The following is a 144,179-nucleotide window of genomic DNA, read 5'->3' on the forward strand; positions in this document are numbered from 1 at the left end:
AAGAACCTGATGTTCACTCTGCCAGAGCTCCAGAGTTCCTCTGTGGAGATGGGAGAACCTTCCAGCAGGACATCCATCTCTGCAGCACTCCACCAATCAGGCCTTTATGGTAGAGTGGCCAGACAGAATCCACTCCTCAGTAAAAGGCACATGACAGCCCGTTTGGAGTTTGCCAAAAGACACCTAAAGGACTCTCAGACCATGAGAAACAAGATTCTCTGGTCTGAAGAAACCAAGATTGAACTCTTTGGCCTGAATGCCAACCGTCACATCTGGAGGAAACATGGCACAATCCCTACAGTGAAGCATGGTGGTGGCAGCATCATGCTGTGGGGATGTTTTTCAGTGGTAGAGACTGGGAGACTAGTCAGGACTGGGACGAAGGTTCACCTTCCAACAGGACAACGACCCTAAGCACACAGCCAAGACAACGCAGGACTCGCTTCAGGACAAGTCTCTTATTGTCCTTGAGGGGCCCAGCCAGAGCCCGGACTTGAACCCGATCGAACATCTCTGGAGAGACCTGAAAATAGCTGGGCTATAATCACTGCCAAAGGTGCTTCAATAAAGTACTTAGTAATGGGTCTGAATACTTACGTAATTGTGATATTTCTGTTTTGCATTTTTCTTTTTTTGCTTTGTCATTATGGGGTATTGTGTGTAGATGAGGGGAAAAAACTATATAATCTATTTTAGACTAAGACTGTAACATAACAAAATGTGGAAAAAGTCAAGGGGATACTTCCCAAATGCACTGAACATACACGCACACACACACGCGCGCGCACACATGCACATACACAGCCGCTGTGCTGTAAGAATGTTAATAGCTGATGAGAGTTGACCAGGGCTGCAGTATGGAGGGTGCCAGTAGAAACAGAGAGATGTTGTGTTTGGACGCTGCTCTGTGTCTCTGACTGTAATTCAGACGGAAGTCAGGGTGGAAGTTACCACAACTTAATTGGACACTGACTGAGATGGCACACGTTTGGCCACCTGGCCCTCTGTGATGTCATTTTGGCTCACATACACACACTTACACACTCACACACTTGCATACAGTATGCACAAACACACACTGATCACTGAGACCTAGGATATGTATGCTTATTTTGGCTCTGGAAGTGACTCCTTGATCAGAATATAATTATTTCTGAACCAATGGCCGCTGGGATAAAGAACTGGTGAGAAGACAGTGATTTGTTTTCAGTACATTATTCAGGTGACATGAGTGTGTGCTTAGTATGCCCATGGGTCTGCATGGTATTCAAGACATTACATGTTCTCGTCTGAAGGGCTTCTCTCAGGAGAAAATAGACAGTCTTCCAACTTCAGGAAATTAGTGTTCATACAATTGACAGAACTCTAATGTTTTGTGTGTGTGTGTGTGAGAGAGAGAGAGAGAGAGAGAGAGAGAGAGAGAGAGAGAAAGAAAAGGGGTGATGGAGCACATTATCATGTTCCCTGCTTGTTAGCACATCACAGGCAATCTAATCTGGATAGAGGGATGAAAGGAGGAGAGGAGGTCAGGGAGGAGTTCCCGAATGACTCATTTGTTCTGTGTCTCCAACCACTCAGGGAGGTTAACCGCTCCCCTTCTTCAGCCCCTGATTTCTGCCCTCCTGTCACTAACTACATGCACACATGCACATACATATATTAGACGTACATTAGACATGCCAAAAGACAGCATGATTTTATAGTGTGTAAGCATAGCATTTTGAATGGCATTTTGTTTCAAACATTTAGTATACAAAACATGAAAAACACAATTGACAGTAACCAGCACTGTAGAGAATGTTGTAGTCAATCTCTGGACAGTCAGTAATTTTGTAACTTTTATAGTGGCAATCTTAGCAACATGGAGATCTTCTCCCTCCTCTCTCCATTGGTTGGTACAGGTCTTTCCTCCTACTAGGGGGTCCCTGTCTGGGGAGTTGGGTGGAGGTGGTCAGTTGGCATAGCCTTCTGAAATGGCCTGAGTATGGAGCAGTCAGAGAAGAGCAGGGATCACTTATCTCTGTAAACCATGTCTTAGGCAGCCCTGACTACGGCCAGGGAGACAGGGGAGGGCATTATGAGCTATCTAGCGCCAGGGCCTGCTCCCTCGTACTGCAACTGCCACATACACACACATGCATGCACCTTCTCACACACACACACACACACACACACACACACACACACACACACACACACACACACACACACACACACACACACACACACACACACACACACACACACACACACACAAATCCCCTCCAGCCTCCAGAAATCCCCTCCCCTCCTGCCAGGCCTGGGGTCGAGAGGTCACAGGGTTAACACAAGCCAATTTCCAAAACAGTTAAGGAGGAGACAGGAAACACAATATTTACCACATGACTGCCAGAGAAGAGTGACGTGGTGCCACACACAGAAACAGGCCTCAGAGCCAAGGAGCCTTTGTTTTCCCCTCTGCCGATATACACCAATGACAGGATGGGGAGTCTGCCCCATCATTTACTCTTGTACACACTGGGCAGAATTCATACTATGCCAGATAAAATGTTACTGTAGAAAATAAGATGCAAGAAGACAATTAGCTTACTGTAGCTTTCTGGCATGATTTTACTGTAAATGGGGAGTAGGAACTTGTTTTGTTCGTTGATTGAAGCACAACTGATAAAATGTTCGGTGTTCATTGACTGTTGGTAGACATTTCATACATGCACAGTGTCACGTTCTGACCTTTATTTCCTTTGTTTTGTCTTTATTTAGTATGGTCAGGGCGTGAGTCGGGGTGAGCATTCTATGTTTGTTTTTCTATGTTTGGTTTCTGTTTCGACTTAGTATGGTTCTCAATCAGAGGCAGGTGTCATTAGTTGTCTCTGATTGAGAATCATACTTAGGTAGCCTGGGTTTCACTGTTAGTTTGTGGGTGTTTGTTTCCTGTGTCAGTGTTTGTGCCACACGGGACTGTTTAGTTTATATTCACTTTGTTATTATGTATTGTGTCATGTTCAGTTTATACTATTAAAACATGGACACTTACCACGCTGCGTTTTGGTCCTTGCTACACCTCTTCAGATGAGGGAGAGGAAATCATCCGTTACACACAGTGCATTCAGAAAGTATTCAGAACCCAAAAAACACAATTACCCATAATGACAAAACAAAAGTAAATGAACATTTAAAAAACGGAAATACTACTTTTACATATGGATGCAGACTTGATATGGAAAGGCACACACCTGTCTGTATAAAGGTTCCACAGTTGACAGTGCATGTCAGAGCAAAAACCAAGCCATGAGGATGAAGGAATTGTCTGCAGCACTCCACCAATCAGGCCTTTATGGTAGAGTGTCCAGACGGAAAGCCACTCCTCAGTAAAAGGCACATGACAGCCCGGTTGGAGTTTGCCAAAAGGCACCTAAAGGACCATGACAAACAAGACTCTCTGGTCTGATGAAACCAAGATTGAACTCTTTGCCCTCAATGCCTCAGTGTCATGCCTGGAGGAAACCTGGCACCATCCCTACGGTGAAGCATGGTGGTGGAGGCAGCTTGCTGTGGGGATGTTTTTCAGCGGCAGCACCTGGGAGACTAGTCAGGATCTACGGAAAAATAAATGGAGCAAAGTACAGAGATCCTTGATGTACAAGTACAAAGTACAAGATCCTTGATGAAAACCTGCTCCGTAGTGCTCAGGACCTCAGACTGGGGCAAAGGTTCACCTTCCAACAGGACAACGACCCTAAGGACACAGCCAAGACAATGCAGGAGTGGCTTCGGGACAAGTCTCTGAATGTCTTTGAGTGGCCCAGCCTGAACCCTGACTTGAACGCGATCAAACATCTCTGGAAAGACCTGATAATAGCTGTGCAGTGATGCTCCCCATCCACTCTGACAGAGCTTGAGAGGATCTGTGGAGAAGAATGGGAGGAACACCCCAAATACAGGTGTGCCAAGCTTGTAGTTTCATACCCAAGAAGACTCGAGGCTTTAATCGCTGCCAAAGGTGCTTCAACAAAGTACTGCGTAAAGAGTCTGAATACTTATGTAAATGTCATATTTCTTTTATTTTCTTTTATACATTTGCAACAAAAAAATCTACAAGTATTTTTGCTTTGTTATTATGAGGTATTGTGTGTAGATTGATGAGGGGAAAAAACTATTTAATGCATTTTAGAATAAAGCTGTAACTTAACAAAATGTGGAATAAGTCAATGGGTCTGAATACTTTCCGAATGCACTGTATGTAAATAATACCATATTCAGAGAAGCATATTAGTGAAGATACTACAGAATATACATCATGCTGATGATGCAGTACAATATGGGGACCCAGCCGGGTCTGCTAATCAGTGTCTGACTGATACACTGCCTTCAGAAAGTATTCCCACCCTTTAACTTTTCCACATTTTGTTGTGTTACAGCCTGAATCGAACATTTATTAAATTGAGATTTTGTGTCACTGGCTTACACACAATACCCACAATACACACAATACCCACAATACACACAATACACACAATACCCACAATACCCCGTCATGTAAACGTAGAATTACGTTTTTACATCATTTTAATACCGTTTCTTCCAACTGCTTACACACAAAATCTTTTCATGTCACACGATTTTTGAAACCTCTCACTCAAAGTGCTGAACTACACACCAAATATCCAAAATCATAAGCTATTTCTCAGCCTTTGACTCAGTTGTCAATTGCATAAAACACCTTCTCTACCTAACATTCTCTACCTAAAACACAAAAATCTAACAGGAAGTGACTTACTTAACCTTTTCAAAACACAAACAATCAAAATGCTACACTTATTCACCAGGTCACACACACACTCCTCACATGTGCAAACACTAATAGCTTAACTGATCACTAACCAATCACTGCTTTACTGTAGTATAGGCCTATAAATAGGTCAAAGGTCAGATTACCTGTTTTGAACAATGGATGCCAACAATGGACAGAGAGCAAGATGAGTATCAGGGAGAGGAAGAGGAAGAAGAGGACGAGGGCAAAGAAGAGAAGGAAGGAGAGCCATCTCTAATGAGATTAGGGCAACACTTGTTGATCATGTGATCAACTACAGTTTGACCATGAGAGAGGCTGGACTGAGAGTCCAGCCCAACTTGAGTCGATTTACAGTGGCGTCCATAATTCGAACCTTCAGAAATCGGAACAGGTATGCAACTATCTAATGACTATTTTAGCATTACAGTAAAGTACTGTAAAATACGTGTGACTGCATAGTATTGCATAAACATTTGTAACTCTAAGCCATCCATTTACTGCACTGCATTGAATGAATGAGGTTGGTTATCATGCTGTACTACATTGTTTTGTACATTGTTTACAGTTCCTATGCTGAACACATACTGTGTTTGAATTCTGTACAGAGTGGAAAGGAAAAGACATCATGGAGGACGAGGACGCTTGTTTACAGATGTACAACAATGCAATTAGGATTCGAGAGATAAGAGAGCATATCTTGAATAATGACACCATATTTGATCAATTCTGTAAGCCTGTCGACCATACAACGCATCCTTCAACGGCACCGAGTGACGATGAAACAACTTTACAAGGTGCCATTTGAGAGAAACTCTGACAGTCAAGAATATGCGACATGACTTTGTAGAGGTATGTATGCAACACTACTTCCAGTACTTCAGACATACCATATTTACTCATCTGTATATCTTTTTGTCTGTTACAGAGAGTATTGGAGCTGGATGCCCATGTAATTCGCCATTAATTTATTTATGTGGATGAGGTTGGCTTCAACCTCACCAAAACCAGGTGCTGCGGAAGAAATGTAATAGGACAGAGGGCAATTACCAATGTCCCTGGACAGCGTGGGGGTAATATAACTATGTGTGCTGCCATCACTCAAAACGGGGTCCTCCATCACAATGCCATACTGGGTCCGTACAACACCGGTCATATGCTCACTTTTCTGGATGCAATTTACACAATGCTTGTCCCTGATCCAGATCAGGAGCCTGCTAGATTTGTGGTTTTCCAATGCTTGGTAGATGGGTAAAATGCCTATTAGCAAAAATGCCTATAAACATGTTTCAATTTGTCCCTATAGGGTATTGTGTGTTGATATGAGAGAATTTTTTTTTTTAATCCATTTTGAATTCATACTGTAACACAACAAAACGTGGAATAAGTCAAGGGGTCTGAATACTTCCTGAAGGTACAGTATGTGAGGCTTCTGTCTCTCTTGACATGAAATTCCGGCAGGATATATCTTTCTATATTTACAACCACATATCCCATGTGTTTATGACTGGGATGTTTGGTGTGACCCAGGCGTGTGGGCGTCAGCACTGCGGGAGGTCTTTACTTCCTGTTTATCACTTCCTCCACGTCCATGTCAAACAGTTTACCTAACAGGTCCCCTCACTCAGACACACACACACACACACACACACACACACACACACACACACACACACACACACACACACACACACACACACACACACACACACACACACACGCACACACAAACAAACATGGGGCCAGAGTAGGTCAGTTGAGTCTGTGTGTATGACACAGGAAGAGACGAGCTCTCTTGGATATAGTGTGTGAATGAGTGAAGGTGTATCTGTCAGTGTCTAAGTTGACCTTTTCAATGCTTATAAAATGCAATGTCAGGAGTACTCAGACAGATGGAAATATTGTTTACATTTGATGTACTTGGTGTTTAAGAGTTTGGGTTTGGACAAATGGAACATTTTGGCTGTTTAAAATTTTCTCAAGTACATCCAGCCCTGTATACCTGTAGACCTGTGTGAGTTTTTCATTGAGTCATTATAAAGTAATTATTGGAAGCAGTATTTAACTCTATAGTCACACCCCTTAACTAAAGCCTGTGTGTGCACGTGTGTGTGTGTGTGCACGTGTGTGTTTGTGTGTGTGTGTGTGTGTGTGTGTGTGTGCGTGTGTGTGCGCATGTGTGTGCGCATGTGTGTGTGTTGAAGACTGTGGGAGGTGAGGGTAATTTGTTAGCTCAGTTTTAGGGCTTTAGTGTGGATCTGCAGCCGTCTATCTGATCTCTGGTCTAGCTCTTAAGCCCTCACTGCCTGGATGGGGGAGGAAAGAGGTGAGGGGAGGAGGAGGGAGGACATTTGGGTAGAGTGAGGGGGTAACGGGGATGGAGACAGAGCAGACTGTTCCCTGGTGGCAGAGTGGTGTCTTGCTGCTCTGGGGGCCTGTGGGGCTCTGGGGTCTGCATACCAAAGATAATATCCCCCTCTAGTCTCCAGCTAACTCAGGGCTCAGCACTAAGAGAGAGAGAGAGAGAGAGAGAGAGAGAGAGAGAGAGAGAGAGATAGAGATTTCAGCAGGTAATGCATGCAGGATTAGGAGCTAAATGGAGTCCAGCGGGTGTAATGGTGCCTCTCTGCAATCCAGCGTCCTCAGACTGAGCAGGGTCACACTAATCAAAGACAGAGACACGACAAACAGATGCACTTATGGGGCAGGGAAAGAGGGGAGAGAGAGATGGGGAGAGAGAGATGGGGAGAGGGGTGGGGTAGAGGAAAGAGTGGAGACAGAAGGGGAAAGAGGAAAGAGGCGAGGCGGGGGAGGAGGAGGAGGAGGAAGAGGAAAGGAGACAGCGAGCTGCGTATCATACCCTACCCATTAGACTGTCTCTCCTCTCCTCTCTCATTTTTACTTTCAGTCCCCTCTACTTTTTCCAGGTTTTCTTTACCAGCACTGTGATTAAGACGCAGGTTGGCTCTGTTTGGACTGCTTGGTAGTGTGTATTCATGTGTGTATGTCTGTGTGCATGCATGTGTGTTTGTTCTCTCTCCATCTATGTGTGAGTGTGTGTGTGGGTGGTCGTGCCACATGAGGGCGCGGGGCCCCCGTTGTTATAGACCCTGAGCAGAAGTGAACTGTTGAAGACCGCAGAGAAGCCTGAGTGAAATCACAACATGGCGAGCCCCGATATGAAAGCTCCAAAAGACGAGTGGAAAAACTGTCCGGCGAGGCCCATCAGGTGCAGGGGATGTGCTGCGGCACCCCCCTCTACAAAGCCCCTCCTTCACTAGGACAGACCCACACGGGAGTGTTCTGCCTAATAAAGTTTTAAATGATTGGACGGCTGAGGCTCTGTTGGAGCACTAGGTTTTGAATTAATCAGAGCTGGCACTGTATTTTATTTTAACTAGGCAAGTCAGTTAAGAACAAATTGTTATTTCTGCGTTGTTCAGGGTCAGAAGGACAAGTTTTTACCGTGTCAGCTCGGGGATTCGATCTTGCAACCTTACAGTTACTGGTCCAACGCTCTAACCACTAGGCTACATGCCGCCCCGTGTATGTGTGTGTGCGTGTGTGTGTGCGTGTGCGTGTGTGTGTGCGTGTGCGTGTGTGTGCCCTCTCGCTCTGTAGGGTTGGCTTGTCTGAGTCAGATTTCTGAATGGAGAGAGAGAGGAGACATGCAGGAAAAGAGAAATAACTCAAGCTTATATTAAAAGATTGAGGGAAACGTTTGGTTGAAGGTCGTCACTGTCAATCAAAAACAACATGAAAATGGGTGTAGGGATAGAGTTGTGGAACGCAATTCAACATCAAAATCAGATGTCTATGTTATTAATTTGTAGCTTTACTGTATAGCTCATTAGGAATACAAATTCATAGAAGTTGGTGGTGTCCTCTAGATAGAATACCATGTTCTCTATTTAGTCTCTTGGTGGTCTGTCTGTGTTGCCAGTGGCTTGTCCCTCACCTTTGGCTGTGGAGCTGATCCATCACTGCCAGGGGCCAGCAGGGACCAGGGATGTGGTTTGTGTGTCAGGGGTCAGGGTGAGGTTTACCCAGATAAGGGGCAGAGTGCTAAACAGAGGGCTAGCTGCCCCAGAGAGAGATTGATGGATGAGCCAGTGGCGAGGGGAAAGAGCCTGATAGCCGACCTGTAGAGCAAGGGAGGAGGTAGTCGAGGCTCTCTCTTTCTCTCTCTCTCTCTCTCTCTCTCTCTCTCTCTCTCTCTCTCCCCCCCTTCTCTCTGTCTCATTCTCTCTCTTTCTCTTTCTCAGACTTCAGTCTCTGTGTCTCTTTGGCTTTCCTGTGGCCCCGGGGCTTCTCTCCATCCACTAGTCTCCACGCACAGAGCTCGTCTTCCACACACACAGTTCAGTGTCTGAGACCACAGCGATAGGCATCTCCAGCCAGGCTCTGAATTTCCCTGTGGGATCAGACAGGATGAGATGCTGCCAAATAGTAGGAATTGTTTGTGTATGTGTGTATGTATGTGTGTTTCATACGTCAATCATTTTGGCTATGGTGTAAGTGAGAATGTGTGTGTGTGTGTACGTGTGTATTTATGTGCCCATTTGTGTGTTTGTCAGAGTATAGGGCCTGGGATGAGGAGGACAGAAGCTTGTAGCTGCAGGGCTAAGAGGCTGCCGAGGCCAATGGCTTCCAGATGTTGTGAATTACCCAGCCTGCTCTGCTGCTCTGATACATGGACCCAGGTCCCATCTTCCTCCAGGGCAGTCCCACTGCATTTACACACAGAACCATATGCCCTGTGCCACACACACACACACACACACACACACACACACACACACACACACACACACACACACACACACACACACACACACACACACACACACACACACACACACACACACACACACACACACACACACACACACACACTCATCCTTACCGTTGGAGAGAACGCCAGATGCGAACACACGCAACCAGTAGACGTTAGGAGAGGGCCTTCCCACGCACCAGTGTGGCTGTACAAAGGGCTAGTGTTCAGGGCCTGTTGGCATGGCGACGCATGACACAACAGTGTGAACCAGCCTGTAAAACCCAGTGCACAGGTATGGGTCACAGACAACAGCACACTCAGACCAACATGTGTGCGTGTGTGTCGGCTTCTGTGAGAAACACATGGTGGAAACCACAGCACATGTCCACTGTTTCTCCCTTCATAGAAAACAGTAGTTATGACCCTGCCAGCATGAACTTCCCCCTACACTAACACTAACACAAACACACACACACAAACACACACACACACACACACACACACACACACACACACACACACACACACACACACACACACACACACACACACACACACACACACACACACACACACACACACACACACACACACACACACACACACACACACACACACACACACACAGACACACACACACACACACACACACACACACACACACACACTCACATATTCAAAAAAGACACCACCATCTCAGAGTGCTACGTATGGGACTATTTTCTCTCTCTCCATCCCCTATCACCACACGTGTCTATCCAATCACCAAGCAGAAATCATTGTCATCTAACGATGGAACGATCACTAAACCAAGAATATTTGATGAAGCATCGTTAACAATCTCCACGTGTTTGGCTATGTTCCTTTGCACTGTTGATTCCCACCACTTTGAGTTCTGTCAAACAGACAGTATGGAGTGGGGTCTTATGGGGCGGCGTTATTGATCACTCAGATGTCTCCTACCAGCCAATGACTGCCCGGTCTCATGATAGATGGGTTTAAAATCCAATCGGTGGTGGCCTGTCACATCCCACACAGCCGTTGTTTGTTATTACAGGTGAGAAATGAGCCTACTTGGCCATGTTGAGGGAAAGGGAGAATGAGAGGAGAGAAAGGGAACAGTGGAGGACAGACGGTAAGGAGAGATGGAGAAGATGGTGATGAAGTGAGGGTCAAAGAGGGATTGGCCTACACAGAGCCATGGATTTTATATTCTAAATATATGGCTCTGAGCCTACATAGTTCAAGAGAATAATGGGGGAAAAGGAGGAGTTTGGGACAAGACCTGTTACCTTCCTCCAGGTACCTACACATAGGCACCTCATTGAGAGGGAAACTGTATGCCGTATTCTGTCTTTCTCTGAAGCATCTGACTATGGCTCTATGGCCCAGATGTCCTCAGCATCAGTTTAGTTAGTCTCCAACTGTGTCTTCTACTTACTGCAATGGATGAACACAGACAATCCAAACAAACATCCCATCTCGGCTCCTGGATCTACAGTTCTACTGCGAGTGGGACTGTGTAGTCGATGTCTTTATGTGTGTGTGGAGATGTGTGTGTACATGATGGTGTATCGGTGTGTGTATGTGTGTGTTTGTTTGTGTGTGTGTGTGTGTGTGTATGAGCGTGTGTATGTGTGTGTGTGGGGATCAGGAGTAACATCTGGTTTCCATAAGCAGCAGGCTGAGAGCAGCAGGCTGAGAGCAGCAGAGAGCAGGCTGAGAGCAGCAGAGAGCAGGCTGAGAGCAGCAGGCTGAGAGCAGCAGAGAGCAGGCTGAGAGCAGCAGGCTGAGAGCAGCAGGCTGAGAGCAGCGGGCTGAGAGCAGCGGGCTGAGAGCAGCAGAGAGCAGGCTGAGAGCAGCAGAGAGCAGGCTGAGAGCAGCAGAGAGCAGCAGACAGCAGGCTGAGAGCAGCAAAGAGCAGCAGACAGCAGGCTGAGAGCAGCAGAGAGCAGCAGACAGCAGGCTGAGAGCAGGACACACACACACACACACACAGGACAACTGTAATGATGACTCTGCATTAAATTGTTTTCATTTGCTAATAAATGACATTAGGCATTGAACCTGTTAAGTCCGGGATATAACAACTTGGCTAGTTAATGAAGTGTTTTTTTTATGAGGTAGTCAGCTTAGTTTTTCTCCCTCACATATTGCTCTCAGCAGAATAGGACTCAATTACATTTTTCTCTCCAATGATTGGTCATCATTTTATTATGTATTTTTTTAATGGTGTATTACATTTTAAAATCACTTTAAAAGACTGAAGTGAATCAGAATGGACCCCACCCTGATATCCAGTATCCTCTCTGCTGACCCCTGGGCTGTAGGTCTGTAGTGGTTCTACTGTCCTGCTGACCCCTGGGCTGTAGGTCTGTAGTGGTTCTACTGTCCTGCTGACCCCTGGGATGTGGGTCTGTAGTGGTTATACTGTCCTGCTGGCCCCTGGGATGTGGGTCTGTAGTGGTTATACTGTCCTGCTGGCCCCTGGGATGTGGGTCTGTAGTGGTTCTACTGTCCTGCTGGCCCCTGGGATGTAAGTCTGTAGTGGTTCTACTGTCCTGCTGACCCCTGGGATGTGGGTCTGTAGTGGTTCTACTGTCCTGCTGGCCCCTGGGCTGTAGGTCTGTAGTGGTTCTACTGTCCTGCTGGCCCCTGGGCTGTAGGTCTGTAGTGGTTCTACTGTCCTGCTGGCCCCTGGTATGTGGGTCTGTAGTGGTTCTACTGTCCTGCTGACCCCTGGCATGTAAGTCTGTAGTGGTTCTACTGTCCTGCTGGCCCCTGGGCTGTAGGTCTGTAGTGGTTATACTGTCCTGGTGGCCCCCTTGGCTCTCATGTTCGGGTGTTTGAGTCATGTCCCTGGAGGCCCCTATCAGACAAGACCAGACAAGGTGAGAAGAGAGACAAAGACAAAGAAGAGAACCAATCAGCAAAAAGCATATCCCTCTTCATTATGGATGCATCGTGCCTATAACATCAAGCAGCCTTGCCAGACTCTGAAGTCATGAAGATGTTGAGTTTGGTGTCAGTCAGACTTTGCCAAGCCAGGCAGGGGAAACTAGACGGTCACTTACTGTGGCTGTTCTGCTTCTGATGACACCACCGTAATAAAAGGGCTGATTATTTTCCCAGCTATTTCAAATGTGCGTCACACTCGACCCGAGCGGAGCGGGATGGAAATAAACTAGAGGCATGAGGAGGAGGAGGAGGAGGAGAGGAGGAGGGATGTGTTACCTTATTTTACCCCTGCCAATACCTCCACCACTGTCTCTTTAAAAGAGAACACCCCGTGTCAGTCATCTTGTCCAGGATATCAGGGATCAGAACCTTATCGCTGTCTGTATCAGTCTGTAACACTGTACAACAGCAGCCCTCTCTCTCCAGATAGGGTGTTGATGGATGATGGTGTTATTGCTAAATGTCGTCACGGTGGAATTATGGCACGCTGTGGCGCTGAGAGATGACATCAGTGTTTAGGGATCCTGTCATTGTTAACGTTCCTGAATTATGGCCGCTGTGCTTCTATTTAGATCTGGTGACTCCATCGTAGATTGTTAGTCATTGTCAGTGTCGTTACACCAACGAGAGGGTCAGGACACCTTACTGGAAATGTTTGATACAGTTGTAATGTACTTTGATACAGTTGTAATGTTACAGTTGTAATGATACAGTTGTAATGATACAGTTATAATGATACAGTTATAATGATACAGTTGTAATGATACAGTTGTAATGATACAGTTATAATGATACAGTTGTAATGATACAGTTATAATGATACAGTTATAATGATACAGTTGTAATGATACAGTTGTAATGATACAGTTATAATGATACAGTTGTAATGATACAGTTGTAATGATACAGTTGTAATGATACAGTTGTAATGATACAGTTGTAATGTACTTTGATACAGTTGTAATGATACAGTTGTAATGATACAGTTGTAATGTACTTTGATACAGTCGCAATGATACAGTTATAATGATACAGTTGTAATGATACAGTTGTAATGATACAGTTGTAATGTACTTTGATACAGTCATAATGATACAGTTGTAATATACTTTGATACAGTTGTAATGATACAGTTGTAATGATACAGTTGTAATTTACTTTGATTCTGTCATAATGATACAGTTGTAATGTACTTTGATAAAGTTGTAATGAAACAGTTATAATGTACTTTGATACAGTTGTAATGATACAGTTGTAATGATGCAGTTGTAATGATACAGTTATAATATACTTTGCTACAGTTGTAATGATACAGTTGTAATGTACTTTGATACTGTTGTAATGATACAGTTGTAATGATACCGTTGTAATGATACAGTTATAATATACTTTGCTACAGTTGTAATGATACAGTTGTAATGTACTTTGATACTGTTGTAATGATACAGTTGTAATGTTACAGCTGTAATGATACAGTTGTAATGATATAGTTGTAATGTACTTTGATAGAGTTGTAATGTTACAGTTGTAATGATACAGTTGTAATGTTACAGTTGTAATGATACAGTTGTAATGATACAGTTGTAATGTACTTTGATACAGTTGTAATGTTACAGTTGTAATGATACAGTTGTAATGATACAGTTACAATGATACAGTTATAATGATACAGTTGTAATGATACAGTTATAATGATACAGTTATAATGATATAGTTGTAATGATACAGTTGTAATGTACTTTGATAAAGTCGTAATGATACAGTTATAATGTACTTTGATACAGTTGTAATCATACAGTTGTAATGATACAGTTGTAATGATACAGTTATAATGTACTTTGATACAGTCACAATGATACAGTTATAATGATACAGTTGTAATGATACAGTTATAATGATACAGTTGTAATGTACTTTGTTGTAATGTACAGTTGTAATGTACTTTGATACAGTTGTAATGATACAGTTATACTATACTTTGATGCAGTTGTAATGATACAGTTGTAATGATACAGTTGTAATGATACAGTTGTAATGATGCAGTTGTAATGATACAGTTGTAATGATACAGTTGTAATGATGCAGTTGTAATGATACAGTTGTAATGATACAGTTGTAATGATGCAGTTGTAATGATACAGTTGTAATGATACAGTTGTAATGATACAGTTGTAATGATGCAGTTGTAATGATGCAGTTGTAATGATACAGTTGTAATGTACTTTGATACAGTTGTAATGTACTTTGATACAGTTGTAATGTTACAGTTGTAATGATACAGTTGTAATGTTACAGTTGTAATGATACAGTTGTAATGTTACAGTTGTAATGATACAGTTGTAATGATACAGTTGTAATGATACAGTTGTAATGTTACAGTTGTAATGATACAGTTGTAATGATACAGTTGTAATGTGCTTTGATACAGTTGTAATGTTACAGTTGTAATGATACAGTTGTAATGATACAGTTGTAATGTTACAGTTGTAATGATACAGTTGTAATGATACAGTTATAATGATACAGTTGTAATGATACAGTTATAATGATACAGTTATAATGATACAGTTGTAATGATACAGTTATAATGATACAGTTGTAATGATACAGTTGTAATGTACTTTGATAAAGTCGTAATGATACAGTTATAATGTACTTTGATACAGTTGTAATGATACAGTTGTAATGATACAGTTGTAATGATGCAGTTGTAATGATACAGTTGTAATGATACAGTTGTAATGATACAGTTGTAATGATGCAGTTGTAATGATACAGTTGTAATGATACAGTTGTAATGATGCAGCTGTAATGATACAGTTGTAATGATGCAGTTGTAATGATGCAGTTGTAATGATGCAGTTGTAATGATACAGTTGTAATGATACAGTTGTAATGTTACAGTTGTAATGATACAGTTGTAATGATACAGTTATAATGATACAGTTGTAATGATACAGTTATAATGATACAGTTATAATGATACAGTTGTACTGATACAGTTATAATGATACAGTTGTAATGATACAGTTGTAATGTACTTTGATAAAGTCGTAATGATACAGTTATAATGTACTTTGATACAGTTGTAATCATACAGTTGTAATGATACAGTTGTAATGATACAGTTGTAATGTACTTTGATAAAGTCGTAATGATACAGTTATAATGTACTTTGATACAGTTGTAATCATACAGTTGTAATGATACAGTCGCAATGATACAGTTATAATGATACAGTTGTAATGATACAGTTATAATGATACAGTTGTAATGTACTTTGTTGTAATGTACAGTTGTAATGTACTTTGATACAGTTGTAATGATACAGTTATAATATACTTTGATGCAGTTGTAATGATACAGTTGTAATGATACAGTTATAATGATACAGTTGTAATGATACAGTTGTAATGATACAGTTGTAATGATACAGTTGTAATGATGCAGTTGTAATGATACAGTTGTAATGATACAGTTGTAATTTACTTTGATTCTGTCGTAATGATACAGTTGTAATGTACTTTGATAAAGTTGTAATGAAACAGTTATAATGTACTTTGATACAGTTGTAATGATACAGTTGTAATGATACTGTTGTAATTATACAGTTATAATATACTTTGCTACAGTTGTAATGATACAGTTGTAATGTACTTTGATACAGTTGTAATGATACAGTTGTAATGTACTTTGATACAGTTGTAATGTTACAGTTGTAATGATACAGTTGTAATGTACTTTGATACCGTTGTAATGATACAGTTATAATATACTTTGATACAGTTGTAATGATACAGTTGTAATGTACTTTGATACAGTTGTAATGTTACAGTTGTAATGATACAGTTGTAATGATACAGTTGTAATGTTACAGTTGTAATTTTACAGTTGTAATGATACAGTTGTAATATACTTTGATACAGTTATAATGATACAGTTATAATGTTACAGTTGTAATGATACAGTTGTATTGATACAGTTGTAATGTTACAGTTGTAATGATACAGGTAATGATACAGTTGTAATGTACTTTGATACAGTTGTAATGATACAGTTGTAATGTGCTTTGATACAGTTGTAATGATACCGTTGTAATGACACAGTTGTAATTTACTTTGATACAGTTATAATGATACAGTTATCATGTTACAGTTGTAATGATACAGTTGTAATGATACAGTTGTAATGATACAGTTATAATGATACAGTTGTAATGATACAGTTATAATGATACAGCTGTAATTTACTTTGTTACAGTTATAATGACACAGTTATAATGTTAAAGTTGTAATCATACAGTTGTAATGATATAGTTGTAATGATACAGTTGTAATGTACTTTGATACAGTTGTAATGATACAGTTATAATGATACAGTTGTAATGATACAGTTGTAATGATAGAGTTATAATGATACAGTTATAATGATACAGTTGTAATGTACTTTGATACAGTTGTAATGATACAGTTGTAATGATACAGTTGTAATGATACAGTTGTAATGATACAGTTATAATGATACAGTTGTAATGATGCAGTTGTAATGATACCGTTGTAATGATACAGTTGTAATGTACTTTGATACAGTTATAATGATACAGTTATAATGATACAGTTGTAATGATACAGTTGTAATGATAGAGTTCTAATGATACAGTTGTAATGATACAGTTATAATGTTACAGTTGTAATGATACAGTTGTAATGTACTTTGATACAGTTGTAATGTAAGGGACTGGTCCTTTGTAAAGAACCCAAGTATAAAACAGAAGGCAGGAGTCTAGGGACAAGCAGAACAGAACAGTGAAATCTACTGACTGGCTAGGTCAGTGGTTCCCAACCTTATTCTGTTACTGTCCCACCAACTGAATTTTACTCTGCCCAGAGTACCCCTGAAGTACCCCCTCATGTGCATTTGACCAGTAGGCATACGGTCTCATGTGTCTACTCAATTACCACCTGTGGATTGGCCAAGTACCCCCAGTGGTCCTAGTACCCTTGGTTGGGAACCACTGGACTATGAGACACATGCACACACACTAGACTAGACGATACATGCCCTGAGGACCGAAGACCCTCCCCAGCATGTTCCCACCCCCACACACACTTTACACGAGTCATCTCTCATTTATCTTCCTACTCCCACACAACTGCGTAGGTGGTGAGGAGGATGACGATGTCCACTCACGCACCGCCCTATGTATGTTGGTACTGCTTCATTGTGTGAATGCTGCACCGAGAACACTGTACAAAAACAAACTAACAAACTGAATATTTATCTGTACACCAGTTCTACATGACTATCAACAGATATCATCAGAGGTACAACAGCGATTGGTTGGATCGAAGTCCACACACACGCCCACACGCTGCACACACACAAAATCGCTGCCCACAGATACAGTGTGTTACTAAGACACCAGTGAGTCTGTCTCTGAGACGGTCATTTCTCATAAAGAACACTATGTTTAGCATCAGTCACATCTGTTGAGCATGACTACTGTGACCCGCACATGAGGCAGAGCATCTCCAAACACATCAGAGATTGCTATGCTGATAGTGACCCATCTTAAACAGGGCTTGTTAGGTGGAGGGGTAGACTGGAAATGGGAGGAAGTAGATTGAGGTAGAATCAGTGATATTTGTGCATGCATGCATGTGTGTGTCCATGTTCACGTGTGTGTGCGTGTGTATGTTGTTGGTTGGATTAAGAGAGGGGGATGGGAGTGTTTGGTGCCTAATCCTTTGATTGATGGGGTAAATTGGGTGGGCTAGGGTTTGTCTGGGAGGAGAGGGGAGAGTGGGTCTTGTCTGGCCTCCCTCTGTCTCCTGTCTGATCCAGGCTGCTTGGTGGCTATGTCCCTACCCCCACTGACTGATGAAGCCCTACGCCCAAACATGTCAGTGTGCATGTTATTTGATATGTCCATAAATGGATGAATGAAAGCTAAAAAAGCTTTTTTTTAAGTACACCCTGCTTTTATCTCTTTGCAATGTCTCTCTGCTTGCAGACACTTTTGGGTAAGTACTGTAGTTCACATTCACTTGTACTTGTTTTTGTGCGCAGGGACACTTTGCCAGTTTAAACTGAGCTCTGGTTGCTGAGTTTATGAGGGGGAGAATTCTATCTGGTCTCTCTCTGCATGTCAAGGTGACTTTACTGGGATGATCTGACCCACTCCCTGTCCTAACATCCCTCTATCTCTCGCTCTTCTATCTCTCCCCCTCTATCTCACCCTCCTCTGCTCTTCTATCTCTCCCCCTCTATCTTTCCCGTGCTGTCTCCTTCACCTCCACAACTCTCTCTCTCTCTCTTTCTCTCTCTATCCCTCTCTCGCTAACTCCTTCTTTCTTTCCCCCGCTTCTCTCTATTTTTCTGTTCGAACTCTCTCTGCCTCTCTCCCCTCCATCACTCTCCCTCCCTCAACCATCCCTCTCCCTCTTTTCTCCTTCCTCCTCTCTCGCTTTCTTTCTCCCTCTCCATCTCTCCCTTTCTCCTCTATCCCTCCATCCCCCTCTCCCTCCCAGTGTGTATGGGTCTAGAGGGAAGGGATGACATTCCCAGTCGTCCTAACCACCAGTGCCTGTGTGGCCTCTTTTGTTGGGATGTTACTCTTGGTGTTCCTTTTCCAGAGAAACCACGGTGTGTCACAGCTACAGAAATAGATCCCTGTTTATATTGCCCAGATCCCAACTGCATTTTTGTTTTCAAAGATGTTCAATGAAGAACTCTGTGACTTAAAAAAAATCTTTATTCTGGTTTGAACTTAAAGCACCAGGTGTACAGTATGTCTCCAATGAGGCTGTATTAACAGTGATCTTTGCAGCTATTCGTGTAACATAATAATAATTTTAGTCGCCATTGTTCTTTGTTCCAAGTGGTCTGTAAGCTTTCTTGTACTGTGAGCCACCTAAACCATAGTTATCCATATTCTATTACCCATAGAATATAACGGTTTTCTACCACAGTCCTCTACTACAGCTATTTTCAACTGGTTTGTCGAGGCCCAATTTTGGGTCGCGGGAGGTTTGGAATGGGTCGCTGGTGTCTGAGTTAAAAAACAAGATAAAAAATACATATTTATATATATTTTTTATTAGAGAGAAAAAACTCCAGTTTAAACTTAAATTACTTAAACCAGGTAGAAAGTGTGTAGAAATTATAATGAACTTGTTGTTGTTAAATAATTGTTTAATAATTGAATCTCATAAAAAAATGGTTTCAAACACATTATTTTCAATATAAAGCTATTAGCAACGATGCAAACCAGAGTTAAACATTCTTCATCAAGAATATGGGCAACATTTTATTATTGACATTGAAAGAGGTGGGATTGTTGTTCCCTTGTCAAATAATTGTCATATGTACAATCAATATAGCATCAAAAATAGTTTTCCTGATTGTATTTGGTCTATTTTTTTTTTTTACGATTAAAATATTGTGTCGCGACTGAGACAACCTGGTTCAATTTGGGTTCTGAGGCAAAACCAGTTGAGACCTAGTGCTCTAGTCAGAGAATGTGATGAGTGGTGTGGTGCAGGTCTACCAGGTCCTCTTACTGTCTGTCTTCTGTCTGATTGCATTGGTAAGGGCCCCCCCTGCTGGAGATAGTTTGCATTGCTCTATAGACAGCGTATGCGCACCAGTTGGAAACGCTGCAGATAGAGATTTTGCTGAGTTTTCATGCTGTTTATTGTAAATCTGGAAGAACCTGAATTTTGTAAAAAGGGGAAGTTTTGTCCTGATGAATCGTGCTCCAGGTATTGTGACCTTAGTGTCTGAGAGGTGAGTAAGCGTGATCTCTCAGTATGCTGTGTGTGCAGACTGTAGACTCTAAGTGTAGTGTGCTTCTTGATGTGGCAGCCTATCCAATCCAGTCTCATACAGCCATAGTGATGATAACACGGTAGGTCAGATCAGAGTGGTCATCTCCTCCCCACACTGAGAACTGACCATAAATCACATTATAGTGTCCACCCACCCTGCCCACCCACCCTGCCTGCCTGCCTGCTGCCCATCAGGGTTAAACCAACACTGCCCTGGGAGGGGGAGGACGGGAGGAGGAGAGGAGGATGAGGGGAATGATGGAGGGAGGCCAGGGTAAATGTTGCTTTGTCTTCTTCTCTAGTGACAGATGACAGTGTCTATGACATGGAGTGAAGACACGAGAGAGACTATCACTGTGGACAAGCAGACAAGTGGTCATTATTCACTGGTGTCCCTGTTAACGCTGTGTGTCTGTGTCTGTAGGGGTCGTGTGTGTGTGTTGTGTGCGTGTGTTGTGTGTTGTGTGTGTGTGTGTGTTGTGTGTGTTTTGTGTGTTGTGTGTTGTGTGTGTGTGTGTGTGTGTGTGTGTGTTGTGTGTGTGTGTGTTGTGTGTTGTGTGTGTGTGTGTGTGTTGTGTGTGTATGTTTGTGTGTGTGTTTGTGTGTGTGTTTGTGTATGTGTGTTGTGTGTGTGTGTGTGTGTGTGTGTGTGTGTGTGTGTGTGTGTGTGTGTGTGTGTGTGTGTGTGTGTGTGTGTGTGTGTGTGTGTGTGTGTGTGTGTGTGTGTGTGTGTGTGTGTGTGTGTGTGTGTGTGCTCAAGCGGTTACAAAATAAGTAAAGTAACAGTTCTGTAGTTGACTTGATGTTCCAAGAATAATTTTGTATATGTGATGACTTACGTGACTTTCTCCACATCTTTATGCAGTGTACTTTATGCATTCTCTCTCTCTCTCTCTCTCTCTCTCTCTCTCTCTCTCGGTCTCTCTCTCTCAGTCTCTCTCTCTCTTTCTCTCTCTCTCTCCATAGAAGAGGAGAATACAGCCCAGCACTCTGTGGCTAAACATAGTAAGTCCCAGTGGCTCTGTTCATCTGTCTTCCTCTGACAGCATTGTAATCAGCGATAGAGGATCCAGGCTAGGCCGGGCCCAGACCAGGGGCTCGCCTAGGACCCAGTCCACTGGACAGCTGCCAGCAACTGGGAGGCGTGTGAGTAAACATTTCTTTAACCTCATCCGCTATTTAATGCCAGATAGAATAGTCATGGACAGCAGAGTATACACTGAAGCAGAGTGCTGTTGTCATGGACAGCAGAGTATACACTGAAACAGAGTGCTGTTGTCATGGACAGCAGAGTATACACTGAAGCAGAGTGCTGTTGTCATGGACAGCAGAGTATACACTGAAGCAGAGTGCTGTTGTCATGGACAGCAGAGTATACACTGAAGCAGAGTGCTGTTGTCATGGACAGCAGAGTATACACTGAAACAGAGTGCTGTTGTCATGGACAGCAGAGTATACACTGAAGCAGAGTGCTGTTGTCATGGACAGCAGAGTATACACTGAAACAGAGTGCTGTTGTCATGGACAGCAGAGTATACACTGAAGCAGAGTGCTGTTGAGTAACTCGATGAAATACACAATGAGTCCTGTCTTTCTGTGTTAATGTTGCATTGCATAATGCTGGTCTTGTAAATGGACTACATTTAGCAATTCTTAGTAAATCTCAAAAAGGTTTACATTCTGTATGGGGGGATATCTCATCACATCCACCTCCAATGTTAAGTGTCCATTTGCAAAGGAGTCATCACCAAACTCCTAAAAATGTAGCTCATGGTAACACAGCATTGGAGTTTCCTAAATAACCGTTATGGGGTGTGATGCACACAGGGAATCTATTCTAAGGTATTAAAGGCCCAGTGTAGTAAAAACGTGATTTCTTATGTTTTATATCTGTTCCTGCACTATGAGGATGGAATAATAGGGTGAAATTGTAAAAATGCTGATAATGCCCTTTTAGTGCAAGTGTTGTTTGAAAAGACTTACCAGGTGGTAAATGAACAAGAAAGAGAGTTCCAAACCTCTCTGCCAATAACAGCTAGGTTTCAGTTTGCATTCCCCCACTCACAGACAGTCCCAGCAAAACTCTTACTTGAGGAATTGCTATATGCAAAGTTATTTTAGTTTCTTTTTGACCATTCTAATTGAAAACAATCACAGTAAGGTACTTCATTGTTACCAGGAAATCATTTGATATTGAGATTTTTTTTAAACCCAGCTGCATTGGGCCTTTAATCAGTTCATGGACAGAGAGATGACCAGGACTATGAGACTCGAGGCATTTTGCCTTACCAACCACAAGTCATTTTTTGGTCCACACCTTATTCCATTATTACTTGTGAATCAAACAATTTTAATAGCGTCAGTTCACTAAATGCTAAAGAACCTGCCTCAAACACACAAACACACACACACACAACACACACACACACACACACACACACACACACACACACACACACACACACACACACACACACACACACACACACACACACACACACACACACACACACACACACAACACACACAACACACACACACACAACACACACACACACACACACAAACAGGGGCTTCAGAGAGAGAGAGGGGCTTCAGTGCTCTAAATTCCCAGCCCACATTGTGTTGGCCTACCCTGCGTCATTCTGTTCAATCTGTGTAAGAGACAGATTGACGCTTGTTTCAGTGGTCATTTCCTGTAATAAAAGAGCAGTTTGTGGGGATGAGGCTCTCAACAAGCTGATTCCAGGCTGTGATACCTGGACACTGGGGGATTCTGCCCTTTCTCAACCTCTCAGTACACTATCCCATCAGAAAGAGGAGTCGTCTATTTCATTATTTGATCTTGTAAAGATGAGTATGATTAATATCTTGGGATAATGTGTATGGTAATGTATGTTGGTACACTCCTTGTCTGTCACTAATGATTTACACTGGTATAAGAGGAATCCTCTGTTGCAATACTCAACAATATCATGTTACCACTTTTGTTATCAGATGTGTGTGTGTGTGTGTGTGTGTGTGTGTGTGTGTGTGTGTGTGTGTGTGTGTGTGTGTGTGTGTGTGTGTGTGTGTGTGTGTGTGTGTGTGTGTGTGTGTGTGTGTGTGTGTGTGTGTGTGTGTGGTCAGCATGTCTGTGAGATACTCACTGTTGCGCAGTCCTGGGAGAATACGGTGGATTGTTTCAGCCTGGTAGAAGAGCAGGAAGACCCCCCTGCCTCCCAATCATCGCCCTCTGCCCTCCCCTTTCTCCTCTGTCCTGTCCATCCATCGTGGGTCAGACTGCCTCCCCCATCCATCCCCCAGACACCCGGTCTGACCCGGCCCCTCCCCTTTCCCATGTGAACCAGCACCATGTGAGGGGTTAAGAGCATTTAGCAAGACTGTGGCTCTGGGCTAATTCAGTCAAATCTCTCTCTCACACACAACACACACCACTCTCTGAGCCTGGCCTGGCTGTTTTATTCCCTCCTCCCTAATATCACCCTGTCAGGTTCAGCTAGTCCCACCACACTGAGAGAGACCCCATCTGTTGACATGGGCCTAAAGAGAGAGGGAATCACTTTACACCCCTGTGTATGTATGTGAATGTGTGTGCATGTTTTATAGGCTATGCTAAGACAAACACACTCACACACAGTCTCAATGTGCTCACCATTGTGTAGTAAATCAAAGCCACAAATTCAGAATTGGGAGAGAATTCATCACTGACGGCTGTGGTACAACTGAGTATTCTCCATCATAACTGGTGTTGAGGGTAAAATAATATCAGACTCCAGGGAACTCTGTGTCAACACCATTGGTTAATGCGCTGTATTTAAAAACTACAGGAATAAAATGCATAGCAATCTGGCAGGGCAGCTATGTCGGACATAATTTACTGTCACACAGTGTGTGTGTGTGTGTGTGTGTGTGTGTGTGTGTGTGTGTGTGTGTGTGTGTGTGTGTGTGTGTGTGTGTGTGTGTGTGTGTCAAGCAGAGCTCAGATAAGGAGATGAGGACAGAGAAATGATTGCAATTTTCATGAGCTGAGCAGACACAAGGCACATATTTAAGCCCCCAGCTCCAAACACAGCTGTTCTAGATATGGGGGGGGGGGGGTTGCACTCTGTCATACTGCAGTTCTTTCAGCAATAACATATGGTGTGTCTATGTTGCTCAGAGAGAAATGTAGAGATTGAGTTTGTTGATTTGGATAATAGCTTGGTATGGGTACATAGCAGCTAGATCATGTGATCTGATATCTAAAGTTGACACACACGCACACACACACAAACACACACACCTTTCGACCCAGCTCTCTTACATCTGGGTTGTACCCGGTTAAGGTCAGGGGTTGTCTCTAAGGGGTTTTCAAGGCCAGGAGGTCGCTGTCTCTACATACAATCACCATCGGGTCACTCAGACAGGATGTCGATAACATCCTGCTAGCCTTTACCTCCTCTACCTTCTTTACCTCATCCATCTCTCTGTCACTACCTCCCACTCTCTGTCTCTACTTCCCCCTTTCTGTCTCTACCTCCCCCTCTCTGTCTCTACCTCCCCCTCTCTGTCTCTTCCTCCCCCTCTCTGTCTCTACCTCCCACTCACTGTCTTTACTTCCCCCTCACTGTCTCTACCTCCCCTTCTCTGTCTCTAACTCCCCCTCTCTGTCTCTACCTCCCCCTCTCTGTCTCTACCTCCCCCTCTCTGTCTCTACCTCCCCCTCTCTGTCTCTACTTCCCCCTCACTGTCTCTACCGCCCCCTCCCTGTCTCTACCGCCCCCTCCCTGTCTCTACCTCCCCCTCTCTGTCTCTACCTCCCCCTCTCTGTCTCTACCTCCCCCTCTCTGTCTCTACTTCCCCCTCTCTGTCTCTACTTCCCCCTCTCTGTCTTTACCTCCCCTCTCTGTCTCTACCTCCCCCTCTCTGTCTCTACCTCCCACTCTCTGTCTCTACCTCCCCCTCTCTGTCTCTACCTCCCCCTCTCTGTCTCTACTTCCCCCTCTCTGTCTCTACTTCCCCCTCTCTGTCTCTACCTCCCACTCTCTGTCTATACCTCCCCCTGTCTGTCTCTATCTCCCCCTCTCTGTCTCTACTTCCCCCTCCCTCCCTCCCTCCCTCCCTCCCTCCCTCCCTCCCTCCCTCCCTCCCTCCCTCCCTCCCTCCCTCCCTCCCTCCCTCCCTCCCTCCCTCCCTCCCTCCCTCCCTCCCTCCCTCCCTCCCTCCCTCCCTCCCTCCCTCCCTCCCTCTTGCACACCCTCAATGTTATACATATACATGACACACACACTACAGTACTGTTACCCCAAAATCCTTTGCTTACTTTGCAAAGAGAGGTTTTGAATACATTTTCTTTGAGCCCATAAAAGGAAAAAAAACAGAGAAAGAGGACGTCAAAGTTACATAAGAAATTGCTCAAATATGTATGTGTGTATTATTGTGCATATATGAACATGTGTGAGCCTGCGTGCATGAATTTGTGACTGTGTGTGTGTGGTCTGTTAGAGTTGATTTATAGATATATGGAGAGGCAGGGGGTAGAGTGAGTGGTTCCAGGACAGGTTGTAGACTAAACCCAGACATTACAGATAGAGATATAGAGAGAGGGCATCTGTACCTCTGCCACCCAGCCAGCCTCTTCAGCCAACAGACCAGACAGACACTACTCAGACTAGTTAATCATCCATCCAACTGGCAACATGATGTCAGGTACTGGTTGAGATTGATTTGACCTCGAATGAAGTCTTTTGAATGTCCTTGAGGTTAACATAATGCTCTATAGCTGTTTTATCCCATCACTGTTGCCATCAACTCTCCCAGCTCACCATATTAAACTACCTCTGTGGAACTATTTCACTTTCATTTCATGATTTACTGTGCTGTGTTACTGTGTTTCCGGTGTAGGCTGGAAACACGGTGTGGAAGTCACCCCTCTCCTGACCCCTCTGTGTGCCCAGCGTTAGGGTTAGGAGAGGGTCACACATTGTTCAGGAGGATGCAGAGCTGCAGACACAGTGGCTGATGGATGTCCGTTCAGACTTGTTCCCTGGTTCAGTCGCAGACGGGAAACCGTAATTCACACAGTGGAGGAACATGAACAAGGACCAGGCCCCTCTCTGCTGCTCTGTACAAGTTTATTCCTGAATTCAGGAAGGGATGAAGAGGTTCTGGGAGAGGGAGGGAGGGAAGGAGTGATGGAGAGGGAGGGAGGGAGGGAGGGAGGGAGTGATGGGGAGAGAGAGAGAGAGAGAGAGAGAGAGAGAGAGAGAGAGAGAGAGAGAGAGAGAGAGAGAGGGAGGGAGGGAGGGAGGGAGGGAGGGAGGGAAGAGGGAGGGAAGAGGGAGGGAGGGGTTAAAGATAGGGCTGAAGAGCGAGAGAGAGAGAGAGAGAGAGAGAGAGAGAGAGAGAGAGAGAGAGAGAGGAGGGAGGGAGGGAGGGAGGGAGGGAGGGAGGGAGGGAGGGAGGGAGGGAGGGAGGGAGGGAGGGAGGGAGGGAGGGAGGGAGGGAGGGAGGGAGGGAGGGAGGGAGGGAGAGAAGAGGGAGGGAGAGAAGAGGGAGGGAGGGGTTAAAGATAGGGCTGAAGAGCGAGAGAGAGAGAGAGAGAGAGAGAGAGAGAGAGGGAGGGGGAGGGAGGGAGCTCAGTGGGCTAGGATAGAAGGATGGGACAGAGAGTAAATCTTCACACACAGCTGTCCTCTATCTCCTGTAGTAGGATACCAGGACACTGCAGGTGATGCTATATACATACTATCTCACATTACTGTCATGGAACACCTACACATGACTGATGTACTGTACAGTCAAGCCTAATTTACTGTACCTGTCCGCTTCCATCACAAACACACTATCACACACTTAGAATGGTCAGCAAACAAACATATTGGTGCACCACATGTGTGCACTCTCAATGACCCCAACACACATAGACACTGTACTGTTGACTAACCCCATTCCGTACCAAAACCGCAGCATTCAAACGAGGCTGCAGTGAAAACTAATGGGACCGTAGCGACTGTGTTGGCATCAAAATCTGGGGTGTGAACTACGTTTCTATTCAAGCATTGATTGACATGGTAATGGCCCAATAGTATTGGAGAAAAGTGGAAAAAACGGACCCCTCTGACGCTGTACGTTAAATTGTGACATGTCATGACATAACATACAGCACGCATAATGCAAAGGATTCTGTGTCTTACAGCCTCTCTCCACCAGGTATAGCGCTGCTCTCACAGTTTAAAAACAAGAAAGGGACAGGAACAGGGACAGGGACAGGGACAGGGACAGGGACAGGGACAGGGACAGGGACAGGGACAGGGACAGGGACAGGGACAGGGACAGGGACAGGGACAGGGACAGGGACAGGGACAGGGACAGGGACGATATCTAGTCAATTGTACAACTGAATGCATTCATTTTTTGCATCATCACTTTAAGCCAACATGACTCTCAAAAGCCGCGACAGCCGCTGTTAACTTCAGAAGATAACTTCAGCGCCGACCTAAAAAACCCATTCAGATTCGACACAGACCTTCAAATAGGTCATGACACATTATATAAACTCTTTATAGTGTTTATTTACATTTTAAGTTGGACAAATTGTGTGAAAAAAGCTGTTTCCCCACACTGGATATCTATCACGAATTAGGTTTCTCTTCCCCACTTGTCAATTGTAAAAAGACCCTACAGAGCTCATTGCCTTCTTCAATCATGCAGAGACGAGGTCTCGTCATTCATTTTCCTTGAAAGGGGAGAAGTTGTGCTTCACAATGGTATTCATATTACAGTTGACCTGGAAGTATTACGTTTTTTGGCTGCTAAAATAAGGTAAATGGTACGTTACAGCACGATGTACAGAAGTTTTATCTTGGCCAGATCGCAGTTGTAAATGAGAACTTGTTCTCAACTGGCCTACCTGGTTAAATAAAGGTGTTCTCAACTGGCCTACCTGGTTAAATAAAGGTGTTCTCAACTGGCCTACCTGGTTAAATAAAGGTGTTCTCAACTGGCCTACCTGGTTAAATAAAGGTGAAATAAATACAATTTCAAAAAAGTGCGTTAGCTAACTATAGTAGAGTGAGTATTCAATCAATATTGAAGCCGTGGCCTCTGTGTATACACCTCACTGCCCCTCTCTATGTATCTCTCTTTACTGCAGAAAGAGCTGAGGAGGGAAATGGCAGCCACAGAGGAATTTACTCTGGTGATTGGTTTTCTTTAATCCCAACCACTTTAGGAAGGTCTCTCTCTCTCTCTCTCTCTCTCTCTCTCTCTCTCTCTTCAGCCCTATCTTTAATCTCCCTCTCTCTCTCTTTCTCTCTCTCTCTCCCTCTCTCTCTCTCTCTCTCTCTCTCTCTCTCTCTCTCTCTCTCTCTCTCTCTCTCTCTCTCTCACTCTTCAACCCTATCTTTAACCTCCCCCCTCTCTCTCTCTCCTCTCTCTCTCTCTCTCTCTCTCTCTCTCTCTCTCTCTCTCTCTCTCTCTCTCTCTCTCTCTCTCTCTCTCTCTCTCTCTCTCTCCCTCTCAATTCAATTCAATTCAAGGGGCTTTATTGGAATGGGAAACATGTGTTAACATTGCCAAAACAAGTGAGGTAGATAATATACAAAGTGTCAAGTAATGTGTCAAGTAATTGTCTTTTTGTTTTCTCATGATTTGGTTGGGTCTAATTGTGCTGCTGTCCTGGGGCTCTGTGGGGGTGTGTTTGTGTTTGTGAACAGAGCCCCAGGACCAGCTTGCTTAGGAGACTCTTCTCCAGGTTCATCTCTCTGTAGGTGATGGCTTTGTTATGGAAGGTTTGGGAATCGCTTCCTTTTAGGTGGTTGTAGAATTTAACGGCTCTCTGGATTTTGATAATTAGTGGGTATCGGTATTTGGTGTTTTTCGTTGTACACAGAGGATATTTTTGCAGAATTCTGCATGCAGTCTCAATTTGGTGTTTGTCCCATTTTGTGAAGTCTTGGTTGGTAAGTGGACCCCAGACCTCACAACCATAAAGGGCAATGGTCTCTATGACTGATTCAAGTATTTTTAGCCAGATCCTAATTGGTATGTTGAATTTTATGTTACTTTTGATGGCATAGAATGCTCTTCTTGCCTTGTCTCTCAGATCGTTCACAGCTTTGTGGAGGTTACCTGTGGCGCTGATGTTTAGGCCAAGGTATGTATCATTTTTTGTGTGCTCTAGGGCAACAGTGTCTAGATGGAATTTGTATTTGTGGTCCTGGCGACTGGACCTTTTTTGGAACACCATTATTTTGGTCTTACTGAGATTTACTGTCAGGGCCCAGGTCTGACAGAATCTGTGCAGAAGATCTAGGTGCTGCTGTAGGCCCTCCTTGGTTGGTGACAGAAGCACCAGATCATCAGCAAACAGTAGACATTTGACTTCTGATTCTAGTAGTGTGAGGCCGGGTGCTGCAGACTTTTTTAGTGCCCGCGCCAATTCGTTGATATATATGTTGAAGAGGGTAGGGCTTAAGCTGCATCCCTGTCTCACCCCACGGCCATGTGTGAAGAAATGTGTGTGTTTTTTGCCAATTTTAACCGCACACTTGTTGTTTGTGTACATGGATTTTATAATGTTGTATGTTTTACCCCCAACACCACTTTCCATCAATTTGTATAGCAGACCCTCATGCCAAATTGAGTCGAAGGCTTTTTTTAAATCAACAAAGCATTAGAAGACTTTGCCTTTGTTTTGGTTTGTTTGGTTGTCAATTAGGGTGTGCAGGGTGAATACATGGTCTGTTGTACGGTAATTTGGTAAAAAGTCAATTTGACATTTGCTCAGTACATTGTTTTCATTGAGGAAATGTACGAGTCTGCTGTTAATGATAAGGATTTCCCCAAGGTTACTGTTGACGCATATCCCACGGTAGTTATTGGGGTCAAATTTGTCTCCACTTTATTGGATTGGGGTGATCAGTCCTTGGTTCCAAATATTGGGGACGATGTCAGAGCTAAGGATGATGTTAAAGAGTTTTAGTATAGCCAATTGTAGCCATCAACACCACATGCCTTTTTGGGTTGGAGGGTTTTAATTTTGTCCTGTAGCTCATTCAAGGTAATTGGAGAATCCAGTGGGTTCTGGTAGTCTTTAATAGTTGATTCTAAGATCTGTGTTTGATCATGTATATGTTTTTGCTCTTTATTCTTTGTTATAGAGCCAAAAAGATTGGAGAAGTGGTTTACCCATACATCTCCATTTTGGATGGATAATTCTTCATGTTGTTGTTTGTTTAGTGTTTTCCAATTTTCCCAGAAGTGGTTAGAGTCTATGGATTCTTCAATTACAGTGCCTTGCGAAAGTATTCGGCCCCCTTGAACTTTGTGACCTTTTGCCACATTTCAGGCTTCAAACATAAAGATATAAAACTGTATTTTTTTGTGAAGAATCAACAAGTGGGACACAATCATGAAGTGGAACGACATTTATTGGATATTTCAAACTTTTTTAACAAATCAAAAACGTGCAAAATTATTTTGGTTTTCCGGGTCTCTATGTTTTTGGTTGGACAGGTTTCTCAATTTCTTTCTTAGATTTTTGCATTCTTCATCAAACCATTTGTCATTGTTGTTCATTTTCTTCGGTTTTCTACATTTTCTTCGGTTTTCTATTTGAGATTTTTAGATTTGATAGGGAAGCTGAGAGGTCAAATATACTGTTAAGATTTTCTACTGCCAAGTTTACACCTTTACTATTACAGTGGAACGTTTTACCCAGGAAATTGTCTAAAAGGGATTGAATTTGTTGTTGCCTAATTGTTTTTTGGTAGGTTTCCAAACTGCATTCCTTCCATCTATAGCATTTCTTAATGTTACTCATTGTTACTCATTGTTAATGTTACTGCCTTTGATGCCTCATGATTGATTATTGATCTGTTCAAGTATACTGTGATTTTGCTGTGGTCTGATAGGGGTGTCAGTGGGTTGACTGAATGCTCTGAGAGACTCTGAGTTGAGGTCAGTGATAAAGTAGTCTACAGTAATACTGCCAAGAGATGAGCTATAGGTGTACCTACCATAGGAGTCCCATCGAAGCCTACCATTGACTATGTACATACCCAGCGTGCGACAGAGCTGCAGGTGTTGTGACCCATTTTTGTTGGTTATGTTGTCATAGTTGTGCCTAGGGGGGCATATGGGGGAGGGAATGCTGACACCTTCAGGCAGGTGTTTGTCCCCCTGTGTGTTGAGGGTGTCAGGTTCTTGTCCGGTTCTGGCATTTAGGTCGCCACAGACTAGTACATGTCCCTGGGCCTGGAAATGATTGATTTCCCCCTCCAAGATGGAGAAGCTGTCTTCATTAAAGTATGGGGATTCTAGTGGGGGGATATAGGTAGCACACAGGAGGACATTTTTCTTTGTTAAGATCATTTCCTTTTGAATTTCTAGCCAAATGTAAAATGTTCCTATTTTGATTAATTTAACGGAGTGAGTAAGGTCTGCTCTATACCAAATTAGCATACCCCCTGAGTCCCTTCCCTGTTTCACACCTGGTAGTTTGGTGGATGGGACTACCAGCTCTCTGTAACCTAGAGGGCAACTAGTGGGTCCGCCTCCTCTATACCATGTTTTTTGCAGGATGACAATGTCTGTATTAACGATTTCTTTGGTGAAGTCCAGGTTCCTGCTCTTTAGGCCAAAGGCAGATGACCTCTGGCCTTGAATATTCCAGGATGATATAGTGAAGGCTTTGTGTTCCATAAAGTGTCCAATGTTGTTGGTCGTGGTTTGGCCTCAGGCCAGTAAGTGTGAGCAGAGCCTGCTGAGCATCTGGTACATGCCATTGGCTTGGGCTAGTGTAAGAGTGGGGGTTGGGCCTGTTTGCCCGCTCACTACCTGGGCATATGTGTGACTTCCATGTTGAGGCCATCTTTGCGGGGGTGGGGTGCATGGGTTGGGCAGGAGGGGCATAGGTCTGATCTGAGGGGACTTAAATGGGGTGTGGGCATGGTTGACGTGGGGGGGTGTTGATTGGTTGGGGTGGGGGTGTGGATGTGGCTGGGGGTGCTGTGGTCTGGATGTAAGTCCTTTTGGGTGGGTCCTCTATGTGTAGGTCCGGGGGAGGGGGGGTCCCGCATGTCTGGGAGAGTGTCTTGCAGGTCTGGGAGAGTGTCTTGCTGGTCTGGGAGAGTGTCTTGCAGGTCTGGGAGAGTGTCTTGCTGGTCTGGGAGAGTGTCTTGCTGGTCTGGGAGAGTGTCTTGCTGGTCTGGGAGAGTGTCTTGCTGGTCTGGGAGAGTGTCTTGCTGGTCTGGGAGAGTGTCTTGCTGGTCTGGGAGAGTGTCTTGCTGGTCTGGGAGAGTGTCTTGCTGGTCTGGGAGAGTGTCTTGCTGGTCTGGGAGAGTGTCTTGCTGGTCTGGGAGAGTGTCTTGCTGGTCTGGGCGAGTGTCTTGCTGGTCTGGGAGAGTGTCTTGCTGGTCTGGGCGAGTGTCTTGCTGGTCTGGGAGAGTGTCTTGCTGGTCTGGGAGAGTGTCTTGCTGGTCTGGGAGAGTGTCTTGCTGGTCTGGGCGGGGTGTCTATTGATCTGTTCCTCCTGTGTGAAGTGTTGGGGCTGCGTTTGAGAGCGATGTCCTTTAGAGTCCGGGCAAAGGTGGACACACACACACACACACACCTAACCCTTTGATAATCTGGTTGGGTTTGACCAAAACCATAACATGCGAAAATCACACTCTCACAGCCCCAAAAGCAGAGGGAACTCTCACACTCAAATAAAACTAGAAAATAACTTTCACTATTTCACTCTATTTCACAAAAAGAGGAATAGGACTTATGACCACAAAGCACCAAACATTTGTTTTTCCTCAATGATATTCTAATATTTCTAAGATTTATGTTCAGGATTCATCTTTCTGTCTTCTTCGCAAGCCATGTTGGCATACGGTCAATGTGTCCTGGTGTGAGCTCATAAGGTATGAGCATTCATCCCAGTGCCAACTAGCTCCCTCTCATGGCTGAGCCTCATACTACAGTTGAGATATTCAGTCAACAGGATTTTTTTATTTTCCAAACAATATTATCTCTGTGTGCACCAATGCCCATCTTTGACACAAAATGTAACATCAATACGTTTTTATTAGACTTGTATTGTGGATGTATATCCTGGGAACCTCTTGTACCCCATTAGACCCAATTTGACAGCAGCATACCACACTGCATCCCGCTGCTGGCTTACCTCTGAAGCTAAGCAGGGTTGGTCCTGGTCAGTCCCTGAATGGGAAACCAGATGCTGCTGGAAGTGGTGTTTGATTGCCAGTAGGAGGCACTCTTTCCACTGGTCTAAAAAAAATATCTCAATGCCTCAGGGCAGTGATTAGGGACATTACCTTATGTAGGGTGCTGTCTTTCAGATGGGATGTTAAATGGCTGTCCTGGCTCTCTGTGGTCACTAAAGATCCCATGGCACTTATTGTAAGAGTAGGGGTGTTAACCCTGTTGTCCTGGCTAAATTCCCAATCTGGCCCTCATACTGTCATCTAATCATCCCCAGCTTACAATTGGCTCATTCATCCACACTCCTCTCCCCTGTAACTATTCCCCAGGTTGTTGCTGTAAATGAGAATGTTTTCTGAGTCAATTTACCATAAAGGTAAAAGACAATGACATCATAGGTCACTACAGTTGCCCAATGGGGCCTGAAGACCAAGACAAATGCTCTGGACCCAGGCATGCAATCCTCTCTCCCTCATACATTCTCTTACTTTACTTCCTCCTCCCTCATACATGCACATTCTCTTACTTTACTTCCTCCTCCCTCATACATGCACATTCTCTTACTTTACTTCCTCCTCCCTCAGTCTACCAAGTCTTCAATTTGGTGGCCCAGTGAGTAATTGTGTGTTGTTGATGAGTAAGTGAGAGTTGGTCATTGGGCTGGATGTGGAAAGTCTCTGCATGGGAAAGTATTGTTATGTTTCCCCTGTCATGTCCAGGGTGACAGTCTGAGAGAGGGTTTCTAAACACATGCCATTGTAAACACACTCTGAAGAGGCATGCAAGCAGTCTACCTAGCCTGTACAGTATATGTCTCCCTGGGTTTTCATCCCCTCTGGTTGCATGGTGCTTTAATGGAACCAAAGATAATGGAAGATGCCAGAGAGCTGAGGGAGTCCTAGGTTGGGCCAAAGACCCCTTAAGCCCTTAGAGACTAGGTGGGAAGAAATGTCAATTGAAGTAATTCAGATTTTTAAAAATCAGATTTTTATAGTGTTGTCATCTCAATGTTAATAACACAGTAATCAAGACGCTGACCTCATTGTACAGGGTCACACACACACACACACACACACACACACACACACACACACACACACACACACACACACACACACACACACACACACACACACACACACACACACACACATGATAACATACGCACTATACGTACACATGGATTTACTACTGTAGATATGTGGTAGTGGTGGAGTAGGGGCCTGAGGACACACAGTGTGTTGTGAAATCTGTGAATGTATTGTAATGTTTTTAAAATTGTATCAACTGCCTTAATTTTGCTGCACCCCAGGAAGTGTAGCTGCTGCTTTGGCAGCAGCTAATGGGATCCATAATAATTACAAATACAAATGTAACTATGGGAATGCTGCAAATCGAATCAAATTGTATTTGTTATATGCGCCGAATACAACAGGTGTAGACCTTACTGTGAAATGCTTTCTTACAAGCTACCAATGTCCAATGCGAGTAGGAGACTTCACATCGTGTAGGCACGAAGGAGACCCTATGAGAAGTTTGGCAGGAGACACCTCCTGTGGCCTGTTCACTCTGACCACCCCCGCCTGCTCCTGCTACACCCCACTACACCCCCTTTTACCTCTACGCACCCCAACCTTATAAGACACATTTTCCTGTTTGTGTTTCCTGTGTGATTACAGTAGTTCTTGGAATTACAGAGAGCGAGAGACTGACAGACAGGGGACTGTACAGTAGGGAATGCCCAGATACATGCCACAGCTATATTGGTGGAAATATGCAAACGTGTGCAGTTCTGATTTGACAGTTCTGATTTGACAGTTCTGATTTGAAGGTTTAAGGGAAACTGCCCGTCAATCTACTAAACTGTTCCATCATTATATTAGTGAACTTGATACATGAGCTTAGGGTTTATTATTGAGTTATCAAATGAATTATGAAAGAGATCGTTTTTTTTATAAATTTTTTACTATCTAATCATGGTATGGGGTTGTTCAATGACAGTGACAAATAATCATGTTTTTTTTGCAAAGCGCTGTATATCTGCCTGACTCTCAGAGAAATAAATAGTACTGCTAGGTGTACACAGTCAAATGGAAGAAATACGTTTTAAAAATGTATTAAGAACTGTACAAATGATACATTTGTGACATCAATATTAATAAAATAAAAATATATATATTCAATAAAGTAATATAAGATCTGTATGTAAAACATTTACATTTGTCATTTTAGTAATTTAGCAGATGCTGTTATCCAGAGCAACTTACAGTTAATTAATTCCTCTTAAGATAGCTACAGTACATGAGACAAGCACATATCAGAGTCAAATATACAGGATAAAATGGATATATAGCGTTTTGCAAAAGAACATATTTGAATTCAATCTAAAATCTGTGAATTAAAACATCAGAAAAATTGGTGGATATAGTGTTTTAGAAATAAACTCTTCAAATACGGAGTTGTATTTTACTTTGACCCTATGCCACTAATCCTGTATGTTTTGGGCTATAAATAATGCTGTTGAGTAAACTACTGAATAATTGTTCCTCTTCAAGAAACTGTTGCTTGGGCACAAGTGTATTGGGTGCTGCTCACTCTAAGACTGTTTACATGGAAAAGAAAATACTTTGTTAAACAGAGAACAAATAAGTGAAAAGATCTGTTTGTTCTGAAGGAATCATTTAGGGAAATCAGGGAATGTAATGTATTGTGTGGTTTGTGTCAGGAGCAAAGTTATCATGGACGGCATACTGCAGCTGCGTCCAGGTCTGAACGAACTAGCGATAGGAAGATTAACAGTAGATTTGATCTACTAAAACCTTTCCTCTCTCAAATACTGTTACTATTAAATAACTTACATAATATTCTGAATTTGATTTTCATTAACTAAGTAATAGTGTTATTTATTCAGTAAATGTACTAATTTAATTCAGTAAATTATACATAATAGACATCCACTAGTTACATCTTTAAAGTTTCCATACTTGACCCATTATTCATACATTTCACAGGTAATGAAATAGCATTCATTTTCTGATATTAAAATGAAAAAACATTTGCTCTGTAAATATGCAACTTGAAAACACGGAAGTAAAAAGCAGAAGTGAATGTAGAAAATCCCTCCGTATTTCATCATAGGTAAATAACCATGTCTAACGCTGTGCAATGGTTATTTTCATTATAGTCACATGATTTGTCTCACACAATATTTCATTTGTCATTGCAACAAAGTACATTACCGAGGACTACTGTACATTTCCGGGAGGTTTCCTGCACACAGATTAAGCCTAATTCTGGACTGAAAAGCATGTTCAATGGAAATCCTCCACTGTGTTAGCTTTTTAGTCAAAGACTCGTCCTAATATGTGTCTGGGAAACCGGACCTTTGTGTTTCATGTCTGGACTCAATAAGGAGTAGTCCTGAGTAGCACCACTAGAGGGTGATGTGGTAACATATACTCTGATGGTGGATTCGCTGGACTGGCTCGCGGTTTATTACAGAGGTGAATAGGGCAGAGAATTACCAAGGTCACTTAGGCTTTACCAAGGTGTATGGAAATAGCATTCGTAGTGTACCCCATTCACTTGTTTTCCTCTTTCACAAGCTATCCTTAGCTTGTTTCGTATCTTTGAAAGATTCCCCATAGCATTACGGTAGTTCTTCTTGGTTCTTCTTGGTTACATAACAATGTTTATCCTCTACAGCTAGTGTAGCCTTCACTAGCATGGTTAGCCAGCCATAGGGGATGTGCTTCAGTGAGCTCTACAGCTCTGTGCTACCTTCCCCTCAAGCCCCAGTGTGGTGCATGTTAGACTTACATGCAAATGAGCAGACAGAAATACACTTTCCCCGCTCACCTGGCTGCTGTTTATAACCATGCAAATGACTGCATGTTACCCTGCCAGGCTGTCGATGAGACTGTGTTTACTGGGAGATTATTTTAGCTCAGTGTTTGTTACGTTTGTGAACCATGACGTTGATATTCTTCATGGGTGGCGGGCTGAATGGTGGCTGTCAACATCTTGTTAGCATGAAAACCTTCCAGATTGTTATCATGTTATTCTTTCATTCTTATCAGAAAAGTTCCCAGGTCCGTTTTTATTTTCTCGTAATGATCGTTGATTACAGAAAATTGTCCTTCATACTAAATAGTAGCCAAAATGTATTTACATCTACAACAGAATATTTTGCAACCATTAATTAGCTAGTGATGTGTTTACATTATATCCAACCAATTCTTACTTTTCAATCAAAATACATCAGGATATTACAGACTGCAAGATATACAACCTTTGTTCAAATGTGTTTATATAATAGGTGGCTCATGTTCAGGTTCCGGTCGACCTCAGAGAGGGAAGCGTGTCCTACACACAGGCATTCCGCAGTCAACAGACAACCCTGTAGCCCTGTAGCTGAGGTTGGACCACACGCACGTCCAGCTGCACTCCAACCGTTATAGACTGACTTTTATTCATATCCATCCCAGCAGCACCTGTGGCCTGGGCAGGCGGTTTTTCCTCAGTAAGAGGTTGTGTAATCACGGTAACATATTTGGGGTCTGACGTGGTGGTTTCACCTCCACAATGTTGTTCCTCTATCATATAAGACAGGGTTGGATCATTCCATTTTGAAGAACACATATATATCAACATTAGTTTTAGGGGGTATAATGAGGGCATAACTTATGCACATAAATGTTTGCTTTATGTTTTAGATTTCTTGGAATTGTGCTAAATGTGCTAAAGTCTTTTAGTGCAGGTCTGCAGGAAGTTATTTCCACCTTTTTGTTACCAACTAGCTTTTGATTCCTTCACAAAGCTGTGACCTCAGTCACCAAGACACTTGTGATTCACAAACTTAATACTGCTTATTTACAACCTATTCTATAGAGAGAAATATGAATGGCCTCTTTTTGTAGGCACTAACTCCGCCCTGGTTCATTGGACAAAACCTATGGGAAAATGAATGGCGTTTTTGTAGGGGTTTTTGATAAACGCCGAAAATAAGGTCTGTGGTAAACACAGGTTTAGGAAATGGTATATATTTTGCTCTATGAGATCATCTTCATCAGCTAACGTCACATTCTGTGAATTTTGAAGCATTTATGTAATTTAAAAAAGCATTTATGTTAACTGACTGATATTATGTCATTGAACAAAATTTATAAGATCTCCTACACCTGTGTTAACCTCAGACCTTATTTTGGGGATTTTAACCTTAAACTCTATTCCTTCCCTATTAATTTTCCCCATAGGAATGGATGAACAAACCAGAGTCAACTCATTTACGTTTTTTAGGACTACAAGCTATGAGAGCAATATACATATCATATACAGTACCAGTCAAAAGTTTGGATGCACATACTCATTCAAGGGATTTGACTGTTTTCTACATTGTAGAAAATAGTGAAGACATCAAAACTATGAAATAACACATATGGAATCATGTAGTAAGCAAAAAAGTGTTAAACAAATTAAAATATATTTGAGATTTGAGATTCTTCAAAGTAGCCACCATTTGCCTTGATGACAGCTTTGCATAATCTTGGCATTCTCTCAACCAGCTTCACCTGGAATGTTTTTCCAACAGTCTTGAAGGAGTTCCCACATATACTAAGTACTTGTTGGATGCTTTTCCTTCACTCTGCGGTCCAACTCATCCCAAACAATCTCAATTGGGTTGAGGTTGGGTGATTGTTGATTGTTGATTCCAGGTCATCTGATGCAGCACTCATCACTCTAATTATTGGTAAAATAGCCCTTACACAACCTGGAGGTGTGTTGGGTCATTGTCCTGTTGAAAAACAAATGATAGTCCCAAACTAGATGGGATGGCGTATCGCTGCAGAATGCTGTGGTAGCCATGCAGGTTAAGTGTGCCTTGAATTCAAAATAAATCACAGACAGCGTCACCAGCAAGACACCCCCACACCATCACACCTCCTCCTCCATGCTTCACTGTGGGAACCACACATGCAGAGATCATCCGTTCACCTTCTCTGCGTCTCACAAAGACATGGTTGGAACCAAAAATCTCAAATTTGCACTCATTAGACCAAAGGACAAATTTCCACCGGTCTAATGTTCATTGCTCGTGTTTCAGGGCTCAAGCAAGTCTCTTCTTCTTATTGGTGTCTTTTAGCAATTCGACCATGGAGGCCTGATTCACGCAGTCTCGTCTGAACAGTTGATGTTGAGATGTGTCTGTTACTTGAACTCTGTGAAGCATTTATTTGGGCTGCAATTTCTGAGACTGGTAACTCTAATGAACTTATCCTCTGCAGCAAAGGAAACTCTGGGTCTTCCTTTCCTGAGGCGATCCTCATGAGAGCTAGTTTCATTATAGAGCTTGATGGTTTTTGTGACTGATTGACTGACCTTCATGTCTTAAAGTAATGATGGACTGTCATTTCTCTTTGCTTATTTGAGCTGTTCTTGCCATAATATGGACTATCTTCTGCATACCTCCTCTACCTTGACACAACACAACTGATTAGCTCAAACGCATTCAGAAAGAAAGAAATTCCACAAATTAACCTGTTAACTGAAATGCATTCCAGGTGACTACCTCATGAAGCTGGTTGAGCGAATGCCAAGAGTGTGCAAAGCTGTCATCAAGGCAAAGGGTGGCTACTTTGAAGAATCTCAAATATAAAATATATTTTGATTTGTTTAAAACTATTTTGGTTACTACATGATTCCATATATGTTATTTAATAGTTTTGATGTCTTCACTATAATTCTACAATGTAGAAAATAGTACAAATAAAGAAAAACCCCTTGAATGAGAAGGTGTGTTCAACCTTTTGACAGGTACGGTATACTTCAGCTATTCTCATCTCAGGTGCTTTTCTGTGTCTCTCACCTATCGGAACCCTATGACTGTCACCTGTCTATGAGCTGACCAACCACATCCTGTCCCCTGACACACACACACACACACACACACAATCCAGTGAGCACTGAGCCGTTTGAGATGGCCTGGGTCAGAGCGACAGGTTGGAGCAGAAATCCCCTGTACTGTGACCCTGTGATCACTGTGGCAGCCCCCATACTCTCCCTTGGGACTGGCACCCCACTCTACATCACCACCACCCACCCACTATTACCCTGCTGACACTGTAAGTTTTGTTTCATCCGAATTCACCCGAATACGAACAGAAGAGAAAAGGGTCAACCTAGGACTCAAGTTTTTTTAAAACTATTTAAAAGTTGTCTATATTTCAATGTAGAACCATTCCTGTTCAGCAATGTCCTCTCGATATGTACAGACACCTCTCCGACACACAATTTCCCCTTTCACTTCTATATGTAGTATTTTCTATATGAGTATAATCTATGTGCTCCAGCCAGGGTCTTTGACTCCCTGACCACTGTCTGTCTCTGGCTCCAATGCTCTGTGTCTTCTTCCTCTTTTCTATAGGGAAGTTGCATACTGCTCAGTCGGATTCTCTCCGGTCCACATGCTCTTCCTGTCCAGGCCAGGGCCAGATGAGGTCACAGATCACTCCTCCGGACAGGAACACCAGATGCTGCAACTCTCAACTGACTTTACACAGTGAGAGCTCTATGTATTTGATGTTCTATGGACTTTAAACTGGGATCTGTATGTCATGTTAGCTAGTAGGAGATGGATACAGTGTGTTATATGTACTGTATACCTTTAGGGCTCTTCAGTTAAAAAAAGGTTCAAACAAAATAAATACAATTAATACCTTTAGACAGCCTACTGTATACATTTCTCACTCATATTGAAGGATGTTCAACACACGCACAGTATGTGTTTTCAGCTGGTCTTATCTAACTCATTATTTCTGACATTAAAGCTTGCTAATAAACTTCCTATGAGTACAGCCCCCTGTAGAGGCTGGTTACTCATGGCCTCAGACCCACTGGCTTATAGCAGATCACCATGCGCAATGCCAAGCGTTGGCTGGAGTGGTGTAAACTTGCCGCCATTGGATTCTGGAGCAGAGGAAACACGTTATCTGGAGTGATGAATCACACTTCACCATCTGGCAGACGGACAGACGATTCTGGATTTGATGGATGGCATAAGAACGCTACCTGCCCCAATGGATAGTGCCAACTGTACAGTTTGGTGGAGGAGGAATAATGGTCTGGGGGTGTTTTTCGTGGTTCGGGCCCCTTAGTTTCAGTGAAGGGAATATTAACGCTACAGCATACAATGACATTCTAAACAATTCTGTGCTTCCAACTTTGTGGCAACAGTTTGGGGAAGGCCCTTTCCTGTTTCAGCATCACAATGCCCCGGCACACAAAGCGAGGTCCATACAGAAATGGTTTGTCAAAATCAGTGTGGAAGAACTTGACTGGCCTGCCCTGATCTCAACCCCATCAAACACCTTTGGGATGAATTGGAACGCTAACTGCCGGCCAGGCCTAATTTCCCAACATCAGTGCTCGACCTCACAAATGCTCTTGTGGCTGAATTGAAGACCACGTGTAACCACGCCAACCCAGGACCTCCACATCCGGCTTCATCACCTGCAGGATCGTCTGACACCAGCCACTCGGACAGCTGTTTGCACAACCAAAGAAAATATATTTGGATTTGTTTAACACCATTTTTACACATTAGTAAAAATAAAGAAAAACCTGTGAATGAGTAGGTGTGTCCAAACTTTGACTAGTACTGTATGTGTTCCAGTTCCCTCCAATATCCTGCACCTTTGCACAGCCATTGAAGAGAAGTGGGACAACATTCCACAGGCCACAATCAACAGCCTGATCAACTCGAAGGAGGAGATGTGTCGCGCTGCATGAGGCAAATGGTGTTCACTCCAGATACTGACTGGTTTTCGGATCCACGTCCCTATCTTTAAAAAAAAGGTATGTGTGACCAACAGATGCATATCTTTATTCCCTGTCATTTGAAATCCATAGATTACGACCTAATGAATTTATTTCAATTGACTGATTTCCTCATGAACTGTAACTCATTCATAAAATGTAGAGATAGGTGTGAGATAAAGGACGCATTGACCCCCAGAACTTGTGTCTCCTCCGTCTTGCAGGGACCCCTCTCAGAGGGGCTTGGTGGTGGGTTTGGGGTCAGAGGGACCTAAGTGAACCGATACTGATTAGAGGAAACAACCCTGGACTGCCGGCCAATGTGTGTGTGTGTGTGTTTGTGGTTTGTGTGCATGCATGTGCGTGTGTGTGTGTTTGTGTGGGTGCGGTCAGGTGTCTATCCTCCAGGTTCCAGGAAGTGGGTTCCCTCTCCACCTGTCTCTCCACCCCTCAGTGTTCTCGCTGCTCTCCCAGTTCCTCTCTTGTTGACTATTCTCATCTCACACATGCATGTCTCTAACCCCACTCCTCCCCAGAGGCACAAGAGACTCCCAGCTCACTCTGATTGCATAATAAAGATCCTTTTCCTAGGAAATCACAGGTTCTAGCATAATAGTACATTCTGTTGTTTTGTGTATATCTTGGTTATGCTTCTGCTTCTCTTGGTATTTACTTTGTCAAATGTTTTTTCTAACCTTTATTGTAACAGGAAGTGATGATGAGACCAACCTCTCTTTCACTGATGAGCCTTGTATACAAATCAATACATATCAATATACTCCCGAGAGGCGCAGCGGTCTAAGACACTGCATCTAAGTGCTAGAGGCATAACTACAGACACTGGTTTGATTCCAGGCTGTATCACAACCGGCTGTGATCCGGAGTTCCATAGGGCGGCACAATTTACCCAGCGTCGTTAGGGTTTTGCCGGGTTAGGCCGTTGTTGTAAATAATAATTTGTTCTTAACTGACTTGCCTAATTAAATAAAGGTTAAATAAATAAACATCAATACACAAAAAGCAAAACACAATCATAGAATCATTCTTCAGTAAAAAGGTCCCACAATCATCCTTTTGAAATGCCCTAAAGGCACCAATTCATCCTCCTTTAGAGAGCCTTGGAGATCATTCCACAAGTAATGTGCAAAAAAACTCAAACTCAGATTTACCTAAATCAGTGGAGATGGAATGGATCTCCAGATTTAGCCATCCCTGAGACTGGGTCTGATACCTGTACATCTGGAAGTAAAAAAATGAAGTAATGTATGTAGGAAGTTTATAAAGGAGGGCTTTAAAGGAGTGCTCTATAAATAAAATAATCACAGAACAATTGAACAAAATAATGATATAATTGAAACAAGCAGCAGGAAAATACCATTTATTAAAAAGGTTAAGTGGGAATGCACCTGTAGATCTCACCAAGACCTTTGAACTTTAAGTCATCATCTATTTGGGTGGGGCAGCTAAAGCATCATCAACAACAACTGTCAATCTTTAATCTGGTTTGTGTTTACTGTATGTCCCTTATTTATGGAAATTCACACAGTCTTTCTCCACATCCTTCTGTTGCCTGCAGGATTCACATGATACAGTATCATCCAATCATCAGCACTGATACAGTAACTTAATAACAGTAGTCACAATACAGTATTCAAAATACATCTCAATACCGTTTAGAAAGTGAAATACATATACAGATAGTAAGACTATACAAACATGTATAATATTGAACACAAGTGAGAGAAGAAAACAAAGTGTTTGCCACTAGTTATGACTCCATCCATGGCTTTATCATGCATTGTTTCCTGTAAATGATGTCTTTCTCCAAAGAAAGACAAACAATAATGATGTTTCAGAGTCTCATATTACGTATAACTGAATGAATGCAATTCTTGTTTCACATCAAAATTAAATAAATGGAAAACATAGCAGTACAGACTATCCTACTTTCATGTTCTGCTTTTACATACAACGGCTCACATAGGAAAAAGGGCATATTTTTATTTCCTGTGTTTTCGAGTGTCAATGGTGAATGTGATGAAACAAGATGAGGGGATTCACAGACCAAAACATTGTGAGGGAAGAGGAGGAGGGGGGGGGGGGGGGGGGTCATTGCTGACTATACAGCCCAGTTCAGAGACATCTTTACATTCTAAGAGAAGTCAGCAACAAATCCAGCCACAAAACCAGAAAGAGAAAAATCAGATTTTGAAGGAGATACTTTGGAGAATAGTGATTCCTCTTTATTTCATCTTTCATTTCTTTGATGGTTCTAGTTAGTTCATGAGAGGCTGAAGTGTATGTCAGTGTCTCTATATCTGGCATAATGCATGTGTAGAGACCATTACATTCAACTACTACTCTAGTGTCTGTATGCTACCACCACAGCCGCTGATGTTGAATGGAAGTCTTGCTTTTTTATGATCATTTATTGTGGGAAACCTCAGACGCCACAAGGCAGTGTTGCAACAGGAGGCACCACACTGCAGACACTGCAACTATAGACAGAAAATCGAAGCTTGTGCTTCGTGCATAAGTGCACACCAACACCCCCATAACCAACTTTTCTCATTATAACTAGGGACAGCAGTTTTTCCTGACCACTTGATCTGACCAGGAAGTCTGAGTTATTAGGCCTAGAGTTTGTCCTGCTCAGATCACATAAGTAGAGGCAATAGACCCAATTCTATTCTTCTGAATATTAGAGACACATGGGGTTAAATTAGCCTAGTCTCAGACAGATCTTATTTGGGGGGTAGACTTGGTTTCCTGTGAAAGTTTCTGACGGCTTGCAGTCAGTTCCTGCTCGTTGAAACCCTGTGGAGGGGTTCTGACAGATGTGTAACACCTCTACATGTCTCTGGACAACAACGCGTACACACACACGCATGCACGCACACACACACACACACACACACACACACACACACACACACACACACACACACACACACACACACACACACACACACACACACACACACACACACACACACACACACACACACACACACACACACACACACACACACACACACACACACACACACACACACACACACACACACAAAACAAAATGTATCCGAGCCAGCCCAGTACAGTTCTTGTCAGCCCTGTAGTGTTAATCAGGCACAAGTCAAGTGAAATATATTACCTAGACTATTTGTGATGATTGTTAGCCATGTTTTGTAGCTGAATTCCAAATAAATAACTGCTGAGTGACCTGAGAACTGTAATTTAACTGTAATTGTAAGTGTAATTTTTCTGTAATTTAGCAGTTTCTCATGATTTGAGATGGGAGAATAGCCCATTCTCTAGAAGTTACCAGCAATGAGATGACCAATAAATGAATCCCCCACAGAGGGAATGGGAAGATCACAAAGACCTTTGTCTCTCTTCTTCTGCCCTCATCCTCCTTTCTCCATCAGCCATGTCTTACTCACTGGGGATGTCCTAGACACTAGTTTCCCTCCTCTATGGTCCGTCCTCTCTATGGTTTCTGAAAATGTTGGCTGTTGTTCCATCACTAATAAACTCATTCCCTCCCTCAAACACACGTGATTTCACTTGTGGGATGTATGGTGACGGGCGCTACTACCATGGAACTGAGAGTCTATGGTGGCTAGTATGGGTACACCTCTGGAAAAATGATTTTTTTAGGCCGCCTGCGTCTTTCAAAGTATTCAATGAAATACACACACAGGAAAATTATGTAATTTTACAATTTATTCTGGTTTATTGTGTTTTAGCTGTGGTTTTCAAGCCATCATCAAAGACTCAATCAAAGATATGTTCAGTAAGTGACTTCATAGATATTGTTGTATAACAGCTCATAAATAAAATACAAGCCAAATGAACAGATTCACTGAAAAGTTTGATATTAATTTCAAAGTTTGAAAAATGAATTCAGAGAGAGTAAAACAGTGGGCAGAATAGGATAGTAAAACCTATCTATATCAAATACAATCCAAGCAATCATGTTGCTGTTAAAATCTCTCATACAGTATAACAAAAAACATTCTACAGTACAAATGGAAAAAATATACAAGTTTTAAGGAGGTTATACCTATAAAGAAAAGAAGTAATGTGGTGTACTGGTAGCTTTGACATGATGACTAGTATGGACTATTGGATTGAATATCAATCACATTTTCCATCATAAAAAAGACATTAAAAGCAGGTGAGAAATCTGACAAACAAAAACTAGTCAATTGATAGACACAAATTCTAATATAACATTCGACACTTCAGGGTTTATTCAATCAAATTTACTGCTGTAGTAAACTCACCACGTTGTTTAAAAATGAATAGTGATAACCTTGATGATAGTAGGTTTACAAGGCAGAATAGTTAAAAGCCCTATTTATTCAGAATTGTATTAATTACATTTGTACTGTGTTTTATTTCTGGATTGTTATATGTGGTATACTTCCTGGGGTGGTATATTTGATGAGTAAACCCTTTAATACCTTTACAGCACCATTTGTAATACGGTTGTATAGTACTTCCCTTTCTTGACACACAGTGTCTCTGTAACACCCAAGCTGCATAGCGTTGGGTCCTATCAGTTCACACCTTGCAAGTGTTGGCTTTGTTCCGATCCCCTATCCCATCTCTTTCTCCATTCACCAAAGTATGCCCTTGCTCATTGGCTCTGAAGAATTGAAAAGCATTGCTGTAAGCAAGGGCTAAAAGGTGTGAGAGGCTGAAGTGTAAGTTATTGACATATTTCACCATATGTCATGTCAGTCCTTTCTTGTTATATCAATGAGTGAAGGAAGGTGCTCTGTTCAGGCGGTGATGGGCATGTTGTCCCTGTAGCAGGCTGCCCTCTGGGGGGCGGTGTAGCTACACAGGTCCTGGTAGATCCGGGCCATCTGCTCCCCGGCCTGCAGCTCGTCTGACTGGATCTCCAGGTTAGGACTGCTGTACTGGGAACGACGCATGCTCACTGCATCCAACAGCTGCTGGCAGTTCACTGGAGTGACCTGTGGCCGAGCACAGACAGAGAAAGAAGAAGAGGAGGGGAGAGGGAGAGAAGGAGAGGGGCAACTGTAAGCTCAGTCTGCCAGCTTCCTGCAGTAGACTGGAGTGATCTGAACACAACCAGACAGGGAGAGAAGAGAGGTAACTGTTAGCTCAGTTTGTATTTTTATGGTACACTCTTAGAAAAAAAGGCGCTAATTTAAACCTTAAAGGGTTCTTTGACTGTCCCCATAGGAGAACCCTTTGAAGAACCATTTCTAGTTGCAGGTTCCATGTAGAACCTTTTTCTACAGAGGGTTCTACATGGAACCCAGAAGGGTTGTACCTGGAAGCAAAAAGGTTTGGGGAGAGCCCAAAGAACCCCTTTGAAACCCTTTTTTCTAAGAGTATAGTGGTGCCCTTTTGACCAAATCACCTTAAAGACTAAAGTTACCTCTATTTACTCAAACACATTCTGGGACTGTGCAGGGGGGATACCACATGTTTCAGTGATCATGGGGATATAATCTCTGCTACCTGGATGATGATAAGTTTGCTCTTGGCTGTGCTGAGGTCATGAAGCTCCTCCCCGAAACACAGGGTCACCATGGGGTCAGGGGCGGGAAGCTGGCCCTCCTGGTACAGCTGGAGAGCTGGGACAAACAAAGCAGACAGAGAATAGTTTATTACACAGACAGAGACTGCTTCATCATAACTGCACACTGATGAGTAAAGGCATATACTCCAAAGAGTATATGTCTGTCAGTCAAGAGTACATGAATTCCTGTCCTCTTCAGAGCACAACATCCTAAATCAAAAAACAACATGAATTCCTTCCTCCTCACCTTCGAAGAACCTTCCTGTGTCAAAAATCTTGACCACAGCGTCTCTCTCCAGTTTGCATGGCCCCCCAGGGCTGTAGTGGGGGCCCAATTCCCCCTGCCCGCTCCAGAACACACGACTCTGGCACAGCCTCTTGATGAAGATGCCCTCGCGGTTGGCACGGACCAGCACACCCCTCTCCAGGTGGCCCAGGAGCTTGCGAGTGACATGGCGTTGGCGCTCAACCTCGATGAGTTCAGCAGGAGGGAAACGGACATTCTGCAGGCTGTCTGGGAGACAGTAGGGGGACCTGTGCTGGACCAAGGGAGGCTGACCCGGAGAGATACGACAGCCATCAGCATGAGATGTCACCACGCTGTCCATCAGCTTCCCACCATAGAAGAAGTTAATGATCATCTGGGAGAAGGCTGGAAACAGAGGGAGGGAAGTGTTGAGTAAGCCAGAGGACGTCTCACAGAGGAATGCAAATAAATACATCTGTATTTAGAAATACTGAGGAAACATACCGGCATTGAAAGAACCAATCGGCGAGGGATCTTGATGCCCCGGAAAGACTGCAGGGTAATAACATTTTAAAAAGATAACTGACTGTGGTATAGATTTTTTATATCATTTTATATTATATCTATCATGAAATTCAAATGTTCGTTAAGATGCAATGATCTTGAGTGACCGTGAAAAACATCTGACCCCTCTATCATGTCATCATTTGTCATTTCATCAAAAAATACAGCCCGTCAAGCACAACAGACTCACAGGCGGTGTGACCAAGAAAGAAACACCTTAGTCAGCAAAGTGCTAAAGGAAATTAGCAAATCCTTCCCCCTCTAGGATTCTAGAATCATGTAAACAAGCTTGTGTTTAGAAGCCATAACTGCAAGGTAGTGTCGCAGAGTTTTGCGTCGCTATATATGCAGTTATTTTTTAATTAATAAATCACTACTCTCACAAAGGAGGAACCGTAGCCTCATAGAACATACCACAATAACGCCCTTTTTGATACAGGAGTCATAAACATGCAAGTTTCTCTACACATCTTAAAAAATGTTCTCATGGAAAACAGCTAGACAGATACTTTTAACAAAGGACAATATGATGTATAGGCATTTGCTAACTAATTAAATAGATCAGATAATTCACACACACATATATATATATATGTTCCAGTTGCCACTGTATGAAAGTGTTTAAATGGACATGACACCACTGCATGTTGGAGACACTCCACTAGATTGGATAAAAGACCCTTACCACTGGCGCTGCCCTGGGACCAGTACTCTGGGCTGGGCTGCATCCTACAGCCATCCTCCTGGGGAGAGTGGCTCCTCTTGACGATGCCAAGGTACTCATCACTGGAAGACTGACAATGGAATGACACACCATGTTATTAGTCTCTAATAACCATACATCAACAACCATACATATAATCACACATATTTAGAAACAGAAGAGGTAAGATAGTTGATAGTGGAGGATAGAGACAGAAAAGGAGAGAACTTGAGCGACAGTAAAACAAGAAAACAGAGAGAAACAGAGAGAGTGAAGTTGGTGAGAAATATAGACAGAGAGAGGAAGGGAAGAAATGGATGGAAAAAAGAAAAGCACACCTGCTTCACCTCTTTGATGAGCTCCTCCAGGTGTGCAGAGCTGCAGTCCATGTCAGTAATGTCACCAGGGCTAGATGTCAAAGCTGCTGCTGCACTTTTACCTGCTGGAGCAGAGGGGACAGCATGGTTGTTAGTCTTATTATCACAGCTATTTTTTTTATATTTACTACGGAAAAGGCTGATGGTCAAATGTAAATCAAGTCTCAGCAGCAAGCTGTCTTTGTCCAGGTGTCTATGTTTTCAACTCTGATCAAGGCAACATCCTTCTGCTGAAACATAAGTGACTTTTAATAGATCATTTGGGCATGGACGCAATTATTTTTTAAACTTTTTCTCCCCAATTTCGTGGTATCCAATTGTTTTAGTAGCTACTATCTTGTCTCATCGCTACAACTCCCGTACGGGCTCGGGAGAGACGAAGGTTGAAAGTCATGCGTCCTCCGATACACAACCCAACCAAGCCGCACTGCTTCTTAACGCAGCGTGCATCCAACCCGGAAGCCAGCCGCACCAATGTGTCGGAGGAAACACAGTGCACCTGGCAACCTTGGTTGGCGTGCACTGCGCCCGGCCTGCCACAGGAGTCGCTGGTGCGCGATGAGACAAGGATATCCCTACCGACCAAGCCCTCCCTAACCCGGACGACGCTAGGCCAATTGTGTGTCGTCCCACGGACCTCCCGGACGCGGCCGGTTGCGACAGAGCCTGGGCGCGAACCCAGAGTCTCTGGTGGCACAGCTGGCGCTGCAGTACAGCGCCCTTAACCACTGCGCCACCCGGGAGGCCCTGCATGGGCGCAATTTGACTCTACATCCATTCAATGCAGGTGTTTATAATGTTCATTATTCTAATGTCTCCATAGTGTAAATATGAACTCACTCTTCTGCTCCTCCTCAGGGACAATGCGATACACCTTGTAGGGCTCAGAGATGTCCAGCTGGGACCTGTCTCCCACCTCCTCGAAGTCGGGGCTCTTATTGAGGGCACACCGCAGCCTGGTCTTCCATGTAGCAGGCTCAGCCTTCTCCCCCTCCTTAAACTTCCCCTTAAACACCGCCCAGGCCTGCAGGGAGGGAGCAGATGCATTAGAACGAGAGCCATAGTAACATACATCCAAACATAACACATACCTGCTGGTGCTGTCAACAACTTGTTATATTGAAAAAGGTCTGGACCTGAACGAAAGAGATTAGAAAAGTCCATGATGAAGCCATGCATAGAAGTAATTAGAACTCAACTACTTTGACAGGCAGAATACAATTAATCACATGATAAATACAGGTAGGATACATGAAACAAAAGGTTGAATTGTAATGACATGAAACTGGACAGGTTCTGGTTTAAATGATTTGTTAACTATTAAGTTATAATTACACAAAGATATTAGATTTTCAATGTAATCTCTCTCCGCTTGACTTCTTATGGCCATGGGCTCTAATTTAGCTGGCTCCAAGGAAGCGCAAGTGTCAAACGCAGATTAGTTTGCAATTTCATCATGTAAAAACTGGTGCACTGGCATTTTCCAGCCATTATGCCAGGTTCGGCAATTTACCTGTCTAGCATCAGCACGCTTGCACTGAGGGGGGAAGGGTGGCAATATTTGAGGTGTGTCCTTAAATACAAGCGCAAAAGTGACAATTTCATGGAGCGCTAATGGGGAGTTTAAAGAGCCACAAAAAGCAGGTCTTAATGGTAACACAGTTGATAATGGCATGGCTTTTGAGAGGTAGCCTTTTCAGGCATGGTGCACAGTGCCCATGGAAGAGAGATGTGCCTTTCATGCCAGTGAATCTCGTATTTAGAAACATAAAAAAACTATGTTTAATTCAAAAAATGTTTTTTAAATAATCATAGCCTCCCCTTATTCAAGGCCGATTTAGCAGCATTGCATAGATGCATCTTTTTTTCCGGGCCATTAGCCAAGTAGCCTAATAAAGGGGGTTTAAACGGTATGCTGAGAGTGCTTGGAAATATTTTGCCCTCATGCTTTCTCACAATTCACATACCTGCATAGTTAATATCGCTTGTTCAAGTATCCATCCTCATCTCCACAGAGTGCATTTAATCTGGTTACCAAAGATACGCTCCTCCAAACAATTATTCAATTAATCAATGGTAGGGCTAGGCTATATTTTGCTTATTGATAACGTGCCTCACACATACAATGCGATTTGTGGGAGCCTAGTATTTTTTATTTTAGATGAAGTGTGATGCGTAAAGACATGTAGGCTATAGGCTATGCTCGTTGAAGCCAATTACAACACTGTTGACTGACACCATTCCAAACATAGACTATTGAGCTAACTCATATGTTTTTTTTTACTGTTGCTATTACTTATTACTGTAGCATATGCTATTTAATAAGTTGTAGTATAAATCCACAATGGACCAGGACGAGAATAGTCCATGCCCCCAGCCGAATTGGAGTTGATGACAATACAAAGATCATCAATAACTTAGAGAACTCAGACAAATGCATGCATTATTAAGCCATGCAATGCGTTGAGGGGTCAAGCCCTTGTCACACCTACAACTTGTTTATTTATCAAATCCCAGCCCTTTAGCGCCACTGCCAGCTATCGTGTTTATAATTCTGGCTGTGAAGACAGCACCAATGTTTCTGACACACCCCCAGACCAAGAGTTACCGCCAGCACTTAGATTTAGCATTGTGTTAGGTTTGTTCAAATAGAGCCCCGTGGCTCATAGATCAACGTATTGTCAATTATGTCATCATACTCTGTAGCCTATTTATGTGCGTTACAGGTGGTGAGAATGTGTTAATAAACCAACAACACGTAATGCACACCTGCTTGATTTGTAGGCGCATACTAAACAATTAATGTGTAGCCTATTTATGCGCGTTACAGGTGGTGAGAATGTTTTAGTAAAACCAACAAAACGTAATTCACACCTGCTCTATTTGTAGGTGAGAAAAAAAAGTTTGTGCTATATGTCTCTCCATAAGTGGTGCGGAAGGCTAAACATATCGGTGATCTAAATATGCTCTCAAATCTACCGCTATCAACAAAATCCTCGTTTGAAATGTATGCCAATAAACCTACCTTGAAGATAGAGGCGTCGACCTCCTGGTTGTAATCCTGCTTCCCAGCATGTTTCCAGGGGATGCGGAACATAGTGCGACTGTCGTCCTCCCAGAGCAGCCCCGGGTACTGGCCGCTCTGGATCTGCTCAACTAGCCACTGTTTCAGCCTCCGACCGCCCGGGTTTACTGACATCTGTCATAAACATTCACAAGACATGTCACTGTATGGGCTGAACGTTTGTTTTAATTTGATACTTGTTTGTGATAATTATGAACTTATTTCAAGAGAGAGAGAGTAAAAAGTAAAACAAGATAATATTGGTTTATTATTTCAAAACAACTATCTTTTTATATAGCTAACAAGGGACCACTCTTGAAGAGTTTAAACAAAGACAACTAAACCTTACCTTTTATTTTTGTATTGATAAGTCCTTTAGATATCCTTGTGATATCCTTCAAATAGCTTATTGAAGACTATTAAACCCTAACACCAAGTCGATGTCTCAGAGTCAATAGAATAAATCTTTACTCGCATAACAGTTTAATCTCTTCTTTCAGATGAATGAAGCATTGACTGCAAGCTGATTGGACAGATGCGTTTCACTTGTATCCAATCGGGTTTAGGAAATACTTATAGATAAACCAATTCGGAAGTCTTGTTCTTGGAAGCATGGGCATTTACAAGAAATCATCTGACAGGAGATATCGTAGTAGGTTCTATGCCACAGTTGGCTACAGACGGCGGGGTATTGAACAATCCTGGATAATAATTAGTAAAGGACAAAGGGAATTTCACCGCGTCATAAAATGACATTTTACTGTAAAGGTCGGCCCAACAGGTATTGTTCCTTCGTCACCCCACTGGTGCAGGTTTTACTACAGCCTAGGCTGCATTCAAACATACTGTAGGTGTAGGCAGAGTGACTTTCATGTTGGCTATGTTGGACATCTAAATAGATGCAATTATAAAGTGTTTATCATGTTACCATGTGAATTCGTTTTTATTTCGTGGGAATAAGAGTGTAAAAAAAGAAGACAAAGTCTCTAATGCCAACATGCGTATTCATGGCCCTTATACTGAAAGGACTATACACAAAACATTAGGAACACCTGCTCTTTCCATGACATAGACTGACCAGGTGAAAGCTATGACCAATTATGATGTCACCTGTTAAATCCACTTCAATCAGTATAGATGAAAGGGAGGATACAGGTTGAAGAAGGATTTTTAAGCCTTGAGATATGGATTGTGTATGTGTGCAAAGGGTCCAGGACGGGTCCAGGACGACTGATCCGTGTAAAGGAAAGAATGAATGGGACCATGTATAGTGAGATTTTGAGTGAAAACCTCCTTCCATCAGCAAGGGCATTGAAGATGAAACGTGGCTGGGTCTTTCAGCATGACAATGATCCCAAACACACCGCCCGGGCAACGAAGGAGTGGCTTCTCAAGAAGCATTTCAAGGTCCTGGAGTGGCCTAGCCAGTCTCCAGATCTCAACCCCATAGAAAATCTTTGGAGGGAGTTGAAAGTCCGTGTTGCCCAGCAACAGCCCCAAAACATCACTGCTCTAGAGGAGATCTGCATGGAGGAATGGGCCAAAATACCAGCAACAGTGTGTGAAAACCTTGTGAAGACTTACAGAAAACATTTGACCTCTGTCATTGCCAACAAAGGGTATATAACAAAGTATTGAGATAAACTTTTGCTATTGACCAAATACTTATTTTCCTCTATAATTTGCAAATAAATTCATAAAAAATCCTACAATGTGATTTTCTGGATTTATTTTCTCATTTTGTCTGTCATAGTTTAAGTGTACCTATGATGAAAATTACAGGCCTCTCTCATCTTTTTAAGTGGGAGAACTTGCACAATTGGTGGCTGACTAAATACTTTTTTGCCCCACTGTACATGCAACTTAAAAGTTAGATCTCACAAAATGTATATTTGAAAACGTTTGGACATCTCAGCAACCTTGAGGGAAGCTATACAAAACCTTGCAGAGAGCATATCCAACTGACAATCTCTTAGAAAAAAATATAAACTATTGAAACCAAGACTTAAAAAAACTGATGTTGGCACAAGATGGAAGGAATGTTAACATAACTAATGAAATTACAGCTAACAAAAGAGTATGCTTAATCCAGTGTAAGATAATGTATAGAATTTATTATGCAAGAGACAAAATTCACAAATTATACAGTACAACGGCAGAATCATGTCTTCAGTGTTAAACAAATAATGACTTAATAATCAATGCTTTTTATGAAGTCCGGAAGTTGTGGATGGAGCTAGAAAGTTTTCTGTCAGAAGTATTGCAATGTAAACTTAATTTGAATCTATTCTGTCTGCATATTTCAAGACATTGCATATGGGGGTGTAGTGAGATGGACGATTCTCTTCTCATCACTCATCTTGAAAAAATGGATACAAAAAACGTGGAAATCAATCAATTCGCCATCATTAACACAATGGAAAAATGATTTATTATTTAAATATTGAAAGTGCGTGGGCTATGGAGAGAAACAAAATGGTGCAGTTTCAGGCCATGTGGCGGAAAATGATGTGGGCCCTGGAGATGGGGGTATGTGCTAGTGGGTCTAGCCAGGTGGGATGTAGTTATTGTTTGTATGATGTTGTCATTTGTGTGTATGTTTTTTATTTGTTATAAAATCGTATAAAAAAAAAAGAATGGTTCACCACCCAGAGGACATCCAGACGACTGTGGGAAGCATTGGAGTCAACATGGGCCAGCATCCCTGTGGAGCACTTTTGACACCTTGTAGTCCATGCCCCAATGAATTGAGGTTGTTCTGAGGGCAAAAGGGATGCAACTCAGTAATAGGAAGGTGTTCCTAATGTTTTGTAAACTCTGTGTATATGCTAAAAATAGCCTGACCTACAGTAGAGAGCTGATTTCATCTGACTAATATTAAAACTACACAGGAATGGTTCAGTGGTTTCAACAGATACTGCAGGACTGAATGTTGGCGGAGAGGGTTAACTTGTTGTGCCCCATCCTCAGTACTGTATTCAGACAGCCTTTGTATGTATCATTTCGAAACTGAGAAAAGCAGTTGTGGTGAAGGTAAGGTCACATGTCCAGGGTGCGTTTTGAGGATTTGAGCCATGTCGTGGTCTGGCCTCACCTGTATGGCAGGGGTGGAGTCTGTATAGGGGGGGACTGTTTGGGGAAGCTGGGGGTGGCATGGTCTCTGGGTCAAAGAAGGACTTCTCACTGAGGGGAACAGAACACTCATTGTTACTACTGTGTCCATGCCAGTCTGGGGTGGCACGGCCAAGGCACTCTGTCTCTGACCAACCCCCCATCTCTGGGTCTTTCCCTAACACATACACAAATAACATTTTATTGTCACATGTGCTGAATACAGTAGCTTTAGACTGAATCGTGAAATTCTTATTTACGTGGACTTCCCAACGATGCAGAGTAAAAACATATATATTTTTAAATGGTAACACTAGGAAAAAAATACACAAGAATGGAGCTACACTACATGACCAAAAGTATGTGGACAGCTGATCGTCGAACATCTCATTCCAAAATCATGGGCATTAATATGGAGTGGTTCCCCCATGTGCTGCCTCCACTCTTCTGGGAAGGCTTTCCACTAGATGTTGGGACATTGCTGCGGGGGACATTAGTGAGGCTGGGCACTGATGTTTGGCGATTAGGCCTAGCTTGCAGTCAGTGTTCCAATTCCTCCCAAAAGGGTTTGATGGGGTTGAGGACAGGGCTCTTGGCAGGCCAGTCAAGTTCTTCCACACTGATCTCGACAAACCATTTCTGTATGGACCTTGCTTTGTGCACAGGGGCATTGTCATGCTGAAACAGGAAAGGGCCTTCCCCAAACTGTTGCCACAAAGTTGGAAACACAGAATCCCTAGAATGCTGTAGTGTTAAGATTTTTCTTCACTGGAACTAAATGGGCCTAGACCAAGCAATGAAAAACAGCCCCATACCATTATTCCTCCTCCACCAAACTTTTCAGTTGGCACTAAGCATTGGGGCAGGTAGCGTTCTCCTGGCATCTGCCAAATCCAGATTTTTCTGTTTCTGTCATCACTCCAGAGAACGAGTTTCCACTGCTACCGAGTCCAATGGCGGAGAGTTTACACCACTCCAGCCGACGCTTGGCATGGGGATCTTATTAAGCTTGTGTGTGGCTGCTCGGGCATGGAAACCCATTTCATAAAGCTCCAGACAAACAGTTATTGTGCTGATGTTGCTTCCAGAGGCAGTTTGGAACTCTGTAATGAGTGTTGCAACTGAGGACAGATGATTTTTATGTGCTATGTGCTTCAGCACTCGGCAATCCCCTCCTGTGAGTTTGCATGGTCTACCACCTCGTGGCTGAGCCTTTGCTGTTCCTAGATGTTTCCACTTCACAATAACAGCACTTACAGTTGACCGGGGCAGCTCTAGCAGTGCAGAAATTTGAAGAACTGACTTGTTGGAAAGTTGGCATCCCATGATGGTGCCACATTGAAAGTCACTGAGCCCTTCAGTAAGGCCAATGTTTGTGTATGGAGATTGCATGGCTGTGTGCTCAATTTTATACACCTGTCAGCAACAGGTGTAGCTGAAATAGCCGAATCCACTCATTTGAAGGGGTGTCCACATACTTGTATACAGGTCCTGTGTAGCTCAGTTGGTAGAGCAGGTCACTTGCAACGCCAGGGTTGTGGGTTCGATTCCCAAGGGGGACCAGTATGTATGCACTCTACTGTAAATTGCTCTGGATTAGAGAGTATGCTAAATGACAAAAATCTCAAATGTAAATATGTACTGTATATACAAGAAGTACCAGGTCAATGTGCAGTGGTTTGAGGTAGATATAGAAAGTCTACTCCCCCTTTAACATTTTCGGCTCATAGACTGGAATTAAAATGTAATTTTTCCACATTGGTTTACATATTTTTTTATTTTATTTTACTAGGCAAGTCAGTTAAGAACAAATTCTTATTTTCAATGACGGCCTAGGAACAGTGGGTTAACTGCCTGTTCAGGAGTAGAACGACAGATTATGTACCTTGTCAGCTCGGGGATTTGAACTTGCAACCTTTCGGTTACTAGTCCAATGCTCTAACCACTAGGCTACCCTAACCACTAGGCTACCCCACAACTACCAAGTGAAAAAAATATTCTGGAATATTTTATTAAATCTATTTTTTTTAAATTGGACTGAAAAGCTTGGTTAGATAAGTGATAACAATCCTGAATTACCTCAGGTGTAACCAATCACCTTCAAAATCACACACTAAGTTTATTGGCCTCCATCGGTGTTAAATTGTAGTGATTCGCATGATTTCAAGATAAATTCAGCAGTTCAAATCAAATTGTATTTGTCACATGCACCGTTTTCAACAGGTGTAGGTAGACCTTACAGTGAAATGCTTAATTACAAGCCCTTAACCAACAATGCAGTTAAGAAAAATACCTACAAAAATAAAGTAACAAAAAATGTAAGAAATAACAATAGCGAGGCTATATACAGTAGGTACTGGTACAGAGTTAATGTGCGGGGCACCGGTTAGTTGAGTTAATTGAGGTAATATGTACATGTAGGTAGAGTTATTAAAGTGACTATGCATAGATAATAATAACAGAGAGTAGCAGCAGGGTAAGAGGGGGGCAATGCAAATAGTCTGGGGAGACATTTGATTAGATTTTCAGGAGTCTTACGGATTCGGGGTAGAAGCTGTTTAGAAGTCTCTTGGACCTAGACTTGGCGCTCCAGTACCTATTGCCATGCGGAAGCAGAGAGAACAGTCTATGACTAGGGTGACTGGAGTCTTTGACAATTTTTAGGGCCTTCCTCTGACACAGCCTGGTATAGAGGTCCTGGATCAAATCAAATCAAATCAAATTTATTTATATAGCCCTTCGTACATCAGCTGATATCTCAAAGTGCTGTACAGAAACCCAGCCTAAAACCCCAAACGATGGCAGTAAGCTTGGCCCCAGTGATGTACAGGGCCGTACACACTACCCTCTGTAGTGCCTTGCAGTCGGAGGTCGAGCAGCTGTCATACCAGGCAGTGATGCAACCTGTCAGCACACGTTTGATGGTGCAGCTGTAGAACCTTTTGAGGATCTGAGGACCCATGACAAATCTTTTCTGTCTCCTGAGGGGGAATAGGTTTTGTCGTGCCCTCTTCACGACTGTCTTGGTGTGCTTGGACCATGTTGGTTTGTTGGTGATGTGGACACCAAGGAACTTGAAGCTCTCAACCTGCTCCACTGCAGCCCTGTCGATGAGAATGGGGGCGTGCTTGGTCCTCCTTTTCCTGTAGTCCACAATCATCTCCTTTGTCTTGATTACGTTGGAGGGAGAGGTTGTTGTCCTGGCAACACACGGCCAGGTCTCTGACCTCTTTCCTGTAGGTTCCCTCTGCTGGGTAGTGAATTGCAAAGCAATCACTCAACCATAAGCACCAGGGAGCTTTCAAAATAACTCTGGGACAAAGTTGTGGAAAGGCACCGATCAGGGGATGGGTATAAAAATATTTTAAATGCCTTGAATACCCCTTGAAGCACTTGGGAGATTCTATAACCATGTGGTCAAAATGTTAGTGGTCTGACAAAATGAAACTATTTGGCCTAAATGTAAAGGTTTATGTTTGGTGCAAACCCTACATGGCACATCACCCAAAGAACACTATCCCTAATGTGAAGCATGGTGGTGGCAGCATCATGTTATGGGGATGTTTCTCGTCGTCAGGGACTGATCAGGATAGAAGGTAAAATTAACGGAGCAATGTACAGAAAAGTCCTTGAGGAAAACCTGCTACCCTCTGCAAGAAAGCTGAAACTGGGAGTGAAGTTCACCTTTCAGCATGACAACAACCCGAAGCACACAGCCAAAGCTACAGTGGAGTGGCTAAGGAATATAAAGGAACATTTCCTTGAGTGGCCCAGTCAGAGCCCTGACCTAAATACAATCGAAACTTTGCAGCATGACTTGAAGATTGCTGTCCATCAGCACTCCCCAAGGAACTTGAAAGAGCTTGAACAGTTTTCCAAAGAAGAATGGTCAAATATTGCCAAATATAGGTGCGCAAAGTTGGTAGAGACCTATCCCAACAGACTCACGGCTGTAATTTCTGTCAAAGGTGCTTCCACCAACTCAGGGGGGTGGAGAGGTATACAATTATGACATTTCAGTTTTGTATTTAATATATATATATATTTAGCGCTTTGGTACTATTTTCACAAGTATGTGGTACATTTTCAAAATTCTTAGTACAAAACTCAAAACTGGTCACACTTGTAAAGCAGTCAGTCTTTCATTCAAAACCTGTCATTGTGCATTCATTTGGAATGTAAACATCTCTCACTGCACAACCAACCATTGATTCAATATATACATTTGTGAAATGTAATGAGAACATTGGTTTAATCCCCAAAACACAACATTGATATCGTTTCAATCTGGTCGTTTTAACTACCAGTTAATCCAATACCAAACAATGCAAGATACGTGTTTCGAATCACCCTTAGAAGTGATGAAAGTAATATGCTACAGTACAGTAAATTACAGTAGATTACAGTTTTCACATTAGGCAATACACTTAAATTACCCAACAAAATGGATAAAAAATCTATCATTTCCATAATATCTATCCAATGTGTAATCAAAGGTGTGATCAATGAAGATATCCTCTACAACCATTCATGCAACATTAAAAAACAAAAACAATATAGGTGTACTGTCTGTAATAAAATGTAAGAAATTAAATGAAACAAATTAAATTGATGAAAATAAAACACAAAATTTAGCACGCATTCATTTGTATCAAGACTGTCTTGAGCATTTGGCCATAAATTCATCCACATCACAGTGAATGTCCTCATTGTTCATGCACCACGGGAAAAAGCTTTTGGCATGGCGAATCCAAGCTTGACATTTGGTCGTCATTGATGTCATAACATGCCTCATCCATGGCCAGAAGGAGGGTGGCAAGCTCATGGGGATGGCGATCGTACAGTTTCGACCTTCAATCCTATTGAGGATTTTCAACCCTATTGAAAATCCTCAATAGGGTTGAAAGAATAGAGAGTATGGGGCAAGTATAGCATCATGAATTGGGGATGGGCCCGAAACCATGCCTGAACCACCTCTGCATGGTGGAACCTAGCATTGTCCCACACAATGACCCTTCACCATGAACGGCCCGCTCAATTTGATTGAGAAACACAATGAGCTGTGCAAGTAATGGCCGATGTCCGACCACAACATCTTCAGAGATAGCTGTTTCCTCCACGTTGTCCAGGCACTTGGATGGTCGCCAGTTGGCCGATGTCCGACCACAACATCTTCAGAGATAGCTGTTTCCTCCACGTTGTCCAGGCACTTGGATGGTCGCCAGTTGGCCGATGTCCGACCACATCATCTTCAGAGATAGCTGTTTCCCCCACGTTGTCCAGGCCCTTGGATGGTCGCCAGTTGGCCGATGTCCGACCACAACATCTTCAGAGATAGCCGTTTCCCCCACGTTGTCCAGGCACTTGGATGGTCGCCAGTTGGTCGATGTTCCGCCCACGGAGACGAGTTTTGGCCAGGTTGAAGTCCGCTTCATCAACAAAGATATACTTGTGATTGTTCACAGCAGCATCAAGCACCCTCTTAAAATATATTTTGGTTAGTTACTTTTACAGTATAGTTCCAATATGATATTGTGATTCTGAAGATAGAACAGAGTATACTGTCATTAGATCATACTGTAAGAATACTGTAACATGTTTTGTGAATTTAAATGCATTACAATGTCATTTACTGTACATGTAATGGTAATATGCATAGTTCATATCATGTAAACTTACAGGTTTTCTTGGTGAAATGTTCTCATTATCAAATTGACAGTTGATCTTTTCAGATCGGGGTGAACTAATTTGGCAGCCTCTGCCATGGTAAGGCCTCTGTTTGCCACGAGGTCAATGACGATGACCTGGGCTAGACACAACAGTTTCCTGACGGGGCCCGTGCCCACGTCTTGGACCTCTTAATGTTTTAAATTTGAGGATATGTTTTGAGTTTGTACTAAGAGTTGTGATATTTTACCACAGACCTGCGAAAATAGTACCAAAGCGATTAAAAAGCAGCGTTTCCCAATTTCGGCTCTGCCCCCCTGGGTACACATTTGATTTGGATTCAAATCATCAAAGCTTGATGATGAGTTGGTTATTTGAATCAGCTGTGTAGTGCTGGTGCAAGAAACTAAATGTGCACCCGAGGAGGGAGGGGTGCAGAACCAAGTTTGGGAAACCCTGCTCTAAAGCACTGACACAACAAAGTGTGAAAAAAGTTCAAGGGGGTGTAGACTTTCTATAGGCACTGTACATGAAGGCAGGGTAAAGTGACTAGACATCAGCATAGATAATAAGAACATAAACAACATAGTGGCAGCAGCATATGATGTGTAGAAGTGTGTGTGTGTGTGTGTGTGTGTTTGTGTTATGTCGGTATGAGTGTGTGTGTGTGTGTGTGTACACTACCGGTCAAAAGTTTTAGAACACCTATTCATTCAAGGGTTTTTCTTTATTTTTACTATTGTCTACATTGTAGAATAATAATAATAGTGAAGACATCAAAACTATGAAATAACACATATGGAATCATGTAGTAACCAAAAAAGTGTTAAACAAATCAAAATATATTTATATTCTTCAAATAGCCACCTTTTGCCTTGACAGCTTTGCACACGCTTGGCATTCTCTCAACAATCTTCATGAGGTAGTCACCTGGAATGCATTTCAATTAACAGGTGTGCATTCTTAAAAGTACATATGTGGAATTTCTTTCCTTCTTAATGTGTTTGAGCCAATCAGTTTTGTTGTGACAAGGTGTGTGTGTGTGTGTGTGTGCGGGGGGGTGGGGGGGGGGGTAGTATACAGAAGATAGCCGTATTTGGTAGAAGATCAGGTCCATAGGAATGAAAGACCCAGAGTTAAGGATAAGGATAAGTTAATTAGAGTTACCAGCCTCAGAAATTGCAGCCCAAATAAATGTTTCACAGAGTTCAAGTAACAACTGGTCAGAGGAGACTGTGTGAATCAGGCCTTCATGGTCGAATCAATAAGAAGAAGATACTTGCTTGGACCAAGAAACACGAGCAATGGACATCAGACCGGTGGAAATCTGTCCTTTGGAGATTTTTGGAGATTGAAGATTAAAAAAAAAGATTTTTAGTTCCAACCACCGTGTCTTTGTGAGACGCTGTGTGGGTGAACGGACAATCTCCACATGTGTATTTCCCACTGTAAATCATGGAGGAGGTCGTCTATGGTGTGAGGGTGCTTTGCTGGTGACACTGTCTGTGATTTACTTAGAATTCAAGGCACACTTAACCAGCATGGCTACCACAGCATTCTACAGCGATACGTCATCCCATCTGTTTTGGGCTTAGTGGGTCTATCATTTGTTTTTAAACAGGACAATGACAAAACACACCTCCAGGCTGTGTAAGGGCTATCTGACCAAGACGGAGAGTGATGGAGTGCGGCATCAGATGACGTGGCCTCCACAACCCCCCTAACTCAACCAAATTGATATGGTTTGGGATGAGTCTGACCGCAGAGTGAAGGAAAAGCAGCCAACAAGTGATCAGCATATGTGGGAACTCCTTCAAGACTGTTGGATAAGCATTCCAGGTGAAGCTGGTTGAGAGAATACCAAGAGTGTGCCATGAAGGCAAAGGGAGGCTACATATTTGAAGAATCTCAAATATAAAATATATTTTGATTTGTTTAACACTTTTTTGGTTATTACAGTGAGGATTTTGTGTGAGAGTGTCAGTGTAGTGTGAGAGTGAGAGAGTGTGTATATATAGTCACGTGAGTGTGCATAGAATTAGTGCAAGATAGGGTCAGCGTGGATAGTCCGGGTAACAATGAACAATTTAGCAGTCTTATGGCGATTTAGCAATATTATGGCATGGGGATAGAAGCTGTTGCAGAGCCTGTTGGTCCAAGAGCTGATGCTCTGGTACCATACACTTTCAAGCACAAGCTCTCTCTATCTCTGCACACACATACACACACACATTAGTTTAGTTATGATTTGATAATACTTCGGTTTGTAGCCAGCCTTATACAATTGCTGTAAGGTTGTTTCAGTCTCAATATGCTGATTTGGCTTCATAATAGTATTTATTAGCATATATTTCTTGGCAAACAATGAAAGTGTACATTTGAATATTAATAAAGCAGATACATGCACTATGATACAACATCATTTGTACCACTAAACATTTAACAAAGATCTTAAAAATTCCCTAAAACTAAAATAATATTTAGAACTTCTGATAAATTGACAAGCAAATTTCCAAAGAAGATTTACGGTAGATTTTTAGGAAGACCCCATATTATGACTTTGGGCTGTGATGATCCTTCATTTTACTAGCTGGAACGAGGCATTCATTTTCTATGGTAAAGCTGATGTTATATAAAGCTTTATCACATGCAGCTATACAGTAGCTGGATCAGTTTAAATTAGGGCGGAGAGCATCTTATGTTCATTCATATGTCCATTCAACCCTCAACACCAATCAGATCTTCCATCTAACCAGCGGACTGCATTTAACATGATGTAATCATGGTACCATGTAATAACATATTGATAAACATATTAATAATAATTTATTATAATGTAATGTTAGGTGTAGGACTTTTTCCTGATCATGTGACCTAACCAGGTCCTCGTTATAGGTCTTAGGCAGATGATTTAAAAAAAATGCTAGTCCTACACTTCTTTATCTGTTTGGCCTTAAAAGTTGACATGTTGGTTTTAGAGATAAGTTGAGGCGACGTTATAGGACAGGTGAAGCCTCATGGTAGTATGTGGCTGTAAGGTCAAGGTGTTGAGGTGTGGAGGTGTTTGGATTAAGGCTTCAGTGAGCATCAGAGCTCCTGATCAGGCTGTACTAAGGTCAGTTTAGTGGCGATGGACATGGGAGGTAGTGCAGTGGTGAGAGAGTCAGTTAGACAATACCCCTATGCACTTGGGACCTGCAAGTACTAAATAGTTACAGGCAATAAGGTGACAATTCCACCTAGTCTATCAGAGGGCAGGGTGGAGCTATTCCCATATTGCTTAGGAGGACTAGGTTCTGGAGAATGTCTTGGTCAAGAGAAACCCCTGGCCCTACTTACACCCATCAGATCCTTTCAGATCTAAGTGCCTAGGGATTGGGAAATTGTCTCACTCTACAGGCAGGCCTGAGCTGGAGGTTGGTGGGACCAGGGAGACTCGCGGCCCCTTGGCTCATCTGTTTCCCCCAGAGCCGTTGTAGGCATTGTAGGGTAGAGGGTAGACACTGGAGGCCTGGTTCATCCAGCCCTGGTCCCCTCCTCTCCTCTGGTTCTCCTGCTGCTGCTGCTCTATGTACTGGTTCAGCAGCGCTCCCACCTGCTCCTGGTCCTTGAAGGGACTGTGGCAGAAACTGGCCCGCAGCCACGCCCGGTACTGGAGAGAAGACAGACAGAAAAGACCATGTTTGATGGTTCAGATCAATTAGTGTTCTATGGTCCCCCAAGGGTGGGATGTCAGAGCAGAGTGTTCTGGAGTCAGAGCAGAGTGTTCTCGCGTCAGAGCAGAGTGTTCCGGCGTCAGAGCAGAGTGTTCTGGAGTCAGAGCAGAGTGTTCTGGAGTCAGAGGAGAGTGTTCTGGAGTCAGAGGAGAGTGTTCTGGAGTCAGAGGAGAGTGTTCTGGAGTCAGAGCAGAGTGTTCGGGCGTAAGAGCAGAGTGTTCTGATGTCAGAGCAGAGTGTGTGGGTGAGAAGTTATTTTTCTATTACCACACTTTCACTTGGTTTCTTTTCCTTCCCAGTAGATGGTGATAGATGTAGATAGAGTTAGCTACAATCTAAGTAATTTATCTCTAGATCAATCTCTGTGTGTGGTTGGCAAACGGACAGCAGACATTCCTGAAAACAAGGGACTTTTCTCAGCAGCTCAGAGAGCCATAAGAGGTCCAACAGCTGTGCCCCCAACACACTCACTCTGGCTTTAACAACATTGCTTCTGGGCTTGATCCCAACTTGAAATCTGTGCACGTAAATCATGCATTGATGTCATTGCATGTGTAACTTGTGAAAATTCAAGTTACACATGCTGATCTCAAGATGAGATGTGACCTTCTATGAGGACTGAAAGTATCATATATTTACATAGACAATGTCCTCTAAAATGGCCCAGTGTCTGGGTTTAACGGTACTCGAGGAGGCAGCAGGGGTTGGGTGGGAAACCCCTGGCAGAAGTCCCAGGTCTTCAACCCAGCGGTCAGTGGGCCCACATAGGGACCAGTGAGAGCTGAGGAAGGGGTGGGGAAAGTTAGCTCTGAATCAGACCTTTACCAGGAACCTGCCTCCACTTCCGTCACTCCTCCTCTGACGTTCCAGCTCACACATTAGCTACGGGCTCTCAAGCAAAAACAGATCTAGGACCAACCTCGATTGTAGTGACTGTGTACAGTGCCTTGCGAAAGTATTCGGCCCCCTTGAACTTTGCGACCTTTTGCCACATTTCAGGCTTCAAACATGAAGATATAAAACTGTATTTTTTTGTGAAGAATCAAAAACGTGGGACACAATCATGAAGTGGAACGACATTTATTGGATATTTCAAACTTTTTTAACAAATCAAAAACTGAAAAATTGGGCGTGCTAAATTATTCAGCCCATTTACTTTCAGTGCAGCAAACTCTCTCCAGAAGTTCAGTGAGGATCTCTGAATGATCCAATGTTGACCTAAATGACTAATGATGATAAATACAATCCACCTGTGTGTAATCAAGTCTCCGTATAAATGCACCTGCACTGTGATAGTCTCAGAAGTCCGTTAAAAGCGCAGAGAGCATCATGAAGAACAAGGAACACACCAGGCAGGTCCGAGATACTGTTGTGAAGAAGTTTAAAGCCGGATTTGGATACAAAAAGATTTCTCAAGCTTTAAACATCCCAAGGAGCACTGTGCAAGCGATAATATTGAAATGGAAGGAGTATCAGACCACTGCAAATCTACCAAGACCTGGCCGTCCCTCTAAACTTTCAGCTCATACAAGGAGAAGACTGATCAGAGATGCAGCCAAGAGGCCCATGATCACTCTGGATGAACTGCAGAGATCTACAGCTGAGGTGGGAGACTCTGTCCATAGGACAACAATCAGTCGTATATTGCACAAATCTGGCCTTTATGGAAGAGTGGCAAGAAGAAAGCCATTTCTTAAAGATATCCATAAAAAGTGTTGTTTAAAGTTTGCCACAAGCCACCTGGGAGACACACCAAACATGTGGAAGAAGGTGCTCTGGTCAGATGAAACCAAAATTGAACTTTTTGGCAACAATGCAAAATGTTATGTTTGGCGTAAAAGCAACACAGCTCATCACCCTGAACACACCATCCCCACTGTCAAACATGGTGGTGGCAGCATCATGGTTTGGGCCTGCTTTTCTTCAGCAGGGACAGGGAAGATGGTTAAAATTGATTGGAAGATGGATGGAGCCAAATACAGGACCATTCTGGAAGAAAACCTGATGGAGTCTGCAAAAGACCTGAGACTGGGACGTAGATTTGTCTTCCAACAAGACAATGATCCAAAACATAAAGCAAAATCTACAATGGAATGGTTCAAAAATAAACATATCCAGGTGTTAGAATGGCCAAGTCAAAGTCCAGACCTGAATCCAATCGAGAACCTGTGGAAAGAACTGAAAACTGCTGTTCACAAATGCTCTCCATCCAACCTCACTGAGCTCGAGCTGTTTTGCAAGGAGAAATGGGAAAAAATGTCAGTCTCTCGATGTGCAAAACTGATAGACACATACCCCAAGCGACTTACAGCTGTAATCGCAGCAAAAGGTGGCGCTGCAAAGTATTAACTTAAGGGGGCTGAATCATTTTGCACGCCCAATTTTTCAGTTTTTGATTTGTTAAAAAAGTTTGAAATATCCAATAAATGTCGTTCCACTTCATGATTGTGTCCCACTTGTTGTTGATTCTTCACAAAAAATACAGTTTTATATCTTTATGTTTGAAGCCTGAAATGTGGCAAAAGGTCGCAAAGTTCAAGGGGGCCGAATACTTTCGCAAGGTACTATAAGTGACGTCACCCAATTCCATTGAAGCTTGTAGAAAAGTACACTTTACAAAAAAGGACTTAGGAAAATTGCAATTGGTTCAGAACATTGCAGCACGGCTGGCCCTTGGATGTACACAGAGAGATAATATTAATAATATGCATGTCAATCTCTCCTGGCTCAAAATGGAGGAGAGATTGACTTCATCACTGCTTGTATTTATGAGAGGTATTGACATGTTGAATGCACCGAGCTGTCTGTTTGAACTACTGGCGCACAGCTCGGACACCCATGCATACCCCACAAGACATGCCACAAGTCTCTTCACAGTCCCCAAGTCCAGAACAGACTATGGAAGGCGCACAGTACTGAGTAGAGCCATGACTACATGGAACGCTATTCCACATCAAGTAACTCAAGCAGTAAAATTAGATTTAAAAACAGATTAAAAAAAGATCTTATGGAACCGTGGGGACTGTGACGCAACAGAAACATAGGCACAGACACATACAGTGGGGCAAAAAAGTATTTAGTCAGCCATCAATTGTGCAAGTTGTCCCACTTAAAAAGATGAGGCCTGTAATTTTCATCATAGGTACACTTCAACTATGACAGACAAAATGAGAAGAAAAAAATCCAGAAAATCACATTGTAGGATTTTTTATGAATTTATTTGCAAATTATGGTGGAAAATAAGTATTGGATCACCTACAAACAAGCAAGATTTCTGGCTCTCACAGACCTGTAACTTCTTCTTTAAGAGGCTCCTCTGTCCTCCACTCGTTACCTGTATTAACAGCACCTGTTTGAACTTGTTATCAGTATAAAAGACACCTGGCCACAACCTCAAACAGTCACACTCCAAACTCCACTACTGCCAAGACCAAAGAGCTGTCAAAGGACACCAGAAACAAAATTGTAGACCTGCACCAGGCTGAGAAGACTGAATCAGCAATAGGTAGGCAGCTTGGTTTGAAGAAATCAACTGTGGGAGCAATTATTAGGAAATGGAAGACATACAAGACCACTGATAATCTCCCTCGATCTGGGGCTCCACGCAAGATCTCACCCCGTGGGGACAAAATGATCATATAGCGTAGACGCTTCACTTCCCAGGAGTCACGTGTATCCTCTGTCACAGGAGGAGACGGCGGCTATGGAAACATATGTTACCGAACCTCTGGGACAGGGATACATTCGGCCTTCCACTTCACCTGTCTCCTCGAGTTTCTTTTTTGTGAAGAAGAAGGATGGAGGTTTACGCCCGTGTATTGACTATCGAGGTTTAAATCAGATCACGGTAAAATACAGTTACCCGCTACCTCTCATAGCCAGTATGACAGTCATTGCACGGGGCACGCTTCTTCACAAAATTGGACCTCTTACAACCTGGTGCGTATCTGGGTGGGGGATGAGTGGAAGATGGAATTTAGCACCACTTCTGGCACTATGAGTACCTCATCATGCCGTACGGGAGAGGTTAATCCTCTTGGTACTAGGGGGCAGTATTTTCATTTTTGGCCAAAAAAACGTTCCCGTTTTAAACGGGATATTTTGTCAGGAAAAGATGCTAGAATATGCATATGCATTGACAGCTTTCGATAGAAAACACTCTAACGTTTCCAAAACTCCAAAAGATATTGTCTGTGAGTATAACAGAACTGATGTTGCAGGCGAAAGCCTGAGAAAAATCCAATCCGGAAGTGCCCCAGGTTTTGAAAGCGCTGCATTCCAATGACTCCCTATTCAGCTGTGAATGTACCATCAATGAGCTTACGTTTTCTACCTATTCTCCAAGGTGTCTACAGCATTGTGACGTAGTTTTACACATTTCTGTTGAAGAATAGCCGTAGGCGGCCACATGGCGTAAGTGGTCACATGGTGGCTCCGAGAGAGATTCTCGCGTAAAATACAGAGGTAGCCATTACTCCAATCGGTCCTAGAAACACCTTGAGGATGGATTCTAAACAACGTTTGCCATGTTTCAGTCGATATTATGGAGCTAATTTGGAATATTTTTCGGAGTTGTGGTGACCGCAATTTCCGGGCGATTTCTCAGCCAAATGTGAAGAACAAACGGAGCTATTTCGCCTACAAAAATAATATTTTGGGAAAAAATGAACTTTGGCTGTCTACCTGGGAGTCTCGTGAGTGAAAACATCCAAAGTTCATCAAAGGTAAACAATTTAATTTGATTGCTTTTCTGATTTCCGTGACAAGGTTGCCTGCTGCTAGCAAGGCATAATGCTATGCTAGGCTATCGATAAACTTACACAAATGCTTGTCTAGCGTTGGTTGTAAAGCATATTTTGAAAATCTGAGATGACAGGGTGATTAACAAAAGGCTAAGCTGTGTCTCAATATATTTCATTTGTGATTTTCAGGAATAGGAATATTATCTCTGGATATTTATGTCCGTTGCGTTATGCTAATTAGTTTCAGGCGATGATTACGCTCCAGCATGCGGGTTTTGGAGTAACAAAAGGTTTTAATGAATGCTCCATCAGTCTTCCAATCCTTTGTATATGAGATTTTCAGTGACCTGCAAGGGCAGGGTGTAGTGGTGTATATAGATTACATTCTAATATACTCCGCTACAAGCGCCGAGCATGTGTCCCTTGTACGCAGGGTGCTTGGTCGACTGTTGGAGCATGACCTGTACGACAAGGCTGAGAAATGTCTGTTCTTCCAACAGTCAGTCTCCTTCCTAGGGTATCGCCTTTCTGCGTCAGGGGTGGAGATGGAAAATGACCACATTTCAGCCGTGCGTAATTGGCCGACTCCAACCACGGTAAAGGAGGTGCAGCGGTTCTTAGGGTTTGCCAACTACTACCAGAGGTTTATCTGGGGTTTGGTCAGGTAGCGGCTCCCATTACCTCCTTGCTGAAGGGGGGACCGGTGCGACTGCAGTGGTCGGCTGAGGCGGACAGGGCTTTTAGTCACCTGAAGGCTCTGTTTACCTCGGCTCCCGTGCTGGCTCATCCTGATCCCTCCTTAGCGTTCATAGTTGAGGTGGACGCGTCCGAGGCTGGGATAGGGGCTGTGCTGTCTCAGCGCTCAGGTACGCCACTTAAGCTCCGCCCCTGTGCTTTCTTTTCAAAGAAGCTCAGCCCGGCGGAGCGAAACTGTTTCAATGTAACTACACATCACATTTGTTTACTCAACCTGCATAACATGCCATTTTCAATAACACACATTTCTTTCCCCCAGTGTTTTTTTTTAATATAATCTTTTTCAACTAAATATAGTCTGTCCAACAATACTCTATTGTGGCTCTATTTCCTTTCACATAAACAAAACAGTCCAGGTGCCCCTTTTTAAAAACATTTTTTTATAGCAATTCTCAATAAGCCTTTCAGGGGCTCTGATAGTCCTTTTTGGTTGTTCTGCTGAAGTGCTTCCTGAAACAGTTGGACAGCATTCATTGTCAGTCAGGGTGTTCTGACTGAATTGTCCATTTCTAAAGGCATTTGACGCTTCAGCAGTATCCTCCAGGTGATCCTCAGTCCCTTGAGTAAATGGCTGAAGCCTTAGATCCACTCAGTTTCTTCTCAGTTGTTATCCATGCTTAGTTTGGATCTCATAGGATCGCGGTGCACACACCCTTGCTGTATCCAGGTTCCTGTAGTGATGTCTCTGAGTCGTACATGATCTCCAGGTTTCAGTTCAGGTCTTGCACTTTTGTCGTGTCGCTGTTTTTGTCTTTCTGTTTTTCCTTCACGAGTTTGACTTTGTGAGCACCTCTGACTGTTAGCAAGTCCTCATGGACGGGTAGGTTGGTTCTGATGCGACGTCCCATTAACATTTGTGCAGGTGAAAGTCCGTTCTGCAGCGGTGCGCTGCGGTAGATCAGATTTTTAAAGAAATCCTCCTTTACATTGTGTGCCTTTTTCATTAGACCTTTGACCATTTTGACTGAACTCTCTGCTAAGCCGTTGGATCTTGAGTAGTTGAGGCTGGAGGTGTTGTGTCGGAATGCCCAGTCGTTAGCGAACAATCGGAATTTGGAACTTGAGAACTGCGGGCCATTGTCCGAGTACAGTTCAGACGCAACCCCATGTCTTGCAAAGACTGATTTCAGGTAGGTGATTACAGCTTTGCTGGAGGTAGTTGGCAGTGTTGCTACTTCAGGGTAGTTTGAGTAGTCGCCGGTAACAATGATGTGACTTTTGCCATTGCAGTCAAAAAGGTAAACTCCAACTTTGTAGTAGGGTCTGTAGGGTACTGGAAGAGGCATTAGCGGCTCTGCTTGCTGCTTTGGCCTGTAGGTCAAACACAGTTATCATGAAACAGTGGTCTGGCTAATTTCCTGGTTCATTCTTGGCCAGTACATTACTTCGCGTGCTCGTCTTTGCATTTTTCCTCACCCAAGTGGCCCTTGTGTATTTTCTGTAGCATTTCTTTGCGTAGTGTCATGGGAATGACAATTTTGTTGCCTTTGAACACTATGTCATCCACAACGGTGAGCTCTGCACATCCAATAATCCTGTATCTCCTTGGACAGTTGTTTTTCTGTGCGGGCAATCCTATCGGTGTTGTTTCTTTCGACTCTGTCATTGTCTGGTCATCTGTGATCTCTCTTTTGATCTGCTCCATTCTCTCAGAAGACACAGGAAGTGATGCTACAATCATGTCGACGTAGGCCTGAATCTGTGTTTTTCTGTGTGTCGAAGCTCTCCTTCGTGTCGACTGCTAGAGAAAGAGTGTCGGCAGCGAACATGAACTTTCCCGGGGTATAGATCATCTTCACATCATATTTTTGCAGTCTGATCAACATTCTCTGGATTCTCATTGGACAATCATTCAGTGGCTTAGACATGATTGACACCAATGTTTTGTGGTTGGTTTCTACTTCGAAATCTCGTCCGTAGATGTGTTGGTGAAACCTTTCGCAAGCGTATGTGCTCGCCTGTAGTTCTTTCTCTATTTGTGCATACCTTGTCTCTGCGCCTGTCAAGGCTCTGGACGCATAAGCGATGGATTGCCATGTGTCGTCATGCTGTTGCAGAAGAACTGCTCCCAGGCCAAACTCTGACGCATCTGCAGAAATCCTTGTGCTTTTCTCTGGATCATAGAACCTGAGAACTGGCTCTTCTGTGATTGTCTTCTTTAGGTTTTTGAAGCAGTTTTCCTGTTCATGGGACCATTCCTATTCATTTTTCTGTTCCAGAAGACATCTGAGTGGAGCGGACTGTGCTGACAGTTGAGGTATTAACTTTGCAAGGTAGGTGATCATGCCCATGAAGCGTCTCACATCGTCTTTGTTCTTTGGGCGCTCCATGTTGTTAACTCCATCCTCTGAAAGTACGTCTCCCACGAAGGTAAGTGTTTTCACACCAAACTCGGATTTGTCCATGTTTAGTTTTAGGTGTCAGGTCCAGCACTTGTCTCACTCTCGCATCGTGTTCTTCTTTTGTGGACCCCCAGACGATGATGTCACCATCATAGTCTCCACTCCTGGGATGCGCACGAAGATCATGTGGATTGTCTTGTGGTAGACCTCTGGCGCTGAGAGAATCCCATATGGTAGATGAAGAAATCTGTACCTACACTCAGGTGTGTTGAATGTGCATAGCCTTGAGCTTGTATCATCTAGCTTCATTTGCTAGAATCCTGATGAGGCATCAAGCTTACTGAACCACTTTGCTCCAGCAAACTGCGACATTATCTCTTCTCTGATTGGCAACTTGAAATGCTCTCTCTTGATTGCTTTGTTGAGATCTCTCGGGTCTGGACATATCCTGAGATCGCCGTTCTTTTTCACCACAATAACAATTGAGCTTACCCAGTCTGTAGGTTCATCCATTTTTGTGATGACGTCTAACTTTTCCATGAGATAGACGTCAAAGAGTTCCTCTTTGAGCTTTTCCCTCAGTGCAAATGGAACTTTTCTGCATGCATGCACAACTGGAGTAATTTTGTCATCAGTACATATTTTGTGTTCTCCTGGTAAACATCCAAGACCCTCAAACACATCCTCATACTCACCCAGTAGCGATTCTTGGTAATTTTCAGTCTGTCACTACATATACTCTTTTCAACATATTTAGCTTTTCACATGCATTGATTCCTAGAATAGGCTGTACACTCTTTTCCACAATCAGCAGCTGTGCTCTGAACTGTTTTCCTTTGACTGGTATGTTCTCCCCAGTATAACCAGTAACCTTCATTTTCACCGGGTGTATTTTGCTCTTCACCTTCGGTGTTTTGTAGTCATCCAGAGACAACAGGTTTACCTGTGCTCCAGTTTCAAGCTTGAATGGTATTATAGTTTCATTCACCTTCAATGGCACAATCCATTCAGCATTTACTGCATTGCATATTTCCAAAGAATAATCAAAGAATTCTTCAATCTCCTCGATTTTTCCCACAGTTGTTACATGATTTGCCATGTGCAGGGCATTTTTTTGGCTTGTGGATAAATCCACATTTTCCACATGTAGTGTTTTGATTTCTCTCTTTTGCTTGTTTTTGTTTTGTAAGGCGTTGTGTGTGTGGTGCTCCTCTCTTTTTATTGCATGTACAGACGTCTCATCCCTGCGCAGCTCTTTAGCTTGTGCTCTGGTGGTTTCAGCTGCTTGACACATATTCACTGCTTTATCCAAAGTTAAATCTTGATCCGCAGAAATCTCTCCTTGAGTCCTTTATCAAGTATGCCACAGACTATCCTGTCTTTCACTAGTGAGTCTTTCAGATTTTCAAATTCACACGTTTTGCTCAGTGTGTTCAGCTCAGCCAAATACTGGTCAAAACTGGCTCATCTGACCACTTTTTTATTGACAGAGTCACTGGTGCTTTCGGTTTTAATTTTAGCTTATAAATCAAGAGGATAAAGTTATGGTCAGATTTGCCAAATGGAGAGTGAGGGAGAGCTTTGTACACGTCTCTGTGTGTGGAGTAAAGGTGGTCTAGATTTCTTTTCCCTCTGGTTGCACATTTAACATGCGGATAGAAATGAGGTACAACTGATTTAAGTTTCCCTGCATTAAAGTCCCCGGCCACTAGAAGCGCAGCCTCTGGATGAGCTTTTCCTCTTTGCTTTTTGGCGGAATACAGCTCATTGAGTGCGGTTTGAGTGCCAGCCTCGGTCTGTAGATAGCTATGAAAAATACAGATGAAATCGAGGTAGATAGTGTAGTCTACAGCTTATCATGAGATACTCTACCTCAGGCGAGCAAAACCCTGAGACTTCCTTAGATATCGTGCACCAGCTATTGTTTAAAAATATGCACAGGCCTCCGCCCATGTCTTACCAGAGGCTGCGGTTCTGTCCTGCCAAGAGTGTATAACCCGCCAGCAGTATGATCTCAGTATGATCATTACCCAGATCTTAATGTCGGGGTTCAGCCACGACTCTGTGAAATATAAGATATTACAGTTTTTAATGTCCTGTTGGTAGGATATATATATATATATCTAATTTATTTTCCAGCGATTGAACGTTAGCTAGCTAGCAGAATGGAAGGCAAGGGCAGATTAGACACTCGTCGCCTGATCCTCACAAGGCATCCTGATCTCTTTCCGCGAAACCTACGTTTCCTTTTCCAGCGAATCACGGTGATCTGGGCCTGGTCGGGTGTCCGTAGTATATCCCTCGCGTCCGACTCATTGAAGAAAAACTCCTCGTCCAATTTTAGGTGAGTAATCCCAGTTTTGATGTCGAAAAGCTCTTTTCAGTCATAGGAGAAGGTAGCAGCAGCTTTATGTACAAAACAAGTAAAGAACAACGCATTAAAAAAATAGCATGGTTGTTTAAGAGCCGATAAGAAGGCAGCCCTCCGGCGCCATCTTCATTAGCTGCCTTGGTAGCAGCTAATGGGGATACATAATAAATACAAATACACAAGAAATTGTATTTGAACCGATATTGTTTTTCATTCCTTCTATTCATGTGTTCTATTTCTATGTCAGTCCTGGTGATTCTGTAAGTGTGACACACCATACGTTAATTGAACATTACCCAGCCCTCCTTTTACCACAGTGGAACCACAGTGGAACCACAGCCTGTGGGACATGCTCCATCTTGCCCTTACAGTAAAGCTCTAACCATTTAGGTCAACAAGTCCAACACACCATCCAGATCTGCGGTTTCTGGAGGGAATCCAGGAAATAACCATCTAATCATTTGTTGTGAAACACCATATATATTGCGAAATAGGACGAACTGAAAGTGTCTCTGAAAGTAATATATGGAATTATGTTCCATTTCAGTAACGCAATATGAATACAAAGAGGGAACTGTAGATTATAAAGAAACAAATCAAATGTTCACACTAGTGTGAGCCTAATGAACCTAAACATTCAGTTTAGTTTCGCTTCAGTTGTCATATTCTTTTGCCACCTGTGTGTTCACTAATCAAGGTTATGCAGCTTAGATGTGCTCCACACTGGATCTATAGACATAATTTATGAACATTTTGGAAATGCAGTGAGAAATTAAAACAACAACACAGTTGGACATATTATTGTTCCGACATCAACATTGCTAACCATCACCGAACACATCAAACATGGATGTCCTTGTAAGACCAGCCGAGTATAGTGCAGTTTATGCTCTTTTGGGTCAGACTTCCACACAGGACAGTGGGATTGATCAGTGTAGTTCTCAGCTGGGCTGTGGGAAGACATGGCTGACATTTTAAACAACGGAACAGCATATCATGGGCTTCTGGTAGACATCTATTGGACATCACATCATGGGCTTCTGGTAGACAGGTGTTGAACATCACATCATGGGCTTCTGGTAGACAGGTGTTGAACATCACATCATGGGCTTCTGGTAGACATCTATTGGACATCACATCATGGGCTTCTGGTAGACAGGTGTTGAACATCACATCGTGGGCTTCTGGTAGACAGGTGTTGAACATCACATCGTGGGCTTCTGGTAGACAGGTGTTGAACATCACATCATGGGCTTCTGGTAGACAGGTGTTGGATGGAGTGGTGGGTGGCTACAAGTATCAATGCATAGCCACCAATGTGATAGTTTTCTTATAAATTACCTATAATTTATTACAGTAGTGTAAAGGTTAACAAACTTGTGGTACATTATTTACATCAGTTGAGTAATCATGAAATACAGTATAATTTTAATGTTATATACAAAATATATGCAGGAGTTCCAGATGAACCAAGACAGTTCCCACATCTGGTAAAAGAGAAGAGTTGTGTTCAGGTGTTACGTGCCTCCTGACGGAGGGAGGTGCAGGAATCAGGAGCAGGAGAGCAAGGAATTCCCAGTGGCAAAATAGTTTAATGAGTAGTCCAAAACACAACTACAACATGGGACTGAAACACGGCCAAACGAGGTCGCCACACACACAGGGAAATAAAGTGCTACACACAGAGGAGAAACCTCTACCCCTAAACTCAATACCTAAATGGCACAACTGCCGTGAGAAAAGAAATCCTGTGGTACAGACACGCACCCCTAAATAACGTAACCACAGAAAACAATCCCACACAAAGACTAGCAGGCAGCGGAGGTAAATATACCCACCGAAATCAACTAATCAGACACAGGTGTAAACAATACAGACAGACACAAACGAAAAGGAAAAATTGATCGGTGGCAGCTAGTAGGCCGGCGACGTAGGCCTCCTCTCCCGAACAGGGAGAGGAGCCACCTTCGGTGGAAGTTGTGACATCGGGTGTGTCACTGTGTAGGTTTCCTCCCACACAACCGTCAGGTGTCACAGCGACTCCCACACATTACCACCATCCATAACCAGCCATACAACATACTCAAACCTCTTTACAAGAAAATGGACCGTTACAAAAATACACAGGTAGGTACAATGAAGTTAGACTACACACGATAAGGACAGATGGGAGACTTGAGTCCCAAACCCAGCTTTGAGTCAGACTCTCCACCATTTCTTTACCAGTTTTCACTTCCAGATCAACTATTCATGAGAAAAAGATTACTCAAAATTGGAACAAATTATGTAAATTTCAGTTTTGTTTGTTTGAAAACATCTCCCTGCTTTGAATCCATTTAAAGTAAGTCAAAGTCCAAACTAAGGAACAGTGACCTGGACACAACCCCTAAGACACTATCACACTTACTGAACGTTACCTTACGCACAACAAAACACCCACATAATAATGCATTTATAATCATTTTTAACAACAGACATGCCTTAGTTGTATCAGTGTTTTAGGCAAAGTGTTGTGAAATTAAAAAAAATATACAATTGATCACCTCTATATACAGTATAACACTATAGATAAAACTATTGGGATGACAAGAGCAAATTCTCTCTAAGACACAGTCGTGGGAAAAACAAAGAAAGGAAGTCTATTTCCCCTTTGATCCTTAAAATCACTGCCAACTCAACCAAACAATAAGAAAATAAATGTTTTTTTCTTCAGTGAAGACATGTTGCAAGCTTCTGACAGTAATTACAGTCACGTGATGGTTAGTACCAGGCTAATGCAATTTCAGCAAGCCCCTCCAGTTCCCCTTCTGTATACAACACACACGTACTGAGTACCACTGGCTGGGTGCATGTCATCAGCTAGAGAAACAAAGCCCTTCTCAGCAACCTCCATACACAGCTCTTTTTGCAGAATGGTCTAGAAACATGTGTGTGTGTGTGTGTGTGTGTGTGTGTGTGTGTGTGTGTCTGTGCGTGTGCATGTCACACATCATTTCACAGGTTTGAAGTCTGATGTGTGTGGAAATAGCTGCCCCACAACAGGAAAGCCATTTTCTCACCCCACTACATCTTGTGTGAATAATTTGCAGATGGGTATAAATAAACTGACAACACAGATACTCACTTTGAAACCAGCAAACACTTTAGTGTAGGTCTAATGACATGAGAGTGAAGTCACGGTTCATATGCATGATTAAATAACTTGTGTATTTCTGGTGGCCCAGATGAAAGTCACATAGTAACAGTTTACACACGATCTAGTGGTCTTCTGTTTGCCTAGATACATTGAGGGTTCATAACCCACCTCGGTCATAACAGCAAGTCCAGAGAAAGCCATCAGCCATCACAAAGATCATCTCCCAGATTGCTAATGAGCAGTATGATGAGTTTAGGAAGATCCCTGGTAGGCCATATAAAGTTGAGACAGGCAACCAGGAAGGATGGGCTCCAGGTTTACTGTCAGAGACCCACCTCCATCTACAGAAGTGAAAGTAAACCAAAAGGATGAACCTGACAGGGCAGGAGTGGCCTTGTAAAAAACAGCTGCATCATTAACTGATAGCGGCTGAATGATGACACATTCCTGTGACTCTGTACTATGAGTGGGAGTAAGCTAACAGTTTGGCTTCCGAGTGGGTGTTAGAGAAAAGGTGGGCCTTAACCGGCATTCTTCTTACTCCCTGAAATTGTTTACCTGAACTATTCAAGTCTAAATATTACACTTGAGCTGTGTTACAGGGTGTTTTTCTACCCACATTGAATTGCGGGAAGCTGTAGAATAATAACAACAATTTGGGGGGTGCTTATATTTGTCCTGTTTTTTTGTTGCATATCCCAACTCCCTGTGAGACACCCGCAGGGAGTGGGGTCACAGACTGGGTCACCATTGTACATCGCTCCTGGAGCATTAAGGGCCCCCCCCAGGTGGTAAGAGTAGGCAACAATACGTCTGCCACGATGATCCTCAACACTGGGGCGCCTCAGGGGTGTGTAATTAGTCCCCTCCTTGTATTCCCTGTTCACCCACGACTGCATGGCCAAACACGACTCCAACACCATCATTAAGTTTGCTGACGACATAACAGTGGTAGGCCTGATCACCAACCATGGTGAGACGGCCTATAGGGAGGAGGTCAGAGAACTACAACCTCTCCCTCGATGTGAGCAAGACAAAGGAGCTGATCGTGGACTACAGTAAAAAGCAGGCCGAACAGGCCCCCATTAACATTGACGGGGCTGTAGTGGAGGGGGTCTAGAGTTTCAAGATCCTTGGTTTCCACATCCCCAACGAACTATCATGGTCCAAACGTACCAAGACAGTCGTGACGAGGGCACAACAAAACTTTTCCCCCTCAGAAGACTGAAAGACTTGGCAATGGGCCCCCAGATCCTCAAAAAGTTCTACAGCTGCACCATCGAGAGCATCCTGACCAGTTGCAAAACCGCCTGGCTACAGAGGGTAGTGCAAACGGCCCAGTACATCACTGGGGCCAAGCTTCCTGCCATCCAGGACAGATATAATAGGCTGTGTCAGAGGAAGGCCCATAAAATTGTCAGAGACTCCAGTCACCCAAGTTATAGATTGTTTTCTCTGCTACCGCACGGCCACCGGTACCGTAGCACCAAGTCTAGGACCAAAAGGCTCCTCAAAAGCTTCTACCCCCAAGCCATTAGACTGCTGAACAATTTATAAAAATCGCCACCGGACAATTTACATTGTACACCGGACATCCCCCCTTGTACACTGCTGGTACTCGCTGTTTGTTTGTTACCTATGCATAGTCACTTCACCCCCACCTACATGTACATATTACCTCAACTAACCTGTACCCCTGCACCCTGACTCGATGCCGGTGCCCCCTGTATATAGCCTCGTTATTGTTATTCTTATTGTGTTACCTTTTATTCTTACTTTTTATTTTAGTCTACTTGGTAAATACTTTCTTCTTCTTGATCTGCACTGTTGGTTAAGGGCTTGTAATGTAAGCATTTCACAGTAAAATCTACACTTGTTGTATTCGGCGCATGTGGCATGTGATTTGATATACAGGGTGTGTGTGTTTCAATGTGTGTGTACCTACCTCTGTGACTTGGTTCATCTGGTACTCCTGTAGTTGCTGTTGGAAGCCATAGTTCGGGCCTACGAAGGAACGCACGGCCTTAACAGCCGACAGACACTCCTCCCAGCTGTAGGTGGTGACGGTCATCAGGTAGGCCACCACCATGGTAGTACTACGGGACACACCGGCCAGGCTGCATTATGGGACAGGGACAGGGAGAGCATAGTCATGAGGGGTCAGGTACGGTCAACAGAAAGTTAGTGGTTTATGGTTAGGTGGTGTACGTACCAGTGCACCAGACAGGCCCCTCCATTTAGACGACATTCGTGGATGAACCTGATGCTCTCTTTGAAATGCTGTGACCTGCAAAGACACAAACACTTGGCCTTATAAGTACAGAATAAACCGTGTAGTGTAAAAAGTGTATCACTGATCATATCAGGATGTGGATTGTCTTGTCATAGGTGAGACTAGGGCTGTTAAGATGACCCTATTACTGCCACACCAGCGGTCACGAGTCATGATGGCAATCAAATTCCACGTGACCATTTAGTCAGGTTAATTGGTCACGTGGAATTTGAGTGCCATCATGACTCGTGGCCGCTCGTGTGGCAGTAATATGGTCATCTTAACAGCCCTAGTCTCACCTATGACAAGACAATCCACATCCTGATATGATCAGTGATACACTTTTTAGGCTTCTCCAAGCCTAATTATTGTGCTCCAAAATGGAGCGCAATAATCTGTTTTACAACGGGTGTAGAGACTAACTGGCATACATATGAAGCATGTGAGTTTCAAGTATGGGGAAGATCATTTTCACCATAAAAATGCACATTTACAGTGGGGAGAAAAAGTATTTGATACACTGCTGATTTTGCAGGTTTTCCTACTTACAAAGCATGTAGAGGTCTGTAATTTTTTATCATAGGTACACTTCAACTATGAGAGACGGAATCTAAAACAAAAAAATCTTACAATGTGATTTTCTTCATTTAAGTAATTAATTTGCATTTTATTGCATGACATAAGTATTTGATACATCAGAAAAGCAGAACTTAATATTCGGTACAGAAACCTTTGTTTGCAATTACAGAAATCATACGTTTCCTGTAGTCCTTGACCAGGTTTGCATACACTGCAGCAGGGATTTTGGCCCACTCCTCCATACAGACCTTCTCCAGATCCTTCAGGTTTCGGGGCTGTCACTGGGCAATACGGACATTCAGCTCCCTCCAAAGAAATTCTATTGGGTTCAGGTCTGGAGACTGGCATGGCCACTCCAGGACCTTGAGATGCTTCTTATGGAGCCACTCCTTAGTTGCCCTGGCTGTGTGTTTCGGGTCGTTATCATGCTGGAAGACCCAGCCAAGACCCATCTTCAATGCTCTTATTGAGGGAAGGAGGTTGTTGGCAAAGATCTCGCGATACATGGCCCCATCCATCCTCCCCTCAATACGGTGCAGTCGTCATGTCCCCTTTGCAGAAAAGCATCCCCAAAGAATGATGTTTCCACCTCCATGCTTCATGGTTGGGATGGTGTTCTTGGGGTTGTACTCATCCTTCTTCTTCCTCCAAACACGGCGAGTGGAGTTTAGACCAAAAAAAACAAAAACAGTCATCTTGAACTTCTTCCATTTTCTAATAATTGCGCCAACAGTTGTTGCCTTCTCACCAAGCTGCTTGCCTATTGTCCTGTAGCCCATCCCAGCCTTGTGAAGGTCTACAATTTTATCCCTGATGTCCTTACACCCTCTCTGGTCTTGGCCATTGTGTAGAGGTTGGAGTCTGTTTGATTGAGTGTGTGGACAGGTGTCTTTTATACAGGTAACGAGTTCAACCAGGTGCAGTTAATACAGGTAATGAGTGGAGAACAGTAGGGCTTCTTAAAGAAAAACTAACAGGTCTGTGAGAGCCAGAATTCTTACTGGTTGGTAGGTGGTCAAATACTTTCAGTGCCGTGCGAAAGTATTCGGCCCCCTTGAACTTTGCGACCTTTTGCCACATTTCAGGCTTCAAACATAAAGATATAAAACTGTATTTTTTTGTGAAGAATCAACAACAAGTGGGACACAATCATGAAGTGGAAAGACATTTATTGGATATTTCAAACTTTTTTAACAAATCAAAAACTGGAAAATTGGGCGTGCAAAATGATTCAGCCCCCTTAAGTTAATACTTTGTAGCGCCACCTTTTGCTGCGATTACAGCTGTAAGTCGCTTGGGGTATGTCTATCAGTTTTGCACATCGAGAGACTGAATTTTTTTCCCATTCCTTCTTGCAAAACAGCTCGAGCTTAGTGAGGTTGGATGGAGAGCATTTGTGAACAGCAGTTTTCAGTTCTTTCCACAGATTCTCGATTGGATTCAGGTCTGGACTTTGACTTGGCCATTCTAACACCTGGATATGTTTATTTTTGAACCATTCCATTGTAGATTTTGCTTTATGTTTTGGATCATTGTCTTGTTGGAAGACAAATCTCTGTCGCAGTCTCAGGTCTTTTGCAGACTCCATAAGGTTTTCTTACAGAATGGTCCTGTATTTGGCTCCATCCATCTTCCCATCAATTTTAACCATCTTCCCTGTCCCTGCTGAAGAAAAGCAGGTCCAAACCATGATGCTGCCACCACCATGTTTGACAGTGGGGATGGTGTGTTCAGGGTGATGGGCTGTGTTGCTTTTACGCCAAACATAACGTTTTGCATTGTTGCCAAAAAGTTCAATTTTGGTTTCATCTGACCAGAGCACCTTCTTCCACATGTTTGGTGTGTCTCCCAGGTGGCTTGTGGCAAACTTTAAACTACACTTTTTATGGATATCTTTAAGAAATGGCTTTCTTCTTGCCACTCTTCCATAAAAGGCCAGATTTGTGCAATATACGACTGATTGTTGTCCTATGGACAGAGTCTCCCACCTCAGCTGTAGATCTCTGCAGTTCATCCAGGGCCTCTTGGCTGCATCTCTGATCAGTCTTCTCCTTGTATGAGCTGAAGGTTTAGAGGGACGGCCAGGTCTTGGTAGATTTGCAGTGGTCTGATACTCCTTCCATTTCAATATTATCGCTTGCACAGTGCTCCTTGGGATGTTTAAAGCTTGGGAAATCTTTTTGTATCCAAATCTGGCTTTAAACTTATTCACAACAGTATCTCGGACCTGCCTGGTGTGTTCCTTGTTCTTCATGATGCTCTCTGCGCTTTTAACGGACTTCTGAGACTATCACAGTGCAGGTGCATTTATACGGAGACTTGATTACACACAGGTGGATTGTATTTATCATCATTAGTCATTTAGGTCAACATTGGATCATTCAGAGATCCTCACTGAACTTCTGGAGAGAGTTTGCTGCACTGAAAGTAAAGGGGCTGAATCATTTTGCACGCCCAATTTTTCAGTTTATGATTTGTTAAAAAAGTTTGAAATATCCAATAAATGTCGTTCCACTTCATGATTGTGTCCCACTTGTTGTTGATTCTTCACAAAAAAATACAGTTTTATATATTTATGTTTGAAGCCTGAAATGTGGCAAAAGGTCGCAAAGTTCAAGGGGGCCGAATACTTTCGCAAGGCACTGTATGTCATGCAATAAAATGCAAATGAATTACTTAAAAATCATACAAATGTGATTTTCTCGATTTTTGTTTTGGATTCCGTCTCTCACAGTTGAGGTGTACCTATGATAAAAATGACAGACCTTTGTAAGTAGGAAAACCTGCAAAATTAGCAGTGTATCAAAGATTTGTTCTCCCCACTGTATAATAAAAACATTACATTCAGAATTGCCTTTGCGGTCACTTTTGAGAATTGTGTTTTCCTGCTAATGGAAGATTTGTGCTTATAGCTTACTACAGTGTGCACATTGCTGCACTTATAATGTGAAGACATATCCTAATAGTTTATCAACATTTTAAGCTAAATGTTCTGATCTGTTGCTTCAGGCTCATTGCTTAAAAAAGTTGTTTTGATGCTATTGGTTGGATTAATTTGGAATCTATCACATCCCACAACTGTCCAACACTATATTTGGAATATTTATTTCTCGCACAGAATATGTAGACTTTTGTACTATGGGGGAAAGTAGATTGACATAGGATAGTGCTTTCGCAATTCATTAGGCCTACTCAACTTGTTGGCTGACGAAAAGTAAATGTGGACAGTTCTTCCTCTGAATTGGATAAGGACGCACACAGTTGCCTCCCCGATGTGTCTGTCTTCACTTGTAGCCTGTGAGAAAGATCCGTCACATGATGGAGAGCCATGTGAGTGAGAGGTGCTTCAGAGCGTGCAAACGGGAGAAGGGAATTATAATAATTATATTTCAGCCCAAGAGCACAATGGCCGCAAAATACATAGATTTTTTTTTACGTGACATTACAGCCACACAAAGGGGATGCCATTGGAAAATTCAAGGCATTATCAAGAGCTTGTCAAAGTTTGTACAGCCTTTGCAAAAAACAAAGCAGAGCTCATGCCTTTCATGCAACTTTTTTCAAAACATCATTAGAGTTGCATCATTAGAGTCACATCATGCAGCCTTATTGTATTAAAAATCAGAAGATATAGCCCGATGTTTGGATCACAACCAAAGATACATAAATAACTTGAAATTAAGTATTTTAGGAGTACCGGTTTCTTTGTTAACCTCTCAACACAGAATAGCTGCATATGCACACTCCTTTAAAATGTTTGGAGAAAATATCCTTTCTATTTTATTGAGATATGTTCAATTGTATTCTTCATTCTATACAATCATGTAAAATAATGTCACAGAATTCTAAGCAAATCTTGTCTGCTTAATGAACTAGTGTACAGTTCCACAGCCACATGGCATAGCCAGATCAGGGCCTAACACAAGGATAACTCAGAGAGTGCTATTCTGTTCTTCTGAAATAGACTACATTTTCTTCATATCATGTTTATTTAGACCGGTCTAACAGATTTATTGTGATGATGTAGGCTCTTACATGGATATATTCAACCTTTTTAAATGTAGATGTACCAAAGATCTGCATCAGTGGCAATGTGTGGAAGCCAGGAGAAGCTAAATGTGTTCATGTTAATTAATGGTCAATTACCGTGAAACTGGCAGTTATTTGCTTGACAATCACCGGCTGACAAAATGTCATGACCGCGACAGCCTTAGGTGAGACCAGATCTATAAATTGATTTCAGGTCACATTTTATGGGATATGAGAAAGAACAGGAAGAAGTGAAACTAAGGTGTAAAAGTCATCTGGACCCCCATCTCTGCACAGCACAAGTTCCTTCAATCCGTTTCATCTTAGTCATGATGTCCAGATAGATACCTGTCCTGTCTTATACCCAAGTATCTGTGTCCAAACATCATACCACTGGGAAGTCCCAGGACATATTTTACAGTCTAGTCATTTAGCAGACGGTCTTATCCAGAGTGACTTACATTAGTGCATTCATCTTAAGATAGCTACTGTAGGTGAGACAACAACACATCACAATCATATCAATACATTTCCCTGAACAAAGTGGTTATCAGCAAAGTCAGTGCTAGTAGGGAAAGATGCATAACGATGTTATGGAGGGGGAAGGGATGGGTAGCTTTCTCTCGAGATGGTGGTGGAAGTGATCTTGTCTTGTTTAGTAGAACTCTCCACTGGACGCTACCAGGAGAACCTAGAACTATTTTCTTTTCAACTTACATTGTCATCCAAGAAAGTCTTAATCTCTCTCACACAACCCGTTGGTTTGTCAATTCATGCACCTTTGTAGGACTGTGAGGTAATGAGAGTATAGGGGACTCCTATACTGCTTCCCCTTCCAGACTTTACAACCACTATCATTCCATCTTTAGAGATCATCTTTTCATGTAGATCAATACAGCATATACCCCAACAAACATTCTCCTTCCTGTCTACCCTAAACTGTAATGTAGATCAATACAGCATATACCCCAACAAACATTCTCCTTCCTGCCTACCCTAAACTGTAATGTAGATCAATACAGCATATACCCCAATTAACATTCTCCTTCCTGTCTACCCTAAACTAATGTAGATCAATACAGTATATACCCCAATTAACAGTATCCTTCCTGTCTACCCTAAACTGTAATGTAGATCAATACAGCATATAGCCCAATTAACATTCTCCTTCCTGTCTACCCTAAACTGTAATGTAGATCAATACAGTATATACCCCAATTAACAGTATCCTTCCTGTCTACCCTAAACTGTAATGTAGATCAATACAGCATATACCCCAATTAACATTCTCCTTCCTGTCTACCCTAAACTGTAATGTAGATCAATACAGCATATACCCCAATTAACATTCTCCTTCCTGTCTACCCTAAACTAATGTAGATCAATACAGTATATACCCCAATTAACCGTATCCTTCCTGTCTACCCTAAACTGTAATGTAGATCAATACAGCATATAGCCCAATTAACATTCTCCTTCCTGTCTACCCTAAACTGTAATGTAGATCAATACAGTATATACCCCAATTAACAGTATCCTTCCTGTCTACCCTAAACTGTAATGTAGATCAATACAGTATATACCCCAATTAACATTCTCCTTCCTGTCTACCCTAAACTGTAATGTAGATCAATACAGCATATACCCCAACTAACATTCTCCTTCAGTCTACCCTAAACTGTTTTTTGGTGTTGGTGGATGACTACCACTCCAAACACTATTAGGAAATAGTAGTGAAGAGTTGCGCAATAGGAGAGTCATATGGTGGGGAGCATTGTCCTATAACAGCAAAGGCTGCTTGGTTACCCAACCAACTCAACAGCCAGGGGCTAAAATAGATGGATTGCACGTTCCCTCCTTCTCATTTGGAGTCAAACTCTTGCTGAAGGAAGTCTCCTCAGCACTTTTCAAATTATTTCTGGTCCAGAGGTTTCCGGCTATCTTGTTAAATGTGCAGAAATGTATTATGTGGTGATTGTTTTGTGTTTTGAGAGGCTGAACTCCAAATGAAAACAAAAACAATTAGGATCTTACACTGAGTATACAAAACATTAAGAACACCTGCTCTTTCCATGACAGACTGCCCCGGTGAATCCAGGTGAAAGCTATGAACCCTTATTAAATCCGTTTCAATCAGTGTAGATGAACGGGCGGAGACAGGCTAAAGAAAAATTCTTAAGCCTTGAGACATGGATTGTGTATGTGTGCCATTCAGAGAGTGAATAGGCAAGACAAAATATTTCAGCACCTTTGAAACAGATATGGTTGTAGGTGCCAGGCGCACCAGTTTGTGTCAAGAACTGCAATGAGGGAGGGGAGGGGTGTTTGGTATACTCAGTGTATATTTATGCAATAAGCCACGAGGAGGAGTGGTATATAGCCACTATTCCATGGCTAAGGGCTGTTCTTACGCACAACCCATCACGGAGTGCCTGGACACAGCCCTTAGCCGTGGTATATTGGCCATATATCAAACCCCTGAGGTGCCTTACTGCTATTATAAACTGGTTACCAACGTAATTAGAGCAGTAAAAATACCGTGTCAAACCCGTGGTATACGATCTGATATACCACGGCTGTCAGCCAATCAGCATTCAGGGCTGATTAGCATTCAACCACCCATATTATAATCACAAATGAAGGACAGTGGCAAACTGTATGGTTGAATCCAAACAAAGACTCTGTAGTGCTTTAGTTTGTGATATCTGGTAACTGAAGATATAGGACATGTCCACCTGAATCTAATTCTAATTCTTGTTTCTTGAGTTTTTAATAAAACAACATGAAGTGGGGGTCAGGTCAGCATCCTACCACAATAATGACATACTCTCAGAGACTCATCAGGAGAGAGGCCCCCAGTCCTAGCCCCTAGGGCCCCTAGCCATGTCAGTCCTTGGCCTGGTCTCTAAAAGCGGGGAACAGGGGGACGTGTTGAAACCAGTAGGGAGACCGTTAGCCCTGTTTTCCCAGCCTAGGGATTGTGACAGAGAGGGACTATAATAGGCCTGGTGACCGAGGCACAGCAGGATGTCACAGCAAGGCTTCCTTCCTGCTGCCTGCAGACCAGTTGGTTGCGACAGGGGGGTCAGAGGCCCCCCAACAACATCCCCTCCTCCCCTCATCCGCAACCTCCAACCACCCTCATCATCATCTCTCTCCTTCTTATTTTCCTCTGAGAAGACAAGTGATTGACAGACTGACTGAGTTATGCTCTGCTTACGGGAGGTTAAAAAAAATACTTACTAGTCGCCAAAGTTACGGAGCATGTCTTTAACACCTAGTGTCTGTCTTTTTATGGCTGACTGGCAGACAGGGTGTTTCTGTCCAGGTATGAAAAGCAGGGTAGGATTTCCACCCTGGTAGTTATACTTACTGCGCTACACAGCGTTCTACAATACTAATGCAATGAGCCGTAATTAACATGGACACAGAACAAACTCAACATATGGTGCAGGTCATTGGTACCAGGGAAGTAGCTCTCTCTTTTATAGGATCTCTAAAAGTGGTGCGTGGCCAGCGTAATGTGTGGCTATGTATTGGAAAATGACACAATCATTTGTGCTTTTTTGGGCTTAGGCTCATAAAATGTCTTTAATGTATGGCTCATCAGACTCAGGTGGATTCAGGCTTGAATTTTCATGCCAATCAAAGCTCTAATCAAATCCAGACATACAGTTGAAGTCGGACGTTTACATACACTTAGGTTGGAGTCAATAAAACTCATTTTTCAACCACTCCACAAATTTCTTGTTACCAAACTATAGTTTTGGCATGTCGGTTAGGACATCTATGTGCATGACACAGGTAATTTTTCCAACAACTGTTTACAGTCAGATTATTTCACTTATAATTCACTCTATCACAATTCCACTGGGTCAGAAGTTCACATACACTAAGTTGACTGTGCCTTTTAACAGCTTGGAAAATTCCAGAAAATAATGTCATGGCTTTAGAAGCTTCTGATAGGCTAATTGATATAATTTGAGTCAAATAGAGGTGTACATGTGGATGTATTTCAAGGCCTACCTTCAAACTCAGTGCCTTTCTTTGCTTGACATCATGGGAAAATCAAAAGAAATCAGTCAAGACCCCAGAAAAAAAATTGTAGACCTCCACAGGTCTGTTTCATCCTTGGGAGCAATTTCCAAACACCTGAAGGTACCACGTTCATCTGTACAAACACTTAAGTATAAACACCATGGGACCACGCAGCCGCCATACTGCTCAGGAAGGAGACGTGTTCTGTCTCCTAGAGATGAATGTACTTTGGTGCGAAAAGTACAAATCAATCCCAGAACAACAGCAAAGGACCTTGTGAAGATGCTGGAGGAAACAGGTACAAAAGTGTATATCCACAGGAAAACGAGTCCTATATTGACATAACCTGAAAGGCCGCTCAGCAAGGAAGAAGCCACTGCTCCAAAACCGCCACAAAACCGCCAGACTACGGTTTGCAACTGCACATGGGGACAAAGATCGTACTTTTTGGAGAAATGTCCTCTGGTCTGCTGAATCAAAAATAGAACTGTTTGGCCATAATGACCATTGTTATGTTTGGAGGAATAAGGGGGAGGCTTGCAAGCCAAAGAACACCATCCCACCATCCCAACCGTGAAGCACAGGGGTGGCAGGATCATGTTGCTTTGCTGCAGGAGGGACTGGTGCATTTCCCTTCCCTGGAGGAAGGGAAATGATGTGGATATATTGAAGCAAAATCTCAAGACATCAGTCAGGAAGTTAAAGCTTGGTTGCAAATGGTTCTTCCAAATGGACAATGATCCCAAGCATACTTCCAAACTAAAGAAAAATGTATAAACTTTTTCAATGCTAGTTAAGAATATTATAGGCCTAGTTACTGTATAACTCTGTGGACCTAATTCATACAATAACAAGATGCCTAGTGCTTCAAGCCTGCTCCTTAACCCACTCTCGTTCTCTCCCCACTCGTAACATTTCAGTCACATCTTGCGCAATAGGCCACACTTGTCTGTCCATCATGCATGTATACAACTAGCTTGCTTGCTCTATATGTACTGATTGGTGAAGTAATTTAATGAGCAAAATGTAAAAAAACAGAAGATTTCACAGGTTAAAAAAGAAACAGAAAGGAACGATATAAACTGGTACTTTTTGGGGATTCGAACCGGTTCAGAACTTTATTTTGCTGGTCGGAACAGTGGAATGGAACAAAGAAAATAGTGGTTCTGTTCAGAACGAAATGATTACGGTTCCAACCCCTGATTATTTATTTTCAACTGTTACATTTCTGCAACTTCTTTTATAACAGTATTTATACTAAATGGTAGTATGCCAATGGCGACCCACCAAACATGAGAGCAGCTTAGAGACAGAGAAGTAAATGTTTTGGTCTGCTGCTATAATGACAGAGGGGGACTTGATAACACACGTGAAGCAGCAGTCTATCTAGCTCATTTCACACAGTGGTGATGGGGTCTATATAAAACTACAGCCATTTAAAATACTGCACCATCTCCACACTCTTTCCTGCTCTGAAAGCAAAGCCAGACAAGTCAAACAGATGTCTTTCTCTCAGAGTCCTTTAGATTATCAGGTCTTAGTGTATTTTTTTACTGTTTTGGTCTCTGACTTGATAATGTAGGTACCTTGTTTATCTCTACCTGATACATACTGTATGAACCTTTAAAAGACTTCCAGGCTTATTTCAGTCGTTTCAAAGACAAAGTGACAAATCTACTTTTCCTGCCTGCGTGTCACCCTGGAGACACAGACTGAAGAGTTATGTTCAACTGATGTTGTTGAAACAATGTCATGTCTTGTTCACAGGAAGAAAAGAGGGACCTCTGACGGTGGTACACGGCGGAGTGGCTTGTGTTGGTGGATTTGTTTGACAATGAATGGTGTGTGTGTTAACTCACAGGTTCTGGCTAGACACATCAGCTGCGTGGATACACAGGTAGGTCATGTCCTGTGAGAAGTAAACAGATAGGAGTACAAACACAACACGAGGGTCAGTTTTGTTCTGCACACAACATATACCATCTACATGTGGTCACAGTACAGTTTATCAGCGGTATATCATTCACTTTCTGCCAAATCGCATTCTCGTAATTTTTGATATTGTTTGAAACAGTAATTAGTAGGTAAGGTGTGTGGTCATCAACTGCACATTGTTGTTGGACGAGTCAAGTAAAGACATACACATACTCAACTGATTATTATAAATGAACCACATAGGTCAAATAAAACTCAAATATGATGCTTCAAGAGTGAAGTGCTTTATTGAACAGTTAAAGCTTTGTCTGAAGTTGTTCAGCCCAATGTCACTGGTATGTATTAAACTGAGACACCACTACCCCCAGCAGGCTTCAACTATGTACTACAAAATCTCTGTTTTCCACTTCTACAAAATTACGTCATACGGATTTCATTACACTACACAATTCCCATGAATCAAATCAAGGAACTGAACACTGACCCAAAAAGTTATTAGACGTCTCTATAGAATTTGAGACAACATCCCATATTCACTGACTGAGTTTGACTCATGTAAGACATGTTATTCAAGGTTATGGTCAATGGTCATGAAATCCCATTTCAGTTCTTGACCAACTAAACCAGAATGAAGCCTACTCCAGCCTGACTCAATACACAACAATGTATTCAGTCTGTCTGTGAAACTATGGCTGCCTGCTCCACTCACCTCCAGCACGGGTTTAGCATTGTTATACACAGACAGGATGTGGGTGATGTTGTTCTGGGACAAACTTTCTCTGTTCTCCGAGTCTGGCAAAAGACGAAGGGAGGGAGAAAATGTCGATCAGTGATTCTTCTCAGTGAATTTCTATGAGACCCTCAGTAGACAAAGCAATGCCATAAGAAGAGAGAGGAAATGCATCATTTGAAGTGTTTAAAACCCAGGAGTGGCTTGCCCAGAAGCAGCATCTGTAACTGTGTGGCTGTAATTTGGGTAGCAATCATTTGGCCTTGACACTTAAAGCTATTTTCAGTGTGTGAGCAGTACTTGGACCATCTAGTGAAGCAATCATCAGTATGGCTAAAATTATAGCAGGGTTTATGTCACATTAAGCTGGTAGGGCAGAAACCCCCTTGGCTGAGGAGCAGATAAATCACCAACACTACCAGAGGGAGTAAATGTGCCATATTCTACTGATGGATACAGTATGATGCATGCAGCAGCCTTAATTCAGGCCATGCCTTAGTCCATTGAGCTACAGTACACGTATAACCTTCTGATACTCTATTTTGATCTATACATAACAATACTCCACTCACTAGATATTCTTGTTATCTCTTCCCTTGTAAGATTTGACCGTACCTTACAGGTAACATATCAACAACATTATAACAACAGAAGGACAGAGAAAGTAAAGCTTGTGTGCATCAATAACAGAAGAAAATGCCAGAGTCTCTTTGAAAGCTTCCCTGGATTCAAGCAAGCTGCTGCTGGTGCCTCACCTAGGGAATTAGTGAGTGTTGTCTCTTGGGTGGGATGCCTGACTGTGCAACATATAAAACAACTGAATGGATTTCAACAGAATCCTGTTCTCACCTCTGATATTTCCCAGGTAGAGCCCATCAACAACCTGCAAATAGGAAAACAAAGAGACATTTCACTAGTTAGATATTCACAATTTGAGCATGGCCTTAACCTTAGTGATGCTCCTTATCTATGGTCGTAGGACATATTCAGGTGTCCAGTTTGGTCAAACAGTATTTTCCCAATTGAGAAAACAAACAGGAACCATTCTCATGGCTAAATCAAGCCTCATAGGGTATGTAATAAATAGTATTGCCTGGCATGACTGGGAGTGAGGAGCACTGAACCAACTCTGATGGTTAAGGCCATGTTGACACAAAGCTGTGCAATAAAGATGTAGCGATCCGATCATGATCTCATCTAGACATTACAAGACTCCTGCATTATTTAAGACGTCAAAATAAAAATTATATGCCTGCCTATGATGTTAGTGTCCTCTGAAATTCAGAAGAGCTTAGAGCTTCAGTCAGGGTGGAATTACAGTGGTGCCAAGAGGTGCTTCTGGACACTCCCATCACCGTTAATGGGACACGAACACGTGTAATATATACAGTACCAGTCAAAAGTTTGGACACACCTACTCATTCCAGAATTTTTCTAAATTTGTACTACGATGCTCAAATAAATAAAGGGAACACTAAAATAACACATCCTAGATCTGAATAAATGAAATATTCTTATTAAATACTTTTTTCTTTACATAGATGAATGTGCTGACAACAAAATCACACAAAAATTATCCATGGAAATCAAATTTATCAACCCATGGATGTCTGGATTTGGAGTCACACTCAAAATTAAAGTGGAAAACCACACTACAGGCTGATCCAACTTTGATGTAATGTCCTTAAAACAAGTCAAAATGAGGCTCAGTAGTGTGTGTGGCCTCCACGTGTCTGTATGACCTCTCTACAACGCATGGGCATGCTCCTGATGAGGTGGCGGATGGTCTCCTGAGGGATCTCCTCCAAGACCTGGACTAAAAAAAAGCCAAACCTTGACCCAGAAAATATAAAAAAATATCGGCCTATATCGAATCTTCCATTCCTCTCAACATTTTTTGAAAAAGCTATTGCGCAGCAACTTACTGCCTTCCTGAAGACAAACAATGTATACGAAATGCTTCAGTCTGGTTTTAGACCCCATCATAACACTGAGACGGCACTTGTGAAGGTGGTAAATGACATTTTAATGGCATCGGACCGAGGCTCTGCATCGGTCCTCGTGCTCCTAGACCTTAGTGCTGCTTTTGATACCATCGATCACCACATTCTTTTGGAGAGATTGGAAACCCAAATTGGTCTACACGGACAAGTTCTGGCCTGGTTTAGATCTTATCTGTCGGAAAGATATCAGTTTGTCTCTGTGAATGGTTTGTCCTCTGACAAATCAACTGTAAATTTCAGTGTTCCTCAAGGTTCCGTTTTAGGACCACTATTGTTTTCACTATATATTTTACCTCTTGGGGATGTTATTCGAAAACATAATGTTAACTTTCACTGCTATGCGGATGACACACAGCTGTACATTTCAATGAAACATGGTGAAGCCCCAAAATTGCCCTTCCTAGCAGCATGTGTTTCAGACATAAGGAAGTGGATGGCTGCAAACTTTCTACTTTTAAACTTTTTAGAGATGCTTGTTCTAGGTCCCAAGAAACAAAGAGATCTTCTGTTGAATCTGATAATTAATCTTAATGGTTGTACAGTCGTCTCAAATAAAACTGTGAAGGACCTCGGCGTTACTCTGGACCCTGATCTCTCTTTTGAAGAACATATCAAGACCATTTCAAGGACAGCTTTTTTCCATCTACGTAACATTGCAAAAATCAGAAACTTTCTGTCCAAAAATGATGCAGAAAAATTAATCCATGCTTTTGTCACTTCTAGGTTAGACTACTGCAATGCTCTACTTTCCGGCTACCCGGGTAAAGCACTAAATAAACTTCAGTTGGTGCTAAATACGGCTGCTAGAATCCTGACTAGAACCAAAAAATGTGATCATATTACTCCAGTGCTAGCCTCTCTACACTGGCTTCCTGTCAAAGCAAGGGCTGATTTCAAGGTTTTACTGCTAACCTACAAAGCATTACATGGGCTTGCTCCTACCTATCTCTCTGATTTGGTCCTGCCGTACATTCCTACACGTACGCTACGGTCACAAGACGCAGGCCTCCTAATTGTCCCTAGAATTTCTAAGCAAACAGCTGGAGGCAGGGCTTTCTCCTATAGAGCTCAATTTTTATGGAACGGTCTGCCTACCCATGTCAGAGACGCAAACTCGGTCTCAACCTTTAAGTCATTACTGAAGACTCATCTCTTCAGTGGGTCATATGATTGAGTGTAGTCTGGCCCAGGAGTGGGAAGGTGAACAGAAAGGCTCTGGAGCAACGAACCGCCCTTGCTGTCTCTGCCTGGCCGGTTCCCCTCTTTCCACTGGGATTCTCTGCCTCTAACCCTATTACAGGGGCTGAGTCACTGGCTTACTGGGGCTCTCTCATGCCGTCCCTGGAAGGGGTGCGTCACCTGAGTGGGTTGATTCACTGATGTGGTCATCCTGTCTGGGTTGGCGCTCCCCCTTGGGTTGTGCCATGGCAGAGATCTTTGTGGGCTATACTCAGCCTTGTCTCAGGATGGTACGTTGGTGGTTGAAGATATCCCTCTAGTGGTGTGGGGGCTGTGCTTTGGCAAAGTGGGTGGGGTTATATCCTTCCTGTTTGGCCCTGTCCGGGGGTGTCCTCGGATGGGGCCACAGTGTCTCCTGACCCCTCCTGTCTCAGCCTCCAGTATTTATGCTGCAGTAGTTTATGTGTCGGGGGGCTAGGGTCAGTATGTTATATCTGGAGTACTTCTCCTGTCCTATTCGGTGTCCTGTGTGAATCTAAGTGTGTGTTCTCTAATTCTCTCCTTCTCTCTCTCTCTCTCTCTCTCAGAGGGCCTGAGCCCTAGGACCATGCCCCAGGACTACCTGACATGATGACTCCTTGCTGTCCCCAGTCCATCTGACCGTGCTGCTGCTCCAGTTTCAACTGTTCTGCCTTATTATTATACGACCATGCTGGTCATTTATGAACATTTGGACATCTTGGCCATGTTCTGTTATAATCTCCACCCGGCACAGCCAGAAGAGGACTGGCCACCCCACATAGCCTGGTTCCTCTCTAGGTTTCTTCCTAGGTTTTGGCCTTTCTAGGGAGTTTTTCCTAGCCACCGTGCTTCTACCCCTGCATTGCTTGCTGTTTGGGGTTTTAGGCTGGGTTTCTGTACAGCACTTTGAGATATCAGCTGATGTACGAAGGGCTATTTAAATAAATTTGATTTGATTTAAAGCATCCGCCAACTCTTGGACAGTCTGTGGTGCAACGTGGCGTTGGTGGATGGAGCGAGACATGATGTCCCAGATGTGCTCAATTGGATTCAGGGGAATCCAATTGAGGATTCAATTGGGGAATGGGCGGGCCAGTCCATAGCATCAATGCCTTCCTCTTGCAGGAACTGCTGACACACTCCAGCCACATGAGGGCTAGCATTAGGAGGAACCCAGGGCCAACCGCACAAGCATATGGTCTCACAAGGGGTCTGAGGATCTCATCTCGGTACCTAATGGCAGTCGGGCTACCTCTGGCGAGCACATGGAGGGCTGTGCGGCCCCCCAAAGAAATGACACCCCACACCATGACTGACCCACCTCCAAACCGGTCATGCTGGAGGATGTTGCAGGCAGCAGAACGTTCTCCACGGTGTCTCCAGACTGTCACGTCTGTCATTTGTGCTCACTGTGAACCTGCTTTCATCTGTGATGAGCACAGGGCACCAGTGGTGAATTTGCCAATCTTGGTGTTCTCTGGCAAATGCCAAACGTCCTGCACGGTGTTGGGCTGTAAGCACAACCCCCACCTGTGGACGTCGGGCCCTCATTACCACCCTCATGGAGTGTTTCTGACCGTTTGAGCAGACACATGCACATTTGTGGCCTGCTGGAGGTAATTTTGCAGGGCTCTGGCAGTGCTCCTCCTGCTCCTCCTTGCACAAAGGGCGGAGGTAGCGGTCCTGCTGCTGGGTTGTTGCCCTCCTACGGCCTCCTCCATGTCTCCTGATGTACTGGCCTGTCTCCTGGTAGCGCCTCCATGCTCTGGACACTACGCTGACAGACACAGCTAACCTTCTTGCCACAGCTCGCATTGATGTTCCATCCTGGATGAGCTGCACTACCTGAGCCACTTGTGTGGGTTGTAGACTCCGTCTCATGCTACCACTAGAGTGAAAGCACTGCCAGCATTCAAAAGTGACCAAAACATCAGCCAGGAAGCATAGGAACTGAGAAGTGGTCTGTGGTCACCCCCTGCAGAACCACTCCTTTATTGGGGGTGTCTTGATAATTGCCTATAATTTCCACCATTTCCATTCCATTTGCACAACAGCATGTGCAATTTATTGTCAATCAGTGTTGCTTCCTAAGTGGACAGTTTGATTTCACAGAAGTGTGATTGACTTGGAGTTACATTGTGTTGTTTAAGTGTTCCCTTTATTTTTTTGAGCAGTGTATTTTCTACATCGTAGAATAATAGTGAAGACATCAAAACTATGTAATAACACATATGGAATCATGTAGTAACCAAAAAAAAGTGTTAAAACAAAACATATTTTAGATTTTAGATTCTTCAAAGTAGCCACCCTTTGCACACTCTTGGCATTCTCTCAACCAGCTTCACCTGGAATGCTTTTCCAACAGTCTTGAAGGAGTTCCCACATATGCTAAGTACTTGTTGGCTGCTTTTCCTTCACTCTGAGGTCCAACTCATCCCAATTGGGTTGAGGTTGGGTGATTGTGGAGGCCAGGTCATCTGATGCAGCACTCCATCACTCTAATTATTGGTCAAATAGCCCTTACACAGCCTGGAGGTGTGTTGGGTCATTGTCCTGTTGAAAAACAAATGATAGTGGGGCTAAGTGTAAACCAGATGTGATGGCGTATCGCTGCAGAATGCTGGGGTAGCCATGCTGGTTAAGTGTGCCTTGATTTCTAAATAAATCACTGACAATGACACCAGCAAAGCACTCCCACAGCATCACACCTCCTCCTCCATGCTTCATTGTGGGAACCACACATGCAGAGCTTATCCATTCACCTACTCTGTCTCACAAAGACACAGCGGTTGGAAACAAAAATCTCAAATTTGGACTCATCAGACCAAAGGAAAAGATTTCCACAGGTCCAATGTCCATTGCTTGAGTTTCTTGGCCAAGCAAGTATCTTATTATTGGTGTCCTTGAGTAGTGGTTTCTTTGCAGCAATTCGACCATGAGGGCCTGATTCAACACAGTCTCCTCTGAACAGTGGATGTTGAGATGTGTCTGTTACTTGAACTCTGTGTACCATTTATTTGGGCTGCAATTTCTGAGGCTCGTAACTCTAATGAACTTATCCTCTGCAGCAGAGGTAACTCTGGGTCTTCCTTTCCTGTGGCGGTCTTCATGAGGGCCAGTTTCATCACAGGGCTTGATGGTTTTTGAGACTGCACTTATAAAATGTTCTGCATTGACTGACCTTCATGTCTTAAAGTAATGATGGATTGTCATTTCTCTTTGCTTATTTAAGCTGTTCCTGACATAATATGGACTTGGTAATTTGCCAAATAGGGCTATCTTCTGTATACCACCCCTACCTTGTCACAACACAACTGATTGGCTCAAACGCATTTAGAAGGAAAGGAATTCCAAAAATTAACAAGGCACACCTGTTAATTTAAATGCATTCCAGGTGACTACCTCATGAAGCTGATTGAGCGAATGCCAAGAGTGTATAAAGCTCTCATCAAGGCAAAGGGTGACTACTTTGAAGAATCTAACATCTAAAATATTTAGATTTGTTTAACACTTTTTTAATTACTACATGATTCCATGTGTTATTTCATACTTTTGGTGTCTTCACTATTAAAATAAAGAAAAGCCCTTGAATGAATACGTGTGTACAAACTTTGACTGGTACTGTATATCCAAAACATTTAAACACCCAACTATTGACAGATAACAATAAGGGCTTTAAAACAGTCAAAATAGTAGGGCTAGGTCTTTTTCTCCATTTGAAACCCTAAATCCAAACCTGTATGAGTTTTCACGTTATTATATTAAGTGACAGTGTGTGATGAGTAGCCTACCCTTTGGTTTTATTCAGGGGACTATAGGGACGTTCAGTGTTGCAGATAGACATGTAGACTGATGTAAATACCATGACATAATATATTCCGCGCATATCTATGTGCAACGTTTACGCCCCTCTGCGGAAGTGCCTTGCTACAAAATAACAATCAAGCCATTGAACAGAACAGATACATTAATAACAAACACAAAGGCCCCTTACCTTGTTCATTCCATTTCCCATGTCTCTCGCAGACGACAAAAATGAAGTATTTACGTATCAATGCAACAACGCAAAATATTGGACAATAACACGAAGGGGTGCGAGTGATTGCGAAATGGTCGGTCCGTCACTTGTGAGACCACTTTGCTCCCCTGTAGTTCAACAACATGGGTGTATTTTGACCGCTTTGTCTACATTGCTTCACAAGACGATCGCCATAATGCTGCTCTATATAACCGTCGCTCCATAATCCTCTTCCGGGTTTCCCCCTAGAAATGATATCATTGGTACATGGGATCGTAATGCAGCCCATGTCAACTAAAAACATGGCGCGAGTACGATATTCACACAATTAGATAAGAGGCAGGAAAAATCTTGCCAGGTTTCAAAATAGGGTAAATCCATGGATGTGGATATATCACACCTGTTTATGCTGTGTACTAGTAAACCCTACATATTATTGACATGTAGGGCCTACTCCTCCAGTGGCATTTAACCCTCCACAATATGGTAGATATAACAGCAAAGGGGAGACGTACTATTGGGTAAACACAGGAACTTTTATTTTGCTCTATAATACATGATGACCTTAAGAGGAAGAGACCTTCCAAAACGTATTGACTGAGGTAATGTGGACAATAGATAAATACAGACAAGTAATTGGTATGTTTGTTGGTGTCATGGTATGTAATGTGGTCCTCTGGATGGTTGGTTTACTTCTTCCATTCCTTGTTCTCATAGTCCCATTTGGCTGAGAAGCCCTCCACCGGGTTGATCCTCATGTCCAGCATCCTCTGCACCTCCTTCTCTTTCCATTCTGATTCAAAGGTGGGGGGGACAGGTCCATACACTGCAGCGAGACAGACAGCTTGTTAGGCTCTGCCTCAAAGTTCACCCATGAACATATATTCTTTAATAGTCTGTATTGAACATTTATCTACCAAGGTAATCATTATTGAGAACATTGTTTCACAAAAGCAACCTGGTTGCTTGTCTGTTATAACAATTATGGTTGAGGCAATACAATGGGAGAGAAGACACGTAACCTATTTATTTGAAGGGGCACTGATGGCCAAATACAATATTTGAATTATGTCATAAATAACATCTTGTATATCTATCTCATTGAGAAAGAATGCTGACTTATGGCTTTTAACAGGTGGGTGGAAAAACCATGAACATCAATGTACACCAAACAAAAATATAAACACAGCATGTAAAAAGTTTGGTTCCATGTTTCATGAGCTGAAATAAAATATCCCAGAAATGTTGTACAAAAATATTTTTTGCTCAAATCTTGTGCATAAATTTGTTAACAGCCCTATTAGTGAGTATTTCTCATTTGCCAAGATCATCCCTCCACCTGACAGGTGTGGCATATCAAGAAGCTGATCAAAGAGCATGATCATTAAACAGGTGCACTAAAATGTGCAGTTGTGTCACAACATAATGCCACAGATGTCTCAAGTTGAGGGAGCCTGCATTTGGCATGCTGACTGCAGGAAGGTCCACCAGAGCTGTTGCTAGAGAATGGAATGTTAATTTCTCCACCATAAGCTGCCTCCAACGTTGTTTTTGAGAATTTGTCAGTATGTCCAACCGGCCTCACAACCACAGACAATGTGTTACCACGCCAGCCCAGGACCTTCACATGCGGCTTCTTCACCTGCAGGATCGTCTGAGGGTGGGTGGGGGATGCTGAGGAGTAACTCTGTCTGGAATAAAGCTCTTTTCTGGGGAAAAACTCATTCTGATTGGCTGGGCCTGGGTCCCCAGTGAGTGGGCCTGGGTCCCCAGTGAGTGGGCCTATGCCCTCCAAGGCCCACCCATGGCTGCACCCCTACCCAGTCATTGCGAAATCCATAGATTAGGCCCTAAGTTATTTATTTCAATTGACTAATTTCCTGAACTGTAACTGAACTGTAACTGAACTGTAACTCAGTAAAATCTTTGAAATTGTTGCATTGATATTTTTTCAGGATATTACAACTGAATGATCAGACTCCCTCCACAATAAATGTTCCCATTCCTTTTCTTATTCGAAGACATACCAAACTTCCTCTGCCATAGGACAACCAGTCCTGTCATGCCAATAAAGAAGAACATTCCTGCGATAACCGATTTCCACTCCTTTGTGCCCTCGTTCATCTCTGCGAAGCTCTGCTTGAAGCTAATACGGTACACTGTTGGTAAAGAGAAAATGCAAGACCTTGGTTAAATAACAATTTAACACAGCCTAACGGGTAGGGATGTGCATATCTCCTTACAAGCGCGATTCAATATGCATCTAGATACATAGGCTCCGATACAGGAATGATATTTTTAGTTTGAAACAATTTGACGCGATTCAATTTAATTAGTGGAATGAATCAATGTGATTAACAATTGATGGCATGAACACATTCATTTTCCATTCTAAATTAATATCTGATAGTGATGGAGCTCAGGAGCTGAGTTGGATCTGTCTGAGCTGACTTCTCTGAGCTGAGTGAATGAACCATGGCTTGTCGTTGCTGTATGATAGAAAAGTATTTCTGCCGTGTGTGTGTGTGTGTGTGTGTGTAATGTAATGTGTGAGTTGATCCATAGGGCAGACTGAGCATCTACCACTAGCAGATTAGGGGGCGCAATTTATGTTTTGTCCCCACACTGCTATAACTTGTCATATACATTGAGCTAGTAAAATGTATATATTTGTCTTAAGAAATGAGCTTTGACATACATAGCCAATTAATATAAACACAGCTTTGGATTTCACCTGCCTCAAAAGTGAATGGTTTTGACCATTTGGAACCAGAGGTGATCTATTCTCCGGTTCTGACCAGCACGGCTGGAGAAAATGATTCCTTGTTATGAGTCCTTGTTATGAAATTACACCTTTACCCTGTTCATGTAAAAATGACCAAATCCAAACAGAACTAACAAAAATATTTGTACGGTGAACCTGGCAATCGAAAAAACCCAAATCAGCAGTTAGATGTGCAATCAGCAAGATGTGAGTTATGTCCACTCCGGTAGCCCACAGAGCTCCACCAGTAAAATTATTTCATACAGCGCATTTGGTAACACAAATCAGGTTTCCATCCAACCTTTTAATGCAAGTAAAGTACCTGTTGGAACCCCAAAAAAATTATGCCATTCCTGATGGAAAATTTGTCGGTAAACTTTCCAAATGTCAACAAAACACGCTAGACAAGGTGGGATGCTTTAGTGTCTGTAAACTAATTATGCTTGAAATGTCGGTGGAAACGCTTTAATGAGCAAATATTGATATAATAACCATCATATCGAAGTAAACTTGGAGTCACGCGATGACGTGTGATCCTCCCACATTAGAAAAACCAGCAGTTTATTAGGATACAGATGAAATAAGTTCTGATGAACTTCACAGGGTGGGGAAAGTGCAGGTGATGAGCGTGATGCTCTTTTCCAATAAATAAAGGGTCTTATTCTGGTGACATGATCGTTGACACTTGACTGCCGTACCAAGAATAATCTCTCTTTTGTCCATAATAATCTAATGTAGGCTATACCCACACTGTGTCTGTAACCTGATGGCTACAGCGCACGTGCCAATTCCAGAGTGGGCACACTATATAACGCAACATTTTTTGTGAGAAAACCATCAGTAGAGATGCAGTGGAAACCCACTTAACTTGTATTTTCTATTCAGTACATGGGAATTGAACCGCCTTTAATCCTCAACAAGTCAATTTAATGTAAAGATTTAAGAAAATGTGCATATTGTTTTTATGCAGATTTGAGAATATTCGCATGAAAATCTCTCACCAATTGGACGGAAGCCTAGCTAAATGACATCGGTTGTCCCTCAATAAAACCTATTCAATATTGCGAAATCCAGTTTAAAAACATCTTAATGCTGAAGGTGCTGTGCAGATGTTGCCTACAAATATTAAAACAGGGATATGGTAGCCCTAGCTCTCGTTGGCGCGAGCAACTGCATCTCCTGCACTGCAGTTATCTGACTTGTAGATCAATATCACATGCAGATACATGAAAATAAGTTTGATAAGCTGAAGGAGAGGACGCATCAATTCAAACAGATGAGGTATTCTCAGAATAAGGCAACAAAAAAAAATAGCATAATAAACATTAGTGAACCTGCGATTTGTAACATTTTCATTGGTTCTTACCGATGCATGCTACATATGGATTGGTTTGGGCTCCCACGGACAGATGCACTCACATCTTAAACATTTGAATCGGGGACTGACGCGTATCGGTGAATCGTGTAACTCTGTGTTGTTGTCTGTGTCACACTGCTTTGCTTTATCTTGGCCAGGTCGCAGTTGCAAATGAGAACTTGTTCTCAACTAGCCTACCTGGTTAAATAAAGGTAAAAAAATATATATCCCTACTAACAGAACAGATAGGCAAACAATACTTCTGTCTTGTTTTGAGTAAGAAACAAAACGGACAAATGTCAGGTATTCAACAACAAAGGTAAAAAACACTTACATGCAATCTTCTCCTCATTGGAGAGTGTGGCCCAGGAGCCCTTCTCCTTCTCCTTTAAGGACTTCTGCACTGCACTCAGCTCTGTCACAAACTGGACGTCTGGGAGGGGGTTCTCACGCCTGTCAAAGTAGGCTGGGAGAGCGTAGTCGTCTACCTTGGCAACACCTGCAGGAAACTCACCATGTTACTACATAGGACTGACACACACAACCAATACATGTATTCAAACCTGCATGGGACCTGCATAGCAAATATGTGCATACGCGAATACATACTGTGTGCCTTTGGGAGCCGCATAACTGCTTTTTCAGTTTACCCAAAAAACTGAAATATCTTATTCTACAATAAACTGGTATTGTATGATTACTGTACATCTCCAAACCATGCTGGTGGTGGTATATTTTATCCATTGTTTACATTTGTTTGTGTGCCAACTTTTTAGTGGTAGGTACAATTTACAGAGGATGGTTTTAAAAGGTCCATACCATGAAGGTCAAGTATGTGGTGTGTACTGCCAACATAGTCACTCACCATGTCCCCCACGTACACAGATTGATGTGGAAATGGCACGTTTGCCAACAAGGCTAAGGGCTCTGGTGGCCAGCATTCTGAAATAAAATAACATGTATGAGAAAACCCTTGATGAAAAATGAAAATAGCTAGTTACTACTGTAACAAAACATTACTGACCAACGAATCACAAAGAAGTTATTCTGATGACATGAAACTATAGCCTAAGGCTAGCCATTAGGTCTTTGTAAAATAGTGTGGTTAGTTCTCTTCTTAGTCAATTAAATTTATAGAAAAATAGCAACTGTTCAACAAGAATTTATGAAACTGCACGCATCCCTAATCTGACATTTAGCAACTAGTTATGGTCCCTGCTCAAGCACACGTAACTAGCAACCAGTTTTTGTAACAAATAAAATCTAGTTAACAGAACTGTCAAAAAAAGAGAAAACTAGCTCGCTACGTTAACCTAGATAAAGTTACCCAGCTAAAATGTCTATGCTAAAAAGTTGCCTAGCAAACTAAATATAGCTTGCCATCTTTCGATTTAGCCATCCATCTGCAAAGGACGTTTCAATGGTAACAAACAGGCTAATAGATAGCGTCTATGTTGAAAATATTGAGTTATATTCAAACTAGGCTAACGTAAACTGAACTAGTACCTGGGTTTGTGGAGGGGATGAATATGATGAGATTACCTCCGACACTCAGGATCCTTCAGTTCAAAGTCCCATTAGCCAGCTCTGCAAACTTGAATTATGTCAAAATGCGTTCTGGACTCATCAAAATATGTAGTTTCGCAGAACTACCATCGTTATTACTGATGTTATGCATGGCACGCACTTTCAAAAAAAGGACAACAAAAACAGTTATTTTACTTTGAACGTTTTTGGAAGTACAAACCATGCGTAATGACAGTAATGATGATAGTTGCTCTATGAAACTCCATATATTGTTGAGTACCGAACATTTTGACATAGCCAGTTCTGCAAATGTTAATGGGACTTTGTTAATGGGACTTTGAATTGAGGGATCTGATCATCTCCTCAAGCCCAGGTACTGGTTTAAACCAATGACGTATATAAACCCTGGATTGCTGATTCTATGGCTGCAGTCCAAACACTTCAAATCAAATGTATTTATAAAGCCCTTTTTACATCAACCGATGTCAAAGTGATATATAGAAACCAAGCTTAAAACCCCAAACAGCAAGCAACGCAGATGTAAAAGACACACGCTATCCCCTCAAATATTAAGTGGAGACGTATCATGATGTCCGACGAGTATACACTTGCAGGGCAAGGAATGATTTTTTAAATCGACCACCTTTGCCCGGATATCGTCACTCGTTCATCCTGCAATGATTGTGTTTTCAGCCACCGGTAGCTTTATATGCACTACAGTCAATTATGATTGCATGTCTACTTATATTAACTATATAATTACTCATATACGCCTACTGTATGATAGCTTGCAAATTAATTAGCTAACTAACGTTAGCCTGCCTAGCTGAAACTTCTGAAGGAAAATGTTTTATTTCTACAATTTCCAAAAGCTAACCAAACAAGAACATATGCACTTTTATGCGGTTAAATGCTCTACTCACAAAAAAGCTGTTAGAAGAATTGTAAGTACATGCATGTCCCTTTTTATTTTTACAATTTTAATTTCACCTTTATTTAACCAGGTAGGCTAGTTGAGAACAAGTTCTCATTTGCAACTGCGACCTGGCCAAGATAAAGCATAGCAGTGTGTAACGGCTTTCTTGTGGTGAAGGAGAGTCGGACCAAAATGCGGCGTGATGATGATTCATGCTATTTTAATGAAGGAAAAAAACTATACATGAAGAAACTACAAAATAATGAAACGTGAAAAACCGAAACAGTCCTACCTGGTGCAAACACAGAGACAGGAACAATCACCCACAAACACACAATGAAACACAGGCTACCTAAATATGGTTCCCAATCAGAGACAAATACTAACACCTGCCTCTGATTAAGAACCATATCAGGCCAGACATAGAAATAGACAAACTAGACATGTAACATAGAATGCCCACTCAGCTCACACCCTGACCAACCAAAACATAGAAACATAGAAACATACAAAGCAAACTATGGTCAGGGTGTGACAGTACCCCACCAAAGGTGCGGACTCCGGCCGCAAAACCTGAACCTATAGGGGAGGGTCTGGGTGGGCATCTGTCCGCGGTGGCGGCTCTGGTGCTGGACGTGGCCCCCACTTCACCGTAGTCTTAGTCCCCCACCTTTTCCGCTTCCGTGACCTCCTAGCCACGGCAACCCTACTTAATAACACGGGACAGAGGGGCAGCTCGGAACAGAGGGGCAGCTGGGGACAGAGGGGCAGCTCGGGACAGAGGGGCTCTTCAGACTCCGGCAGCACAGGAGAGGAGGAAGGCTCTGGCAGATCCTGGCTGACTGGCGGATCTGGAAGAGTCTGGCGGATCTGGAAGAGTCTGGCTGACTGGCGGATCTGGAAGAGTCTGGCTGACTGGCGGATCTGGAAGAGTCTGGCTGACTGGCGGATCTGGAAGAGTCTGGCAGACTGGCGGATCTGGAAGAGTCTGGCGGATCTGGAAGAGTCTGGCTGACTGGCGGATCTGGAAGAGTCTGGCTGACTGGTGGATCTGGAAGAGTCTGGCAGACTGGCGGATCTGGAAGAGTCTGGCGGATCTGGAAGAGTCTGGCTGACTGGCGGATCTGGAAGAGTCTGGCTGACTGGCGGATCTGGAAGAGTCTGGCTGACTGGCGGATCTGGAAGAGTCTGGCTGACTGGCGGATCTGGAAGAGTCTGGCTGACTGGCGGATCTGGAAGAGTCTGGCTGACTGGCGGATCTGGAAGAGTCTGGCGGATCTGGAAGAGTCTGGCTGACTGGCGGATCTGGAAGAGTCTGGCTGACTGGCGGATCTGGAAGAGTCTGGCTGACTGGCGGATCTGGAAGAGTCTGGCTGACTGGCGGATCTGGAAGAGTCTGGCTGACTGGCGGATCTGGAAGAGTCTGGCTGACTGGCGGATCTGGAAGAGTCTGGCTGACTGGCGGATCTGGAAGAGTCTGGCTGACTGGCGGATCTGGAAGAGTCTGGCTGACTGGCGGATCTGGAAGAGTCTGGCTGACTGGCGGATCTGGAAGAGTCTGGCTGACTGGCGGATCTGGAAGAGTCTGGCTGACTGGCGGATCTGGAAGAGTCTGGCGGATCTGGAAGAGTCTGGCTGACTGTCGGATCTGGAAGAGTCTGGCGGATCTGGAAGAGTCTGGCTGACTGGCGGATCTGGAAGAGTCTGGCAGATCTGGAAGAGTCTGGCAGACTGGCGGATCTGGAAGAGTCTGGCAGACTGGCGGATCTGGAAGAGTCTGGCAGACTGGCAGATCTGGAAGAGTCTGGCAGACTGGCAGATCTGGAAGAGTCTGGCAGACTGGCGGATCTGGAAGAGTCTGGCAGACTGGCGGATCTGGAAGAGTCTGGCAGACTGGCGGATCTGGAAGAGTCTGGCAGATCTGGAAGAGTCTGGCTGACTGGCGGATCCTGGCAGACTGACGGCTCTGGCTGCTCCATGCTGACTGGCGGCTCTGGCTGCTCCATGCTGACTGGCGGCTCTGGCTGCTCCATGCTGACTGGCGGCTCCATGCAGACTGGCAGCTCCTTGCAGACTGGCAGCTCCGGCTGCTCCTTGCAGACTGGCAGCTCCGGCTGCTCCATGCAGACTGGCAGCTCTGGCTGCTCCATGCAGACTGGCAGCTCTGGCTGCTCCATGCAGACTGGCTGCTCCATGCAGACTGGCAGCTCTGGCTGCTCCAAACAGGCAGGAGACTCCGGCAACGCTGTAGAGGCGGAAGGCTCTGGCAGCGCTAAACAGGCGGGAGACTCCAGCAGCGCAGGAGAGGAGGAAGGCTCTGGTAGCACTGAACAGGCGGGAGACTCCAGCAGCGCAGGAGAGAAGGAAGGCTCTGGCAGCGCTGAACAGGCGGGAGACTCCGGCAGCGCAGGAGAGGAGGAAGGCTCCGGCAGCGCTAGATAGGCGGGGCACACTGTAGGCCTGATGCGTGGTGCTGGCACTGGTGGTACTGGACCGAGAACACGCACAGGAAGCCTGGTGCGGGGAGCTGCTAGCGGAGGGCTGGGGTGTGGAGGTGGTATTGGATAGACCGGACCGTGCAGGCGCACTGGAGCTCTTGAGCACCGAGCCTGCCCAACCTTACCCGGTTGAATAGCCCGCACTGGGCTATGCAGGCGAACCGGAGACACCGAGCGCAAGGCTGGTGCCATGTAAGCCGGCCCAAGGAGACGCACTGGGGACCAGATGCGTAGAGCCGGCTTCATGGCATTTGGCTCGACGCTCAATCTAGCCCGGCCGATACACGGAGCTGGAATATACCGCACCGGGCTATGCACCCGCACTGGAGACACCGTGCGCACCACAGCATAACACGGTGCCTGCCCGGTCTCTCTAGCCCCCCGGTAAGCACAGGGAGTTTGCGCAGGTCTCCTACCTGGCATAGCCATACTCTACTCCTGGGTGGGGGACCCAATACATTTTTGGGGCTGACTCTCAGGCTTCCATCCGCGTCACCGTGCTGCCTCCTCATACCAGCGCCTCTCCGCTTCCCCGCCTCCAGTTCTTCCTTGGGGTGGCGATATTCTCCAGGCTGAGCCCAGGGTCCTTCACCGTCCAGTTCGTCCTCCCATGTCCATAAATCCTTATGTTTCTCCTGCTACACCTTGGGGTGGCTACACTCCCCTGGTTTAGCCCAGGGTCCTCTCCCATCGAGGATTTCCTCCCAAGTCCAGAAATTCTTGTCGCGCTGCTCCTGCTGCTGCTGTTGCCTGTTACCACGCCACTTGGTCCTGTTGTGGTGGGTGATTCTGTAACGGCTTTCTTGTGGTGAAGGAGAGTCGGACCAAAATACGGCATGATGATGATTCATGTTATTTTAATGAAAGAAAAAAACGATACATGAAATAAACGACAAAATAATTAAATGTGAAAAACCGAAACAGTTCTATCTGGTGCAAACACAGAGACAGGAACAATCACCCACAAACACACAGTGAAACCCAGGCTACATAAATATGGTTCCCAATCAAAGACAATGACTAACACCTGCCTCTGATTGAGAACCATATCAGGCCAGACATAGAAATAGACAAACTAGACATGTAACATAGAATGCTCACACCCTGACCAACCAAAACATAGAAACATACAAAGCAAACTATGGTCAGGGTGTGACAGTGTGAACAGACAACACAGAGTTACACATGGAGTAAACAATTAACAAGTCAATAACACAGTAGAAAAAAAAGAGAAAATAAGGGGAGTCTATATACATTGTGTGCAAAAGGCATGAGGAGGTAGGCGAATAATTACAATTTTGCAGATTAACACTGGAGTGATAAATTATCAGATGGTCATGTACAGGTAGAGATATTGGTGTGCAAAAGAGCAGAAAAGTAAATAAATAAAAACAGTATGGGGATGAGGTAGGTAAAAATGGGTGGGCTATTTACCGATAGACTATGTACAGCTGCAGCGATCGGTTAGCTGCTCAGATAGCAGATGTTTGAAGTTGGTGAGGGAGATAAGTCTCCAACTTCAGCGATTTTTGCAATTCGTTCCAGTCAGTCTGGTCCTTGTGTAATTGTAATGTGATATTGTACCCCCTAGCTCGATTGTCCATTGTTTGTAATCGATGTATGCTTGTGTTCCCTCATGTGCTTTATGTATTGATTTGTTGTTAATAATAAATAAAATAATAAATTTTAAAAATATGTTTATTTTTTATGAACAACAAATCAATACAGGAAGTACATGTGGGAAGAAAAGTATATATCAATAATATACAAAGGACAATTGGGCTAGGGGGTACAATATCACATGGACCTTAAGACTATTCTAACAGCTTTTTTGTTAGAGTATTTAATTGTCTTAAAATACCGTTCAATTTATTTTTGTAAGGTAATAGAATGTGGTGTTTGTAAATTTCCATTTGTGAATATGAAACTTGGCCCAAAAAATAATGAAGTGAATAACATAAAAATGTTTCAGCTTATTTCTATCTTAGGTAAAGAATGCAAGCAGTACATCTCTCCACAATAGTGTAAGATCTTCATAAATGTGTCAATTATAAATCTACTTATGTCTTGCCACAGTTTTCTTACATGAATACATTGCCAAAAAAAGATGCAACACTGTTTCTGGGTGGTCATTACAAAAGGAACAATTTGAGTTGATGTTTTCCTTAAAGTTTCACTGGAACTTTGTCAATATTATAATTGCAAACCAACATGAAGTTAAGGCCACCAAAAGAAGAGAAGACATGATGAGGAATACAATTCCACATAGAACTTCTTAGGAATTGTTTTATCATCCAATTGATCTTGAAAGTATTATTTAAGGTAGTAAAGTCGAAAATTCAGCCCACCATTCTCATAAGTGTTCATTACAACAGTTTTCCTAATTTAATGGGTACGGTTTCTCCACAAAGTTGAAAAGCATCTGGTCTATCTCCTTGCTTATTTTACCATCAAGATAGAGCGTCATATGTTAGTCCAGAGATACCTTCAGCCTTGGTTATTAGGGCACTTCCTTTTAAAGATAAGTCCCTCTGTAGCCATTGATTTAGCTTCTTCTGTTTTCTTGTGGGGTTTTTTAAACAAGAGGGTTAAAATTTAGTAAGCCTCTAGACTTCTGATCCTTTGTAATGGTTATGCCTAAATATGTAAGTTCTTCTTTTACTGGAATACCATAATATGAAGGTGTCACACAATCTGACAGCCATGAGTTCACATTTCTTGTTACAATATAGACCAGAAGCTTTGGAAAAGGATTGTATCATATTGATCGATATGGGAATTTGTTTAGCATCTTTCAGAAAAAGTGTAGTATTGTCAGCCAGCTGGCTTATAATAATTTCTTTACCAGCTATTGAAATACCTTGTACAGGACTATTATTGAAATAATTTGTATGAAGTTGGGTGATTAATAAAAACAGGTACGGAAGATAAGACAACCTTTCCTAATTCCTCTCTAACTCAAATCTAGGTTAGGTGACATATTTCAATTTGATAGAGCTGTTACCATTTGTATAGTCTTAATAGCATTACAGAAAAAAAAATCAAATTTAAAAATCATTCCTTCCTCACCCTGCAAGTGTATACTCGTCAGACAGCATGATACGTCATCGAAAGTGTCCACTTAATATTTGAGGGCTGAGGGAATAGTGTGCCTTTTAAGTGTTTGGACTGCAACCTATGTATTGGTCATTGAGAGACAAGATGTTATGTATTTAAGTATATTTGTTGTTGGACAGTAACATTAGTACTAAACAAACATAATATTAGGAAATTGTTTGCTTCGCTCTCAATGTAAACGTATGCATGAAGGTGTCTAATAGAATTAACCTGTCAAAAACGAATGGCGAAATTAATAAATGCATTTCTATTGCATCCAAAAATCTGTTTTACAATTGAGGAGTACCAAGATGTGATCTCAATACAGTCAGGCATCCGGGGTTTATACACATCATTGGTTCAAACGTTAGTAGCAGGAAGGCTCACACGCAAGCTGACGATGCTAATCATCGCTAACTGGTACAAGGTCAAATACATAGCAGACACCCAACATGTTATTCCTTGTGTAATATTCCTGCTCCGGACTAACCTCCACGGTAACATTACAAATAACTACGAGGAGGAATACCCACAAAACATTACACTACATACAGGAAAAGGGCACCTTAACTAACCATAGCTAGGATGCTAGCCTAGCCAACCATTGCATATTTGCCCCTTGTCTTGTCTGCCTCTTTTCAATGTCAATGTCAATCTCTTCACTCGGCTCGTTCGGAAACATTGACCAATTCATTTCTGATAACACAGCAGACATGTAGCATGTTTGTCTTAATTAAAATATATATATAATATGTTCTACGATAGCTGAATATCAGACGTCTAATAATTTAGAAAATTCACCCGCCATCTCTTACTTTTTCTCCTTTCGCCGACGCTCCAAAAACCATAAAGGAAGTGTGATTAACCGGAAATACGTAGCTGGTGAGGGAAACTGTGGTCGGTGCAAATGTAGTCACACTATTATATACATATTAAAATATGTTTGTAAAATAATGTGAGTGGTGATTCATTTAGCTGTGCAATTGAATTCGAACTTTTACGACATTAATGTAGAAAACTAGTGTTCATTTGCTACCATGTTGCGCAGCATTGGCATTCTTCCTGTCACGCGGTGTGCCCTGAGATGAACCAAAATGGTGTTTGTGGCCTGCCATATGGTGTGGGATTCATCCCGGGTGTGTGTTACCTTCGTCCCGCCAGCAAGAATAAGCAAGACCTAGCAAGAACAAGGCCGTGACCTCGGTGATTTTACTTTAAAATAAAAGTTTCGCAATGACGATGGTGAAAAATTATACAAATGGTCGAAATTCGTAACATTTTATGAGGAAATGTTAGCAGACTTAGAATTTTGTGAAAAAGCAATACAGTTAATCGCCATTATAGCAGAAATAATATTATAGCATTGACATTATTGTTAACAGCATTCAAATGAATTATATTTCACCTTTATTTAACTAGGCAAGTCAGTTGAGAGCCAATTATCTACAATGACGGCCTACCAAAACACAAAAGGCCTCCTGCTGGTCACGGGTGCTGGGATTAAAAATAAATGTAATAAAAAAATATAGGACAAAACACACGTAACAAGAAGACAGACAACAAAACACTACATGAAGAGAGACCTAAAGACAACAACATAGCATGGTAGCAACACAACATGACGAAATCATGGCAGCAGCACAAAACAGGGTACAAACATTATTGGGCACAGACAACAGCACAAAGGGCAAGAAGGTAGAAACAACAATACATCACTTAAAGCAGCCACCACTGTCAGTAAGACTGTCCATGACTGAGTCTTTGAATTAAGAGATTGTGACAAAACTAGTGATGACTAAATAGTTATCATGGTAAGAACAGTAATAAATAACAAAACATGATTTATAATGCTACTATTAATACTAATAGTAATAACAATATTAATCATATTATAATAATCAACTTTCGAAAATACTTGTAAATACCATTCTTAATTAACCCATTCATATTGAACACTGTTCAGTACGTTTCTCTTTTTGCACAGTAGTACACAATCTATTCTACTTAGGAGCACTCAAAGTTTCCAAATCCATAGAGTTTACACCCAGAGGAGTGTCGCTGCTCATTTGGTTGGGCCTTATAGGGTGGCCCATCAACTTAAATAAAACAGATTTTTCATATTGGACATTGGATTTAAATTGATGGGCCACTCTTTAAAGTCCACCAAATCAGCAGTGATGCTCTGGGTGTAAACTCTGGATTTGGAAACTAGAAGTGCTCCTGAGTAGAGTGGAACCCCCTTTTACTGTGACACAATGTACAGATACTTTTATAATGTGCAATAAATGAGTACTCACACAAAAAATCATTGATGACCATTTGGGCTTTAAAAAATAAACATCAACAAATAAATGACATGTCTTATATAATTACTTTTAATTATTCTTTGTATGATAAGTAGTATACAATGTATCGATAATTGTGCACATTTTCCATCATTTTCGCCCTAGTTATTCATTCTACAGGGCTGGATTTTATTATGAATTATTCCAAAAATCCGTGACCCGGAAGTACTTAGTTATTTTTGCCTATTTCACAGCGGTGCGTGTGTGTGTAATATGGTGCCGGTACAAACCACCAGAGAGAAGCCAAGACGCGTTCATTTGTAGTAGGATATAACGTTACCGTCGTGACCAACATACAACATTAATGCACTGTAACATTCACGAAGAGTTGCCTTTATGTAGGTAGCTAGTTATAAGAGACTCGATTACCGTAGTCAACCTGGCAGAGCTGTCACAGTCTCTCTGTTGTATCGGGTATGATATCCGTTGGCTAGCTGTCAAGCTAGCAGTCTCCAGACCATCCTTGTACAATTAGCTAGTTTAGTGTTTATCTCGAAATGAGAATGAGTATTAAATTGACAACTCAGGCTTATTGCAAGATGCTTTTGCATGCTGCTAAATATCCCCATTGCGCCGTGAACGGATTACTGGTTGCTGAGAAACAGAAGGAGAAGAAAAAAGACAGTCACTCCACTCCAATCCTCTGTGTGGATTGTATACCACTATTCCACGGCACACTTGCATTGGCACCTATGCTGGAAGTGGCACTTACATTGGTGAGTGAATTGATCGTCTTTATCTTCTATTCACATGTCATGTTTCAAAAATGTTCATGTTACGCCACTGCATGTTCACCACTGCATGTTCACCACTGCATGTTCACCACTGCATGTTCACCACTGCAAGTTACTGGGCCTGTTGAAGTGGAAGTGCATTAACAGCTGTCAGTCCTGCTGACTTGTCAAGCTAAACTCAACATCATGGTGAAAGAAGTTTCTGATGTTTCAACTTGTACATTGGTGGAGTTTAGCTACGTATCAGAAACGTCCTTCACAATGGTGTTGAGTTTAGTCAGCTAGTCAAACAAGCAAATATATTTTTTCTTTCCCCACATCCAGATTGACACGTGGTGTAAAGAGAACAAATATGTCATAGCTGGGTATTACCAAGCCAACGAGCGCACAAAGGACTTCAGGTAACAAGATTTTGATACAGGATCCCTTTCAAGCTCTGTGGAGAGTTGTGTTGATATGATACACAATGTACTCTGTCTTCTTTTGACTCCCACAGACCTAACCAGGTTGCTGAAAAAGTTGGGGCCAGGATTGCAGAGAACTTCAGCGAAGCAGCAATGATTATGGTAATCCTCTATTAGCTGTCCAGTATCAGAACTGCCACATTACTGAATTCACACATAAGATCTACACTGACCACTGTATCTCTAATAATGTTCCTCAGGTGGACAGCACCAGATTCACCATGGGCTGCTATGAGCCCATATTAGCCATCTATGACCACCATGAAAACAAGTGGAAATGCAGGGACTGTAATGTGTAAGTGTTCCTGAGCTGACCAAATATGTCATGTGGGATAGATATATCACAGTTACTGAACAGCCATTTATCCAAAAAGATTTGGAACGACATGGTATACTATGCCAATATCTGTTAGTGAAATAGAACCCAGTGTGGTAGATATTTATTTTACTCTTATTATCTATCCTGATGCCTACTTACTTTACCCTGCCTTCATGTACATATCTACCTCAAATACCTCATACCCCTGCACATTGATCTGGTACTGGTACTCCCTGTATATAGCTCCATTCTTGTGTATTTTATTCCTCTTGTGTTACTATTTTATTTTTAAACTGAATTATTGGGAAGGGTTCGTAAGCAAGCATTTCAAGGTGAAGTTTACACCAGTTATATTCGGTGCATGTAACAAATACGATTTGATTTGTGATTCCCGAATGTGGCGCTGAGGTTCTGGAGTGTTGGTTTGTGTGTGTTGCAGGGACAGCTTTGAGGACTGGTGTGAGGCTCAGAAGATCACGTCGGCTCTGCTGGAGGGCAGGTCCTACGAGAGCCTGATCGACTTCGACAATCACCTAGACGACCTCAGGAATGACTGGACCAACCCTGAGATCAACAAGTCTGTCCTGCACCTGTGCTAAGCCTCCCAGCTGAGAGACTGCACTGCACCAGACAGACATTGCGGCCAAAACGGCGTTGGACGTGCTAATACTACGGTAGCATTCAGCATTCCTGCGCTAAGGCTTTGTTCCCAGTGAATTGCTCTCACAGGGAAGAGGGCTTTCAGAGCACTGGTCAGTCTATTTTCGTGGGCAAGCAGGACACAGGTACCATTGGGATCTTTGTTCCCGTAGTAGGGAGGATCAAGGTGATCAAGACCTAGGTGTCATTCAATACAACATGTTAATTTTCTTTCTCATTTTTGGAGTAGGGTTTTTGTATGCTAATAGTTAATGAAGATGTATGCGAAATTCTGAATGGTAGGGAAACATGAATATAATTTATTTAGACTTATATTGAATACTTTAGGTTCTTCAAATAGTAGTGTTTCAGAGATGATAGATATTATAAATTATTGTTCTGAGATTTGACTTATTGAAATATTACAGAATTGTAATCAACGAGCTGTTATGTTTTTTATTTCACTACCTTAATGTTTATATTCTCAGAGAACTGTTTCACTCCTGTTTTCTTATAAGAGATAGCTTAGTATTTATTTGTTAAAGGATGATCTGATTATTCTTTACTTTATTTGTTGAAATAAATCTTGTTATTGCATAAGTAATAAACTGTAAGTCACTTGGGATTAAAGCATTTGCTAAATGTCCATATTATTATTGTTGATTCATGAATTATATATTTTGGGTTGGATTAAGATATAAAATAATTTGTGAGGTTTTGATATATTAAACCTTTTGTAAAAAAAAAATCGACTGAATGTACAAATAAAATGTAACTTTTCAGATGTGCATGTTTTTTTATGCCTTTCTCTAAAATCACTCCCTTACCCTAGCGCTGCCCTACTTACTTGACGAATCCATAGATCTGAATGAGTTGGGCGTTCAATTTACTTTGGGTTGAGACAGCATGCAGTGCATATTAATGGAAAATACTTTGCATTTTAATTTATTTTTTACCCCCTTTTTTTCAATCTTGTCTCAAACTGGGCTTCTTAACACCCGCCTGCTTAACCAATTTGTTGGAGAAAACACCATTCAACTGACGACCGTAGTCAGCCTGCAGGCGCCCGGCCCACCACAAGGAGTCGCTAGAGTGTAATAAACCAAGTAAAACCTCCCCGGCCAAACCCGGACAATTGTGCGCCACCTTATGGGACTCCCGGTCACAGCCAAACCATCTCTGGTAGAAGTAAGGGGCCATGACAAATGGTGTGGTAAAAAAATGATTCCTGAAAGAGTCCCTACCCCAAAGAACTTTCCATAACCTATCAGAGAAAATGATGGAACTACTATTCCGACAGGAAATGTACGCCTTTCTTACAAACACCTTTCCTAAGTACATCTCAGTAGTTAGTAGTCTAACTTAACCAGAGCTTGGATTGAAATAGGTGTCGGTACTCATTTTTGGTGCCATTACTATTTACATTTAGGTGCAGGAGCTCCACAATACTTTAGAGCTAATATTTTATAAGTGGAACAGGAGCTCTAGCAGGAGAACATTTGAGGTGGTTCGCTTGCATGAGCTGATTACATTGAATTCAACTTTGAAAACATTCTCACTTGCGGGCCAACAGAGTTTTCATTCAATAGGATTTATAGTACATTTATCTTAAGCCATCCCTTTAAAATATGGTGTGCCTTTAATTAGATTTTTGTAGACAGACTAGGAAACATAGCGAGACGGGGCTCAGAATATAGGATCAATGAAAGAAAGATATCTAAATATATGGATATTCATCTCTGTTTCAGCACCAACTGGTAGACTATAAAATGCACTGATATTTTAGATACATTGTAGGGTTAAGAAAGTATGTATGAGTCATTAAAAAAAACAGGTATGGAGAGCAGTTTGATTCATCCTGAAGGTTGTCAAATTCGAGTTCAAACCATTAAATATTGGAAGGTGGAAAAAAGGGGACAATAAGGGTCAACAGTTCTATTAATCTACCCTAATCCTCACCAATCATGGAACTGTATGACAATGTGTATGTGGGGTCTGAGTTCCATAATTATTCAAATAGGCTACATGTCCCACACTATTGCACAACATTACCCTTACATGATCCACTAATGCTAGCGACCCTCAGGAATAACTACACAGGTGTGACAGGAAAGACAGGTAAACGGAATGATGCAAAATGAAGAAAACGAACACTAACGTGACATTTATAAATGCATGTGGGTATTACTAATAGTGGGTCCTGATATTAGCCAATATTTAACATGGTATAAATTGTAAAATAAAATGGAGAAAAGCCCAGGTATATACACTACCGTTCAAAAGTTTGGGGTCACTTAGAAATGTCTTTGTTTTTGAAACAAAATCACTTTTTTTGTCCATTAAAATAGCATCAAACAATAAGAAATACAGTGTAGACATAAATTTTGTAAATGACTATTGTAGCTGGAAACGTAATATATTTTATGGAATATCTACGTACAGAGGCCCATTATCAGCAACCATCACTCCTGTGTTCCAATGGCACGTTGTGTTAGCTTATCCAAGTTTATCATTTTAAAAGGCTAATTGATCATTAGAAAACCCTTTTTCAATTATGTTAGCACAGCTGAAAACTGTTGTTCTGATTAAAGAAGCAATAAAACTGGCCTTTAGACTAGTTGAGTATCTTGAACATCAGCATTTGTGGGTTCGATTACAGGATCAAAATGGCCATAAACATATAACTTTCTTCTGAAACTCGTCAGTCTATTCTTGTTCTGAGAAATGAAGGTTATTCCCTGTGAGAAATTGCCAAGAAACTGAAGATCTCGTACAATGCTGTGTACAACTCCCTTCACAGAACAGCGTAAACTGTCTCTAACCAGAATAGAAAGAGGAGTGGGAGGCCCTGGTAAACAACTGAGCAAGAGGACACATACATTAGAGTGTCTAGTTTGAGAAACAGATGCCTCACAAGTCCTCATCTGGCAGCTTCACTAAATAGTACCCGCAAAACACCAGTCTCAACATCAACAGTGAAGAGGCGACAGAAGCCTATAGCTTGGGTCTCCAAATTTCATCCACTTAAATTGTGAAGGCACACAATTGCAATTCTGAATAACGGCACAGCTATTTGTAGCCTATTTAACTGTTAGTGTTTATATGATTTTCTGTTTGCTTCCACATGACCGGTTTCACATTAGTCTCCAGGGATCATAAGGGAAATCATATTTAAAAAAATGCTATGTCTACTTACCATCCCTTTCACCAAACGGATTACTCATTTACCTAGATCTTAACAATAGCTCTTATCAGTTGATGAATTACAGTGCATGGAGAATGCTGTAATTTCTACGGGGGAAAAATGAAGTAGATGCTTTTTCCACTAGGAAAGGGCAGGTTCACTTGACCTTATTCATGGTTTCCTAGGGTATAAAGGCTGTGGAATAATAATGGAATTATAGAGCATATACTGTATGTAGACAAAAATGGAATAAAGGTATTTGCCATTATAGCACAATTTTTTATTTTATTTATTTATTTGTATTTTATTTAACCTTTACTTAACTAGGCAAGTCAGTTAAGAACAAATTATTATTTACAGTGACGGCTTATCAAAAGGCAAAAGGCCTCCTGCGGGGATGGGGACTGGGATTACATTTAAAAATATATATATATGTATAAATATAGGACAAAACACACATCACGACAAGAGAGACAACACAACACTACATGAAGAGAGACCTAAGACAACACATAACATGGCGGCAACACATGACAACACAGCATGGTAGCAACACAACATGACAACAACATGATAGCAACACAACATGGTAGCATTAACGGACCTCTGAGACTATCACAGTGCAGGTGCATTTATACGGAGACTTGATTACACACAGGTGGATTGTATTTATCATCATTAGTCATTTAGGTCAACATTGGATCATTCAGAGATCCTCACTGAACTTCTGGAGAGAGTTTGCTGCACTGAAAGTAAAGGGGCTGAATAATTTTGCACGCCCAATTTTTCCGTTTTTGATTTGTTAAAAAAGTTTGAAATATCCAATAAATGTCGTTCGACTTCATGATTGTGTCCCACTTGTTGTTGATTCTTCACAAACAAATACAGTTTTATATCTTTATGTTTGAAGCCTGAAATGTGGCAAAAGGTCGCAAAGTTCAAGGGGGCCGAATACTTTCGCAAGGCACTGTACATAACAGTTTAACCGGCGTTATAACGGGTTCAGATTAAACACATGAATAAAGGAAAAAATACCTCATTGGCTGCTTATTACAGAAGGGAGGAAATCAAACTTCACACTTATTATTCCTGGCATGAATTCACACTTCATCCTAACATACACTCTTCAACCTTTATGAACTACACCCGATGACATGAAAACTTAGCTAACGCAGCGCAGGATTGCCTTCCCTCCAAAAGTGTGTTGCTGCAATAAGGATCCCCGTTACAACAGTATTAGCTACGTAGTTCTGCTTGTATTATAATTTCCCCCGCACAGCGGACACGTAAACAATTCAAACAAAAGACAACGACATAACCTGTAAGTCTAACTGTCAGTTACATTCCCACCAATCACCGGTGATTTCTGTGAAAGGGGTCTGCAGGTTTCTTGATCGGCTTCCAGGAGGGTGACTGTCTTATGGATGGGCCTCTCCAGATAGGTGGGTTTGGTGATGTGTTTACCTCTCTCATCTAGGGTTGAGTCGCTGATCAGTAACTTGAATCTTCTCACCCGGCCATCCTGTCCCGGGTACACTTCTGTAACCTTTGCCAATTTCCACTGGTTGCGTGGTGCAGTATCATCTTGCAAGATGACAATGTCATTAATCCTTGCGTTTCTTCTGTCTTTATTCCATTTCTGTCAGTGTTGATTGTTCTGAGGTATGAGCACTCTCCATAACATGAGGTACTAGCGTCAGAGAAGTGATGGAGCTCATAACTCTGCACCTCCTTGAAACTTGATGGCAAGTAGCCTTGTTGGATCCTTACTTCAGACAAGTTTAGTAGACCTTGGAGCCAGACTTCCCACTGGGAACGTAGGTCATCTGGAAGGGGGTCATCCCAGTCGATTTTGTCACGACAAGATCTGCTTCCCTGCCAGGACAAAGGGTGCCACAAACCCAAGCGGATCATATACAGAGGCTACTGTAGACAACACTCCTCTTCTTGTGAGTGGGCGTTCCTTGACAACTACTCTAAACTGGAACTCGTCTGATGCGACACACCACAGTACACCAAGCACTCTCTCCATGTGTGGTTCACCCAGAGCCATATCCAGGTCTTTGGCACCCTCGGCACATTCTTCCTTGGGAATTGTGGCTATAACCTCCTTGCTGTTAGAGATAAACTTGTGCAACCGAAGTTTGCCGATGCTGCAAAGCTCTCTTGCTTCTTTCACCAGCTGGGCCGCTTCAGCTTCAGACGATACGCTCGTCAACCCATCATCAACATCAAAGTTCCTTTCTATGAACTGGATAGACTTCTCGCTGAAGCTTCCTCGTCCTTCGGCAGCAAGATGTTTGAGACCATAGTTGGCGCAACCAGGAGATGAAGCTGCGCCGAACAAGTGGACCTTCATACGATACACTGAGGGTTGAGACTCTAACGCTCTACCTCACACATGATTGCAACTGGACCCTTACAAAAACGACAAAGGACGCCCAGCAATGTGTTTGTCAACTCTGGACCGGTAAGGAGATGGTCATTCAAGGACGTCTCTCCGAAACTTAGCTGAGCAGTCAAAGACGACGCGTATCTTCTCAGGCTTTTGTGGGTGATAAACCCCATGGTGCGGGATGTACCATGCTGGATGCTTGTTAATTTCCTCTTTGGAGACCTTCTCAGCATCTCCACAAGCTATGGTCTCTTCCATGAATGCTGTGTAGTCCTTGTAGTACTGCTTGTCTCTCCTTAGCCTCCTTTCCAGGCACTTGAGACGGTGAACTGCACATGTTTTATTGTTCGGCAGGTTGGGTCTTTCTTCCTTAAACGGCAGCGGCATCTCATAATGTCCATTGTCCTTGCGTCTGATGCCCACTTTCATTTTTGTCAGGAACCGGATATCCTCTTGAGATATGAGGTCCTCTTCTGCAGCTCTCTCGTTGAAGTCAGATTCAAGCGTCTTGATAATGTCCAGTGCTGTGATTACCTCTCTTATACGTGTTCTACAAACATAGTGTACTTGATTTGTGAGGTTGAAAGAAGATTGAAGGCTTGGCATCACCTGTCTAACGATAACCCGATGACTCATTCCAATAGCGTCGCCATAGTCGATACATGGATTTCCATAGCCGACTATGCTCCAGCCAAGATCTGTTCTCTGAGCAAAAGGCTGATTTCCCTTACCAGACACAATTTCTCTTGGAAGGAGAGCCTGGGAGCAGTTGTAGCCAATTAAGAGACCGACATCACAGCTCTGTTGAGGAGCAATCTCCTCTGCAATGTGTTCAAGATGAGACCATGCTCTTGCAGTCTCTGGAGTAGGAATATGATCTCTGTTTGCAGGAATAAACTCTCTCGAGTAGGTCGTTGGCAGAGGGATTTTCTTCTCCAAGTAAAACCCTCTAACCTGCAAACCAGACAGCTTCTGGCAGGGCACAATGGTATTCCTTGAAGCCATTGTAGAGAGTTTCAGTTGGACTGGCTCCTTCCTTGTATTGAGAGCCTTTGTTGTCTCTTCAAGGATAAAGGTGGTGTTGCTCTGGGTGTCAAGAAGTGCATACACAAGAACTTCACGATCTGGCTCACTTGTGGTTGACACCCATACTGGAATGATTGTGGAGGTGTGAGTGTTGTTAATGTCCCTTACGACTCTGTTAGATATGGCCTCACTTGACGCTCTTGTCCCCTTATCTCGTGGGGGCTCTGTCTTCCTATCCCTTAACATTTCTTTAGTACGATCTTCGTGCAGGCAGGATGGATGCCTCCTCTGACACGTGTCGCAGGTGTTCCTGTTATCACAATCTTTCGAGCGATGCCCAGGCCTTAAACAGCCAAAGCACAATTTATTCTCTTGAACAAACTTCTGTCGCTCTGCGGTGGGCTTATCCATGAACTTCCAGCATTTGTGGAGACTGTGACCTGACTTCTCACAGAAGACACAACTAGTAACAGTATCTTTCTCATCAGAGTTAGTTGCTAATACCCTTGCTCCGGGGCTTTGAATCCTTGGCGTCTTAAGTTTTCCATCTTCACTTGGTTTCAAAGCATGAAGGGATGTTACAGGATTGCAAGCAATCTTGGCTTCTCTCGTGAGAAACTTCACAAACTGACTGAAGCTAGGAAAGATCTCTGTTTCTTCTAAGATGTCTGTGACCTTTCTATTCCATCTTGAAGTTAGCCAATCTGGAAGTTTAGCGAGGATCTTTTGGTTTTCATTACAGTCATTAAGCACCTCCAGGCCCTTATTCTGAGACATAGCAGCTTCACAGCTGCGAAGAAAGTCTACAAGGTCTCTAAGTTCAAGACTGTCCTTGGATCCTATCGTAGGCCATGCATTGAGCTTATCTCTGAAAGACTTGGCCATGAAGAATTTGTTTCCGTACCTTTCTTCAAGAATGGTCCAAGCAGCATGGTAGGCTGATTCTGTTCCTAACATAAAGTAACTTTCGATGGCTTTCTTGGCAGGCCCACCGACATATTTTCTTAAGTAATATATCTTCTCAGTTGCTGGTATGTTCTTCCTGTCTATCAGAGTCTGAAAAGAGACCTTCCAGTCAGTGTACGAGAGAGGCTCTCCATTGAATGTTACTGGTTCTGGTATGGGGAGGCGGCTTTCACTGATTGATTTTGCTAGTAACCTGAACATGGTCTTGGTGCCATCTTCTTGTTGTGTGCTTGTCACAACATGTTGTGGTGAGGAACTGTGAAATGAGCCACTTCTGTGCACAATTTCTTTTACAGATTTGCAGTTAGAGAGTAGTTCTCTCTTCTCTTCCTATGAGTTTTCATCTTGCTCATACACTTGCATCCGCGCCTTGGCAGCATTTAGTTTCTTGAGCACTTCTAGGCGCTCTAACTCTCTATGCTTGTCTTCTAGCGTCCTTCGTCTGGCAGCGTTTTCTACCTCTAACTTGACTCGCAGCCTAGCTTCTTCTAAGCTGCGTTTCACAGCCTCGGCTTCTTGCTCAGCTGTCCTCTTCTTATCTTCATCTTCGAGTCTCTGAAGCTCTTCTAGTTGGCGTTCTTGCCTAACCATTACTTCTAAAGTTGCTTGGTTAGCAGCAACTTCCGCCGCAGCCTCTTGTCTCTTGACAGATGACACGCTTGAGCATCTGGAGTTGACCTTTGAGTTGCTTTGAGACTGGGAGGAAGCACTTGAGGGCTGATAGTTGAGACTTGACTTATGTGAGAGTTTGGACATGCACAAGGAATTGCTGTCCTTCCAGTGCAGCTCTATCTGGTTACTTTGACCTTCTTCCCTGCCTTTTAAATGACACCTTACAGTCATGATAATAGACATTGTAACTGCTTCACAAGTATCAACTCTGCGGCATATATTGTTGTCGGGTATGTCGATTTGACGCAAATTTACATAGACAAGGTGTAGCTCTGTAGAGGTATGGCTAATCATGTTTAAGAGGTCTTCTAGTAGATCTTCAGAGCAACCAATTACACTATTAACTTACAGGTGAAAATATAATTAATAGGTGTACGCTGACCCTTAATGTTTGTAACTATATATATAGTTTTAATAAGTATCAAATAATATTTTTCCACTAATACACATACCAGTGATACATTAAGATAGAAAGAGCAAATGCATAATACCAGAGTCTTTATGAAATAGACAACTATCTCCAGTCCTTACGAATTGTAATCTTAAAGTCTCTTATTAGCTGTTCACAAGGCTAGGACCACCTTCAAACACCTTGACTTGTACTTGCGTGTCTGACTTTCCTGTTAGTCTTGACCTTATGTTGCCTCACGATGCTTCCTTATGTGGAGATTTTCTTCTTCGTTTGCAGGTATGTGCAAAACTCTTATCTGGCAGATGACAGGGTCTACCAGGATTTGGGAATCTTTGTCGTGGAAATTTCCTCTATTTACCAAATCATGGGAGCAAACCACACACACAAGTCAGAGTTAGTTATAAAACTCCATCTTTAATTATATGAGCTCTATCACAATCCTGTGACTCTCAGATAAATTCAGTGTTTCCCCCTGAATTCTCTGAGAGCCCCCTTACAATGCAACTGAGTTCCTTTAATAGCAAAGAACACACATAGTCAGACAGCATAGACATAATTCATCGTTCAGCTTTGTCTCCTTTCCCAAACCCCAGAATCATAAACCAATCCTCCATATCAACAGGCATATATCAAATTGTCATTTAGATACAACCAACTCAAAATACAACCTCCTGGACAAACTCACGGAGAGGAGGGTGAGGCTATAGGTTAAGATAGAAACAACATAAGAGGGAGCATAGAATGATTCCAGACACTGCAACCTTCCTTTCCCCACCATGGGAAAGGTAGGGAGTGAAAGATATGTTTACACATGATGACACTTTGACCTCTCCCCTCTCAGCGGCCCATGCAAATTAGTTTTGACATAGAACAGATAACTGCAACCTCACCACAGAATTACACAAAAATACCATTCTGATGAGAAGTAACTTACACACATTTGATGAATATTAAACATCTTACAAATGTTACCAACAAATTCTGATCCTTCCACGACATCTTGTAGACGTTTTACAGCTGGATGAGATTCTTCTTTCTCTCTTGCTCGTGAAGAGCATTGAGTTCTCACTGTAGCTCCCTTCAGTAACCACGAGCACAACCGTTCCTTGATTTTAACTGGCGGCTTTATTCTGTAGTTTTAGTCAGAATTATCACCTTCCGTGAGAACTATAAAGTAAATGAAAAATACAGTTAAGCACACTCTTATAACCTTATCTTACGAGTGACTTATTAGCTTGGTATAACTCTGAAGTGCTTACATACATAACAGTTTAACCGGCGTTATAACGGGTTCAGATTAAACACATGAATAAAGGAAAAAATACCTCATTGGCTGCTTATTACAGAAGGGAGGAAATCAAACTTCACACTTATTATTCCTGGCATGAATTCACACTTCATCCTAACATACACTCTTCAACCTTTATGAACTACACCCGATGACATGAAAACTTAGCTAACGCAGCGCAGGATTGCCTTCCCTCCAAAAGTGTGTTGCTGCAATAAGGATCCCCGTTACAACAGTATTAGCTACGTAGTTCCGCTTGTATTATCATTTCCCCCGCACAGCGGACATGTAAACAATTCAAACAAAAGACAACGACATAACCTGTAAGTCTAACTGTCAGTTACAGACAGTAGGAACAATATGGCATCGTGGTCAGATTTGCTGAAGGGAGGGCGGGGGATGACTTTGTGTGCATCGCGGAAGTTAGAGTAGCAGTGATCCAGTGTATTACCCCTGCATGTAGTGTATTCAATATGCTGATAGAATTTAGGTAGCCTTGTTCTCAAATTCGCTTTGTTAAAATCACCAGCTACAATAAATGCATCCTCAGGATATATGGTTTCCAGTTTATATAGAATCCAATAAAGTTCCTTTAGGGCTGTCTTGGTGTCTGCTTGAGGGGGAATGTACACAGCTGTGACTATAACTGATGAGAATTCTCTTGGGGGGTAAAATGGCCGACATTTGATTGTAAGGAATTCTAAGTCAGGTGAGCAGAAGGACTTGAGTTCCTGTGTGTTGTTATAATTACACCATGAGTTGTTAATCATGAAGCATACCCTCCCGTCCTTCCTCTTCCCAGAGAGGTGTTTATATCTGTCTGCGTGATGTATGGAGAAGCCCGGTGGCCGGACCGATTCCGACAACATATCCCGAGAGAGCCATGTTTCCGTGAAAAAGAGAATGTTTCAATCTCTGATGTCTCTCTGGAAGGCAACCCTTGCTTGAATTTCGTCTACCGTGTCAAGAGACTGGACATTGGCGAGTAGTATACTCGGGAGCGGTGGTCGGTGTGCACGTCTACGGAGCCTGACCAGGAGGCTGCTCCATCTGCCCCTTCTGTGGCGCCGTTGTTTTGGGTCGGCTTCTGGGATTAGATCCATTGTCCTGGGTGGTGGTCCAAACAGAGGATCCGCTTTCGGGAAAGTTGTATTCCTGGTCGTAATGTTGACATCGCTCTCCAATAGTTCTTCCAGGCTGTATGTAATAAGACATATGTCAGAGGAGAAATTGCAAGATTATGTTATAATACTTTTATTACATCAAATGGTTGTTTTATTCAACATAATAGAGTATTTTGTTAACTATTCTGTGTGTGTTCTACTGAGGATGGGCCTCTGGGAGATAACACTGACAGGAGATTTACAATGTCTTTTGGGTGATAAAACCTAAAGAGCATTCCAGAGCATGAGTTAATGTTTCTGTCCTATACCGTACCAGGGAGAGATGGTTCCAGTTTGGAGTCGGAGGGCCAGACACTGGTCTCTATACAGTGAAAACTGTTGACACAGCAGATACTGTCTGCTATGTATAATAGGTATCTTTCATAAAGATCTGAACCTTGTGACCCATTCCATACATCTGTTGATCGTCATGTAGGTTGAAAGGGATGTATCTTGGCTATAAAATACCTTTGTACTTTTGTCTCGGCGCTTTCAACGAATCATCAAAGAGACGGTGATTCGTTGACAAGCCATCGCTATTGCAAAGCTCTCACTATTAAAGATTTGCTTTAAGTATAACTCTGACTTGTGTGATAAGTTAGTCTCTCCTCTTTTGATAGTAAAGAAATGAACCACCACACATAAGATTTCCCGGGGTAGCAATGTGAGAAATAATACATAAAAAAACAAAATACTGCATAGTTTCCTAAGAACTCGAAGTGAGGCGACCATCTCTGTCAGCGCCATCTTGCAACTTTGAGGTGGAGATCAAAGGAATGCAGGTGTGGCGGAGGTGTGTCTAAAGATACTCTGTATTCTACACTGTTTTTTAAAACGTAATTCCCTCATAATTCCACCCCCATTATGCATGAAAAAACGAATAAGGTAGAGCAACTTGTCGGTTCCAAGTGGAACAACATCTACTTTATTTTTTTCCGACAGAAATAATACCATTCTCCATGCACTGTAATTTACAACTTGATAAGACCTAGGTAAATGAGTAATCTGTTTGGATAATGGGATTGTAATTATAAATGACAATTGTTTAGAATCTCTTACCTTATGATTGCTGGAGACAAAATGAAGTTTTTGAAATGCTGGCAGAGATGACATTTGGAGACCCAAGTTATAGGCTTCTGTAACCAAGCACAAATGACAATGTAGTGCAAAACCTACCAAGTTGATTTATGATTTCTAGAATGTTGTAATTATACATTTGTCTAATCTTCAAATATTTCATAGATTGAACATTTGAATATGGCAACATTCAGGATGACTCAAACCACTGTATTTTTTATTCACCAATATATTTAGTGTGTAAAGGCTCTCTTAACATATTTTTTATGATTATTTATGAATACTTTCCTAACCCTAAATAATATACAATATTAGAACAAAAATGTTATTGACAAATTGGGGTTGAAAAAGAGACGAAAATGTGTGTATTGACATGGCTTTCTTTCATTGATCCCTAATATTCTGAACCGTTCTGTCCATACATTCTGTCGAAAATTTGAATTAAAGTTGAGCTGACAGCCATTTGCACTGTTTTGCTATGTCTGTAGTCAATAATCTAGCAAGAGGGCAATGTTTTATTAATCTTGCTATGACCTTTGACTTACCTGGAATTGTTTATTTATGTCTGAGGAAAAAACACTTTTCAACACACATGATCTAGTACACAGCAAAAGTATAATAAAACATACAGATTTTTTTTGGGGGGGGGAATAAAGTATTTTTGTCTGTAATAAAGCTCCTTTGTGCTGAAAAAAATAATACTGGTTGGCTGGGCATGACTCACAAGTGGGTGGGCCTATGCCCTCCAAGGCCCACCCAATGCTGCACCCCTGCCCAATCATGTGAAATCCATAGTATATTTAGATCCACCTGTTCTAGATAAATTCAGCGATTGCTTTGCCATGTCTGCTATGAAGCAGTCCAGCTGGATACATGTTTTACTAAGGACTGCTCCATTGACATGACGCAGTCAGTAAGTAAAAGTAAAGATAACTTAATAGAAAATTACTAAAGAAAAGTGAAAGTCACCCAGTAAAATACTACTTCAGTAAAAGTCTAAATGTATTTGGTTTTAAATATACTTAAGTATCAAAAGTAAATATAATTGCTAAAACATACTTAAGTATTGAAAGTAAAAGTATAAATCATTTCAAATTCCTTATATTAAACATACCAGATGGCACGATTTGTTTTTATTTATTTACGGATAACCAGGAGCACACTCCAACACAGACATCATTTACAAACAAAGCATTTGTGTTTAGTGACTCTGACAGTTCAGAGGCAGTAGGGATGTCCAGGGATGTTCTCTTGATAAGTGCGTGAACTGGACCATTTTCCTGTCATACTAGCCATTCAAAATGTAAGTGGTGATCGATAGTGTTGGGGGGGGTCAAAAATGTATTCAGTTATGTTGTGTGACCTGTGTGTGTGTTAGTAAGTTAGAATGAACTATTAACCTCACTTTGTCCCGGTTGAGGAGAGGGGATTCTGTTAAGCAATGAAATGACGTCATGTTATTGTATATAAACTGTTGCTCGTGGTAAAGTGGCAGCGCGCTCCGAAAATAAATTCTGTTACCTATTATTGAAATGGCTGGTCTCCATCTATTTTATGCAAACAAGAATCTTACAAATTCTCATAAAATAGATTAAGGGTTTTCAATTAATGAAAACACATTGGCATAATTAAATTACAGTATCAGTAATGTAAACATATACACATTTTTGGAAGTAATTCTAATGCCTGATTTCAGGGATTGTCAGTTTAAGAGGTACACCAATTTAAAGGAATAGCTATAGATAAATTAAAATCCTATTGAATGAAAACTCCACGAGAAAATCTGTTGGCCAGCAAGTGGGAGGGTTTTTGAGCATATGTCTGAATACCAACTACTGAGAGGTGCGTAGGAAAGGTGTTAGTAGGAAAGTCTGCATGGGGCCCTTATAGTGTTTTAAATGTAGTATTTGGTCCCATATTCCTAGCACACAATGACTACATCAAGCTTGTGACTATTAACTTGTTGGATGTATTTGTTTCGGATGTTGTGCCCAATAGAAATTAATGGTAAATAATATCACTTTTATTGTAAAGTTACATTTATTGTAAATAAGAATATAATATGTTTCTGAACACTTCTATGGTAATGTGGAAGCTACCATGAATACGGTAAAAAAAAAAAAAAAGTTAGAGGGTGAAAGATCATACCCTCAAAACATGCTAACCTCTCATCATGATATGTATGCCTCTGTAGCTTTCTCACTTATATTTATTCACAATTCATTCATGATTGTCCATAATCATAGTAGCATCCACATTAATGTAGAAATGTTCTGAATCATATTCTATTCTTATTTACAATGAAAGTGACTCCAAAATGACACAATATTATTTACCATTCATTTCTATTAGGCACCACATAATCCAAAACACAACCAAAACAAACTGCAAATGCAGCCAACAAGTTTGTAGAGTCACAAGCTTGATGTAGTCATTGTGTGCTAGGAATATGGGACCAAATACTAAACTTGACGAAATTGAATTACGTAATTCACGTAAGTGAATTTCTCAGAATACATATGACACCTTCAAATGGGGGTCTAGATACATAAAGTGCTTTAATATCTAAACGGTAAAACAGATATGTATGAAAATCATTCTGTACTGTCATTCTGTACTGTCACCTTGATCTAAAATCCAAAATGCTGGAGTATACAACCAAATGAAAAGTTTTAGCTTCAGTCTATGTCCAAATAACTATGCACAGAACTTTGCCTCAGCGTATGCATTCTTCATAAAATGTCTAGTATTGCAGTGTTGTCAGTGTAAACTGACATGATTTCATGTAATAATGTCCTCACAAGAATATGGTTTGCTGCAGGAGAATTACAGCCCTAGATAGCGCCAGTAAGAACAACACACCTGTCCAACTACAGCTAACTAGTATGAGTCTTCCTCCCTGGTAAGACCATGGAATAGAATCATACAGGTTTTATTATTAACAATGTTGTGTAGCCTTTCTATTTACTGATAGAATAGAAGTTACACCTCAGGAAGTGCTTTCCATGTGGGAGTGGTCAACCCTGCCGCATGTTGCACAGTTCCTAAGAAACGATTATAGGAGTGGTTTCTTGCTGATTTTGCATTTTACTGGTAGATATATATTTACTGTCGATGATAAGTTACACCTCAGGAAGTGTTTTTCATGGGTAGCCCTGCCGCATGTTGCACAGTTCCTAAGAAACGATAGGGTGGAGAATTAGATCTCAGCATACTTGAGAAATGTCATCCACGCACACAAAAGTCCTTCTTCTTCCATCTCTGGTTAACCCATGCCATGACTACTGTTGTTCTGGTTGAATCAATCCTATTAAATATGAATTAATGTACAATATATCTTGTCACATTATAGCCTATATAGGGGTTAATATTTAAGTGCGTAGCCTGAATGGTCCCAGAAGCATAGCAATGACTATGTATCCGGGACCATCCCGGACGAGACCATTGTGGCTATGCTTCCGGGCCATTCTGGCTACGCTTCCGGGCCATTCTGGCTACGCTTCCGGGCTATTCTGGCTACGCTTCCGGGCCATTCTGGCTACGCTTCCGGGCCATTCTGGCTACGGTTCCGGGCAATTCTGGCTATGCTTCCGGGCCATTATGGCTATGCTTCTTGGACCATTATGGCTATATGTGATAACCTCCCCTCATGCAATGCTTTATTATAAAGGTCATATTACTTCACCCTTCCCCCTCGCGGTGAGTCAGCCCCAGGTTTTCAGGGCAGAGCCCTGAATGTTCTGAAACTCTGATGATGTTTCTGTTCAGGAAGTATAGACGGCTTGGTTATTTAGCAACACAACCCACGCTTGTCAACTATGGGGCAAAACAGATGGGACTGGCTAATATATTTTATTTTTTGGATGTTTTTTTATTTGGCATTTTTTATGATTCTACAGATAACGGATAGAACAGGTAGAGGGCAGAACACACACGGATCCCCTACCAAGTCAAACCCACCCCAACCCCCCAACCCCCCATGCTCTAACAGAACACACACGGATCCCCTACCAAGTCAAACCCACCCCAACCCCCCAAGCTCTAACAGAACACACGCAGAACCCCTACCAAGTCAAACCCACCCCAACCCCCCATGCTCTAACAGAACACACACAGATCCCCTACCAAGTCAAACCCACCCCAACCCCCCATGCTCTAACAGAACACACACGGATCCCCTACCAAGTCAAACCCACCCCAACCCCCCATGCTCTAACAGAACACACACAGATCCCCTACCAAGTCAAACCCACCCCAACCCCCCATGCTCTAACAGAACACACACGGATCCCCTACCAAGTCAAACCCACCCAACCCCCCATGCTCTAACAGAACACACACGGATCCCCTACCAAGTCAAACCCACCCCAACCCCCCATGCTCTAACAGAACACACACAGATCCCCTACCAAGTCAAACCCACCCCAAACCCCCATGCTCTATTAGAGCCCCACCCCAAAACTAGACTTAAAGCAGGCATGATATACAATGAGTAATATAATCAAATAGTAAAACAAAAAACAACAATGCTATAAAACAAAAAGTTTTAAAAAATAGTAAAAATAATTATACAAATTCTAATTTGGGTTGGTTTATGGAGTGGTGAAATTTGTTGGGTCCATGCCTTCTACAAAGGATAGGAAAGGTTGTCAGATATTATAAAATGTAATTGCAGATCCCCTAACGGAGTAGCATATTTTCTCTAGCTTGAGATGTTGCATAACTTCCTTCCTTCTTCCTAAAAGTAAGAGAAAACCAATCCTTCCACTTAAATAGTATGCCAGCATGTTGCCCATAGAACTGTTTAGAGGGACCTCCTGTGGTGCCACTCCATAGAACTGTTTAGAAGGACCTCCTGTGGTGCCACTCCATAGAACTGTTTAGAAGGACCTCCTGTGGTGCCACTCCATAGAACTGTTTAGAAGGACCTCCTGTGGTGCCACTCCATAGAACTGTTTAGAAGGACCTCCTGTGGTGCCACTCCATAGAACTGTTTAGAAGGACCTCCTGTGGTGCCACTCCATAGAACTGTTTAGAAGGACCTCCTGTGGTGCCACTCCATAGAACTGTTTAGAAGGACCTCCTGTGGTGCCACTCCATAGAACTGTTTAGAAGGACCTCCTGTGGTGCCCCTCCATAGAACTGTTTAGAGGGACCTCCTGTGGTGCCACTCCATAGAACTGTTTAGAGGGACCTCCTGTGGTGCCACTCCATAGAACTGTTTAGAGGGACCTCCTGTGGTGCCACTCCATAGAACTGTTTAGAGGGACCTCTTGTGGTGCCACTCCATAGAACTGTTTAGAGGGACCTCCTGTGGTGCCACTCCATAGAACTGTTTAGAGGGACCTCCTGTGGTGCCACTCCATAGAACTGTTTAGAGGGACCTCCTGTGGTGCCACTCCATAGAACTGTTTAGAGGGACCTCCTGTGGTGCCACTCCATAGAACTGTTTAGAGGGACCTCCTGTGGTGCCACTCCATAGAACTGTTTAGAGGGACCTCCTGTGGTGCCACTCCATAGAACTGTTTAGAGGGACCTCCTGTGGTGCCACTCCATAGAACTGTTTAGAGGGACCTCCTGTGGTGCCACTCCATAGAACTGTTTAGAAGGACCTCCTGTGGTGCCACTCCATAGAACTGTTTAGAGGGACCTCCTGTGATACCATTCCATAGAACTGTTTAGAGGGGCCTCCTGTGATACCATGCCATAGAACTGTTTAGAGGGACCTCCTGTGGTGCCACTCCATAGAACTGTTTAGAGGGACCTCCTGTGGTGCCACTCCATAGAACTGTTTAGAGGGACCTCCCGTGATACCATTCCATAGAACTGTTTAGAGGGGCCTCCTGTGATACCATTCCATAGAACTGTTTAGAGGGGCCTCCTGTGATACCATGCCATAGAACTGTTTAGAGGGTTCTCCTGTGGTGCCACTCCCAATAATGCAGTAATCTCTCCAGTATCTTAGAAAACATCAAAAATTGATATCCAGAGATCTGTTAATTTCAGGCATGTTCAAAACATGTGTAATAAAGTAACAGGAGCCTGCTTACATTGATCACAAGTGGGATTATTTCTGGTCTAATCTTGGATCATCATTTGACCAATGGGGCTGGCTAAGATTGTTGACAACATGTACACTATTCTTCATCTCCAATGTTTATTGAAAACATAAATACATCTTACACAATGAGCACTTGTTTTCTCTCAAATACATTTTTACAGTTGTTGGTTAGCTAGCTAGCAAATGTTTTGCCATATTAGCATAGATGTGGCAACAGTCAAAACACCTCAAAACAAGTTATGGTATCAAGAACAAGATAAAACTAGCTGAAACGAGACACCTATGATTCCCCACAAGGCAGCTTCTTGTCATTGTAGCGAACAATCAGGCAACAACACATGGACTTCTGCCCCATTGAAGCGTGCACATCGTTTTCGTGACATTGTCAGCTAACCTTATATCGACACAGGGTTAGACCCAGATGCAGACCCAGGAGGCAGATGGTTCGAGTCTCTGATGTTTATTGAAATAAAAGGGGCAGGCAATAGGCAGGTCAGGGACAGGCAGAAGTTCATAAACCAGGTTAGAGTCTGAAAGTTACAGTGGGGGCAGGCAGGCTCAAGGTCAAGGCAGGGTGAACGGTCAGGCAGGCGGGCTCATTGTCAGGGCAGGCAGAACGGGTCAGGCAGGCGGGCTCAGTGTCAGGGCAGGCAGAACAGGTCAGAACCGGGAAGGCTAGAAAAACAGAGACTTGGAAAACAGGACCACGGAAAAACTCGCTGATAAGCTTGACAAGACAAGACAAACTGGTAACAGAGGGGGGTGGAGACAAGCACAAAGACAGGTGAAACAGATCAGGGTGTGCCAAACCTGGCTATAGAGATATCTGTAGGCCTACACTACTGCCTCATTAAAACTAAATGTATTCATTAAAATAACCAGTCACACTGTACTGTATTCCACAAATGCATGTACTACAGTTACGTATGAAGACAGGCGACTGTGTAATGAGGTATGATGTTTTGGTAATAGGAAGTACCAAGAACGAGAAGTAGAACCTTGTCTTAGAGAGCAAACTGAACGATAGTTTATAGCTAATGCTATCTGGCTATGGGATACTCCTCTTTCAAGTAAAAGGCCCTTTGTGAAGTTTCTAAGATCTGTGGTTCGAGTTGAGAAGGGTGTATCTTGGCTATAAAAGATGAAGTATTCTATTGTAAGGACTCTCAGAATTAATTTATAGACACTGAATTGATCTGAGAGTCACAGTGCTATGGTGAAGCTCATATTATTAAAATATGAAGTTTAAGTATAACTCTGACTTGTGTGTGGTTTGAAAACTCTCCTGATCTAGTAATACAGGAAATTACCACGACAGATGACTGCAGGGAAGGCTATACAGTATGCCTTTCCCTCTCAGATGCTTCCCTCCACCTATTATAAAAAGGGCAGAATATGCAGATAACTTCATTCTTCAGAGGTATAAGAGGCCACATCCTATTCTGGGCTTCATAAAGAGGAACCTTCAACAGCTCACATACAGAGCTTCTGCCTCAAAGGACCACTCATTGAAGAATACATTTTAAAAAGTCATGCAAAGACAGTGGAGTGATCAGCAGACGATTAGTGGGTAAGACTTTGTTTCAGGTTTGATTGTATATTTACGTATTTGTCTAAATTGACAGGATTGACTATCAGAAACAGGGAATATAGGCCTATATGACAATTTAGCAAAGTGTTTTTGTTATGTAATTCTACTGACACTAAAGGACTAGGGTGGGGATTCAGTACAAGACTCAAGTGTAAATTGCCTTTAAATGACCTTTACTGTAAATGATCAACTCAACTACCTTGCTATGCAATTGGGAAAATGCAATGTTAATAAAATGTTAGTGTTATTACAGCGGCATAAGTGTTAACAGTAATGTTAACAAAACTAAATATAAGACTAAGTATCTACGGGAATATCTAAACACGGCCTTGTTGAATCGACTACAGCCAAGGTACTGGAAAATAATGTTAATTTGTATTTGATGAAAATATCCCTTTAGTTGGTATGATGTGTATGTTTGAAACTTATTTGTATTTGAGCTCAAGCAGTAGAAAATGTTAAGTGCCGGTACTCAGCTCTGGTGAGCTCCTACACAAGTCAAGCACTGTGAATTTTGACAGTGGAACTACATTTTTTATTTTGGATATACAGTGCCTATAGAAAGTCTAATTTGATTGCGTTACAAATCAAATCAAATCAAATTTATTTATATAGCCCTTCGTACATCAGCTGATATCTCAAAGTGCTGTACAGAAACCCAGCCTAAAACCCCAAACAGCAAGCAATGCAGGTGTAGAAGCACGGTGGCTAGGAAAAACTCCCTAGAAAGGCCAATACCTAGGAAGAAACCTAGAGAGGAACCAGGCTATGTGGGGTGGCCAGTCCTCTTCTGGCTGTGCCGGGTGGAGATTATAACAGAACATGGCCAAGATGTTCAAATGTTCATAAATGACCAGCATGGTCGAATAATAATAAGGCAGAACAGTTGAAACTAGAGCAGCAGCACAGTCAGGTGGAAGTTGAAACTGGAGCAGCAGCATGGCCAGGTGGACTGGGGACAGCAAGGAGTCATCATGTCAGGTAGTCCTGGGGCATGGTCCTAGGGCTCAGGTCCTCCGAGAGAGAGAAAGAAAGAGAGAAGGAGAGAATTAGAGAACGCACACTTAGATTCACACAGGACACCGAATAGGACAGGAGAAGTACTCCAGATATAACAAACTGACCCCAGCCCCCCGACACATAAACTACTGCAGCATAAATACTGGAGGCTGAGACAGGAGGGGTCAGGAGACACTGTGGCCCCATCCGAGGACACCCCCGGACAGGGCCAAACAGGAAGGATATAACCCCACCCACTTTGCCAAAGCACAGCCCCCACACCACTAGAGGGATATCAAAGTGTTACAAAGTTACAAAGTGGGATTAAAATGGATTTGATTGCCATTTTTTTGTCAATGAGCTACACTAAATATTCTGTAAAGACAAAGTGGAAAAAATTCTAAATTTTTTTGAAGATTCATGAAAATGTTTTAACTAAAATATAGTAGTTTCATAAGAGGGGCTAGATACATAAAATGCTTTTATTTCTAAATGGAAAAACAGATACAGTGCATTCAGAAAGTATTCAGACCCCTTGACTTTTCCACATTTTGTTACATTACATCCTTATTCTAAATTGATAAAAACTTTTTTTTACTGTGTGTAGATTGATGAGGGAAAAAACCCATTTAATCCATTTTAGAATAATACCCCATAATGACAAAGCAAAAACAGTTGTTTTTTTGTGTGCAAATGTATTAAAAATAAATAACGGAAATATCACATTTACATATGTACTCAGACCGTTTACTCAGTACTTTGTTAAACCGCCGCCTCAAGTCTTCTTGAGTATGACGCTACAAGCTTGGCACACCTGTATTTGGGGAGTTTCTCCCATTCTTCTCTACAGATCCTCTCAAGTTCCGTCGGGTGTTTTCTTGCGAACATATCCGAAAAGGAAGATGGGTCTCTAATGAAATATTCAACATGGTGGAGGAATGTTGGTGACCTGCAACACAACACAAGTCCCACAGGGAAACTACTGGGGTAGATTGCTGAGAACATAGGCCTAATCTCATCTCCGTCTTTAGAGGCATTAGGAAAAACCTTCATCTGAATCATTTTGTTTCACTAAGAAACAAGGAAATAGTGAATGTGTTGATCGATATCTTCATCAAATGTAGTATGCTAATCTAAGCTCTAGTATATTCTCTTTCAACATACAAGTTACTAAGAAGCATGGTTGGATTTATAAAATGTCAATAGCCAGCAATGAAATGAGAATCCATTCTCGGGTAACAGGACAGTGCAAAAAAATATTACTATTTACAATCTGAGTCTTGTGCTTTCATACAGTAGGTCTGTCTGAGACATCATGGAGGGTAACAACAGACAACAGAGAGAAAGATCAGAAGAAAGATCCCCAGAGACGTCTCCTATGACGGTTCCGGTAACCCAGCCACGCTCCTCAATGTTCTCCTGCTGTTTGGGGATGGCATCTGATGAACCTGTAGGCGTCCCAGCTAGTAATGTAACACAAGGTTAGAAGAGAATGGTTTATCACTACACATTCAATCTAACTAACTCTACCTCTTTCCCAAAATGCTCTGTCTCTGAATAGCCTGTTTCTCCCCTCAGGCTCTATTATGAAGCAGCCCACCAGACAGTCTTATATCAACAACCCAGACACCAGCGAACGCATAATACGGTAGGGAGAAAATGACTCATGAAGGATGTTTTGGAGGAAAACTTTTGGGTGATGGGGGTGACACCGTCCTCTCAAAGTACGTTTTCCTATTACTGGTAGCTATGTTATAACTTGTTATAACTTTTTTTTTTAAACCATGATTTATTTCCGTTTTGTTCTGCAGATTGGAGAATACTGAGCTGCAAATGTTGCCCACTGGTGCCAAGAGGTTGAACAACACCCCACAACCAGGGCAGCCAGAGCCTTCTAATAAGATGAAGGATAAAAGAGGGGACCAAGATGGAAGGAACGAGCTCAACCAGGGGTCCAGTCAGGTGAGCCAACAACAGTGTCATTGTAATAGAAAAACATCAGGGATCAAATATATGAAATACAGTGAGAGGTCAATGATCTTCAGAGTTTAAATCGGTCCTCTCCAAGGGATACTGCAAATTTCTAACAGTGACCTTTTGTAAGGTACTGGGTGTCGTGAGTGTGAAGTCAGGCGCAGGAAAACAGAGAGTTCAATATAGTGCTCTTTTAATGCACACACGGTGAACCACGGCCACCCCACTAAACACTGGGTGCTCACAACAAAAATGCCCCAGACACGGGGAACGAAACAGTCCAGCACTATATAAGAACATACTCCAACACGTTCGTCTGTATCAAACACCAGGGTTACAATAATCAATCCCGCACAAAGAAATGGGCGGGCCGGCTGACTAATAAAGCCCAACTAATTACAACAAACTCAAAACAGGTGTAATCAATAAACACATAAGGAGGGGGAGGAAAGAATCGGTGGCAGCTAGTAGCGCAACCCGAATGGGAAGGGGAGCCACCTTCGGTTGGAGTCGTGACACATTTAACCAAAAGTAGTATCATTTTCTAACCTTACATGGTTTGTTTTTGTTGTTTCCCCTGACAAACCCAGAAGGAGAACCAGGATCAAAAGATCAAGTTTCTGATCAATGTGCCCATGTGGGTCCCACTACCTGACAACAACCGACTGGACCAAATCCAGTCACAGGTTCAAAGGTTACTGAAGTTGTTGGAGGATACAGGATTTAAGGAGGAAGATGAGGAGCACCTGAAAGATGTGGCCATCATCATTGGCCTCAATGGCAAAGATTCTCCTGAGCTCAGGAAGCAGCTGACAATGCTGATGAACATAAAGGAGAATACGGTATTGAAGTTTAAAAAGATTTCATTTGCCTGGGGACCAAATGGTAAATATGTAGACAGTATAAATAAAATAAAAGGTATACCATATACGGATATCAGAGAATATCTAAAAGATCATGAAGAAACTAAACAGCTTGTTAGAGAGTTGAGAGGAGAGGATCCTGACGCTCTGATCTATTTCAGTTTTATTGACGCTGATACTGTCAGCTTTAACCAAGTGTACAGCTCTTATTTAGAGATAGTCAGAAAGCACTCTAACACTCACTCTGGCTTCCCACCAACGGTGATGTCAACAGGCTATGAGTTTCCGGACGGGGCTTTTAAGAGGTCAAGCCAGGTTGACAGAGCGATTCGAGTTGAGACAGCAGAACACATTGCTCTAGGCACATACTATCCAGAGCCCAACTTCTGTGTTTTACTCCTAAAGGGGGAGGACACACTAACAGAGAGCTTTCTTGGAAAAGGCAAAACAATGGAGTCGACAAAATGTATCAAAAAAGTTAAGGAGCGTGAACAATTCACAGCAGTCTTTACCGCTGACAATCCCATAATTACCTCTGTTCCAGCAAGGTGTAAAATAAATAAGGATGGCCTGACAACTGCTCAATCACATTTTAATCCTAGAGTGTGGGCAACAAGTGCATACATCCATGGTGAGATAAAGAGTCAACTAAAGGGCCAAGGAAGTTTTGGTAAAACAAGACGATTATTGATGGAACTGTTGACTTGTCCAGATGAGAAATTTGAGGACAAGTGTAAAGAACTTCCTGTGGAAAAGAATTGTGCATATCTGGGCCTGTGTAAGGCAGCTGGTGAGGTCAGAGAATACAGAAAGAAAGTGAGGGGGTATGAGAACCAACAGGATAAGAGGAGTCCGGCAGAGAGCAGAGCAAAACAACCAGAGATGTAACGCATACCAATTCATGGCACTTCTAAAGCCTAGACTTATGTTGACATAAAAATCTGTAGCCTTACTTTTGGTATGACTTTTATATTGCCGTAATGTATTGAGACACTGTTTGTAGCCTGGGGACTTTTATTTTGAAAGCGATAATATTCCCAGAGGCACCTTTGAGAGAGTGTGGAGAAAAAGACAGAGTGGATGTTGATGACTGCTTGGCTGTATGTCTTGGACCAGAGAAATTCAACTACACCTAACAGTTTTCCATTGTAGCCCGTGTGTTATATTTACTGCCAATCCACAAGTCCTCTGTTGGAGGTAGTGTTTAATACCTACAAGTAGAAATAAGGGTTATACAAATCTATCCAATCCACAAGTCCTCTGTTGGAGGTAGTGTTTAATACCTACAAGCAGAAATAAGGGTTATACAAATCTATCCAATCCACAAGTCCTCTGTTGGAGGTAGTTTTTAATACCTACAAGTAGAAATAAGGGTTATACAAATCTATCCAATCCACAAGTCCTCTGTTGGAGGTAGTGTTTAATACCTACAAGCAGAAATAAGGGTTATACAAATCTATCCAATCCACAAGTCCTCTGTTGGAGGTAGTTTTTAATACCTACAAGTAGAAATAAGAGTTATACAAATCTATCCAATCCAGAATGAGAATGTCATGTCCAAACAAGACATAAACTCAAATGTTGCTAAATGACCTGGATGAATCTCTAGTCGTACACAACTATGGGTGTAACCATTTGTGCCAGAATACTCACCAGACATCAGCTTTAATGGTGTAGAGGTGAGGAGTGAAATACAGTATAAAACAATTAGGAATTGAAGGGGTATATCATTATAACCATCACATGTATGTTCTATCATTATAACCATCACATGTATGTTCTATCATTATAACCATCACATGTATGTTCTATCATTATAACCATCACATGTTATGATCAGTAATCACATAATTAAGTTTTGACATTTGATTTGATGATTTCACTGTGTCAGTTTTTGCCTGCCTCATAATAAACAGATGGTAAATCCAATGTAGTAGAAACACTTCATTGACAACCCCCATCTCTTATCAGATGCACTCTCACTCTCACTGTTAAACAAACATCAATGTTCCAATTTTACTCAGACACTGAAAATAGATGGTGAACCTGCAGGAAGAAATGGTGCCAAGAGAAGACTTGACTATTCAAGTACATTTTTCAAATATTTTATTTTATTTTTTGTCTGAAATTACAGCAATATATTCATAAATACCTAATTACTACATTCAACAAATAATATATTACATTACAATTAATTCAAACAAGTACATTTTAAAATCAGAGTTTCACAGCATCTAGAGTCTAGACATCCTCCATAGAGTCAGGGGCCTATTGCGTGTGCATGGTAGAGTAATGAGGCTCTGGGGAAGGGCCTAACGTCCTCCCGCTAACTCATTGGCTGCTTAACTCAGTGGTAGCGCTTGCTGTCTGATTGACAGGTGGTGCTCCTATTGTAGCTCTGCTCTGTAAACATGCTTCCGCCTCCCTAACTAGGTGTTCCTCTGAAAGCTCACCAGGAGTGGAACAAAGAGGGATGTAGGGACCAGACCTGCAGCCACCCTCCCCTCCCTGTCATCTCACATCCACAGCATCAGACTGGAGTTCAAACAGAACCCATTTAGGACTACACACTCAAAGCCTTGTCAAGTCTGACTGAGCACTACAATACCCACGCTGCATTGCGATCTATGCTGCCGGAGGTCCTCTTGTAAGGCTAAACGTTTTATTTTACCTTTTTTTTTTACCGGCCAGACACTCCCACAGAAGGAAGGTAGGGGAATAGACTGGGGAACAGGGGTACTGAGGCACAGGAGACAGCTATGGCCAGCAGCAAGGTGGACTGATGTAGGCATGAAAACACACACTATAGATGCACAGTGCAGAGCAGGACAATGATTCATATACTTGGCAAAAGAGAACCTTTCATTGACTTTGGATTTGAGGGCCCTCAAGTGGAGAAAAAAATTGTCCATTATCCAATTGTTGGCAAGGGCTTTGACATTTATAATAAGTGGGATCAATGTAGTAATATAACAAGTTTTGAAGTGGGTTGGCCATTTAAATTCAGGGAGTTAGCTTAATTACTCTATTTTGAGGTTTAAAAAAGCCTCATGATATTTTCTGAGAGGGAGGGCTACTTTTTGGCACTATTTCCTTTTATGGCAAACACAAAGGAGAAGAATCTCACAAGATCTCCCTCGGTGCATTGTCACATGGTACTGTCTGCATTGTTTCCTCTCTCTGGGTTTAGTGATGATATGAATGTCTCATTATAATGGGTGTTGTGTTCCTTGTGCTTAATGATAAGGCCCAGAGAGATGGGTCTAGTTATCAGACAACAGTTCTACTAAGGGCTCATCCCTGGACTAGGGCTGAAGGGGAATATATATATATATATGTGTGTGTGTGTGTGAGAGAGAGAGAGAAATAAAGGATGACATTGTAACTGTAGCTGTCACTCACTCTTTCCCATGGGTAACTACTCACACAGGGGATTGGTAAAACATGCTGTTCCTGACAGGAGGGGTTCTGTGTGGGGCTGGTGTTCTGACGGAGTGCATGGATCTGGGAGGCCTGTGGGGCCTGGAGTTAGGTCTTACCCCCATCTCAGTGAGCCTTACGGGGCCTGGAGGCCAGGGGAGGGAGGGCTGTGGCTGGAGCTCAGGCTGCTGCTACGGCAGCACACATTGCTGGGTCAAAGGGGAAGAGGAGAAGAGGAGCATGTTCTCTCTCTCCATTTCTCCTTCAATCTACACCTCTGAACAGGGCAGTCCTGACCAGCAGCAGAACAAACACTAAAAGCAAAGCTTTCTGTTTCACCCAAAAAAGCATGAACATATAAAAATGGCAGGCTTATTTTCTTCTTCTTAAAAGAACAATGATTAAAGTAATAAAAACATACAAAATTATTTTTCGTCATAATAGTATTTACAATACAAGGCTGAAGCACCTTTTAAATTCTTATTCTCATCTCGAAATAAAACATTTCCTTTATTCATGCCAAAATGTGCATTTTGTAAGTTCTTCCCTAATTTGAACAGTTCTTTGTCGTAACACAGTACCACCAGGTAGTTCTTCAGGTCTTTCTCTTTAAGTGCATTTCAAGTTTGAAAGCTGGCCTGACCTGTCACCAGGAGAGATGCTGGGAGGTTCAGTCCTGTCCGATTGGCCAGAGGTAGGGGCATTGGATTGGTGGTAGATGGCGCTCTGTCACGTGACCACACCCATTCCAGGGCTGAGCTGCTCTCCGATTGCAGGATTGTCCGTGTGGGCGTGGCTGTGAGGGGAGCCTAGGATGGGTCTGGGACAGCAATGTAAGAGAGTAACTGGTGCCTGCTGAAGAGAATGGTGTGAGTGTGTGCCTCTTTGTATGTTTGTGTGTG

At 42.5% G+C, this 144,179-nt stretch overlaps 4 protein-coding genes across 11 annotated transcripts; 2 read left to right on the forward strand and 2 right to left on the reverse strand.

Annotated features, from left to right (window-relative positions):
* Positions 1-46,072: 46,072 nt before the first annotated feature.
* On the reverse strand, positions 46,073-99,776 carry LOC109880921 (interferon regulatory factor 8). Of its 8 annotated transcripts, none has more exons than XM_031812424.1 (14): positions 99,504-99,776; positions 93,156-93,189; positions 92,286-92,368; positions 91,501-91,550; positions 80,936-81,010; positions 80,669-80,840; positions 52,844-53,017; positions 50,659-50,842; positions 49,780-49,880; positions 49,424-49,532; positions 48,679-48,726; positions 48,175-48,579; positions 47,867-47,982; positions 46,073-47,460 (listed from the first exon to the last, which is right to left on the reverse strand). In XM_031812424.1, exons 1-14 carry the CDS (start codon positions 99,522-99,524, stop codon positions 47,425-47,427), a joined length of 1,608 nt encoding a protein of 535 aa, XP_031668284.1. In that variant the 5' UTR covers positions 99,525-99,776; the 3' UTR covers positions 46,073-47,424. The 8 variants fall into 8 exon arrangements, with proteins under 8 accessions (XP_031668284.1, XP_031668260.1, XP_031668248.1 ...); XM_031812400.1 differs by having other exon boundaries at positions 46,073-47,352; positions 49,789-49,880; positions 99,504-99,775; XM_031812388.1 differs by having other exon boundaries at positions 46,073-47,352; positions 99,504-99,775.
* A 266-nt stretch (positions 99,777-100,042) lies between these two features.
* LOC109880923 (cytochrome c oxidase subunit 4 isoform 1, mitochondrial-like) lies at positions 100,043-112,591 on the reverse strand. The gene is made up of 5 exons (XM_020473102.2): positions 112,501-112,591; positions 104,514-104,590; positions 103,983-104,147; positions 101,555-101,686; positions 100,043-100,353 (listed from the first exon to the last, which is right to left on the reverse strand). The coding sequence occupies exons 2-5, from the start codon at positions 104,587-104,589 to the stop codon at positions 100,217-100,219; spliced, it is 510 nt and encodes a 169-aa protein (XP_020328691.1). The 5' UTR covers position 104,590; positions 112,501-112,591; the 3' UTR covers positions 100,043-100,216.
* A 1,605-nt stretch (positions 112,592-114,196) lies between these two features.
* Positions 114,197-116,819, forward strand: LOC109880930 (ER membrane protein complex subunit 8). The gene is made up of 5 exons (XM_020473109.2): positions 114,197-114,746; positions 115,089-115,165; positions 115,261-115,330; positions 115,429-115,523; positions 115,987-116,819. The coding sequence occupies exons 1-5, from the start codon at positions 114,528-114,530 to the stop codon at positions 116,144-116,146; spliced, it is 621 nt and encodes a 206-aa protein (XP_020328698.1). The 5' UTR covers positions 114,197-114,527; the 3' UTR covers positions 116,147-116,819.
* A 19,015-nt stretch (positions 116,820-135,834) lies between these two features.
* LOC109880926 (uncharacterized) lies at positions 135,835-139,879 on the forward strand (the record flags this gene model as incomplete). Its single annotated transcript, XM_031812494.1, is given in 5 exon segments — positions 135,835-136,000; positions 138,317-138,501; positions 138,599-138,668; positions 138,832-138,982; positions 139,585-139,879. Coding segments are annotated over 4 exon segments (682 nt in total), but the record flags the coding sequence as incomplete, so codon positions are not given.
* Positions 139,880-144,179: the final 4,300 nt, after the last annotated feature.

Source organism: Oncorhynchus kisutch, linkage group LG3, assembly GCF_002021735.2.
Source record: "Oncorhynchus kisutch isolate 150728-3 linkage group LG3, Okis_V2, whole genome shotgun sequence".
Lineage (NCBI taxonomy): Eukaryota > Metazoa > Chordata > Actinopteri > Salmoniformes > Salmonidae > Oncorhynchus > Oncorhynchus kisutch.

What these genes read in the sequence shown, in the direction of transcription:
- LOC109880921 (XM_031812382.1), bottom strand. Translation starts at nt 99,524, where the DNA reads ATGGGAAATGGAATGAACAAG. An exon ending in TGGGAAATGGAATGAACAAG is followed by an intron (nt 93,190 to 99,503) that starts GTAAGGGGCCTT and finishes TCCTATTTGCAG; the next exon opens with GTTGTTGATGGGCTCTACCT. An exon ending in AGATGAACCAAGTCACAGAG is followed by an intron (nt 53,018 to 80,668) that starts GTAGGTACACAC and finishes TGTTTATGACAG; the next exon opens with ATGTCAGTAAACCCGGGCGG.
- LOC109880923 (XM_020473102.2), bottom strand. Translation starts at nt 104,589, where the DNA reads ATGCTGGCCACCAGAGCCCTTAGCCTTGTTGGCAAACGTGCCATTTCC. An exon ending in CAATGAGGAGAAGATTGCAT is followed by an intron (nt 101,687 to 103,982) that starts GTAAGTGTTTTT and finishes CTTTACCAACAG; the next exon opens with TGTACCGTATTAGCTTCAAG. An exon ending in CCTATGGCAGAGGAAGTTTG is followed by an intron (nt 100,354 to 101,554) that starts GTATGTCTTCGA and finishes GTCTCGCTGCAG; the next exon opens with TGTATGGACCTGTCCCCCCC.
- LOC109880930 (XM_020473109.2), top strand. Translation starts at nt 114,528, where the DNA reads ATGAGAATGAGTATTAAATTGACAACTCAGGCTTATTGCAAGATGCTT. An exon ending in TGGAAGTGGCACTTACATTG is followed by an intron (nt 114,747 to 115,088) that starts GTGAGTGAATTG and finishes CCCCACATCCAG; the next exon opens with ATTGACACGTGGTGTAAAGA. An exon ending in GAGCGCACAAAGGACTTCAG is followed by an intron (nt 115,166 to 115,260) that starts GTAACAAGATTT and finishes TGACTCCCACAG; the next exon opens with ACCTAACCAGGTTGCTGAAA.